This window comes from Eubalaena glacialis, chromosome 13 (assembly GCF_028564815.1).
Source record: "Eubalaena glacialis isolate mEubGla1 chromosome 13, mEubGla1.1.hap2.+ XY, whole genome shotgun sequence".
NCBI lineage: Eukaryota > Metazoa > Chordata > Mammalia > Artiodactyla > Balaenidae > Eubalaena > Eubalaena glacialis.
Window position 1 is genome coordinate 59221298 of NC_083728.1, and position 117656 is coordinate 59338953.

A 117656-nucleotide genomic window follows, 5' to 3' on the forward strand; every position below is an offset into this window, starting at 1 on the left:
CGTGCTCCCAATGCAGGGGTCCCGGGTTCCTTCCCTGGTCAGGGAACTAGATCCCACATGCATGCCACAACTAAGATTTCCCTGCCGCAACTAAGGAGCCTGCCACAACTAAGACCCGGCACAACCAAATAAATAAATAAATAATAAATATTTTTTTAAAAAAGGAATGAGGTTCTGATATATACTATAGCATGGCTGAACCTTGAAAACACGATGCTAAGTGAAAAAAGCCAGATACAAAAAGTCACATGTTGTATGATTCCACTTACATGAAATATCTAATAGGCAAATTCATTGAGACAGAAAGTAGATTAGAGGTTACCAAGGGCTGTGGGGAGGGGAGATGGAGAGTTATTGCTTAATGGGTATGGAGTTTCTGTTTCGGGTGATGGAAACTTTTGGAAACAGTGGTGATGGTTGCACAACACTGTGAATGTAATTAATGCAACTGAATTGTGCACTTTAAAATGGCAAATTTTATATGTTTTTGACCACAATAAAAAAAAAAGTTTTTAAGCCTGCACGTCTGGAGCCTGTGCTCCACAATGAGAGAGGCCACGATAGTGAGAGGCCCGCGCACCGCGATGAAGAGTGGCCCCCGCTCACCGCAACTGCAGAAAGCCCTCGCACAGAAACGAAGACCCAACACAGCCAAAAATAAATTAATTAATTAATTAATTTAAAAAAAAAAAACAAAAAAACTCAAAGAAAAGGGTGTGGAATAAAATGTCACCGTCTCTCCTCTGCACTTAGGCAGCATTCAGCTTGAGGCAGTTGCTGTCTGTTAACTTTTTCCTATTCAGATATTTTGCACATTTTCTTATTGGCTTTTTTATTGTTTTCTCGTCATTTTGTTGTCATTCTCATATCACGAATAACTTCTGTGTAGACTGTCTATACCAATTTTTGTGTCTTCTAGTGAGAAAGGTTTTAAAATTTAAATTTTGAATGTATCAGTCTTCTCCTTTATGCTTGTGCATTTTATGTATCTTTAACAACCTAATGTGTTTGAACGTACTAAAAGTTGGACATTTGGAGGAGAGTTTTGGGGACAGTGTATGATAAATAAATAGAAATTTAGGCAAACAAAAAAAAAAGTTTTTAAAAATGGTCAGTGGGGGACTTTCCTGGTGGTCCAGTGGCTAAGACTCTGCACTCCCAATGCAGGGGGCCCAGGTTTGATCCCTGGTCAGGGAATTAGATCCCACATGCCACAACTAAGAGCTCCCATGCCGCAACTAAAAGATCTCACATGCCACAACTAAAAAGATCCCGCGTGCCACAACTAAGACCTGGTGCAGCCAAATAAATAAATAAATTTTCTTTTTTTTTAAGTATTAAAAAAAATGGTCAGTGGGCTGGATTTGAGCCGTGGGCTGTAGTTTGCCTGACCCCATTGATCCGGGGGGTGCTGCAAGCCCCTTATCTTCTCACTTTGCTCCTTTGCCAGCTTAGATTTCACAGCCCACCAATATAATCATCTTGCATGCATGCTCCCTTGTGAGTCTAACCCCCACCTGCCTTGCCCCAACCCTGCCCCCTGGAGCTGAACAGCGCTAGGAGAAGGAAATCCCACAATCTCACTTTTAAATGCCAGAACAAGATCCTCATTTGTGCAGCTGGCGATCCCTTCATGTTGCCCTGGTCCATCCTCCCTCCCTCCCAAAGGCTCCCGTCACCGCCTCTGCCTCCCTCCTTGTACCTGAAATCTGCCTCCTAACCTCTGTCTGGATGCGTGTCCGCGCTCTGTCCGTGCATGGAGAAACCTTCCATGTGAATTCTTCAAAGATGTCTCTCCAGCGGCTGTCCCCCCCCCACCCCCGCATCCTTACCTCGTGCCCTCTACTGGGTCGTTCCCACACCGAGAACAAGCTGTCTTTATTCCCATTTAAAAACAATAACAAAAGGGAATTCCCTGGCGGTCCAGTGTTTGAGACGACACGCTTTCACTGACAAGGGCGCAGGTTCGATCCTGGTCTGGGAACTAAGATTCCACAAGCCCCTAGGCACGGCCAAAAAAAAAAAAAAGCACAATCATACATCCCCTTCCCGCTACCAGTCTTATGCTGCTCTCCATGACTGCAAAATTCCCTGTCCCAGAAGTGGGTACCTATGCTCACTCCCCCATCCTGCTCACTCCATCCGGAGCCAGGACTCCATGAAAACTGCTCTCACTGGTGACTCCAAGGAGCTCTGTTTTCTGTCTTCACTGTATCTGATCTTTTTTTTTTTTAGTTCCCCAACCAGGGATTAAACCCGGGCCCCTAGCAGTGGAAGCTCGGAATCCTAACCACTGGACCACCAGGGAGTTTCCTACCTGACCTTCTTGAAGTTCTTTTCTGCTTGGCATCCGAGATATCCCAGGGCCACAGTCCTCAGACCTCTGTCTCTGTCTACACACACTCCCTGCTCTTCGGACAACAGACTTCCAGAAGGGACTTGAGGCCATGCAGTGTGATTCAGAATCTAGGTTCTGCCCGAACCCCAGCTCCAGGTGTTATCAGGGTGACTGCGGGCGAGTTCCTTGACCTGACTCAGCTTCCTGGTCTGTAAAACACAGGCCGTATAGCACCTAGCTTGCAGGCTGTCACAAGAAGTCGCCGACACACCTGGCATGTCATAGCATTAATAAGTGGTATTTCCTATTATCACTGGTACTGAGTTGCCACGGGCGGCAGTGGCCAGAGGCATCTGAGTGGGCCCAGGGAGAATGAAAGGGTTTGGTGATGTGCAGGGGAGGGACACAGGAGAAGCCAAGCTTTCCCCCTTCCCTGCTCAAACTTGTCACAGTGATGGGACTTCCCTGGCGGCCCAGTGGTTAAGAATCCACCTTCCAATGCAGGCGGCATGGGTTCAATCCCTGGTCAGGGAACTAAGATTGCATATGCTGTGTGGCGCAGCCAAAAAATTTTTTTAAGAAGACAAAAAAACCAAAAACTTGTCACAGTGAAAGGAAGCAGGCGTGTTGTAAGGTTCTTTTCTGTTGAATGTGGGGCTCCCCTCCTTTAAAGTAAAGACACTCCCAGATAGGATCCGATGGTGTGAAAATCAGCCTGCAGACAGTTTGCCCTTTAAAAGGGGAGTCTCTGTGAAGACTGTCATCAAATAACTGCCCGTGGATGATCGGTGTTAGAAATGCAGATTATCATGTACTGAGTTGGCAGAGAGCCAGCCCACCCGCAGCAGGACTCTGGGGCTGGAGACCCTGTTCAGACACTGCTTTGGAAAGTGAGTGTGGAGAAGGGGCTGGCTCGGCCTGGGGGAAAGAGCCAGGGACAGCAGTGTGGCCTGGGACACCTGAAAACCTGGCTTTCCTTCCTCTATGTTGTCAAACCCAAGCCCAATCAGCCTCCCTCCCCAAAATTCCCCATTGCTCCCCTTTCCCCAACCCCACCCCCAAATTCCAGGTGGGAGGAGTGAATGAGAGTCAGCAGTAGGCTTTATTGATGACTGGTCTATCAAAAAAACATGGTCTATCCATCCAATGGAGTATTACTTAGCATAAAAACAGATGAAGTACTAATACATGGCACAACGTGGATGAACCTTGACAACACGATGCTCAGTGAAAGAAGCCAAACACAAAAGGCTACATATTGTATGATTCCGTTTCTATAAAATGTCCAGAATAGGCAAATCCACAGAGGTAGAAAGTAGATTAGTGGTTGCCAAGGAATGAGGGGTAGTCAGGGGGAAACGGGGAGTGGGTGCTAGTGGGTATGGGGTTTCTTTGGGGGGGGTGATAAAAATGTTCTCAAATTGATTGTGGTGATGGTTACAAAATTGATTGTACAAAAAAAAACCCACTTAATTTTACACTTTAGATGGGTGAATTATATGGTATGTGAATTATATCTAATAAAGCTGTTATGTTGGGTTTTTTTGTTTTGTTTTTGTTTTTGCTTTTGGCTGCGCTGGGTCTTCGTTGCTGCGCGCTGGCTTTCTCTAGTTGCAGCGAGCAGGGGCTACTCTTCGTTGCGGTGCGCGGGCTTCTCATTGTGTTGGCTTTTCTTGTTGCGGAGCACAGGCTCTAGGCTCGCGGGGCTTCAGTAGTTGTGGCTCGTGGGCTCTAGAGCGCAGGCGCAGTAGTTGTGGTGCCTGGGCTTAGTTGCTCCGTGGCATGTGGGATCTTTCCGGACCAGGGCTGGGACCCACGCCCCCTGCATTGGCAGGCGGATTCTTAACCACTGCGCCACCAGAGAAGCCCAAATAAAGCTGTTAGGTTAAAAACAGCTTTATTGACCCTAAAGATGTCCAGAAGTCCCGGGAGCCCCAGAAATCAAAGGGATCCCCTACAGCAGAGGGTTCCAGAGCTTCTTACTTCAGCCAAAGTGGGATCTGGCTGCCCTGATGGTGCGATCAGCACTGTCCTTCTCAGAACACACCTGCCTTCCTCTGAGGCTGGTTGGAGGTTCAGGTGAGAGATGGGAACCCTGAGAATGTGGATTTAAACTGCAGCCAGGAAGACTGTCAGCACAGAGGCCGAGGCAGGTTTCCACTCTACATAGCACCCATGGGGAGGGGGGATGTATTTTTCTCAGTTTTAAACTTTTATCCTACATGTGTGTCAAGAATACTCTTCTTCTCCTTGGACAGATGATATATTCATTTCCTGCTTCTGTGTAACAAATTTCCATAAATTTATTGGCTTGAAACAGCACAGTTTATCATCGCCAGGTGTGGCATGGCTGGGCTCTCGGCTCAGAGTCCTGCCGGGTGATATCGAGGTGTCAGCGGGGCTGCAATCTCATCAGGGGCTAGGATGCCCTTCCAAAGTCACTGTTTGTTGGCAGGATTCAGTTCCTTGCAGCTGTAGGACTGACGTCCCGTTGTCTTGTGGACTGTCAGCTCCTGGAGACCATCCTCAGGACCTTGTCCCGTGGCCCCACCATCTGAGGAACAGAGAGGGTCCCACAGGTTGATTCCCTCTCTTGCTTTGAATCTCTCTAATTTCCTCTTCCACAAGCAGCTGGAGAAAACTCTGCTTTTAAAGGTCTTGTGTGCTTAGGTCAGGCCCACCTGGATAATCTACCTCAAGGGCAACTGTGCCATAGAACATAACCTAATCACGGGAGTGATGCCATAGTCACAGGTTCCGCCCACACTCAAGGGGAAGGAGTATACGAGGGCAAAGGTCATTGGGGGTCATTGGAGAATTCTGCTACCACCGAGGGGGGACCATGAAGGAGAAGCACAGAAAGTTAAGGAACGTCCCTCAGGATGTACAGAGAATTGGAGATGGAGCCTGAAGAAGAACCTAGGGCCCCAACCCTAATTTGAGGCTTTATCCTCTACACAAATATGCCAGGAGTGGTGGATGGAAGGACCAGATGGCCTTTAGGGCCCCCGTTGACCTCTAAGGCTCCAGCATACTCTGGTGCATATGGGGAACCCCAGCCTGCTTGAGGGGGGGCAGGGTGGTGGGGGGTTGTGGATACCAGCCATTGGAGCAGGGATGAGGCCCCATGGAAGCAAAAAGCCCCTGCCTGGGAGAGGATCCTGAATGCTCCCAGGAAGGCAGAATGGGGGTCAGACGCTTCTGTTGTGGATTGGAGCAAACCCCAATATCCCCCAATGCCCTGGTCCCCTTTCTTACCCTAGTCACAGGGAGACCTCTGGGCCGACAAGGCTGGGGTCCCCCAACCACTAGGGGGAGCCTGGCACACATGATGCTTTTGTGCAAGCTGAGCCTGAGCACACTGGGGGAACCCAAGGCAGGTACTGGGGTGGAAGGACTGACCGCCCAGCTCCCCACACCCCCGAGGCCCTGCAGATCCTGGGGCACCAGGCTTGTCAAGGTGCCCAAAGGCCCTGACCTCTGGATGCCCACTTCCTTCTAACAGTCCGATCTGGTTCACTTTGCTCATAAACGAGCCCTTGGAAAGGGGACTGGAGTCCACCTGTGGCGTGTCCCCCATTCCCCCCTTTAGTCCTGCCCCCCATGTTTCCAGACCTGACACTGCAGCCCATGGCGGGGGAGCTCCTGCCTTCTCCTCTCCTCTTCCTCCACCAGCTCGCCCTGTCTTGGGTCCCCCCAGGGAAATGCCCCTCTGATTTTCAACACATGGACAAGGAGGAACCAGGCCATCTGCTTCGATTGGGTGCATCCCACTGAGTTTTATAAAAACTCAGTGAGGGAATTCCCCAGAAGTCCAGTGGTTAGGACTTGGCACTCCCACTGCCGTGGCCCGTGTTCAATCCCTGGTCGGGGAACTAAGATCCCGCAAGCCACTGGGTGTGGCAAAAAAACTAAAAGCAAAAAAACCAAAAAACAAAAACAAAAACAACAACTCAGCGAATGGCCACCCTGGCTGGACTTTCAGTTTTAGACAGAAATGGCTGTGTGACCACTTCCTCAGTTGATTGTAAGCTGACAAGGCGGTTATAACAATCCCACCAGGCAGCCCAGCAGCCTGGGGCACAGCATAGCAGTAAAGGGGGACCTAATGATGCCCAGCCTGGGCTCTTTAACCAGGGGTGCAGGGGGAAGGGGAGGACAGAGCCTCTGGTCAACATAAAAAGAGAGTAAGTCAGCCAAGGCACCAAGGGGGTGTGGCTGGATAGGACGAAGGGTCAGCAGAGGCGCCACGAGAAATCGGGAGGGAGCATTTGGGGTTCAGGAGAAAGGCAGGAAGGAGAGGAATCAGGAAGAGGAAAGCTGGGGAGCTGCCGAGCTCAAGAGGTTGTCCAGTGTGCCTCTGGGCAGCAGGCTCTCCTCCCACTGGAGGAGTGGACGGGGGCGGGGAGACAAGGCGGGACGTCCAGTCCCATTTGAGGATGGAAAAGGGTGGGCTGGGACCAGCCAGGCCAGGGGAGGGACACAGCCCTTCTCTGATGAGAAAGCAGACCTGGGTGGGCTGTGACGGGGGAGGCTGCCAGGAAATGGGAGTAGCTCTCCCTGAGGAGGGGAGCTCAGAACCCTAGCGTGTCAGGAGGCACGTGTGTATGTGGGCACGAGAGGTCTGGGCCACTGTGTGCCAGATGCTGCTCTGGTGGCTTTACGTGCATTCCTCATTTTATCCTCACTACAGGCCCGTAAGTCCTGTTATACCCTGGGGACTTGTCAAGGTCACCTGACCAGTCTGTGCCAGCACCTGGCTCCTTCAACAGCCTGTGCTGCTGCCCCTAGAATAGCCTCCAGGCTGAGAGCTCCCCTGGTCCCGGTGGCCTGGCCCTGCCCAGGTATGGCCAGGTGCAAGAGGGGAGCTGAGGGATGTGGAGGGAGAAAACCCTGTCTGCTGAAATGGCAAGGTCAAGTTCACGGTGATATGGAACCCATGTTCTGTGGTTGACTGTCAGTGCCCAGACAGCCAAGGGAAGGAGCAACTCCTAGGGGTCAGGGAAGGCTTTGGATTCAAGTTTGGGCGGACAGGGAGGAAGGAGGTGAGAGAAGCTCTCCAGAGGGCAACCTGACTGGTGCAAAGGACAGTTTCAGGACGGCTTTCTCCTCCCTCCACACCTCCGGACCTTGCACCCATTTGCGGCTGTGCTGCTCCCGCCAGCACACTGGGGGTTAACATCTGTCTGGTGTAGTGACCACAGCAGCAGTGGCAGCAGGCTGTGATGCCAGTAACTCAGAAGCTGAAATGTGAGAAGCAGGAGGAGAGGGGCAGGGCTGGGAAAAGCTGAGCCACCGCGGCAGCAGCAAGGAGAGAGGGTTTCCCTGGCAGGAGCCTGCAGCTCGGCTCCAGCGGCCAGAGGAGGCCCTCCCATCCTCGGTCCACGTCCCCTCCACATCACTGCCCCTCCTGCCTCAGGCCATGGGCTGTGGCGCCCACTCAAGGTGGTCCATGGTCACGGTCATGACCAGCGTCCGAGCCCTTGGGCCATGGAGCAGCAAGTCGGGGCTGCAGATCTGGGGAAGGGATGGAGGGCGTGCCCAGGCGACCAGCAGAGAATGTATGTGTGGGGCCCTGCCCAGCACTGCCGGAAGCACTGGGTGGGGAGACAGGCAGAGGGCAGAGTGGGGAGGAGGATGGGAGGTCCCTCGGGCCCCGACCTCAGAGGTCTGGCCTTGACTTCCCCCTCCTCGGGCAGAACTGAGTCATGGGAGCCTCCCGCTGCTCCAAAGGCAGGGAGACACACAAAGCTCCCGGCCCCCTCCCTGGGCCCGCTGCCAGCCTGCCTCTGCCGTGAGGACCGACCTCAACTTCCCAAGTGTGTGCGAGGTGCTGGGCACCGCGGGAGCCCCTCATCTCCCTGCCCTTAGTCAGTCCCACACCCGCAATATCAGAGTTTCGGCGGGTGTGTGTGTGTGTGACCTGCCCCCCCAATACAGATGAGCAAACAGAGGCTCAGAGAAGTTCAGAAATTTGCCCAAAGCCACACAGCCAGAGTGAACCTGGGCTTGTCTGACAGCAATTACCCACCATGCCATGCTCCCAGGAAGGCGAAAGGAACAAAGTCCACCGGCAGGTGACCCGGGGCTGTGCGCCAAATCCAAGAAGGCAAGAGATGAAAGGCAGCCCAGGAACCTCAGGAAAGAGGCTGCAGATGAACAAAAGGGGCAGTAATGTTTGGGGCTTGGTACCTCGTGAGGTGGTGAGAACGGCATCCAGAGGAAGCAGGGGAAAGGCCTGGTCCTGCCTGGATCTGTGGATGATGATTCTATGGTGGTAGAGACCTCCTGTAATCCCTTAAGATGCATCCCCTGGAGCCACAGGATCACCACTGAGCAGGTGACCACTCACCTTGACAAATCACAGAGCACTTCTGGGGCTTGAGGTTTGCATGGCCCTTGTTTGAAGAGTTAGCAACATTTACTGTGGGAGGGACTTCCCTGGTGGTCCAGTGGCTGGGGCTCCACGCTCCGGGTTCGATCCCTGGTCAGGGAACTGGATCCCACATGCCGCAACTAAGAGCCCTCATGCTGCAACTAAAGTTCCCACATGCCGCAAGGAAGATTGAAGATCCTGCGTGCCGCAACTAAGAGCAGTGGGCAAGGCTCTGCTAAAAATGTACAGAAGCACCGTAGTAGGCCCCACTGGGGCCTGTTGGCCAGGAGGCAGGAAGGTCCCAGCTCCACAGCTTCCAGCTGTGACCTTGTGTGACCTTGACTCACTTCTCTGAGCCTTGCTTTCCTCACCTGCAGAAGGGGGATCATGCCAGCACCGACACGGAGGGCTGCTGTGAGGATTAAATGGGTCATTTGTCAAAAAGCACTTAGATTGAAAAACTTCACCTTCACAAATACTTGTACATGCATGTTCATAGCAGCATTATTCACGAAAAGTAGAAACAACCCAAATGTCCTTTGATGGATGGATGGATAAACAAATGCTGATCCATCCATACAGTGGAATATTATTCACCCATAAAAAGGAATGAAGCACTGACACAGGCTACAACATGGATGAACCTTGAAAACATGATGCTCGGTGAAAGAAGCCAGACACAAAGGACCACATATTGTGGGACTCTATTTATTGAGGTGGCCAAAAAGTTCGTTTGGTTAATGAATACGCTGTTCAATAAAGTTCTTAGTGGAAATGAAAAATGTCTTTTATTTCTACTTAAAACCAAATGAACTTTTTAGCCAACCCAATATATGAAATGTCCGGAACAGTCAAATCTGTAGGGTCAGAAAGCAGACGGGTGATTGCCAGTGGCCGGGGTGGGGAGGGGAGGAATGGGGAGTGATTACTAATGGGTTCAGGGTTCTTTTTTGTTTTGTTTTGTTTCTAAATCAATTTTTTTTTTTTTTTTGGCCGCACCGCGCGGCTTTTGGGATCTTAGTTCCCCGACCAGGGATTGAACCCAGGCCCTTGGCAGTGAAAGCGCAGAGTCCCAACCACTGGACCACCAGGGAATTCCCAAAATCGATTTTATTTTTTAAAGCAGTTTTAAGTTCAGTAGTTTTTTTTGTTTGTTTTTTGGCCGCACCTCTTAGTTCCTTGACCAGGGATCGATCCCGCGCCGCCTGCAGTGGAAGCACGGAGTCTTAACCACTGGACCGCCAGGGAATTGCCTAAGTTCAGTAGTTTTAAGTTTTTAAGCAATACTGAGCAAAGGTTCAGAGATTTTCCATACACCCCCTGCACCCACTATCAAATCCCCCATGTAAATGGTACATTTCTTACAATTGATGAATCTGCTGGGGTTCCTTTTGGGGGATGATGAAAATGTTCTGGAATTAGATGGTGGAGATGGATGCACAACTCTGTGAATATACTAAAACCCACTGAATTGTATTACTTTAAAGGGGTGAATTTTACAGGATGTGAATTCTACCTCAATTTTTAAAAAGCACTTAGTAAGAGCTCAGAAAACGTAGCTCTCGTTACTATGTCCTTCAACTTCAGAGAGTCTGTCATTTAATGGAAGAGACCAGATGAACACATCAAAAAATGTTTGACACCCAGAAGAGAGCCAGGCAGCCTGGTCCCAGCAGCCTGGGACAACTGTCGTAGAGTCACGATCAGGGCGTGCAGGACATGGACGAGTGACCGATGCAGGAGCCCCCAATCGCCATGCTGGCTGATGTGGAGATAAGCTCCGCACAGAGGTACCGACCCCACCACGTCCAGAGGAGAATAACCGTGAGTGCAGGAGTCTTGTCAGGAATCTAAGGAGGTGGCATTTGGGCTACGAGTCAGAGGACGTGGGTGGTTTGGCGGGGATGAGCAGGCACCCACAGATGTGTGGCATCCCAGAGGGATGCTGGCAGGCAGGGCTGGCAGGAGTGGAGGGCGCTGAGCCCTGGGGGAAGGCGGGGGACACTCCTTGGAGCACTCCCTGTGCCCCGAGCAGATTCTGGGAGGGGCTTTACTTCAGTTCACAAATGGTTGCAGAAAGCTTACAGGAGGCTGGCCCTCCACCCTCCCAGAAGCTCTAGGTTTCTGGGAGGTGTCCAGGAGGTTCGGACCACTCTGGGCACCGAGTTTCCTCTTCTGAGCCACCCCCCAGGTTCCAGCGTTCCAAGAGAGAGAATATAGGAGATGGGTGAGCCTGGGTCAGGCCCTTCACCACCTAACCACCCCCCACACACACACCCCCATGTCAAACGACCAGGCTTATGCTGTGGCACGGGAGGGAAAGAGGCAGCCACTCCCAGGAGTAGAGCCTGGGCCCCTCCTCCAGCCCCAGGTGGAGCTGAGGGCACATGGAGGTGACTCCCAGAGGCAGGCCTGAGCCTGCAGGCCCACAGGTGAGGCCCACCCGCTGCTCCCTCCACCCCTTTCCTGTCCCTCCTGCCTCCATCCTCTGTCCCATGTAGTCCCTAACTCTCTCCTGGGAGAAGCTCCTTGGAGGAGAGAAAGGGGCCTGCACACACGCAAGCGTGCACACACGCGCGCACACATACACACACACACACACACACGCATCATCCTTTCAGCCCACAGGGCAGATCACACAGCACCTAGATACAGGGAAGAGAAAGGGACCTAGGCTAGTTAGCATAGAGCCTTCTCCAGGCCAGGCAGGTGCCAAGGGATTTGCAAACATTGTCTCAGTCAATCCCAAAAAGAATCCTATGATATTTCATAGATGAAGAAAATGAGCTTCTGAGAGCTTAAGGAATTTAGCCAGTGGGACACCCCAGTAGGTAAGAGCCATAAAGCCAAGCACAGTGCCTGGCACAAGCCCCAGGAGGCAGTTCTGTGGGAGCAGCTCAGCAGAGTGCTGTTTCTGCCCACCCCTGGCACTGGCTCCTTTGGGGGACCCCTCCCACTCCCACTTTCTCCGTGTGGCTCTTGGGGCATCGGCCCTGCACTGCAGCGAGCTCCTGATCCAGGCCTGTCCCATCAGTGTCCGGGATGAGCTGGGCCCCAACTGGGCCAACAAGAGACAAGCCTAGGGTCTCGCTGGAGCCCCAGGGAGAGGCAAGCTAGGAGTTCGCAGGCCTTGGGGAGCGAAGGCCCCAGAGTAAACCCACACAGAGGACACTGGGCCAGGAGATGCAAGCCAGTGTCCCAGGGCCATTGCTGAGCACAGGACCAGCTAGGCCCTCGGCCTTTGCAGTTATATGAGCTCTCTGAAGGAAGGTCTGACTGCAGAGCTCACGCTGTTTCCCTGCCTCACACTGTCCCCTTCGGGGCTCTGGTAGCTTAGGAGCTGGGACAAGGCTGGGGATGGGGCCTCACCTCTCTCCCAGAATCCTGGGGTGGGGGGGCGGGGAGTGTGGGACCCTCTCAGCCTCCTCCTCCCTGGCTCATCGCTCAGTTTGACCTTCAAAGTTGACATCTGCTTCCAAGACTCGGTCTCTCCTCCTGGAATTTAGCCTCCAGATGTCAGATCCGAGGCGGCAGCGGTGGCTGCCTGGCTCCCCCCAGAGTGAATCAGCCACATTCCAAAGGTGCAAACACAGACGCCGCGCCCTCGGCAGCCTGGGGCTGCAGACTTCCTCCCCAGGCCCGCCCGGCCCCAGCTCCCGCTCCGCTCCGCTCCCCTCCCCTCCCCAGTCGCCTCTTCCCAGCCAGACCAGGCTTTGGGCTTCCTTTCCAGAGACATTCTGGAAAAAGAATGCCGCTGGGGCCGGGAGACACCCTGATCCGCCCTGCTGGCTCTGTCCCCTGCAGCGAGCACGGACCCCAGCCTGGGCGCCCCCCAGCTGTTATCAGTATATGTGGCTCATTCACACAGCAGGAATTTACTGAGCACCTACTATGCGGCAAGCAAGATAGACACAAGTCCCTGACCTCACAGAACTCAGCCCAGCAGGAGAGTCAGACAGAATCAGGTCCACAGACAGAAAATAATTCCAAGTGCAGGCACAGCTCTAAAGGAAAGAAAGAAGGGACTGAGACAGATGACAAGGGACAAAGGGAGGGCTGTGGGGGCCTCTCTCAGGAGTCACAGGGAAGCTAAGGCCTAAAGGATGAACGGAAACCTCATCTACAGGGTCACTTCTCGGCGATCTTGTCACGAGAACCACAGCAAAGCAACCCCAAAGAATGTCCCCCGATCGCTCAGCAAGTTTTTGAGGCCTTGTGCTCGCGCCTTCTGTCAGCATTAATGCAGGGGTGTCTGGCTAATATTTTTTTTAATAAAAGCTTTATTGAGATATAATTCACATAGCATACAATTTACCATTTTAATGTATACAATTCAATGGTTTTCAGTATTTCAATGTAGTGCAACCCTCACCACAATCAATTTTAGAATATTTTTACCACCCTCAAAGAAACCCTGCACTGCTTACCAGTTACATCCACACCCCTCTACCCCCAGCCCCTAGCAACCACACATCTACTTTCTGTCTATGGATTGGCCTATTCTGAACATTTCCTAGAAATGGAACTATACAACATGTGGCCTTTTGTGTCTGGCTTCTTTCACTGAGCATCACGTTTGCGAAGTTCATCCACATGGTAGCCTGTGTCAGTACTTCATTCCTTTTCATGCCTGAGTAATATTCCATTGTGTGGACAGACCACAGTTTGTTTATCCATTCATCCATTGATGGACCTTTGGGTTGTTTCCACCTTTTGGCTGTTGTGAATAATGCTGCTGTGAACATCTGCGTACGAGTTTTTGCACGGACATATGTTTTCATTTCTCTGGGGTGCACACCTGGGAGTGGAATCGCCAGGTCAAATGGTGACTATGCTGAAGAACTGCCAGGGCCTGCACCACCTGACATGCCCACCGGCAGTGGGAGAGGGTTCTAATTCCTCCCTCTCCCCCTCAACACTTGTTATTGCCCCTCCTTTTTTGTCACTGCCATCTGCTGGGTTGAAGTGGTATCTCATGGGGTACCCAACTGCACCCCCATTCCTTTCATGCCTGCACTGCCCCCACCCCCTGGAGATTCCAAGGCTTCCAAGCCCTACAGCAGGTCCTGCTATGATCCACCTCCTCCTTCACAAGGGTCAAACCCAAATCCAGTCCAATGCCTGCAGGCCTTTAGGTACAAGGAGCAGTGGGGAGGCGAGATGCGGGGTGGGGTGTCCTGGTCTGTGACCCCAGGGCAAAGTGAGGAAGAGGGGCCTTGGGCAATTTCCTACAGGAGTTTCTATGCATCTCAGCCTATCTGCGCCTTCACAGACAGGGCAGGGCTTCTTCTGTTCCTTCACTGCCCTAGATCGTAGGCACACATTCATTTACTCATTCAGCATAAATAATTGCCAAGGGCTTCCCTGGTGGCACAGTTGTTAAGAATCTGCCTGCCAATGCAGGGGACACGGGTTCAAGCCCTGGTCCGGGAAGATCCCACATGCCGAGGAGGAGCTAAGCCCGTGCGCCGCAAATACTGAGCCTGTGCTCTAGAGCCCACGAGCCACAACTACTGAAGCCCACATGCCTAGAGCCCGTGCTCCGCAACAAGAGAAGCCACCGCAATGAGAAGCCCGCGCACTGCAACGAAGAGTAGCCCCCGCTCGCCGCAACTAGAGAAAAGCCCGCGCACAGCAACGAAGACCCAACGCAGCCAAAAAAAAAGAAAAACTTAAAAAAAAAAATTTGCCGAATGAGTGAATGAATGAACAGAAGATGAAGAAAGAGAACCTAAAGAGGGGATCATCGGTTAGAAGCTCAGGCTCTTGGGTGAACTGGTTTGCACTTGAATCCCACCTCTGCTACTTTGTAGCTGTGTGCCCTTGGGCCAATCACTTGGCTTCTCTGAGCCTCCCCCGCCTCATCTACAAAATGGGCCAGACAGTGACTTCCTACCTGACAGCATGGTTTTGCGGATTAAACGTAGTGATAAAGATCAAGCAGTATTCCATGCCAAGGACTTCTAGAGACTGAGGTCATGTAACGTCAATCCTCACAAGAACCTTGTGAGATAGGACTATTATTACCAGCTTTGACATTATAGACAGGAAACAGGAACTCTGGGGGCTCAAGGAATCTGTCCAGTTAGAATGCTGGGAATGGCAAAACCAGGATCTGGGGAATCCCCTGGCGGACCAGTGGTTGGGGCTCCACGCTTCAACTGCCGGGGCCTGGGTTCCGTCCCCAGCCGGGGAACTAAGATCCCAAAAGCCGGGCAGCGTGGCCAAAAAACAAAAAAAAAGGATCTGAACCAAGATCCCTGACTCCAGGCGGGGACACTGACCCAACGCCACGTGGCCCCTGACACAGATGGAGGGAAGCCGGGCAGCCTCCGAGCAGGTGACAGATGGGCTGGTCTGGAGGCAGACCTGCCTGTTCAACGGATGCCCCTGGGCTCAGAGTCTGGTTCTCAGAAAGTGGGCAGGCCGCTGGGGAGTTCAGAGGCCCCTAACAGCGGGTGGACGGATGGAGGGACGCCAGAGATGCTGCCAAAGCAGAAGTTGACCGTGCCTGGGGGGGCGGGGGAAGAAAAGGTGCAAAGAGACCCCGTGGCTGCAAGCCTGGGGCACTAGGACAGACACCAATGAGGGGAGTCAGAAAGACGAGGCGGTACTAAGAGTTTTATTAGCGAAAGCAGAAAGAAGTCAGAAGTGTCCAGAAGGGAAGCCGGGCTACTGAGAGGGGCACTCTTTCCCCTACCAGCGTGTGCGGCATAGAAGGAGCCTGGCAGAACCCACAGCGGCTGGACCACTCTAGGGTGACAGGTGTGGCCAGACTCCCCTCAAGTCAAAGAGCCTACGTCGAAGAGCTCCAGGGGGCTAGCTGAGGGGAGACATCAAGCTAGCCCCTAAAAATGTAGGCCTGGTGCACCCCGAAGGCTGGGTGTAAGTTTGGGGCACTCTCCTGAATAGAGATGGGGTTCCCCTCACTTTTGCCTCTGCAACTGAGGAAAGGCATCAAGCCGAGAAGGCCCAAGGATGGAACCCCAGGGAATACCTGGGTTTAGGGGGCCACAGGCAGGGGAGGCAGTGCAGACCCCAGAGGGCTTCAGGCACACAGGAGCACAGGCTGCTGCGGAGAGGCGGCTGGGAGGAGGTCTCCACAGGAAGTGCTGCCGAGGGCACAGCTCGGGACAGCTCAGCACTGAGCAGGTTATCGGGGTGGCCTGCTCTCTGGGGAAACTTGGCTGGGGAGGGATGGAGGTAGGGCTATTGCTTGAGAGTCCAGCATTTATTTTCAACAGGGGAGAAGCTCAGCTGATGACAGCACCCCAACGGAGAGTGGAATGCATTTAAATTCAGTCGTGGAAAACATTTACACACACCAGGCTCCGGATTTGCTAGAAGGGGTTTCTCACAGCTGCCTGGCTGGGAAGTCCAGGACAGTGGTTTTCCAGGTTTAGTCAGAGGCCCACATGCACCTGGAGCTTGTTAAAAATGCAGATCCCCGGGCCTCACCCTGGACTTACCGGTTCAGTAAGTCTCTCAGTTTGAGAATCCACTGGGGCTGTAAGGCTCAGAATATCACCAGCTCAGTAGACGACAATGCACGGAGACTCACCTGAGAGGACCAGCCCTCACCTCTTTCCAGCATTCTATCCACATTTATCCACATGAGTCTCAGGACTCACATATGCCGCCTCAGACCTCTAGACCTCCACCCGGACACTCCCACACTCTTGGCCCACCTGGTCAGTGACCAGAACTCCAGCTGCCCCCTTAGCTAAAGGCCAGGGTGTACGGGAGGTCCTAGGCGCCCAGGTAGAGTGAGAGTCATTCACCTGACCCCCAAACTTCATGAGGAGGAAGCCCTCTGCCGGCGCCCCCCAAGGTGCCTCTGGCCCCACCTGTACCAGTCCCACTGTGAGAAAGGACTGACCTATTTGACCCAGACACAAAGGCCTAGTGACAAGGTCTGGGGACAGTGTGGCTGAGAAGAAAAGCAGAAAGTGTCTCCATCCCCTTTGGTCATCATTCCCTCTGCCACCCCTACAACCCCACAGAGTATGTGTGTGTGTGTGGGTCTCCAAGCCAAACACGAAATGTATCCCCTCTACAGGGGTGAATCAGCTCCCAGAGGGGCAGGGCTTGGGCTCTGCAGTCAAATGGTTTGCACTAGGATCCCATCTCTGCTCTTTTACAGCTGTGCATGCTCAGGCAAACCACTTAACCTTTCTGAGCATCTACCAAACAGGCCTGACGGTAAGTCCTGCTGTGATCCTGTACCACCAGGACCTCTGACTGACTGGTGACCGGAGACTCCAACACAGGGGGCTGGGTCGCACCCATAACCCCCCCAGGGCCACATTTCACACCACAGCCCAAAGGCCAAGGCTGGAGGCTGTGCCAGGCTGGAGAAGGGGCAAATTGCAGAAGACTCGCCATCCTTGCCCCATTAGAAACCCGCAGCCCTTCTCGGGATCAGAGGCACAAGCAGATCTTCACAGGAGCACAAAAACATTTCCCCCCCTCCCAAAGCAGAGAACCGGTCAGCATAGCCAGCAGAGCCCAGATCGGTAGCCCTGAGGCTCTTTCCCTCTGGTCTGCGCAGCGGTCAGAGAATGTGCTGCAGGTGCAGACATGGGCGGGTTTCGTGTGTTTTGTGTTTGTGTGTGTGTGTGTGTGAATCTCTCCAGACTCACAGGGATGTTTGGGGGATTCTGCGTGTTCTGCACTTGCTGGCCGGCACACAGCCTGCCTGGCTGACTCCACCTTTGTTACTGCTCCAGAGCACTCAGCCGCACCAGGCTCCCCCCAACCACCCCCAGAAGCAGCCTCTTCCAGGCTCTGGGCCTTCTGCCCTCTCTCCCCAAAGCCGCTTGTACCCGCACTAGAGCCGAAAGGGGGACAAGTGCTTCCCAGACAACAAAAGCCTCTCCCAAGAGAACAGACATCCTCGAAGGCTCCTGCTACACCCTTGTTCTGTGCACTGATTTCAGGCTCGGTTTCAGGGCCCCATTTGCTGGGTATGAATTACAGCCAGCTGGCTTTTGGGCAGATGGTCAGCAAAAGGACCCTGCCCACCCATCTTTCACTTCAGGAGGTCAGTCACACCCTCTCCCTCTAGCACTCTGGGAGGAAACTGAAGCGCGGCACAGAGGACCTGACTTGGTCAAGGTCACCCTACCCTGGGTCTCCTGGGTGTTTCAGGCAATGACGCCAGTCTCCTTGGGCTCCAATGCTGTGTGACCTTGGGCAAGTTATTTAGCCTGCCTGAGCCTGATTTCCTCTCACACAATGGTAGCGCCCACGTCTGGGCTGTCCTGAGGCTTAAAGGAAATAATATGCATAGAGCACCTAACACTGCCGGGCACCTGCTCAACACTGAGCCATTACTGTCATGATTCCGTCCTTTCTTTCTGCCCCTCTCTCCACTCCAGCCACACCGGCCTCAATGCCCGGCTGCCCCCAACACCCCCAGGCACCGGTTGTTCCCTCTTTTGCTCCGGGACTTCGCTCAAAAGTCACCTTCTCAAGGACCCTCCTAGCCGCCTGGTGGATGTCCGTCCCCCGCTTCTGTCCTCACCCTGACACTCATCCGACATAGTGGACATTCTACTGATTCACCCGCCGGCCTCTCGCCCTGGAGCACAAGCCCTGTGAGGGCAGGGCTTTTGCAGCCCTCTCCACCCCGGGTGCCCGCGCTGGAGTGAACGAAGGGTTCCTATCGCGTCTACACGGCTGCGGGCGCGCCTGGGAGCCTAGTTCAGGGGCCAGATTTCGCCCTGGGGGCCGCCAGGCCGGAGCAAGAGGAGCAGCGCGCGCTGGGGCCGCGGGCCGGGGTGGGTGGCGGGAACCGGGACTCCGGGGGGGCGGCGCCGGGGACAAAGGGCGGCCCTACCTGCGAGAGGGGTGCGGGTACCTCCCCCAGGGCGGCTCCGGCGCGTGCCCGCGAGGTCACGTCCGGGGCGCGCCGGCCGGAAGGAGGCCTCTCGCGGGGTGGGGGGGCGGGGCGTCTGCGGCCTGGTCACGCCCCCGGTCGCGGGCCCGAGGCGGGGGCGGAGCCAGCCGGGTCGGGGCCGCCTCGCACTTCCGCTCTCTCCCGCCGGCTCATTCATATTCATGAGGCCGTGAGGGGCGGGGACCGGGTCCCCCGCGGCGCCCTGCCCCCCCCGCCCCCCCCGCCTCCCCAAGCTGCGGATCCCGCCTCGGCTGAGGCTCCGGCCCCAGTGGGGCGCCCCCGGCTTCCGCCTTGGGGAGGGAGTTTCCACTTGGTCACGACTCAAAAATGTGTCGCTCCCGCTCCTCCGCCCCCTCGTCCCTGCCTGGGATGGGGGGGGGTCTCCTCCCTCGGAAGACAGCGGGGCGGGGTCAGGGGAGGGGCGGCTCCTCCTTCCTGGGGCAGGTCCGTAGGGATGGGGCTAACGCTTCCCTCCAAGTTAGCGCCTGTAATAATCTTCATTTTTAAAACATAATAATAGTTCTAATTTATTGAGCGCTTACTCTGTGCCAGGCACTGTGCATGTTATATGAACTACCTATTTTAACACTCCCAACAGTCCAACTCAGCTAAGTACAGTATTGTCAGAACCAGAAGGTCAGAAAGTTGAGTCACTTACCCACCACCACACAGCCGGTCTTGGGCTTTTTCCGGAAAGGTAGGTACCAATAGGTTGGAGGGGCAGGTGCTTATCCCCCCCCCCACCCCCCCTTGCAGGAAATGGGCTTACTTAAGGCACTCCTGGCTGGCTGGGCGTGGCTGAGGGGTGGGTCTGAACGCCTCATTCAAGGGAAAAGCTACAGACTGGGGGAAACCAAAGCATGAGGGCAGGACAGGCTGCACAATTTGCCAGACCCAGTGCAAAATGAAAATGCACTGGTTCAGTTTTGAACAGTGTGTTCAAAAATGATTAAGAATCTCAAGATAGTGACGGCAGAACATTCAGCGAAGCATGGGCCGTGCTAAATGTCAGGCTCGTGCGACTGCACAGGTGAACGTCCATGAAGCTGGCCCCGATGAAGGAGCCAGGGGCTCTTCTAGGGGCTGAGAAGACAGCATAGACACCCCCACCTCCAATATCTCCCCCTCCCTCACGCCCGCAACCCAGGAGACTCACTCCAGGCTGGCATCCAGAGTTCAGCCTCCAGAACTCCAAAAGCTGAGCACTTCAGGCCCTCTAGGGGTCAGGTGAGTCCCCACGGGGAGAGTGTGTCTCAAACCCAAATGACCCTGCTGGCCCCTGGGCATTCTCAGCCAGGGGCCCTGCTGGCAGGTGGGCTGGGTCATACATGCTGGGCTCAGCAGGGCCCTCAGTTCTGACTCAAAGCCCTTCTTTCTCACTGGAGCAGGGAGTGAGGAACAGTCAGGGCTGATTCCCAGAATAAACACTCCACCCATAGTCAGCCCCAGCCCTCAGCCACGGCAAGCCAGCACCAACAGGGAGAGATCTCCCCAGGCTGCCTGCTCAAGGTTAATAAGTCACCCTGATCTCACTCCTGCCATCGCTCCATCCTTGTGCCTGGGCCCCCACTCACAGTGGGTTGCAGGCTTCATTAATAACAATAATAGCTACCATTTGCTGCACTCTTTTTCTCCCCTCCCAGCATTGGTGGGAGCCCTTTGTGTGCCCTCTCAGTAGAGCCTCACATAGCTCCATAACAGGCATGAGGATCACCATTTCACAGATAGGGAAACTAAGAGAGATGCGATGACTTGGCTAAGGTCAAGGGCTAGAGTTTGGGATTTGCTGCCATTCATCTGTCCCGGTTCCTATCATCTCTCCTACATCTGTAACATAGGTCTTCAGGCTCACTTCTCTGTGTTGTCTTGTATTATTCACTTCCTGCCCCTAGAATAGATTAAACGCTCTGGAAAGACAGGAGCTGTACTTATACAGCTGAGTTTCTGCTGGACCTTGCATCGTGTGTTAATTGAAAAGCTACTTACTAAGCATCATGTTGTGCAGGAAACCCTCCTTGCAGTGGGCAGGTATGTGTGTGTGAATGAGTAAGCCATGTCCCCTCTGGGTACTGATGTAAGGAGTCCCCACTAGACTGAGAGATCTCCTTGAAGACCTGGCTGGGTTTGCTAGCCCAGCACACAGTAGGCCCTCAATAAATGTTGTTGAATGACCACATGATAACAATTTAATAAGCATCTGTTGAATGAATGGGAACCTAGGAGATGTTCAATAAATGTTTATTGGGAATTCCCTGGCAGTCCAGTGGTTAGGACTCGGCGCTTTCACTGCTGGGGCCCAGGTTCAATCCCTGGTTGGGGAACTAAGACCCCACAAGCTGCACAGAGTGGCCAAAAAAAAAAAAATGTTTATTGATGAAAGATTAGGGGACCAGATTCAGCCCCCGAATATATTAGCAATTATCTTAGCTCAGGCTGCTATAACAAAATACCACAAACTCGGTAGTTTAAACAACATGTTATTCCTCACAGTTCTAAAGGCTGGAAGTCCAAGATCAAAGTGCTGACAGATTCAGTTCCTGGTGAGGACTCTTCCTTGCTTGCAGACAGCCACCTTCTTGCTGTGTCCTCACATGGGAGGGAGAGGGGGAGGGAGAGAGAGAGAGAGAAAGAGATCCAATCTTTCTTCCTTTTCTTGTAGGGGCACTGATCCCATCATGGGGACCCCACCCTCATGACCTTATTTAAACCTAATTACCTCCCGAAGGCCCCATGTGCAAATATTATCACACTTGGGGGTGGGGTGGGTGTGTAGAGCTTCAACATATGAATTTGGGGGAGGACACAAACATTCAGTCAATAACAGCAATATTTATGAAGCATTTATGAAGAGGACATCCCTCTTCACCCACCTTTCACTAAGAAGGAGGAAGCCGTGCCTGGCCTAACTACTATAGCAGGTGCTGCCTCCCAGAAAAGCATACCGTGAAAAACCCTCTCAGAGACTGGCCCTCTGAAACGTCCCGTACCCCTATCCTGCCACTTATCTGATGCCCCAGGGAGGTAGCGGGTTATAACACAAGCTTTGGAATCAGATTGACTGAGACTGCAATCTGTTCTATGCCTCCTACTAGCTTCTAAGACCTTAGCCAAATTACTTAATCTCTGCCTCAGTTTCTTCCTCTGCAAAATGGGAATAATAATAGGACCCACCCTCAGGGTTGTTGTGAATATAATGAAAGTAAAGCATCTCATACAGAGGAAAAACTAGTCTGGCTGAGAATCGGGGGTTTCTGGTTGGGTCAACTCCACCAAGCTAATATATATAGAGTTCCTCATTCTTGTTGGATTTGCAGGTGCCAAATTTAAGGGTTTATTTGGCACCTAAGGGGACCCCAGCTGGGTCCTGGAATTGAAAAGCGGTGGGTCAGGCTTGAAACCTGGTAGTGACCACTAATGTGTATTGAGAATGTACCTCATTTAATCTTCACATCAACCTCAGAAAGGAGATACTATTATTCACTATCCAAACATTGGAATCCCAAGTCAGAGTTCTCACTGGGAGCAACATGCTTGTCCATGAAAACAAACGGGAGTAGAAAAACAAAGAAGAAAGGCCCTCCGGGTTAAGGCTTCTTATGGTCAGGTCCCCTCGTGGGGCAGAGACCTTTGGATTTCACTTGAATCCGTTCCCGCTGAACTGTGAGACCCAGGAGGGCAAGGATGGCTGGGGTTGTTCACTCTCTGTCCCTACTGTCGCACAGTGCCTGGCATCCTGTAAGCATTCCATAAGCATTTTTAACAAATATAAAACTAGCCCCTTGTGTACCTCTTTTCCATACACCTGCATTCCCTCCGGGCTGGAGCCCGGCGCCGCCAACGGGGGACGAAGTGAGGCCCCAGGCTTCACGGCCGCGCTGCGGGCTAAATCGCTGCGATCCGGGATGCCGGAAGGGGGCGCTCTGTGGCCTTGGGTCTCCGCCCCTCCCCACGCACTGGTAGGTCAGCGGACCCAGAGAGTCGGCCCTTAACAGCCCCTTCCAGAAGGCGCTAGGTCCCGAAGCTGGCCTTCCCCAGGGATCATCTGCCGGCTAATGTTTAACCCGGCCTCATTCCACATTATCCACACGAGAGAAACTGGGGTGGGGTGGGGGCAGGGGAGGTCACCCCCAAATTGCCGCCTTCCAGGCCTACTGGCCTTTCATGTATCACCCAACAGTTCATGAGCGCCTACTCTGTCTATTCACGCAACAGTCGTGAGTACCTATTACGTGTCCATTCATACAACCTACTATGTATCCATTTGCCCGAAATATAATGAGCATCTACTATGTGTCCACATAACAGCTCACAGCACCTATTATGTGTCCATTCATGCAAAAGTCATGAGCACTACCATATGTACATTCAGTTAAGATGGAATGAGCACCTACTCTGTGTCCATACGAGCAACATGTCCTGAGCACCTACTATGTTCCAAGCACTGTGCCACACACTGAGGATGCTGCGTGATGAAGACCCACTCGTCCCAGGCTCTGGCGGGGCACCGCAGCATCAACTACACGAATGAAGGCAAAATTACGCCCAGAGTCAGATGCCTCACCTATGGAGGATGCTTTTCCTCTCCTGGACCCCTCAAGGCCAGCTGGCAGGGCTGGCCAACAGCAGGAGGGTTGTTTTTGAACCAAGATTTGCCACCAGACAGCAAGAAGATAATTGGGCGGGGGCTCTGGGTTGGCCCAAACAAAACACACTTAAGAATGCGAGTCTGGGGTTAAATCTCAGGAGGTAGAAATCAACTCAGCCGTGTGCGGGTGCGGGGCTTTCTCATTAGCGTGTACCCACTCCTTCCACTTCCTAATCGCTGGCACCGCGCTGGGAGCTGAGGGTCCAGGCACGATCAAGGACCCCAGCGGCGCTCGGCCTGACAATGCAGGTTGTCCCAACTGCTGGGACCAAGACCGCGGTGGGGCCTCCTCCTTATTCCACGGGAACCTGAGGCCGAGGGCAGGGCGAGGACCCGCCCGACGTCCGACGGGAAGGATGGGCTGAGGCCCACCTCGAACCCTGGCTTGCACCGCCCCGAATCCGGAGCCAGGGCCTCTGCCCGCCGGGCCCTGCCCGCGCGTTCCTGGAACTGAGCTGGGCGGAGAAATCAGGGCCTGCGGAGAGGCATTCCTGCCGCCCTCCCCGCCGCCCGGGGCCGCAGGGGGCCAGGCCAAGGTGACACCGCGAGAGGGAGGCGAGGGGCCCCCGCCCCCTCGGCCGCCGCGACCTCCTCCATCTTCCCGGTCTTGGGGCTTTTCCTCTGGGCCCGCACGCCCTCTCTCCGGTCCTCCTCCGCGCGCCGCCCCCTCTCCGGGCTTCCCCGAGGGCGGGACGTCCCTCCCCACCCCGCCACCCCCAGGCCACCTCCTGGGCCGTGTCCTAGAGCTGCCCTCGGGCCGGGGGCGGGGCCGCGGGGGGGGTACCCAAGGATGGGGCCGCGGAGGACGCGCGCGGCTCGGCCGCGGCCCAGCGCCCCCTCCCTCCCGGTGCCCGCTCCCCCGGCCGCGCCGCCCTCCCTTCCTCCCCTCCCCCGGCCCAGCGCCGGCTCCCGGCCGCCCCCTCCCCCCGACGCGCACGCCCCGCCTGGCAGCTGGCGCCCCGGACCTGGGGCCGCGGCGGCGAGAGGGGTTTGCTGGGAGGGCGGGAGTGAGGGAAGCAGCGGGGGAGGGAGGAGGGAGGGAGGCCGCCCCCCGCGCCCCTCCTCCTACCCCTCCTCCGCGGCCCGCCTGTCCCTCCTCCCGCCGCCTCCCTCCTCCCTCCTCCCTCCCTCTCTAAGACATCCCCGCACGGCCCGGCCGCCGCGGCCACCTTCCCTGCCGGAGCTGCAGATGTGGCGGAGCGGCCGGGCGCCGGGCGGCCGTGCCAGGGGAGCCTGCGCCCCGTGAGCCTCGGGCCCTGGCCCCCGCCCGCCCGGCCCCCTCCCCCGCTCGCTCTCCCGCCGCCCCCAGACCGCCGGAGCCCGCAGCCGGGAGCCCGACCGCCCCCGCCGCCGAGGTAGGAAGACCCTAGGCATCGCGCCGTGGGGAAGGGAACCGGCGAGGGGGGCTGGCCTGTCGCGCGGGGGCTGCGGGACCCGAGGGTCGCCTCCCCCTCCCTCGTCCGCGCCTCGCCCCGGGCCATTGTGAGCCCTCGCCGGGGCCCCCGCGCTTGCTCCCTCGCTCGCTGGCTCGCGCGCTCCCTCCCTCGCCGGCTCCCCGGCCCCGTCCCTCCGTCTCTCTGTCTTTCTCCTCCCTCCTTACCTCCCTCTGTCCGGAGGCCGGGCCGAGCTGCGGCCGAGCCCCGGGCGGGAGCAAACTTCGGCGGGGAAGTTGGGCGGCCGCGGTGGGGGCGTGCTGCGGGGTGAGAGGGACCCCCACCCCTACCCCCGAGCCCGGCCACGAACTTGTCTGGGGCAGCCGGGCAGCCGCCCCTTCACACGGCGGGGCTGTTTCTAGGATGGGGGCTGAAAGGTGTCTCCTCCCTGGTCCAGGAAAGTCTCCCCCTGCTGCCCCTGGCTAGCCCCGACCTTCCTCGGGCCAGGGGAGGGAGGCGTCCCGGGGGGTCAGGACTGGGAGCTGGCGTCCTGGCCAACACTTGTTCCTCCCCTGCTGTCTGGGTGCAAGCAGAAGGGTCTGGCAGAGTGGGGAGGGCAGGGGTTTCCAACCCGCCTGAGAGAGGGTCTGGAGGGGGCAGAAGGAGGGGGCAAGGCAGGTGCATCCCGAAGGAGGGAGATGCCTGCGCCCTGCTTCCCCGAAGGCCCCCTGGGATGGGGCTGGAATCCAGGCTGGCACCTGGAGGCCTTGGCACACTGCCCTGCCCAGCCGGGTACTCAGGCCACAGCAGGGCAGCATGCGGCCTGTCCGCCTCTCCAGGAGGGCCCGCCTGGCCGGCCACCCTGGGCAGTGATGGTTGCAGGGAGCTGCCCAGCCCTGCCCTGGGGCCTGGGAAGCGGGAAGGGATCCTGGGAGGAGCCCTGGGCCCCCAGCCATCACAGCCCAGGATCTTGGCTCTGAAGGGAACGCTTGACACTGAGGGGGCAGCCAGGCCAGCTGGGGACCTGGCCAAGGCCTGGGCTCCCATGGTTCTTGGTCTGGGCCAGGGACAGGGCCTGAGTTGTGGTCCTTGGAGGCAGCCATCTGAAGGTCCTACATGCCTTGTCTTGACATCCTGGAGGGAAGGTGGGGCTTAACTAGCAGCTACGGAAGACAGGCCCAGGGAAGGGGAAACTGGCCCCTTCAGTGTGCCCACCGCCCAGCCCTCCCCAATCCCCACACCAGTGCCACGGTGCCACAGCTGTTCCAGCCCAGCTCACACAACCCTCTCCACGACCTCCTCGGCACCTCCCCTCTGCTCCTCCTTCTCCCCTCTGGGCCCAGGCTGGGCCTCCCAGCTGGCCCTGGCTGGCCCCGGGGGAGGGGCTGCACCTGGGGGCCCCTCCCAGGACACCCCTTTCTGAGCTCCAGCCCAGCTCATTTCACAGCCCAGCCCAGCTTGGCTTGGCCCTGTCTACAGTCAGCCAAGCAGGAGGCAGTGCCAGGGGCTTGGGCACCATTTATGGGGGTTGAAGACCCCTTGAAAGCGGCCCCGTTTTCCTTAGCCCCTTCCCCTCCCCCTCCTTTCCGGAGCTGCCATTAGCGCTGACCCTCTGACCCCTATGCCTGCCCGCCCTTCCCTGTCTGTGACCTTTGACCTTTGATGTTAAATCCCTCCAGCTGGGGCTCTTCGGCCCCTGAGTGACCCTGATGCAGGACCCCTGGGGGAGCCTCTCCCTGCTCCTGGCTCTCTACACAGGGACACCTGCCAGTCCTTCCCTCACTGATGGGGAGGAGGTGCCCCAGGAAGCCAGACAGTGAGTCACCCCACTTCCAGGCACCACTGCTTTTGGGGTCAGTGGCTTTGGGGGATTCACTGGAGCTGGACCACAGCCTGGAGGGTGAGTGGGAAAAGCCCCTGGCCTGGGAGTCTGACGTCCTGGGTTCGACATTTGGCGGTGCCACCAACTCCCGAGGGTCCTTGGGCCAGGCTCTTCCCCCTTCTGGGTCTCAGTTTCCTCTTCTGTAAAACCAAGGGGTCAGACAAGGTGAGCTTCCTGACCTGCAGAGTCCATGAGAAGACCTGGGGGTGGGGGGTGCCGAGAGGGGGCTAAGGCCAACAAAAGCCAACTCTCAATTATCCGTGGGTGGAGCCACTATGAATAACTGAATGCCACAGACATCCAGAAACCTCATTTTAAACAATCCTGTGAACTGAGTCCCCCCCAAAGCTTTTGTTGTTTCTGAAAAGCCCAGCTGCAAATGGGTAGCCACAGCGATGTCTTCTCCTGCCTGGGCTCCCCTCCTTGCTGGGAGTGCCGGGCAAAAGCGCAAACTGGTCTGGGGACAGAGCTCTGCCAGGGCCTTTCCTTGGAGCTTGTCAGAGGGCCTGGATCCCTCTCAGCCCCATCGTGTGGACCCCTCTCCCTTCTCCCCTCCTTTCCTGGCCTTGGCCCAGGCGGTGGGAGTGTCATCTGCCACCTAATCCTCCTGGGGTCTGAGCTGCCTTATAGAAGGAAGAATGTGTTTTCCTGACATTTTCCTATGTGCATTTCCATCTACCCCAACTCGACTTGCCTGGAATCCGAATTTCCCACTTGGGTGAGGGGGCGGGGACGGGCGCCAGGCAGAGTTTGGGGCAATCCCAGGATGAGGGAGGGTGGCGACAGCTGTGGCTGGGGGACCAGATGTGGGGCTGGGGCGTGCAGTTGAGCTCTCTGGGAGGCGTTTGGGGTGGGGCCCCTGGCGCTGAGAGGCACACCAGGGGTTGGGGCGAGGGCTGCTGCTGGCTCGCTGCTGGCTCTCTCCCGCGCAGGAGGCCTCCCCAGGTTCCCGTGTTCCAGGCAGGGCTGAAGAGGCCCCTCACCCAAGTGGGAAATTCGGATTGCAGTGGGGAGGCCCTGAACCGAGTGGAAAGAGGTGGTGGGGGGGTGGGTCTGCCTTTTTCGAGGCTTTGAGAAGCCCTCCTCTATTCGGGGTTATTGTCATTTTATATTTCACACAGATGACTGAGGCCAGAGGGCTGACCCCTGGAAGGTGCTGGGTGGTCCTCCCTTCACCTCGATAAGCACCCTTCTCAGAGGTGGGGGTGTCCCTGGCTGGCGAGGGGGTCTTTGGGGCCAGCCAAAAGATGTGGATCTCCCCCCAACCCAAATTGCCTCCCCTCCCAGGGCCTGTGAAAGGGTCCTAGAGATGGGCCACAGTCCAGACATGAGTCTGGGGGTTCACCTCTCTGAGAATGCCAGGGCCAGGCGGGGATGGGATACCCAGCCTTGCCCCAGCCTGCCTCCAGCCCTGGGTGGGAGACACCACAGCTTTTGCAAGGCCCTTGGGACACATCTGCCCTAGTGGTTTCCAGGGTGGCCGCTTCAGTCCCACCCTGGGGGCAGGGACTCTGCACTTTCACCCAGGACGTCTAGTGCTTTGCTGATCAGCCAGGGTTGGGGTGACCCTGACACCTGGACAGGAAAGGACTTGCTGAGTGGGTGGGGGGTGTCTTATGCAGGGGCATGGTCTGGAGTAGACCCAGGTTTCTCTCCAGGATCCAACTTAGCCCTATAAACCCCTGCTGTCTCTCCAACTAATAAAAATATCAGCTCAGGTCCTGGGGGCTGGGGGTGGGTTGGGGAGGTGAAGTGGGTCAGGAGAGGGAGCAGCAGGGGAGGAACGCCTCTAACAGCTCCCTGAGAAAATCAAAAGGATGCCTTCCAGTGGCCATCACAGGCACTGACATCTGTCACCTGAAATTGCTACATTAGCCTCGTGAGAGAGACTCATTGATCCCTATTTGACAAATGAGGAAACTGAGGCACAGGATGGAAGAGGGCCGATGGGCATCTGGGCCTGAGTTCCTGGGTCTGCTATGGCTCGGGAGGGTGGGGTTGGGGTCTGGGGGCCTGGCACAAGAGAGGAGCCTGCTCTTGCGGGGGCCCGAGCTGGCCCTAGCAGCTGTGCGTACTGGGCCCCGAGCCTCCATCCTCTCCCTGGCACTGATCCTCCTGGCCTCAGCTCCAGACTTCTCCACGGGGGAGACGAGGCCTGGCCCAGGTCTGCAGGGGTCCTTGGTCCTCTTTCCCATTCCAGCTCTGGGGCTGTGGGACCCCTCCCAGGTGCTCCGGGAGCCCCAGAGGTCTGACCTGCCTCCTGCCTGGGACATGTCTCTTCAAGCTCCCTCAGGCTGGGCAGGGTAGAGGCCCTGGCTCTGGGCATCTTGGGGGGCAGGGAGCTCTGGCTCTCCACTCCCCTCCCCCTCTCAGATGGGATGGAGGGTCTGGGTAACTGGAGGGGCCTGGGGGCCACAGAGATGGGGGAGGACTTCCCATCTGCTCCAGTTGCCCCTGGTGGGGGATGGGCAGCGGGGGCTGAGAATCCTCCAGAGCCATAACTGGGGGATGGCTGGAGCCTCCTCAGGTCCTTTGTCTTCACTGCCAGAGAGGCCAGGTAGTACCTCCACAGCGAGGGCCCGACGTGAGCATGTGTGACATGCATGTGTACACGTACCCCCCTCATGGCAGATGGCTATCTGCAGAAGGACTCAGACCCGGCCCCTGGCCCCCTCCTCCAGTCATGGCCAAGGGAGTGTGGGAACCTGCTGAGGCCCCAGGAGACTGCTGAGCTGCCTGAATCAGCCCCGGGAGCGTCCAGGAAGACAATCCTGCCTGGCTGACCGAGGGTCTTGTTTGCCTGACACACTCACAGGGTAGCATCCCACTGGGACCCTGGGAGTAAGGAGGCGGGTGGGGAGGAAACTGAGGCTCAGAGACTTGAGGGCTTGGCCCAGGGTCACTTGAGATCAGGGAGGGTCAGGGGGAACCAGAGCCTAGGATTGTGTGGTCCTGGCCCCTGAAATGTCAGTTCAGCCTGGGAATCCCCCCAGCTTCTCTGCTGCCCCCCATCCTCTGCATGGGCATCATGTGGGGACAGCTGTGTCTGGAGGAAGCCTCCCTCCCTCCCCCCATCGTCCGCCTGGGTCTGCCTGGCAAGTCCCAGCCTGCCTGAGCCATTTCTCCCCAGGGCCACTCCTTCCTGCGTCCAGACCCCCGGCAACCCCCATCACCACACTTCCAGGCTGACTGACCCAGAGCTGTGATGTCCACCTCCCCCCAAGGCCGTGGGGCCCTCCATCGTCCTGCCTGTTGTAAAGTACCCCCCATTCCAGTGCTGCTGGCTATCTGCCTGCCAGCCCCGACCTCCTCCAGGCCAGGCCCCCAACACCCCCTTCAGGATACCTAGTGGACACCCTGAGTGGTCCCGTGGGCCCTGGGCCCCAAGGGCCTGAAACAGGCCAGGCCTGGCACGGCCCCACCCAGTGGGTGTTTCCTTTGGGTTCATGCCCCTGGCTTCTGGACTTGCTTTGCTGCCCAGAGTGGGAGCAGGGGAGGGGCAGGGGTGGCTGGGAAGAGGGCATGGGGGTGGAGTCCAGAGTTTGTGCTGGAGCTCCTGCTGGGCCTGGTCTAGACCAGCTGTTCTGGGGCGGCTCTGTGTCAGGGCTGGGTGGGAGTGGCAGGAGATGAAGCTGAGGGAACTGCGCCCTTCTGGTCATCCCAACCGATCAGGGTGATGCTGACTGCCTTACCCTCACCGCCCAGGTCTGCTCCTGGGTCCCTTGCCCCAGACAGGGAGGAGGAGACTTCTGTGTCAGGGCCCTGCCTCGTGGGCAAGCCACTTCCCTCTTTGGGCCTTAAGCGCCTCCACACCTCCCCTGCTGGTAGGTACCACCAATGGATTCGTTCTCTCATTCACTCAGCAAACATTCACTGAGTACCAAGTGTTTGAGAAAAGTGAAGGGCTGGGGATTTCCCTGGCACTCCAGTGGTTAAGACTCTGTGCTTCCACTGCAGGCGGCACGGGTTTGATCCCTGGTTGGGGAACTAAGATCCATGCCTTGCAGCATGGGCAAAAAAAAAAAAAAGAGAGACGGGAAGGGCAGGTGTGATGGTGCCGTTAGGGGTGTGGTGTGGATATTCAAGCTCTGGTCCTACTCTAGGCCAGCCCCCTCCTTTCACCAATGGGGAAACTGAGGCCCAGAGCCTTGCTCACATCAAATCGGAGCAGGCCTGGTTGTCTGGCTCTGAGTCCCCAGCACTTCCCATTGCTGCTCAGTTCACTGTGGTGGAAGGAGTGGCATTAGTGATGCACTTGTGAGGACTTGGACCCAGGGTGAGTGTGGCAGGCAGCAAGGGGCCACTGCAGGGCTAGGGATGCTGCCCTCAGCGGTGTGGGGACAGAGGCAAGTCCTCTGCTCATCTCTCAGGCACCTGGAAGAACAGCCATGTATGGCTGCAAGAGGCAAAGAGTGAATCAGGGGAGACTCTCTGGAGGAGGAGATCGGAGGGGAGCAGCAGCTGGAGGAGAATATGGAAGCGCAGAAGGTTGTGAGGCAGGAGCTAGCACCCAAGAGCATCAGGTGAGCAGGAGGCAGGGAGTCCTGAGAAAGGAGGTGCTGAAGGGGAGAGCCTGGGAACAGGAGATTGGGCTGGAAAGGAAGATGGCAGTCTTCTGTGTAGAGCAGACCATGGCTCCCCAGTACCCTCCAGGTCCTGGCCCAGCCTCTCTCTTGGGCTTCCTCCTCTGCTGAATGACAGGCAGGTTCATTGTGGGTCAGTTGGGGCCACACTCCCAGGCCTCTGCAGTGTTGGGCGCAGAAAGAATGTGGGCTTTGGAGCCTGGAGGTGAATCCCAGCTGTGCTATTTATAAGCTCTGTGACTTTGGCAGGTAACTGAACCACTCTGAGCTTCAGTTTCCCCATCTGGAAAGTGGGGAGAATAGCACCTAATTCACAGGGTCCTGAGGATGAATGGAGATGGCCCACAGCACTCGTTGTCAGGACCCCAGCACTTCACTGCATGTCCACGTGGCCAACTTGGATCCAACCCCCCAACACACACACACACACAGGAGCGCCCCACCCCTAACATTGTTCACCTCTGTGAGTCTGGGCGCCCTTCATTCTCATTCATCTGTGGGCCCCCAGGACCGAGCGGAGGGCCTGGTGTTGGAATGCATAACTGAGTGGTTGGTAAATGAGGCGGAGGGAAGGGCCAAAGTCCAGAGCCCGCCTAGCCACCTCCTGCCACCTCCTGCGGTCTTGAGTTGGTGGGGGCTGTTCGCAGTGGGCCGGGTCCCTGTCCCGGGGTGGTGGGAGGGTTGGGCCGTGAGGAGGGGTCCCCAGGACTTGGGTGGCACTCCTGGGCTCGTCCTGCAGCCAGGCTCAGTGTGGGAAGCACAGTGTTTCCTTCTCTGTGGGGACTGGGCCTCATCCCCGCTCCCACCCATAAGCCGAGACTCCTGGGTCCAGGACCCTGACCCTGGTTACCTGCCGTGTCCTGTGTGTGGCGTGTGTGTGCACAGGTGTGACACATATGCATGTGCCTATATGTCTGGGGGTGCCATGGGTGCCCATCCATGTCCTGTGGGACACTGGCCAACGCCTCTGCAGGCCCTAGAGAGCACTGGCAGAGCGCCCAGCCCTGCCCGCCCACTCCGAGTGGCAGTGCTGCCTGGCAGGGCCTGGGCTGCTGTGCCTAAGCCTTGCTGGTGTGTGTCCCTGTCTGGCTCCCCTGGTGCTGGCCCCTCCCAGGGATTTGGGCGGCCTGGGGGCCCAGCCCTTCCCTCTCCACCCGCCACCTGGGCGTGGGGGCTGCTTGGCGGGCTTGCCTCTGGCTGAGGCCCAGGTGCAGGCAGTGCTCATAGCCCCACGCACCACCCCCCCCACCCCCAAGCTGGGCAGACAGGAAAATACCAGACATAGTTGTGCAAAGGTGGCTGCAGGCAGGCAGGCAGTGGGGGGTGGAAGGCCGACTTGATGGGCCTGGAGCCACCAGGCTAGGGGAGGCCTCTGTGCCAGGCTGGCCCTTGCAGCTGGATGGGTGTGTGTGTCTGTGTGAGTGTGCATGTGCAGGCCTGGCCCATGTGTGAGCTGCTCCCCCCCCCCCGCCCCCGAGCTTGAGCCTGGTGTCACCCTGCTGGCATTGGGGAAGGAAATGTAGCTCCTGGGAAGCTGGAGCTGGGGAGGGGCATAGGGGAGCCAGCTGCTTGCCTTCCAGCATCAGTGCTGCTTGAACCATCTGGGTGACCTTGGAGGCTGAGTTACTGTGTGGGGCACCCCCAGCCCAGGGCTGGAAACAAGAATCTTCAGGGCTACCAGTTGCTGGCACCTCCTGTGTGCCAGGTGCCTGGCAAGCTCGCCCTGTGGGGTGCCCCGTGAGCTGGCACCTTATCCATGGGGCCTGTATTCCTGATGAGGAAACCAAGTCTCAGAGGTGTGACAGGGGACTGGGACCTGGTAGCCTGACTCTGGGTAGCGCTTTCTAAACGTACCCAACTGGGGGTTCCCAGCATGCACCCCTGCTCAGGAGGTGCCCAGCTGGGAGCTTTCCCGAGGCCCCCATGGCTAAGCAGAGAGCTCAGCCCTGGTTGCGTCACCTGGAGGCCCTTGAGCTCCCACCTGGGCAGGGTCTGCCCTCCAGGGGACCTGGGGAAGCCCCCCACCCTCACCCCCATGCTGGCTGAGTGCCCATCTTGGGGTGGGGGCGGGGTATGCTTGTCAAGCAAGAGGTTCCTGGGGAAGGCGAACCCCACGCTCTTCCAGGAAGTGCTGCCGGTACTGGCCCCTCTCCTGGGACCTGCTTGGGTCGAGGCCTCAGGATAAGCCCCCTGGGTCCTGGGAGGAGGCTTCCTTCTTCCAGGGCTGCTCAGAGCCTCTCCAGGGCCTCCCAGTGCTCTTTCTTTGATGCAGTTGGGCTCTGGAAGGTGGCTTGGGTTAGCTGTGGCCACTCCACTGGATAGCAGAGACTGCGGCCCTCCGAGGGGCACAAGCTTGTTTAGTTACACCCTCAACTGAAGTACAGGTACTCCCAGCTGAGGGTGAGACTGTCTGTGATTACAGTGGGAGGGCCGGTCCCCTCTCAGCTGTCCTCACAGCCCCAAACTGGCCAAAGACTGGGGGACTCAGCAGAGCTGGTGACCATTCACAAGTTTGATTAAGCACCTACTCTGCGCCCAGCAGTGTTCTAGGTGCTGAACATTACGTACTAACGGGAAACACTGATCATTGGATGTGCACCATTTTATTGATTTCTCCCCAAAATCCAATGAGGGGTATGTCTTTAAATTTATTTATTTATTTATTTATGGCTGAGTTGGGTCTTTGTTGCTGGGCGCAGGCTTTCTCTAGTTGCGGCGAGTGGGGGCTACTCTTGGTTGCAGTGCTAGGGCTTCTCGTTGCGGTGGCTTCTCTTGTTGCGGGGCACAGGCTGTAGGCATGTTGGCTTCAGTAGCTGTGGCTCGCAGGCCCTAGAGCGCAGGCTCAGTAGCTGTGGCGCACGGGCTTAGTTGCTCCGCGGCATGTGGGATCTTCCCGGACCAGGGCTCAAACCCATGTCCCCTGCATTGGCAGGTGGATTCTTAACCACTGTGCCACCAGGGAAGCCCGAGGGGTATGTCTTATACTATGATTATCGTCCTGTTTTAGATATGACAACAATGAGGCTCAGACTGGGAGGTGACTTGCCCTAAGTCAGATGGGCAGGAAGTGGCAGAGCCAAGTTGGAGACCCAGGTGGTCTGACCCATACTGGAGCCCTGCTCTGTGGCCTGGTCAGGAAGGGGGGCCCTGAGAAGATGAGGCCTGCCCCTGCCCCCCGGCCCCCGCCACTGCGCGGCTGAGGAGGGTGGAGCCCTTGGCCAGAGCAGGGCGCAGCAGCAGTTCCCAGGAATGCAGGGCTGTGGGGCCGTTTGCTTTGGTAGCATATCTGCCCTCAGCTCCCCAAGCCTCCCTGTGGGCCCCCCCCAATAGTCAGCCCCTCCAGCGCCCACTCATGGCCTGCTGTCTCTCCTGGGCTCTGCACCTAGCTCCCACAAACCCCTGGGCAGGGAGGGGGTGGGAAGCCAGACCCCCTTTGCCTGCCCCTTCCCACGTCCATGGGCCCAGGAGGGGCTAATGGTGAACACAGCTTCTGGGCTCACATGGGCTTGAAACCCAGCTCTTCCACAGACAAGCTGTGTGACCCTGGACAGATCACTTAATCTCCCTGAGCTTCAGTTTTTGCATCTGTAAATGGGGATGAAACAACACCTGCCTTAAACAGTGGGCATGCCACCCACTCATGCAACCTGGGCCAGAGGTCTCCCCTCCCAGCCCTCAGCTTCCCCCTCTGTAAGACCCACGTGCTGACAATGATGGTCCCTGTACCAGATGCAGGGGCACCCTTCCAGATGCAAGGAAGCCAGGGACTTGCTTCTGCTTTCCATTCCATAGCAAGAAAGTCACGTGGGCTTTTGAGAGGTACCTCCTGGTTCCTGGTCCCCAAGTCCTAGGCTGGACAGGTCATGGCTGCTCAAAGGGCAGTTTCAGGACAACCCCTGGGAATAAGGAGTGTGCCTCTTGTTGCCCTGACAACACTGCTACCCTGGCGCTCACTCACCTGGTCCCACGCTGCTGTGGGGTGGGCAGGGAGGCCCCTCTTACAGGGGCCCTGTCCTCTGTTTCTGCCAAGGAGACCCTGAGCGCTTCTCAGGGGTCGTGCCAAGCCCGCCGCCCGTCCACACAGGCCCCTCTCCCGGCTCAGGCCCAGCCAGCGGCCCTCTCCCAAGCAGGGACGAGGGGCTTTCTCCAGAGCAGATTCCTGCCGGTGGCTCCCATTAGCCTGGTGACCTTGAGCCTCAGTTTCCCCATCTGTGCCACAGGGAAACCAACGGCGTCACTCACAAGAGCGACTTTAGAGGGTTCAGAGAATTCGTGCACAGACGGCTCCTGGCACATGGTAGGTGCTTAATGGATGCTGACCCCCGCTTTCGGCTGTGCGTTCCACCCCACGCCGCAGGACCCTGGCGGAGGCGGTGACTTGTCCCGGCCTTAGTTTCCCCGAGGGGCCGGCCCCGCCCCCCGCTGGGGTGGGCCGGGCTGCCAGGTAGGGCCGGGAGGGCGCTGCGGGCGCTGCAGCTGGGGGCCGTCTGCGCGCGGCCGGAGGGCGCACAATAGCGGCCATTGTCTGCGCTCGGCCAGCAGGCGGGCGCGGCGGGGCGGGGGCCGGGCCCTCGAGGGCCACCGCGGCCCACCCTCGGGGTGACCCCGCCCCGCCCCCGCCCCCGCCGCCCCCGCCGCCCCGGTGGTCCCCGCGCCACCCCCGCGCGCTCCCACCCGCGCCGCTTCCTCCCGCTCCCTCCTCCCTAATTAGTTCCTTTCGCAGCTGGAGCAGCGGCGCCCGGCTGCGCGGCCACCTCGGCGCCGCCTCCCCGCCCAACCCCCGCGCTCGGGGACCGCATGACCCCGCGCTAGCGGGGCCCTTGTCGCGTCACCTCGCGATCAGCGGGAAACTGAGGCCAGGGTTCCGCAGCCAGGCTCCGCGCTACCTAAGAGACTCGCCTCTACTCTCAGCGAGGCGGGTCACCCTTCGGAGCGTCCCTCTCCTTCTCCGGGAAACAGACACCGAGTGTCCACCTGCCCACCCCCAAATCGATCGGGTGATGGCTGGCTGCCGGCCTCCGGAGGTGATCACAGCGCCAGTCCCGGGGTTCCAGGCCCGGCTGCGTACCCACTCTGGGCCTCTAAGGCCCAGGAGAATTGTGACCCTGGCTCTCGACTGCCCCCATCACCCAGCCCGGGAACAAAGAGCAGAGCCCGAGCCCAGAACTGGCCACTGCTGGCTGGGGGTGGGGGGCGGAAGGGGACACTTTGAGGTTGGCCAAGGTCAGAGCAGGAGTGGGGGTCACAGGCGTCTCCCCTTGGGTGGGGGCAGCCCAGGGTGGGGAGCTGTGGGCTTTTGGGGGCGGCTCCTTCCTCCTTTCCCAGGGGTGGGGAGGCTGGGCCTCCTGGCTGGGCTCTGGCTTTCATCAGAATGAACCCCTGTTCCCAGGGCAGGACCCAGTGGCAGGAAGTGGGGGGGGGGTCTCTGGGGACTGGGTCTGCTGATTAAGGGGGGTGCTGTAGTCCCAGCCTCACTCTGGGAGACAAGCTCCTTTTGGGGTCCTCCCTAGTTCTGGGCTGAGGCAGTGTCTCCTACAAGTCTTCAAAACAAGGTGACCCATGGCTCCTCCCTGGCTCCCCTCTGGCCTTAGGAGAGGGTATCGGGCAGGTGCCAAAGGATGTTACTTGGGCAGTGTTGCCAATGAGAGTCAGTGTCAGTCTGAATTCCCAGTTCCCAAACCATCCTGCCCTCGTGGTACCCTTCTCCAGAACGTCGGGTAGGGGGGTGGGGGACAGAGGCTGTGGGGAGGCCTGTGGCTCTAGGCCAGCTGAAGGACCAGGCCACCAGCCCTTCCTGGCTCCTGAATTCTTAATCAGCATAAATATTTACTTCCTTCCTCCCCTTCCAGGCTCCCAGCACAGAGGAGTTTCAGGGAGGTTGGACTGGGCCTGTGTCTAAAAATAAACAGGTGGAGGGACAGGCAGACACACAGACAGACAGACATAACTGGGGGGGTGGGTCAGGCAGAGGGCAGCTCCCTGCCCAGCCAGAGGAAGAGTGGAGGGGGCCCAGGTCCATCCATCACTGTCACCTGCCCATCTGGGTCTGGAGCTCCTAAGGGGACAGGGTGGCAGTCTGGTCCCAGCCCTCCGGCATCACTGGGAGCCCCTGGCCCATGCATGGCCTGCGGGTTAATCCAAACAGATCTGCCAGCTCCCACCTGATGGAGTTTAACAGGGAAAAGTAAAGTCACAGACCTCGGTCCCACAGCCAAGTGTGGCCACCCATTCTCTGATAATGCTGCCCCCTCCCCAGGCTCAGAGACTCCAATGTTAGCCATGTGCTGGGGTCTTGGGATGCGTCCCCAGAAGCAGAGGGTCCTAAGTGAGGGAGGGGACCACTGTTACCTGTGTGTGCGGAGGGTCTTGGCAGAAGTGGAGCTTGTCGGGGAGATGGATGAGCCCGGGCTTGGAGCTGGGGCAAGCTCCAAGTTGCTGAGGGGCTTGGTCTGGAGAAGATGAGTGAGGACGTGGGGTCCCCGTCCTGCTCCGTGGAGAGAGCTCCAGGCAGCTCTGCAAACACACAAACTGGTGAAATATATGAAGTCTTTTACCATGTGGTGGTCTCAGGGATGTTCCCTATTAAATTGTGAAGAGCTAGATTCCGTGAACGACAGAAAGTATCTTGTTTGGCAGATAGATTTTCAGGGTGTGATCATCTCAATTAACAAACACGAGGAAACACCATTTCCCAGCATGTGAAAAGATTGCTGCTGTAAAAAATGATGTTTGAATTTGGAATAAAGAGTTGACCTTGCTCTTGGGTCACTTATATGTGAAAAAAATTACACCATTGAGAAATTCAAAGTGGTGAAAATTCACCACTCAAAATAAAAGAATATCATCACCATTAAAAAAAAATTATGTATGTATGTGTTTTACTAACCACTAGACAGCTGGTCACTTCCCCCTACCCTGCCCCTGGCTGGCCTGGCTGGGCCACAGTCCCCAGCTGCCCCCTGGTGGTGGCCCAGAGCCCTTGGGCTCCCCACTCCTGTGGGACCCTCTTCTTGGACTGCCCCTGGGAGGCAAGGCCACCTGTCTGTCTGCCCAACCCTTGGGGCCAGGCCAGGCTTCGCACAGCTTGCCTGGGACAAGCTCTCAGCCTCATTCCCTTGGAGGTGACCACAGCTGCCTAGGTGCTAGCAGTCAGTAACTAGCACCTCTGAGGGCCACCTGGGAGGACACTCATTGCCCTCCTGGCCTGGTTCTGGGTCTTCCAGCTCATACCAGGCGTATGTCCCAGGCGTGACTTCCCACTCAGTCAGAAATGACCTTTGGGACTTGCCTGGCCGGGGAGAAGATGTGGCCTTGAATCTGATGGTTCTGCCACTTCCTAGCTCTGCAACCTGAGGCAGTGTCACTAAAACTCCATTCATGGCAGAATGGACCCTGTGAGCTTTGCTTCCCAGAAAAGTCTCGTGGGAAGTGGAGGAGTTAGCTGTGGGTTGGTGGTTGGCTCACCATGATACCTGCTGTCCAGAGCCACTCAGAGGGTCTCTCTACCCGAGGAGACAGCCTTCACACTGCCCAACACCCACTGCCTCTCTGCTCCTGTGGGCTTTAATGGGCTCAGCCCGAGGAGGAGTCTGGGGTCACAGTGTCACAACACAGCTCCTGTCCTCTCCCAGGTTCCTGCCTGAATACCAGCTTGGGAGCCCCTCGCTGCCTGCTGCCACCCCCCACCCCCCAGCCCCCATCAACATGCACTCCTTGGACGAGCCGCTCGACCTGAAGCTGAGCATCACGAAGCTCCGGGCGGCGAGAGAGAAGCGGGAGAGGACACTGAGTGCAGTCCGGCACCGAGCTCTGCACAGGGAGCTCGGCCTGGTGGATGACAGCCCCACCCCAGGCTCCCCGGGCTCCCCGCCCTCAGGTACTGTGCCCGGGCAGGGCAGCAGTCTCTGAGCCCTGATGGAGCCCTGGCGATAGGAAAAACGTCCCAGGTGTATCCACCAGGACACAGTCACAGCCCCTCACAGCCTCACTTAGGGCGCCCTCCACACTGTCCATCCATCCTCCCAGCAGTTTATCTTTGGAGGTGACACTATCCCTGGGAGGAGGGAACTGACTTGCCCAGCTCCTGAAGCCGACACAGCAGAGCCAGGATTCAGACTGAGGCCTCTGGGAGGGTTTGGAGGAGCTGGTAAGGGGCACGGGGGATTCATGGGTAGTAACAAAAGGCCCCGCGGCCCAGTGTCTGGGCTCTGAGGCAGAGTGGTCGGTCAGCCAGACCAACTGAGACTGGGGACCAAGCCCAGCAAGTGCTTCTCAGGGGGTGCTTGGGGCTCAGGTCTTCTGCTCCGTCTCCGGTGGACCCTGAAAACCAGATCTACCACGTCTGAGCTGGAAGGCTCTGGAAGCAGCCCATCCCAAACCTTTCATGTTACAGAAGGGGGCAGAAAGGGACCGGAGAGAAGTGAGAAAGGTCCCTACCTGACATTGTGATGGGGAACCAGGGGCCCTGGGTTCCAGTCTCTATTCAGTTACTTACTCTGTGTGCCAGTCCATTCCCATCTGTAAAATGGGTACTTCCCGTCTTAACCAGTGGCTGAGCTCTCACCACAGCAGAGGTCACATTTGTCAGCTGTACAGGCTGCTACTCAGATTCCTGGGTCCCAGGGTGGTGGGGGGGGGCAGGGCGTGGCTGGTGTCTGCTTCCAGAGTCACGGTGGAGGAGTCGTGGGCAGGAGGGCCTGGCCCGTCAGAACTCCTGGCTCCAGTATCCCTGAATCATGCCTTTCCCCTAGGCTTCCTGCTGAATCCCAAGTTCCCCGAGAAGGTAGAGGGACGCTTTTCAGCAGCCCCCCTGGTGGACCTCAGCTTGTCGCCGCCGTCCGGGCTGGACTCGCCCAATGGCAGCAGCTCGCTGTCCCCTGAGTGCCAGGGCAATGGGGACCTGCCTGCAGTGCCCACCGGCCCGGTAAGGAGGGGATGTGTGTTCTAGAGAAGGTGTATTCCTGGGGCCGCTGTAACAAAGGACCACAAACTGGGTAGCTTAAAACAGAAATGTGTTATTGTGGAAGCTGAAGTCCAAAATCAAGGTGTTGACAGGGCCATGCTCTCTCCGAAGGCTCTAGGGGGAGTCCTCCCTTGCCTCTCCCAGCTTCTGGCGGCTCCAGGTGCTCCTTGCCTTCTGGCCATGTCACTCCACTCTCTGCCTCTGTTATCACACGGCCTCCCCCCCCCTGTGTGTCTGTGTCCAAATCTCCCTTTCTCTTATGGAGACACTGGTCACTGGGTTTAGGGCCCCTGTCCAGTCTGACCTCTTAACTTACATCTGCAAAGACCCTATTTCTATACAAGGTCATGCACACAGGTACCAGGGGTTGGGGCTGGGACATGTCCTCGTGTGGGACACAGCTCAACCCCCAGACAGAGGGAGACCGGGGGTGTGGGGGTGGGGTTTGGGCCCACTGGCCCGTGGGCAGGTGCTGACCAGCTCTGCCCCCTGCCCTCCCCCAGGACCTCCAGCCGCTGCGCTACCTGGACAGCGTCCCCAGCTCCTTCCAGTTCTTCCTGCCCCTAGGCTCCGGGGGGGCCCTGCACCTGCCTGCTTCCTCCTTCCTCACCCCGCACAAGGACAAGTGCCTCTCGCCAGAGCTGCCCCTGCCCAAGCAGCTGGTGTGTCGCTGGGCCAAGGTGAGTGGGGGTTGGGAAGAGTGGGGCAGGGTCCGGGGGAGGTGGCGGCCCCACTCGGGCTCAGCACCCTCTTGGCCCTGCAGTGTAACCAGCCCTTCGAGCTCCTACAAGACCTGGTGGACCACGTCAACGACTACCACGTCAAGCCCGAAAAGGATGCAGGCTACTGCTGCCACTGGGAGGGCTGTGCCCGCCATGGGCGCGGCTTCAACGCCAGGTGAGGGAGGGCGAGGTGGGTGGGGAGGGGGGCCTGGGTGTCCAGCGGCTGAGCTGTGCTCCTCCTGTGCCCTCCCTGGAGCAGATACAAGATGCTCATCCACATCCGCACACACACCAACGAGAAGCCGCACCGCTGCCCCACCTGCAGCAAGAGCTTCTCCCGCCTGGAGAACCTGAAGATCCACAACCGGTCACACACAGGTGAGGGCGGGGCTGGAGCGCGGGCGCCGGGCCATCCCCGCAGCCAAGAGACAGGCACGTACCCCAACTGTTTGACGGTCCCTTTCTGAGTGCCACTTGCTGGGGAAGCCTCTCCCGTGGGTCAGACCCTCGCCACGCGCTCTCGGGACACAGACTTGTCTTCCTGTGTCACACTCGGCATTGTGTTTGTATGATCGTCGACTCATGCCACCTGTGACTACAGTGTGTCTGCTCGCTCCTCATGGACCCCAGCACACAATAGGGCCAGCACTGGCCAGCAGAGCCACACACTTAATTTTATTTATTTATTTTAAAAATATTTATTTATTTATTTGGCTGCGCCGGGTCTTAGTTGCGGCACGCGAACTCTTAGTTGTAGCATGTGGGATCTTGTTCCCTGACCAGAGATCAAACCCGGGGCCCCTGTATTGGGAGTGTGGAGTCTTAGCCACTGGATCGCCAGGGAAGTCCCTTAATTTTAAATTTCCTAATCGCCCACATTGAAAAAAGTACAAAGAAATACACGGTGAGGTGAATTACAATGATACATTTTCTTGAACTCAATATATTCAAAATGTTATCAATTCAATATTAAAACATCAGGGAGGGACTTCCCTGGCGGTCCAGTGGTTAAGACTGTGCTTCCAATGCAGGGGGCGCAGGTTTGATCCCTGGTCAGGGGACTAAGATCCCGAATGCCTGCGCTGCGTGGCCAAAAAACAAACAAACAAAAAAACCCCACACACATGAAGGAGACACTGAAATTCTTCATTTCCTACAAAGTCTGTGGACTCCGGTGTATATTTTACACTAGAGGCACATCTCAAAGGCTCACAGCTTCATGGGGCTCCGGCCAGCCCTGGTCAGCGGGAGCAGCCCTTTAGTAAATCTGGAGGAACTGTGTTGTCAGGGCCAAGGGCATCCACGCAGCGCTCACTGTGAGCCAGGCCCTAGCAGGGTCTTTAAGCAATTACCTGTGGAAGTGGTCGCTGTCATCAAAGTCTAAAGCACAGGCCTGAGACCAAGGGCACACACAGCCAGGCCACAGGCTGGCTTCTCAGCGGCCACGACCTGCCGTCCCCACTGGAGTCAGAGCTCCTGCTGGTGCTGAGCACAGCACCCCCCAAATCACACAGCCCCTGCTCTCAGGGAGGTCTCGGTCTGGGGTGAGGGGCCTGGGGACTGTCGAGTGAGTGGTGGGGGGTGGGAAACTGGGCTGGGATGGCCTGGGCGGCGGGAGCCCCTCACACCGGCACCGGCGCCGCCCACAGGCGAGAAGCCCTACGTGTGCCCCTACGAGGGCTGCAACAAGCGCTACTCCAACTCCAGTGACCGCTTCAAGCACACGCGTACCCACTACGTGGACAAGCCCTACTACTGCAAGATGCCCGGCTGCCACAAGCGCTACACGGACCCCAGCTCGCTGCGCAAACATATCAAGGCCCACGGCCACTTCGTGTCGCACGAGCAGCAAGAGCTGCTGCAACTTCGCCCGCCCCCCAAACCACCGCTGCCCGCCCCTGACGGCAGCCCCTACGTCAGCGGGGCCCAGATCATCATCCCCAACCCGGCTGCCCTCTTCGGAGGCCCCGGCCTGCCTGGCCTGCCTCTGCCCCTGGCCCCCGGCCCCCTTGACCTCAGCGCCCTGGCCTGTGGCAATGGCGGGAGTGGTGGGGGTGCAGGGGGCATGGGCCCTGGGCTGCCCGGCCCCGTCCTGCCCCTCAATCTGGCCAAGAACCCGCTGCTGCCCTCGCCCTTTGGGGCTGGCGGACTGGGCCTGCCCGTGGTGTCCCTCCTTGCTGGCTCCGCTGGCGGCAAGGCTGAGGGGGAGAAGGGGCGTGGGGCGGTGCCGGCCAGGGCCCTGGGCACGGAGGGCCGCAAGACCCCCCTGGAGAGGACTGAGAGCGGCCGCTCCCGGCCAAGTCCCGATGGCCTCCCACTGCTGCCGGGCACCGTGCTGGACCTGTCCACAGGCGTCAACTCGGCAGCCAGCAGCCCAGAGGCACTCACTCCTGGCTGGGTGGTCATCCCGCCGGGCTCCGTGCTGCTCAAACCGGCCGTGGTGAACTGAACCCACTCAGTGGACGCCGACCACCTGTAGCCCAGCCGGCGGCTCCCAGCCCTGCCCCCCCGACGAACGGAAACTCTTCTGCGAAATAGCAATAATGTTCTCCGGCCCCAGGGCCCAGTTGGCTGTGTCCCCTGGGCAGACCCAGCCCCAGATAAGCTGGGCAGCAAGGATGGTGCTAGAAGGGCATTGCTGGCACCCCAGGCTCCCAAGGGAGGAACTGGGTCTGCCAGCTAGGGAGAGCTGTGCTCCGGGGTGCTGAGGCCTGGCTCACCTCTGCCCCACCCCACCCCATCCTCCACCTAGCCCTCAGTCCCCCCATCCCCCAACTCTAGTGCCACCCTCATCCAGTGGCCAACCAGGCAGGTCACCCTCCCTCCCTTGCCCACCTGCCAGCCCTGTCCGAGCAGTGGGGGTGGTGGGGTGGCATCTGCCCTCCTGACTAGCGCCAGGCTCCCTCCCCACCCCCTTTGATGGTGAGCTGTGAGGACCCCCTGGGATCGAGGCCCCACCCCATCCTGCCTAGCCTCACTGGGCCCCTGCTCTGGGGGCTCCTGACCCCTTTCCCTCTGGTCTACCCTCCAGAGGGAGAGCAAGACAGACGCAGGCCCTGGCAAAGCCACAGGAAGAAGCCACCTTACCTTATGACAAGGCGCCTCCAAGCTTGGAGAGGGAGGCCCGCTCTGCCAGCTGCCCCTCACTGCCCGCCATCTGCAGCAGCCAGCACGCTGCCCGAGGGTCGGTCCCTCCTCTGGATTGGCTGACACTCCAGGTTGAGGGGGCTGGCTGACTACTCATCTGCCCCTTCACCACTGGGCCTCCCTCTACTTTCAGGGAGCCCTGAGCGGGGAGAGGTGCCAGGACCTGGGGCCAGCCCAGCTCAGGGAATAGGTGGGGCTGGGCCTGGCCTGGCCTGGGGTGGTGCCACCCTGCACAAGGGGCTGTGGAGGCCTGCAGGGTGGTGTTAGGAGGGGAGGCTGGCTGGGCACAACCCCGGGCTGGGATACGGCTCCTGTCCTGGGAGCACCAAGTCACGGCCAGCACAGGCGAGGGAGGGCTCCAGGCCGGTGCTGGGCACGGGAGCTTCCAGAGGCCATGGACGGAAGGACCTGGCCTTGAGGAGGGGAAGCCAGACGAAAGAGCCTGGACTTGGCGACCTGGCTGCTTCCTTTGGCTTTTCTGAGCTGAGCTCCTGCCCTAGGTGTCCCTGCTCTGCTCCCCCATGGAGGGGGCCAGAATAAGCTAAGGATGCTGGGGCTCCATGTGCCCCAGAGCCCACACTGCTGCCCAAGCCCAGGGAGCTGGGCTCTCCCACAGGCCCTGGCGGTGCAGCACATGTCTCATTCCCCACCCTGAGCCCTCACATTCCCTGCCCGTAGGGGGCCTGGTTCGGTCTGGGAGGTGCTGGCCCAGCAGTCAGGAGCTCTGTCTGGCTCCTAGGCCTGCCCTGCCCTCGGCCACAGTGACCAAGCCCTCCGTGTCGCCGGTTGCAGAACAAGGGAGCTATGGGACTGTAGGGGGGTCCTTAGCAGCCCTGCAGTTTCCCTCCTCTGAGCAGCTCTGCTGACCCTGCCCTTTCCTGGACTGCCCTTCTGTCCCAGAGGGGTCACCCTGACCCGGCCCACTGACAGGGCCCGGCAGCACTGGCTTTGCCCCTTGAAGGGGCTGTGAGCAAAGCAGGAGGGAGCTGGTCTCCTTCCCTCGCGCCCCACCCAGGACCCAGGCACCCCCACCCCCACTAAGGGCCCCAGGCCTTAAGTCCCCATTGGGGTGAGGGGTTTGAGACTCAAGCCCCGGGAGCGGAGGAACAGGGCACTGGAAGGTGATATTAGCTCAGCATGTGACTCGGTGATAGACCAGGCCCGAAGGGGCCGGTGTACGTGTTGTTGTTGTCGGTTTGTTGTTGCACATTCCAGGATATCAGTATTCTAACAGGTTCTAAGTGCCTTTCTATCGTAGCTTATGTTTTTCCTCCTCTTGGCTCCATTGCTGTTAGCATAGAGTTTTAAAAAAAGAAAAGAGATAAGCTAATGACTATAACAATATATTCCTCCATGTGAGAGGAAGTTTATAAAGAAACAATAAAAGTGAGTTACAAACACGGTTTGTCTTGGATGTGCCAGGAGCTGGGCCATGCACAGGAGACCACCTCCGACCGCCCGTGCCTGGCTCTGGGGTCCCCCACCCAGACTGCAGTGCCGAGGCCCTGTTCTGGGGTTTTCTCCCAACCCTGTGGGGGCCACAAGCTCTCTATCTGCTGCCGGGAGCCGGAAGGGAAGGGCAGCAGCGGGAGGTGCTGAGACGGAAGGTTCTGGACAACACATCGCAGGTTCAGGTCCTCATCCGCCACTGCCTGCCATGACTTTGTTGAGCGCCTTAGCTCTGGGGAAGCCCGCCTCCCTGGCCTCGGTGCAATGAGAGGCTGGCAAAAGCTCCTCTTTCCCGGCCGCACCCTGGAGCTTTCCCCCCAGATTACTGAGGTGTTAAAGCCCAACCCAGGTCAGGGAAAGGCGGCCTGTGACAGAGCCCGGGGGGCCTGAGCTCCGTCCACCAGTGGGGTGGGCGGGGCAGACCTGAGGGCGGTGATGCCGAGGGGAGGGCCTGGCACTGGGACCGCGACAGCAGGAGTGGCTGTGTCCGGTACTTGACAGAACGCGACCAACTTCCTTGGACGAGCAGGGCCAGGCTGGCTGGCTTCTCACCAACCTTGCCCACACTGGCCCCGCTGGGTGTCAAAGGCCCAATAACGGGCAGGCAGATGCCACTGCTTCCCCTCCCCTGCACGCACAGCCCCACGGCTGGCGGGAAGAGCAGCCTGCCTTCTGGAATCTGGACGTGCGCACTCAAGAAATGCAGAAAAGACATTTATTACCGAGCTATAAATTAGAGGTGGGCGGGTGGGGTGTGAGGCACTGACTGGTCACGTTTTGGGCGGCTGCTCTCGCTCTCTGTCCTCCTGGGCCTGGATTCTGAGTTCCTCCTCAAGGCGCTCCTTCGCTCGCACCACCTGGGGAGGGAGTCACAAACAGTTAGGCAGGATGGCCCCTTCCCTCCCCGGGTCCAGCTCCAGCTTCCTGGAGAGCAGTGGGCAGGTCAGAGGTAACAGCCTGAGCGGAATATAAACAGAGGGGCCTGGGGACGCACTGACTGAGTCTGGGAGCTGAGAGCTGGTTCCAGCACTCTACCAGCTAGCAGTCCTGGCCCTTCAAAGCCTCGGCTGCTGGGGGCACCACTGTCCAGGGTGACACAGGGCCCATGCCAACACAGCCCCACTGGCTGGGCCACATGGAGCTGGCAGCCCTGAGGGACTGGCAGTTCAGGGGGCTCCCTGCGCCCCAGGGACCTTTCTCCTGCCAAGCTCTGAACTGCCTGGAAACGAGGGAGGCCCAGTGAGAAGCAGCCCCGCGGCCTGCCCTCCTCCCAGCACTCACCTTTGACTGCAGGTAGAAGGAGCCACCCACGGATTTATCGTTCACCTTGAATAGGTGTTCGTAGTTCTGCAGAGGAGGGGAGACGGTGAGGGTCCCTGGGTTACAGAGGCGGGGGAAGCTAGGAGATGACAAAAAGGAAAGCGAAAGGGCTCGCCCCCTCCGCCGCGCTACGGCACCCGGAGCCGTTGAGGGGCGGAGAAGCGGACAGGTGCCCACTGAGGGAGGCCCACGCCTCTGCCACCGCTACCTGTGGCCTAAACACTGACAAGTGACAGTGGCTTCTTCGAATCCAAGCTGGCCGTAGCCAGAGCCCCCGCTCCTGCCCGTTTCTGCCGCCTCCATCACCCCTCCCAACTCTGGTGGCCTGCCGCCCCATCCCCACTTCTGCTCTGCTTGTCTCGGAGCTGGCCTGGTGGCCTCACCTTCTGGATCTCCTCAGGGCTCAGCTTAGAGATGTTGAGAATCTGCTGTGCCTCCTGGAGGCTGAGGCCGGAGAGGTTGGAGGCGGCTGCAGACTGGTGTCCCGCACGTCCCCGGGCGTCAGCTGCTGCCCGGCTGGCTGTGTGGACACACAGGTGAGCACTCAGCCCTCAGCAGCCTGGAGCTCCCCCGGGCCTTCCACGTGGGCAGCTCACCGCTGCCAGGTGGCGTGGGGGAGGAGACAAGCCGGGCCAGAGGGCATCTCTTCTCCAGGAGTGGATTTTTTTGGGGTGGGGGGTAGTAAAGTGAGGACAGGGGCAGGGGCTGGTCAAACCTGGCATCAGGTCCCCAACCTAGACCGTGAGATGACCCTGTCCCTCTTCTCTCCCCTGGCCTCTACCTCCTGGGTGCATCGCAAGTTGGGGAGTTTAGGCTACTATGGGGAACAGAGTGAAGCTGCGAGCAGGGGGAGGCAGCATGGCTCTGCCCTACGGTTACCTAGGCCACCAAAGCAGGCTGCCTCGGGTGACCTCTTCCCTTTCAATGCCTCTAGATTCAGGAGCCAGTACACTTTTTCTTAAAGGGTCAGAGAATGAGTATTTTAGGTTCTGCAGGCCAATTAGTCTGTGTTGCAATTACTGGACTCTGCCTTGAAAACAGCCAGAGGTATGGCTGTTCCAAAAAAACTTTATTTACAAAAACAGGCGGCCAGGAGTGCCAGTGTGCCCATTTCTGGCCGGATGCTCACGCCCATCAGGTCTCCCTTTTATGGGACTGTCCCAAGATCTAGTAGCACTGCCCCACAACGGGAAGTGCCCCAGGCTACCTGAGCTGCCAGAACCCCAGCCCACAGAGGGCCCTTGCATTCACAATTGGCCCAGTGCGAGGGAGGGGCCCAGAGCTACTGGGAAAATCTGAGCCAGGCAGGATCTCCCAGCCCAAGGAGACAGAGGCCCAAGCTTACCTGCAAACTCCTGCTGCAGGGCCCGGGCAAAGGCCCTGCCCACCACCTGCACGCCCATCACAATGATCTGGGCCAGGTACTTGGCCTGTGAGCAAAGCAGGCACCTATTAGCAGGCTGCATTCTCAGAGCCCCCAGTGATGGACCCTGGAAGTGGTGGCTGTGCGACAAGACTTCTGGATTGCTGAGGCAAGGAGGCTCAGAGCAACAGCCATAGACCACTTCCTCCAAAGCACCCTGATAAAAAGCTTCTGCTTTGGGTGGCTTCGGGTGCTCGTGGGACAGCAGGCCCGGGGAAGGTGGGGGGGACCCAAGAGAGTCCCCAGAGGCAGACGGGACTCTCCCTCGTCCTTTGGAAGAGGCGGACAGGAGCCAAGGCAAAGTGGCCTGGGAACCAGAACTCAGGGCCAGTCCCAGACCCACCATTCACTCTGCCACCACCGGCTGCTTCTTGTACTTGGCTGGTCCAACCTTTACTGGTGGGGAAACGCAGTGCCATTCTAATTCTCCCCACACTATTCAAGTCAGTTCCAATCAACACAACGAAAGAGCAAAATACCCTCCACTTTCAAGGAGCAAAGCCCACTAGGCGGGCATTTAGACAAACACAGAAGGAACCAAGTGGTGAGGGAGAGCAGGCCAACCCCTGTTCCTCCACCGGCTCACTCCTTCACTCAAACCCTGCCTGAGAGTCAGCACCGCGACCACAAAGATACCCAGGACCCGGCCCTGCAGGAAACCCTCCACTGCAGCGCAGCGCGAGCGTCTTCTACCCCAAGACCGCGTGGGCCAATGCACCATGGAGACAAGTGGGGCATCTCATCAAGCATGACCAGAGGCGTGGAAAGGCACCGGAGGGACACCTCAGGAAGGACAGGGAGACTCTGGGAGGCAACGGCACTTCTCCTGGCAGGTAGAATCTTGATGGGAAAATGGGGGCTTTCTAGGCAGGGGGACCAGGGTGAGCCCCACTGGGAGAAAGTATAGGGGATGCCTGGGAGCAGCCAAGAGCCCAGAGGTCTTGTAAAATAGTAGGAGGTAAGATGAGGCAGGCGGGTGAGATGGGAAACATACAGATCTTACTGTGACCAAGGATTACAAACAGACAGCATGTGTGTGTGAGATGGTACAAACGTGGGTGCGTGGAGGACACCCGGAGAATGCTCGCGGCAGGTCACCACTGCTCACGTGGCACATCCAAGTGGTTTCCAACAAGAATGGACTTAGCCAGGGTGCTGAGCACTGTGACAAACACATTCTATCTATTGTGCCATCTAATCCCAACAACTCAAGACACTGAAACACGGAGGGGTTTAGTGACCAACATGAGGACACACAACTAGTACCTGGGGCAAGATGGGCAGAAAACCCATAGCCAGTGCTATCAGCTATCCCCAGGCTGCCCACCTCACACAGAATCCCGGGGTCTGCAGGGAGGGCGACTGAACAACATGACAAGGATCAGGACCCAACCCAGAGGCCGAAGAGGGGCTTGTTAGATTCCAGTGGAAGCCCGACTCCAGAACTGACCTTGCTGGCCTCCCTAATGGGCGGGGTGGGATGCGGTTCTGGGCCATTAGCGGGGATTGATACATGGGAAGTGGGTTTGGATTTCACAAGTGGGTGGAAATTTCATAAGCCCCGTATTTCACACCATGAAGACCCTCCAGTGATCAGAGGGAGGGGCGGGGCTGCAGGTGCTGCACTGTGGTGAATAGACTAACGAGGATCTGCTTGAGATGGGAAAGTCTCACCTGGCTTCTCCCCCAACCCCCACTTGCCTAAAGCCTCTCCCAAGTCGGGCAGGAGGCTCTGAGATGGACAGCTGGTCCTGTCTGAGGGACAGAGAGGCTGACAGGCCAGCAGGTGATTCCGAGTGTTCCCTTGGCCAGGAATTCCCACCAGGCCTCCGACCACACCCCCTTCTGCTGCCACACCTGACAGCAGCCCCATCACACTGCCTGCATGCACTGCCTCGTACTCAGGTGTTTACTTCTCTGCCCAGGTGGTGACTGTTGCTAAATAATGAACGTTAAGAGCTGAAGCTCTAACTGGGCAGCTCCCCCACCACCCCCTGCCCGTGGTTCCTGCTGCCAGAGCTCCATAGCTGCAGGGCAGGCTGGGCTTCCTGCAAAGTTTCAGAGGCTACCCCAGCCATCCAAGGGAGCTGCCTGGTCCACCCACCGGAGCTACCAAGGTTCCTGCGGGAGGCATCTCCTGGGGGGAGGCAGTGATGTGGAGGTTACACAGGCAAGCTCTGGGATCACCTGTGTGCAAATGACAGCTGTGTGCCCTGGATAAGTTCCCAGTCTCCCCGAGCCTCAGCTTCCTCTCCTATTGTGGCCAACGATAGGGCTGTCACGGGGATTAAATGAGATAATGCTTATAAAGTGCCTGGCTCAGACCATGATAATATAGTAGGTGCTCAATAAATGTTGATTTTCATTTATTACTACTCTTTGTTTCCCAAAACCTGACACTGGCCAGGCACTGGAGAGTAACAAAGCTCCGCCCAACACAGCAGCTCATTTGATAGCTCCTCTAATTCCTCAGGGGAAAAAGCTGTAAAATGCTGGGTTACATTCCCAGGGAGCTGGAAGCAGCGCGGAAGAGAAGTGAGAAGGCTGCTTCAGTCAGGCTGACATAACCTGGGTCCCCGCTTTGCTTCTTGCCAGCTGTGTGGCCCTGGCAATCAGTCAACCTCTCTGAACCTCAGTTTTCTTATCTGCAAAATGGGGACAATAATACCCCCCTTATAGGAGGGCTAAGGCCCTCAGGAGGCAAGGCATGTAAAAAGTGGACACCTGACAGTGGCAGGTCCAGAGTAGCTCAACAGCTGCCTCTGCTTCCAGACCAGATCCTGCTTGGTGCTGAATGATCTAGAGATCAGAGGTGCAGCCAAGCTTCTCAGCTACCTACTCAATACCCAGATGCCTACCAAGTGCCAGGTGGGTCAGCTGTGCTCAGAGCTGAGGATTCATGGGGAGCACAGCTGTGCCAGCTGCAGCTACCACAGGGGATGAAGACAGTTACTGGCTGAGGCCTCTCCCAGAAAGCCCTAAAACACCCCATAATCCACTGACTGACGTTCGGGCCTGAAGACCCTGGGCAAGAGCAACTGGCCAACACAGCATACAACTCAGGCCAAGCTGATGGTCAAGGAGCAGAGGTCAGAGCCATGAGACTCCACACCTGGGACACTGCAGATGTCACATATGCTTTCCTGCCTGGAGAGCAACATGGCACAATGCGGGACCAAAGCCCTGCAGCTGGGGCAAAGGGCCCCAGGCAGCGTGGGGGGTTGGGAAGCCCTAAGGAATGTGGTTTGTCCTGTGTGAAGTGCATCAAGAAGGCAACCTGGCTTTGGACAGATGGATGTGCAAAGTTCCCTTCAAGGCACAGTTCCTTGGGCTGGTGGGCAGAGACAGCCACTGACTCACCCTCTTCTCAAGGATGCATGGAGATAGAAAGGGGGCTCTCTTCACCCAGGGCCCCTGCAAACAGCTGCTGGCATCACAACTAGGCAGAAGGAAGGTCAGGACCACAACTGTCACATCCGCCATGATATGTCCAGGGCCTGGGCTGTGGCTAGCACAGCAGGTGCCCGATACATATTTGAATGAATGTGACACTTGACAGGGCTTCCAAATGCCTCCCACTCCCTCTGCTGAAGGAGGGCTCTGGCCATCCTCCCAAAACACGCACACAATACCCTACCTCTGCTGCCACTGCCAGCCAATTCAGTCTACCCCCAGCTTGGCATCCCCAGCTCTGGCTACAAATGACTTCTCTAGTTTTTTCTCTCCCCTCATGGCTCTCCACATCACGTACTGCAGCCACACCATCTACTCCAGGATCGGCTTCCCTACTTCTTTACTCTGAATTCATACACCATACAGGTCACTCTTTTCAAGTGCACAATTCAGCACTTTTTAGGATATTCATAGAGCTGTATAACATTTTCATTATCCATCTCCCCAAAACTCCATACCCATTAACCCACTGAACATCCTCTCTCCTACTCCAATACTGTCTAATCCCAACATCCTTCAAGACTTAGCTCATGTCAGGCTTCCCTAGTGGCGCAGTGGTTAAGAATCCACCTGCCAATGCAGGGGACACGGGTTCAAGCCCTGGTCCGGGAAGATCCCACATATCCCACGTGCCGTGGAGCAGCTAAGCCTGTGCACCACAACTGCTGAGCCTGCGCTCTAGAGTCCGTGAGCCACAACTACTGAGCCTGTGTGCCACAACTACTGAAGCCCGCGCACCTAGAGCCTGTGCTCCGCAACAAGGGAAGCCACTGCAATGAGAAGTCTGCGCACCGCAGCAAAGAGTAGCCCCTGCTCCCTGCAACTAGAGAAAGCCCCGCGCAGCAACGAAGACCCAACGCAGCCAAAAATAAATAAATAAAATAAACAAATTTATATATATATAAAGAAAAGACTTAGCTCATGTCACCCCCATTCCCCTGGGTGAAACCTTTCCAGGCTCCTCCCATTTCTACCCTCCCACATCACTGTCTTTCTTTTCCTATTAATATTGTCCTATTTTACGGACTCGCCTGCTTTCTCCTTTAAGGTACCAACTCCTCCAGAGCCACAAGCAGGAATGTGTGTGAAGGACCCAGCTGGGGTGGGGGGCGGGGTCCTCAGAAAATGGCAGTGACTATTACAAGGCAGGAACAATGGGTGCTAAGTGTGTAGTCTGAGGACACAGGAGCTGGGCTCAAAACTGGGATGACCCTGGAAAAGTCAGACGCCCTGAGCTTCAGATTGTTTATCTGTAAAACAGGGACAATGAGAGCACCGACTTCTTTAGAATTAAATGGGAATCTACATAAGCCTCAGCTCAGGGCCCGGCACTTGTAAACTCTTACCTTATCCTTAACACTATCAGTTAAGAAGTGGCTCCCCAAACCCACTGCCTCAATCACTCAACAATCCTCTATCCGGGGATAGAGCTCAGGACCCTGCACTTTTAAAGGTCCCCAGGTGACCTGACGCAGCCAGTGTGGCCCAGATCTGTGGGCTGGCCCTGGGTGCCAATGGTACCACAGAAACGCTCAGTTTTCGGTGTTGCAGGGTCTGGTTCAAGTCCCAGTTCTGCCACTTCCTCGTGAAAGTCCCGGAGCCCGTTTCACCAGCTTTCAAATGGGGACGATAATAGGGCGACACCATCAACTAGCTCGAGGACCGAGCAGGAGCTCGCGGGCCGGACTTACCTCCACCTTGGGCTGCCGGCACATGGCTGGCGCACACGGCGATCGCATCTGCTAGGTATTTCCCGGCCCGTCAGACCCGCCCTGCCTTCCAGCCAGAAGGCTCTCCCTGGCCCCGAGGTCGCCAGCGCCCGCCTCGATAACCCCCGGCTGCGACACCCCAGTCCCCGCTCCCCGCCGGGAACGCAGGTGGCGCGCGGCGCCCGCAGTCCGGCCGGAGCTCCCAGCCCCGGCCCCGAAACTGCCTCCCTTCCCCTCCCCTCCTCATGCCTCACCATGGCGGCCACTCTGCTTCGGGGGCACGGGCTCCGGCTTCCCGCCCCTCGGCCCCGGCTCAAGGGCGGCCGGCGGGTCAAAGGTCAAGGGAAGCTGCGAAGAGCGCGTGCGCTGGGCATGCGCGTTGCTTCAAACAGAAAGGGCGGGGCGTGGGCGGAGACCTATGGCCCGTGGGCGGAGTCGGGCGGGGCCTGCCTCAGCCTCCCGCGTTCCGGCGACCACCGGAGGCTACTGATGGGCGGTTTCAGGACCCTCTGGCCCTCCTGCTTATCCTGGGGCGCTAAGAGCAACAGAACAACACCGGTCAAATGGGGGGGGGTGCTATTTCTTCCCTCCATTTTGCCAAAATATTTGGGACTAAAAGACATGCAATAAACATACAACACCTCACAAACATAAAGAGTAAGACGTCAAATTCTCACAAATATTCAAGAAAACAGGAAACTTCAAAGTAGGTTTCATTCCAGGTTCCCTCTGTCTGGAAAGGAGGGCTCGTCTCCCTCCTCCTTCAAGTCTTTGTTCCAATGTCACCTTCTCAGTGAGGCCACCCTGATGCCCTACCATCGCTGCAACTTGTCCTCCATTCCTTTGCTTTTCTAATACAGGCTTTATTGAGAGAGAATTCATACACCACACAATTTGCCCTTTTGAAATGCACAATTCAGTGCTTTTTAGTATATTCACAGAATTGTGCAACCATCACCATTAGTTGCAGAACATTTTCAGCCCAGCCTTAGCAACTCCATACCCATGAGCAGTCTCTGTCCACTTCCCCCTCCCCCAGCCCCTCGTGACCACTAATCTGCCTCCTCTTCTATGGATGTCTCATAGAAATGGAATCATACTACATGTGGCCTTCTGTGTCCGTTTTTTTTTTTTTTTTTTTTGGCTGCGTTGGGTCTTCGTTGCTGGGCGCGGGCTTTCTCTAGTTGCGGTGAGCAGGGGCTACTCTTCGTTGCGGTGCACAGGCTTCTAACTGCGGTGGCTTCTCTTGTTGCAGAGCATGGGCTCCAGAGCGCAGGCTCAGTAGTTGTGGCGCATGAGCTTTGTTGCTCCGCACATGTGAGATCTGCCCAGACCAGGGCTCGAATCCATGTCCCCTGCATTGGCAGGCGGATTCTTAACCACTGCGCCACCAGGGAAGCCCCTTGTATTTGGTTTAAACCTCCATTTTTTTTTTTTTTTTGTCCACGCCATGTGACATGCAGGATCTTATTTTCCCCACCAGGGGTCAAACCAGTGCCCCCTGCAGTGGAAGCCTGGAGTCTTAACCACTGGACCACCAGGGAAGACCCATAAACCTCCATTCTCGATCCCTCCTATTTTTTTCTGAAGCTCTTACCACATTCTATCAAATTATACCATTCATTCATCTTTATGTTTATTATCTGTTCCCTCCCACTAGAATGTGGATTCCTGGAGGGCAGGACTTTGACCTCTTTTCTCCACTCTTGGGCATCAGCACCTGGAAGAGTGGCTGGCACATGGAAGGCACTCAACAAACGTTTGTTGAGTGAATGAGAGTCGGGCTGCCTCCTACTATGTTCTGGACCACTGCCCTTCTTTCCTTTCCTCCAACTCTCCAAATTCTTTATTCTCTCAGCACCCTGGCTGCCCTTCCTTTTGTCTGAAACGTTCTTCCCAGGGCTCTCTCCATGGCTTTGTGGCCTTCAGGTCTTAGCTCTCAGCTTAAACGTCGCTTCTCAGACCCTGACCAGTCTCCCCCTGCATCCCCGTGGCTCCTCCCTTTGACATAGTTTATCTACTTCACAGCCCTCCTTGCACTGTCTATTTGCGAACTTGCACATGGTCCGGCTCACCCCTGCCTACTAAGACTATACTAAGTGCCTTGAGAAGCCATGTCTCTCCCGTTCATTACAGGAGCTGCCATCCAGAGCCCTGCCGGATACTAGCGTGTTGGATGAATGAATGAATTCCCAGCAGGAGCAGAGTGAGGCCTGGGACAAGTGGGAGCCCAGGGCCAAACCGACCTCACCCATACTCCTGTCCCCTTCCCCTTCTAGCCAGCCCACAGACCACAGCGGCACGAGAGGTGGCCAGCTTAGAAAAGTTTAATTGCTAAAAACATCCAAGGTACGTGCAGGCTACTCCCTGCGGGGCTCACACCCCCTTCATTGGGCTATCAGCTCTGTGATGCCCATTCCTCCTGGCTTCAAGTTTGGGGAGCAGGGCTACTGGTCCCAGGCCCCTGAGGCTGGTGCTGCTCCAAACGGCCTGGTGGGGGGCCAGCCCCCTAGGCCCTTGACCAGAACTGGAGCAGCAGGCAAGATAGGACGGCACGTGATAACTGAAGGTGCTGGGCGAAGCCAGCCCAAGCTGGGACCAGCCCAGGTCAGAGTAGAGGGGACAGGGAGCCCAGCGGCTGCCCAGGGACATGCCACTGAGCCCTCACGCCCACCCCACCCCCACGCCCCTGGCTCCACATGCTAGCGGGCAGCTGAGGAGAAGCAGCTGGTCCCAGAAAATGCAGAGATGCGGACAATCCATGGGGGTTGCAGCAGGGCCCAGAGGCTACGGAAATACCCAAGACCCAAAGGAAGCCAGGCCGTCTGGGCTGAGGTGTGCCCCGGCCAAGAGGTGGTTTCCAGTTTGAGGGTGAGACGTGAGGTGTGCAGGGGCACCAGGTGGTTCAAGGAGGCGGCAGTGGCAGGTGAGGCTAGAGGTGGCTGGTGGGCAGGCTAGTCCTGGGGAGATAAACCAAGAAGTGGGAGGGAGCTGAGAGGGCCTGGGGGAGGGGGGTGGCGCATGCGGCAGGCGTGAGTCGGGGAGAGATGGGACAGGCAGCAGGGCCCACTCGTCCACTCACCCACTCGTCCTCGTCCACACCTTCGAAGGAGTCCTGTGGGAGCGGGTCCACCCGGTTCCCCAGCTTTGCCACCATGGCACTCAGCAGCTGGGAGAGGGGACGGGAGAAGAGGTGGGAAGGGAACAGGACTTCTGACCCCAAGAATGTCAGATCTCAAGGTTGGAACCCCAAGGTTCAAGGTTGTGGGAGAATCATTTTCATTAGAGCCCTGACAAAGTTGATGGTTTTCATTGAAAAAGATACCTTGACAGAGACGGGGGAGCCAGAGACAGACAGACTATAACACGGAGCATCAGAGTCACAGGGCAGCTGTCTCCACATATTGCCTCAGATGCTCAAATATGCGCCAGGGTCCCCAGCGCACTTGGGTCTGGTTGGGTTGGGCCAGGCTAGGGTGGGGCCTCTTTCCACCCTTCCCTGGCTTCCTGAGCCCTGTGCCCTGGGGGCGGCAGTGGTAAGCTTCAGGGCTTTGGAACGTCTTCCCTGTCCAACTGACAAGTGGGTGACACTGGCTCCTCGCCCAATCTGGGTTGGACTAGAGAACTGAAGGGCAGTCACCAGGAGCAGCCAGGACCCTGTGACCCCAGCAGCCAGCCCTCTTCCATGCCTACCTCTTCCTTCTTCTGCTGGTCCGACTTCTCTTCCAGGTAGAGTGCTGAGGATGGGGCCCGCCGGGCAGGGCCTTCACGGGGGGCCTGGCTCACTGGGGTGGGACAGCAACAAGCATCAGGCAGCAGAGAGCCCCTTTGGTGGGGCCTCCTGGCCTAACCGCTTGGTACCAGCCCCTAGGGGATTCCATGGCAGAGAGTCCAGAGGTGGCACTTCGGCTCACAAGGCCTGCCCTCGGCACCAGGCCGTGTGCACGTGCGCATGTGTGTTGGGGGTGGAGGGCTTGTGATGGAAACACAGACCCTGTGCCCTGCCCTCCAGGGGCTCAGAGACCAAGTCCGAAGAGCAACCACCCCATCCCTGGGAGCACTAGAGGTTTCTGATTGCCAGCAGGGATGGAGGTTCGGACTTGGGCCTTCTGCCCCTTTCTCCGACCCCCACCCACTCCCCTGCTTCCTACCTGCCCCCCCAGCCCAGTCCCTCATCCTACCTGGGGTCATGTCAGGGGGCTGCAGGCTAAGAAGCCGGGGCTGCCCGTTAGCGCCTCCCAGCCAGGCCTCAGCGCTGAGCACCGGCTCCCAGCTCACGGCCGTGTCTGGGAACACGTCATCCTGGAAGAATTCTTTCTGCAGGGAGGGAGGAAGGGGCTGCCCTGAGGTACTGACCAGAGGCCTAGGGCACACAGGCATCCATTGGGAAGGGGGCATGGCAAGACCCAGGACTCCAATCTGAGGTTTCTGCAAGTTTCAGAACGTCAGCAGAGTAAGGGGAACAGGTGCCCCAAAGAGCAGTGAGTGGGGCAGTTTGGTGACAAGACCAGTCAGGCCCCAAAGCCTCTGACAGGGGCCAGGCAGTGGGTGCTGGGCGTTGGCATGCTGGGCCCCCAACCTCACCCTGACTCGGGGCAGCCGGAAGGTGACAGGCTCCAGGGAGGTCTGGCGAAGTCGCAGGCATCGGGCAAACTCCACCTCCCGCACGTCACACTCCGTCTTGGGCAGGAGAATGAAGCCCTGGGGTGGCAGGGGAGTCGAGCTGGGGCTGGAGTCCAGAGCTCACACTGAGCACCTGGGCCCCCTCACTTAGGACCATCAGGACCAAGGCCTATCCCTGGAGAGTGGTGTGATACTTAACAACTAGCTCTCTGGAGGGAAAATGCCCCGGTTTGTAGCGTTTGCCTATTTCCATGGTGTGAAAACTCCCACCATGCCAATTTCACACTACTAACATGACCGGGTAAATGCAGATTTGGGAAGAGATGTGCAGTAGCAGCCCATGATACAGTATTTCTGCCAGACAGGGCCCACAGATGTAAATAACCTCAACAGTACAAATAATAGTGAAGTCAAGTAAAATAATTAGGAAGTGATAAATTAAGTATCTATTGCCTTGGTCTTTACTGTAACTTATTTGTGGGTTCATAAAACTTAAACTTACATATTTTAATTTTTAACAATGGTTGAGTTTAAAAACCAGTTCCCGAGGCTGCTGGGCACACCCCGCCTGGCCCAGTGACTCAAGGGCCCCACAGGCCCCTGCAGTCCTGCACATGGCCACGAGAGGGCGGGTAGCCCATGGTCCCACCTACGGAAGGAGGACCAGGGAGCGTGTGCGAGGGCTCACCTTGTGGGGGTCAGGTGATGTGAAGCTGTTGCACTCCAGGAAGAAGGGGGCCTCGGGGAGCAGCTCATACAGGAACACGCGGGTGTCGCCCTGGGGGGACGGCAACAGTGAGGTGGCCAGCATTAGCTGCCTTTCCCCCCACCTCCTCTCACCTGCCCAAAGCCCCCACCTGTGCACCCCAGCCCACCTTGCCCGTGAGCAGCACCAGGCGGGTATCTGGGTCATAGCTGGGCAGCAGGGTCGAGGGAGCCACATCCAGCCCCAGCACTGCCAAGGGGCCACTGGCCAGGGCCTCAGCCGAGTACAGGAGTAGCTGGCGCTCACTTCGGCTGCAGGGGGGCAGAAGCAGGTCCTCAGAGCTGGAGGGGCCTGGGGCATGGCAAGGACTCCAGCAAGGCCCCCAATCTTGTGGGGCTGGAGGCCTGAGGGCCTCGGGGTGGGAGGAGAGGCCTCTGCCCATCCTCCTTCCTAACCCAGCCTCAGAACCACTGGCCTGGCCTAATACAATAGCTTTCTAACCTGCCGCCCCGCCTCCTCCCAGACCCCTGCCCCCTCTGCCCCTCCTCAGCACACTCCTGTCCCATGGCCACCATGGCTACTAAGTCTGGACTTTTCTCCCCACATTCTGTTCCAGGCCCTTTGCTCCAGCCAGGCTGGTCACCTTCTGGGCCACTCCACCCAGAGGTGAATGCCCTCTCCTCTGGGTCTGTGTTTACCAGCCCCTTTGTGACCCAGTTCAGATGATATTTCTCTTAGGAGGCCCTCCCTGATCCTTCCTCGAGAGCACCAAATGCCCATCCCTTGGACCTCTCCAGGAGTCTTGGTTCTGTGTTTTGTGTGCTTCGTCTGATCCCCACCAGATATGGGCTCTGCAGCAGGGATGGCTTTCATCCCTCTGGACCCCTAGTTGATTCATTCCCCCCCATCTCCTTCCCTCCCATCAATGCACCCATGCACCCATCCATCTATCCATCCACATATCCATCCATCCATCCATCTGTCCAATAAATGAGAGTTGGGGACAGCTTCTGCATGCCTTACAGGTGTATGTGTATCTGGGGAAGGGGGCACAGGTGGCTGCTGAAGTCTGGGGATGGGAATAGTGGTCCCGGAGTTCTCACCTGTCAAAGCCAGACACCAGGAGACAGTGACCATCACACACCCAGACAATGCGGGCTCCACGGGCCCCCTCAGGCCCTGGGCCTTCCTGTTGGGATATAGTACATGAGGCCCAGCTGGGACCCCCGCCAGGTCTGAGGGCCGCCCCCAGCCCCTCCTGCTCACCTGCAGGGGCTCAGGGCTACCCCGGGGCTCGTAGATCCGCAAGTGCCCATCCTTGCAGACAGTGGCCAGCTGCCGCCCATCAGAACTCCAGGCCAGGCCAAAGATCTGGGGGCAGGTGGGGACGTGAGAAGCAGCCTCTTGCCCTGTGGCTGGGCGCCTGCCCCCAAAGCTGTCCTACCTGATCCCGGTGGCCCTGCAGCCTCAGCCGCTCTGCTCCAGCCTTAAGGTCCCAGATCCGAATGGTAAGGTCGTAGGAAGAGGAGGCCAGCACGTCAGCTGCCAGCGGGTGGAAGCGCAGAGAATAGATCTTCTCCGTGTGGCCTGGGGGCGAGGCATGGGGTGACACTGAGCCCCTCAGGAGCCACCGCCCACCCCCCGGCCCCCAGCCAGGCCCCCCTGACCTGTGAGCACGGCCTCGGGCATGGTGAGCACCTCCTCAAGGCCCTCTGGGGGCACCCGCCACAGCCGGATCCTGGCATCCTCCCCAGCTGCGGAGAGCACAGGTTCATCACTGCTGACCCAAGGCCCCCCTTCTCTGTTCCCACTGAGGAGCCTGGGACCCTCCCTCAAGCCCAGTGCCCAGCCTCCTTACCCACAGCGAGGTGGTGGGGATCAAAGGGGTCCCAGGCCAGATCGGTCACGGCTGCCCCATTCTGCAGCGTGGGCAGTGCTGTGTCGGGCAGACGGCCGGGCTTCCGCAGCTGTGGGAGGTGCCCCCACCCCGAGGCCCATCAGTAACGGGCAGGAGAGTCCGGTCCCCAGGGCTGCAGGGCAAGCAGCATGCCTGGGCCCACACCCTCTGCAGCTGATGACGCACCACCAGGTGGCCCAAGCTCTCTGCCTCAGCCACCTTGCGCTCTGAGCCCCAAGTGCCAACCATGAGGCCCCCGGAAAGTGAGGGAGGCAGCATGGAGTGGTGGAAAGAGCTCAGGCTTGGGGCTCAGGTGGCCTGGGTTCAATTCCCAGCTCCACCACTTACACAGCGTGTGACCCAGCAGGTCACTAAGCCTCCCTGTGCCTCACCGCTTTCATCTGTAAAATGGGGATAAGAGTAGCACCCCCCCCGCCCCACCACCACACCACATGGGATGCTGGGCACTTGGTTTGTGCTTAGAGAATGTGAGCTGGTGTGGGCAACTGACGCCCTCAGCGTCCTGCAGGGACATGGGGACAGCGCAGCAGGGTGGGGCCCCTCACCTCAAGCACGGCCACCTGCCCACCACTGCTGAGCAGGGGCATGGCCACACGCTGCCGGTTGGCACAGAAGCCGTCGCTCTCGCCAGGCGTGGTGAGGTTGAGCCCCTTGAGGTTGGTGATGTGGCTGTCTCGGTGCAGGACGGTGCCCTGAGCGTGCCGGAACTTGGAACTGGGGCCTGGCGGGCAGCAGGGACACGGAGCCACGTGAGGTGAGGGTGCCCTGCCTGCCTGCCCCGCGCTGTCCTGCAGGAGGACCCGGACCAGTCCTGAGTCCGGGCTGCCTGCTCCCCTCAGCAAAGGACCGTGCGGGCTGTGTGCCCAGGTCTCTGCCAGTCCAGCCAACACAACTCGCCCAGAATGAGACTCGAGGGATCTCGGAACGTTTAGGCCACCCTCTTACAGGTGAGACTCTCTTCATCCCGCAAAGAAGTGACTCCTCCAGGAGGGGGGGCGGGACTGTGGGGGGAGGCAGGACTGGGGTGCAGAGGAGGGTGGCTGGGGTGGGGGTGGACAGGGCTCCCGTGGTAGGGGGTTAGCCCCGCGCTGAGGCACTTACCCAGCAGGCTTTGCAGGGACCTCTGGCTGGGGCTGGTGCCGATGCCGCTGGTGCTGGAGAGCGAGGGCCCCAGGCTGGAGGGCGTGGAGGGCGAGGTCAGCAAGCTGGGAGGGGAGGAGAAGCCCTCCTGGGGGAGAAGCTCCGGTCAGCCAGCAGCCCCGTCAGGCAGGTGGTCAGCCAAAGAGAGAGAGGATGCCGGGGTCATCACTTTGGGACACTGGGGTAGGCAGGAAGCCCCACCGTGGGATGTGGGGTGGGGACGCAATCGCTGATGGGCAGGAGGTAACACGGGGTGAGCTGAGCGTTAGCACGTGGGACAGCAGGTAGCAGCTGCTGCTCCTGGGAAGGTGGGCCCTGAATGGTCAAGATCTTTCAAGAGGGGCTTCCCTGGTGGCGCAGTGGTTAAGAATCCGCCTGCCAATGCAGGGGACACGGGTTCGAGCCCCTGGTCTGGGAAGATCCCACATGCCGCGGAGCAACTAAGCCCGTGCACCACAACTACTGAGCCTGCGCTCTAGAGCCCGCGAGCCACAACTACTGAAACCCGTGTGCCACAACTACTGAAGCCCATGCACCCTAGAGCCCATGCTCCGCAACAAGAGAAGCCACCGCAATGAGAAGCCCTTGTACCACAACGAAGAGTAGCCCCCGCTCGTCACAGCTAGAGAAAGCCTGCGCACAGCAACGGAAGACTCAATGCAGCCAAAAAATAAATAAATAAATTACTTTTTTAAAAAAAGACCTTTCAAGAGAAGCTAGAAATCCAGCTTTTATGTGAAAGTCTCACTTTCTAAGTGTTTGCTCAATTTTGAGAACACTGAGGTTCTTCACTTGTGCTTCTTGCGTTTCTGAGACCATCGGGCAGGCCACACACTCCTGCCCTGACCTGGGGCCCCTGCTGCAGCATTGCAACAGGGAAGCCAGGTGGGCTATGCTGATACTCACGCTGGGGTCCGCATCACCCACAGGAGTCTCTGCAGGCTGGGCCTCTTCCGGGGTGGGCCCTGCAGGGGGCACCAGACGGGAAGTGAAGCTGGGGTGGGGTCGGCAGGCTGGGTGGAGGCTGACCCTCTGCACCTGTGGGTAGAGGCCGGTAGGTGAGGCAGGAGGGCTTGGTGTGGGGATAGGGGACACCAGGCAGCTGAGTTAGTGCACAGCTGGACCACGTGTCACGGACACCGGCTGCTGCCGGTGGTGCAGGCCAGGAGCAGTCAGCCAGGCCTTGGCCCTACCTGCTGGTTGCTACCAGCCCACCAGGCATGGGGGTCGGAGGCGGGCACACAGCCTGCAGTGTCCGGGAACAGGTCCTCGTGGAACTCCACAGCCTGGTGGCACACAAGCACACAGGCAGTGAGGTCAAGTCCCCCAGGCTCCCCCAGGCCCTCCCAGTCCCTCACGAAGGACCCCCTCACCTTGCGGGGCACGTGGTAGCTGATGGGCACGATGGCTGTGTCGCTCAGCTGCAGGACGCGAAGCACCTCGCAGCCCATGACGGCCAGTGCTCGTCGGGGCACAAGGGCCACCCCCCGCAGCGCGCTCTCCAGGAGGCACTGGGTCACTATCAGGGACACCGTGGAGGACAGTCAGAGTGGGTCGGGGAGGGGAGGGGGGACAGGGCGGGGAGCAGGGCTTACCTGGGCTCAGTGCCAGCTGCTGGGGGGCCACCTCATAGCAGTACAGCTGACTCTCGCCCTGAAACGATCCCCACCCGAGCGCGGCTCGCTGACTGTGCTGGTGGCCTGGGCTGCCCGGCTCTAGCTCCAGCCGCCCCGTCCCTCCCCAAGGACGGAGTCACAGAGCCACGGCCAACGTCTACAGGGCGCTGATGTGTGCTGGGCGCTGAGCTGAGCCCTTGGTAGACTCTGCCTCGCCTGTTCATCATCACGGAGCACGGAGTGAGCACCAGGGGTATACGTTCAGTACGACAAAGTGCCTGCTGTGTGCTGACTCTGCTCTATTCTCGGCCTTGTCTTCACGAAGCTGACATTCTAGGGAGTGACCCCGACTGCATGGAATGGAGACTTGGAGCCCCATGTGCCTGGAGCCCCTGGCAGGGGTGGAGTCTGGGCAGCACTGTTCTAGCTCCTCCTTTCCGGGGTGGATAGCATCGTGCACTCCCCACTCTCCCAGTTGGCTGGCCAGGTCAAAGGTCGGGGCCAGGTCTGGCGAATGAGGGCACCAGCCGACATGGGTGGGGGCTTGAGCTTCTCCTCACCTTTCCCGCCAGGACCAGGAGCCTGGAGTCTGGATCCAGCAGGGGCATCAGAGACCTGGGGGAGAGACGGCCTGTCATAGGGATACAGCCAATCATTGTGGCCAAGGGGCAGGGGAAGGGCAGAGAGCATCGTGACTGTAGATCGGGGCTCAGGCCAAGCACAACAGTGGCCAGGAGTGATGCAGCCCCTCCAGTTGCATCCAGCCTGGTCCCCAGGGACCCTCCACCTCCTCTCCCTGCGCTCCCGACATGCTGAGCACATCCTCACATCCCAGCCTTTCTTTCCCAGGTCCTCCGTCTGCCCAGCTGCTTCACCCCAGGACTATGCTGGGCCTGGGCACAGGGGAGCTGCCCCCTCTTTCTGCACCTCAGCCCTGATCTCTTCCCACGCTCAGCAGCTCCAGGAAGCCCCCCGACATACATCATTCTGTCCCTGGTCTCACCTCCACCAGCCTAAACACCAGGCCCGGGAAGGTAAGAGGGGTGCTGGAACTGGGGACCCCCTCCATCCCCACCCGGCACACTCGGCCTGGGCGCTCCAGGACCCAGGTTTAGGGGCCCTCTCCTCAGTCACCCCTGCTCCTGGGCCTTGATGCTGTCCTAGAGACTCAGAACTCCCCTAGGCACCATCTCTGAGCCCCAGTGCCCAAGCCTGAGCCAGGGGCCAGGAGCAGGGGCTCCTTCCTGCCATGCTTCCCTGGCCTCCCTGTTCTCTGTCCCCCAGGTGGGGCCCTGGGGGCGGGGGCAGAGGCTGGAAGCCCCCAGAGCCCTTGCTGCTCTGTGTTGCGTGTCTCGGCCAACAGCCTGTTGCTCTCCAGAGATTTACCACTCCCCTTCCCCTCCCAGGCCCTGCAGGGCCCCTTTGCAGCCCCCAGCCCTGACTGCTGTTTTCCAGGCCCAGAGTCTCCTGGATGTGGGGCACCCAGGAGAACTCAGACTGGTGTCTTCATCTGTTTCTGTTTCCTGCTCCTGGTCTTCTGGTCCTGCTCTCACATCCCTGGGGACCCACGGGCCTGGACCCCCACCTCAACGCTGACACTCATCCTCCAATGGAACCCCGTCCTCCTCACTGTGGTCCCAGCAGTCAGAGGTCGCCCAGCTGTGGCAGCTGCCTCCATCCCTCACCCAGGCAACAAAGGGTCCAGCCCACCCCCTCCCCTGCCCGGCCAGCTGCCCACCACCCCTCCCCACCCCGCTGAAAGGGAGTCACAGAGTGGACTGGGAAGCTGGGTGGGTCCCTGGGTGGCTCCACAGCTTCCTGGAGTGCCCTGGGCTGGTCACCTGTGAGTAACACAGCCTCTAATTACCTTGGGCCCAGCAGGGTGAGCTGGGCTCAGAACTGCCCTCTTGACCTGGTCTGACCACTGCCTGCTGTGGGGGAGAGGGGAGCAGGGGGACAACGTGGTCATGTGACCTCAGGTGTCCCCCACACTGACGCTGGATCCAGTGGGGCCAGACGCAAGTCCCTTCAGCAGTTCTAACAGGACTTTCACTCACCCACTAGTTCATCCACAATCATCCACTCCCTTGGTGAGCTGGTCTGCGCCCTGCCCTCAGCTGGGCCGGCAGGTGTGACCAAAGGTGAGTGCAGCAGACCCCACCTCTGGCCTCAAAAGCTCACGGCCTGGGTGAGAGGCAGACAGAATTCCACAGACAAACACGTGAAGGAAAAGTTCTCTGAGGACACACAGCGGGGAGCAGAAGGGCCTGACTCTGGCTAGCCACAGGGGAGTGGGCATTCTCTTGACCCAAAGGTTAAAGAGAAATCAACCATGTCAAGGGGAGAGAGTTCCAGGCAGAAAGGGCAGCATACGCAAAGGCCATGTGGCAGGCGGGTGCACAGCCTGTTTGCGGAACAGGGAGTAGAACGACATGGCTGGTGGTCTGGGCAGTAAGGGTGAGGGGCTGAGGCTCAGGATGGGGTGGGTAGAGGTCACACAGAGCAGGGCCTAGTACATCAGGAGGAGGGTTCTGTCTCCCTCCATTGGATGAGCAATAAAGAAGCAAATGACACATCTTAAGTGAAGAGGGACAGGATCAGGTTTGTGCTGAGCAGAGGCCACCGTGTGGAGACAGGCAGGAGGAAGGAAAACAAGAGTCTGAGAGCAAGTATGCTGGGCGGGGACTCTAGTCACCCTGCTGCTGCCTTGGCAAGAAATGGGGGATCGGCCTGCAGTTTCCACCCTGGCATCAATGGCTCACCTATGCTCTAAACCAACCTCTTTAAGAGGCTTGGCCTGGCACCCCTGTGCACCTGCCCCATGAGCCCCAGCTGGCTGGCCCACTGACTCAGGTGCTAGGGCCGCGGGGGCAGGAAGTCAAGGAGGGCAGGGCTGGCTTCTCTGACAGGTCAGGCCAGTCTTCTTCGCCTCAGGCAGAGCTACCTGAGAAGCTCCGTCAGGCGGGAGCATCCTGCCCACCACAGCGCAGGCCAGGAAATGGGGTCATGGCACCCAGCCCCAAGAGTTGGCCAACAGCTGGCACGGGCCTGACCCCTGGCCTTGTAAAGAGAGCCAAGCCAGGTCTGGGTCTGGAATGCAGAACCAAGCCCCAGCCTGGCATAGGGCCAGAGGGGGTGAAAGCTGGCATGGGTACCTCTCCTGCTGCCATGGCAATGGGGGAGGGCTGGCATCTGGGCCTACCACTGGGAAAAGCTTTGACCCAGATCTAGGGGTCTGCTCCAGACTCAAAGCCACAGAAGGTCTAGAGCCCAGACCTGACACCTACCCCTGAGCCCAGGTCCCAGAAGATGCAGAACCATGGTGGTATCAAGTGGATCACGTGGGGGAGGAGTTACCCCCTGACACTCCCATCAGCTTTCCCAATATTGCTGCAAACAACATAGGAAGTACCGCAGTGAGCCTGCCAGGAAATGCAGTTTCAAGAGCCCTCCTCTGGTTCTCCCTGCCAGCCCATCTCTCCCACTCAGACCCACCACCTAAACATCCTGGCATTGCCACTGGTCCAAAGCAGAACAGGTCCCCTGTTCTTGTCACCCAGGCTGGGCAGTGGGGACCCCCTTGAACCAAACCCTGCCCCCCACTCCCTTGCTCCCTTAGAACCAGGTTCTAAGGCAGGTGGTGCCTTCAAGCCAAATGAGGACAGGATGGACATACTGGGGAGGGGGGCCTCCTGGAAGCTGTCCTTGAACCTCCGGGTGGATGGGAGCATGGCCTGTGTGAGTCCAGGCTTAGGATTGGGGCGGGGGATGGATCCTTTAGGCAGGTGGGATCTCACTATCAGCAAGAAATGGCCACAGAGGCGAGACACTTCAGGACCTGTCAGGAAGTCCTGTTCCTGGAGGGGAGTCAGGCTGGGGTCTCCTGAGGGCCTTAGGGGACACAGGGCCCAAGGGCAGAGGCATAGGGACAGTCTGAGCTGACCGCAAACTCAAATGCTTCAGGAAACTGAAGGAGTGCAGCAGCCTGGTGTGAGACAACTAGGCTTGGTGGGGACTGGGGCCACCTGTGAGTCTGGGCCTTGGTCACAAGGGGCAGCTGCTGCTCAGCCTTGGCCGAGAGTTCCCACTCAAGGCAAGCTGGGAAGTCCCATTTTAATGTGAAACCACTGGATTTTTCAATGTTGGCAATGGCTTCAAAGTTTTAAAAAGTCCCACAGGAGCAAAATGAAACACACCTGAGGGCCTGCACTGGCCTAGGAACGGACATTTAGAGGTGTGCAAAGCACACTCCACATCCACATATAACAACAAAAGCATGGGGTGCAGACCTCTGCCCATCCTGAAAGGGGGCCGTGTTGGGGAGAGGTCCTGAGGAGGCGAAGAGCTGAGAAGGAAAGTCTGGGAGGTAGCCGTTGCAACTGGACCTTGCTTAGCCCTGTTAGAGACTGGACACGGAGGCTATCCTGCCTTCTGGAGGTGATCCAGTCCTTCAAACACCACGCAACCCCTCCACCCCCGCAAGTTGGTGTGGCCCAGCCTGCTGGGATAAGCCTTCAGGCCCCCCGAGATTTGAGCTGGCCCAGCCAAGCCCTGACTGCGGGCTGGGCTGGACGGGGTGGCGGGTGTCCTGGAGCCGGCTGAAAGTTAGGAGCTGAGCTGGGTCCCCAAAGGCTCTGAGGCATGACTCTGACCACAAGTGCAGAGGGGGAGGAGGGCAGAGTGTTTTCCTGGAATCCTCCAAGGCAGGGGATTTTTCTGGACTAGCCCAGCCCCTGGCACCCGTCCCTTCTGCCCCATTAAGGGCCACTGTCAGCAGCACCCAGGCCCCACCTACTGACAGTGAGGTCCAACCTCACATTTCAGCCCAGCACCCCCCAGCACATTCTGGCCTTGAAGCTGCCGGTAACTGTGGATAGTCTATCACGTCCCCTTCCTGGGTGTCGCTCCCTTCATCTAAGACATGGGGAAAGTGGTCCAGAGGTGCTCACAGCAAAACGACCCCAGGACTCAGATTTGGCATTAGAGGTTGTACTTATGAGGCTCTCAGAAGGGATCTGTGTGTGTGGCCTACCCAGGAGTTTCTGAAATTGGGATTAGCTACCAACAACAACACGGAGAGATTTCACATAAAAAAATCCGTATTTCCAGTTTCTCCTGAAAAACCTGAAGCTCTGGCAGACTGGGACAGGTCATAGCGGCTGAGTCTTACACCAGTCTCCCCTCCCCAGGTCTCCACAGGCTCTGGGGTCCGTTCCTCGAGTTTTTATCACCTGCCTGGTATGTCACAGGCATCCAGGTTTGGGATGCTTGGTCTCACTCATTATTCGCTCGCTTTTTCACAGGGAAAAAGGGGTCTGCCAGGGTCATATTACAAACTAGTGGCAGACCAGACTGGACCACGGGACTCCTGACTCCCGACGGAGCCAAGCAAGGTCTCTCTTGACCGCCTGGTCGGGAGTTGGCGGGTTGAGGACCAGGCTGCTTGGCCGAATGACCCTTTCAGCCGAGAGGGGCGGCGGGCCTCCGTCGGCCCCGCCTCGGCCAATAGGGAACAGCCCCGCCCCCGCCCATGGCGGCTCCGCCCCCAGACTCTTAAGACGGAACCCGCCTCCCGCGAGCCGACTCCGCAGCCCGAGCCTTGGGGCGGGGAGACGCGGACGCGGCTGCCTCAGCACCTCAAGACCTCAGGACGCAGGACCCCTCCGGCCTCCGGGCCAGGAAGCACTGAGGCCGCGGCCCGTCCCGCCCGGCTCCCGCCGCCGCCGCCGCCGCCGCCGCCCGGTGAGTGTCTACCGGGCTGGGGGGCTGCGGGAGGGAACAGGGGACGGGCTGTGCACACACGCCGATCACGCGCGCGGACCCCCCCGACCTCCGCCGCGCGCACACGCACTCAGGGCGGGCACGCGGCCCCCAGTCCTGCACGATCACCTGGGCCAACTCGGGGACGCACGGCGGGCGGGCACCGTGCGCCCCCGGCCCGCCCCCTTATCTGGCAGTCCTCGGGCTCCGACAGCTCCACGGCCGGGGTGCGCGCACGCGCGAGTACGCGGCTCACCGGCCCGCGGGGCTGCAAGCAGACAAAATAAACACCCCCTCCCTCCTCCCACGGCTGGGCCCTCCGGCATGACCAGTTTTATGAAACAAACCCCTTTGAGGGGATGGCCAAGCCACAGTCTTGGGTTACTTTTACCTCCTGGAATGACACTGGTTCTGGGCATGAATACCCCCAACCCCTGTCCCCCTGTGCAGATCGACGGCCTGGGGTCCGTCCTGAGAGCTCCTGTCACTCAGGGCAGAGCAAGGGGCCCACAGGCATGCAGCCCTTGAAATGGGGTACGGACCTTGGCTGACTGGGTTGTACTCCAGGTATCAGGGTGCCCCATCTCTGCCCCTGCCAGGGAAGGGGCTTTGCTCAGGCTGTGAACCCAATGGCCTGGAGCCAGCCTAGTCTTTTGTGTCCCTGGGCTGGCAACACTGCAGCCTGAGGGCTGCTGAGGTCCCCTGTGGTCACTGGCAGGCCAGATGATTGGTGCCAGCCATTCTGCCTCACCCCCATTTGTTAACGATTACCACACCAGGGTAGCTGACTACCTCTCCCGCTGGGGCCAAGGGCTGGAGTGTGAAAGGTGGGAAGGAGGAAGTGGCCCTGAGGGTCCCTCTGCTTGCCTTCTGCACCAAGGGCAGGTGAGGCTCTGGAGCGTGGCACCAGGACCCAGAGCCCCCTCCCCAGACCAAGAGCTTCTAGGGCTGGGGGACTGAACTAAACCTCAAGGTCCCTTCCCACTAGGCTGGACTTTGGGCATTGGGGGCAAAGAGGGGTGGCTGGGCGGGTGACCTCCAAGGGGGGTCAGCAGGCCCAGTGGGCCATGACGTCCAGTATGGGCCCAGCTGTTGGCAAGGCCCAGCAGGGCTAAGGCAGGCAGTGTGGGGGATGGGAGAGTAGTCCCCTGAGTTTGCTGTCTTCTCCCAGGGGAATCAGCCCCTGGAGCTTCTGTAAACAGAGTGTCAGAGGCAGGAAGAGGGCTCTGGTAATGAGCAGCCCAGCTGGATTCCCTCCAGACCATTATCTGGCCTCTCCCGGGCCCAGGGAGGGAGGATGAGCACACACGTGCCAGGCTGGGGGCCCGGGCACTGCCTGTCCCCACCTCCCCTGGCCTCATGTTTCAGTGAAACAACTACCTGGGACCAGTGGGCAGGTGGGGGCTGGTGTCCCAGGGCATTTGCTGGAATGGCACCACTCTCTCCAGACCCTGGACATGGAGGAGGAGGGGTTCAACATGAGAAGCCCCTCAGACAGTGCCCAGACCAGTGCTCTCCCCAGGCAGCCCCCCTCTGGCAAATGCCCCCAGGAAGATGCCCTGGGCAGGGGATGCGTCCAGCTCCTGGCTCCCATTCCTGACACCTCCACTACAGTCCTGGGTGAGCTAGGACAAGTCCCAGGTGAAGAGAGTTGAGTCCTTGTGGGGGCTTTTAAGTGGGTAGCAGCTCCTGGGATCAGGACAGCAGGGTCTCAGCTGGGCCCTGGAGGCAGCTCCCATCTCAGCAGGCCAGCCAGCCAGTTCCCCTGGTGACCAGAGAGAAGGCTGGGTGAGCCTCTGCCCATAGAAGCATCCCTGACCACTGGCAGGCCCTGAGCTCATGAGAAGGACAGCAATGCCACTTAACAGGGTTAGTGATCCCTCCCGGAGCCCCCCTCAGAGTCCCCTCCCTGGGCCAGGGAGCCCAAGGCTCTGCACTGCCAAGAAAACCAGCTCCCCTCACTGCTGTGGAATTTGAGAGTTCTTGGAGAAGGGGGAGGGCGTGTGTGTGCGTGTGTGTCTCAAAGCACAGCCCAGTGGGCGTGTGTCTGGCGTGGGCATGTGTCTGCGCGCGCGTGACCAGAGCAGGGCTGTGTTTGGGGGTGGGCAGGGGTGTGCTGAGGGTGGGCGGGGGCTCAGCCGTCTTCCTTTTATCAGTTTCCACATTCCAGAGTCAGCCGGATTGCTTTCCCTCAGCTGGCTGGGCCGCCTGGCCGGCCAGACCCGCCGGCCTCCCCCGCTTTTCCTCATTCCACCCTCCCTGGGTATGAGGAGGCTGGAGCAGACTCCCTTGGGCCACCTTAGGATTGGGGGGTGGGAACAGGCGAGGGGCCAGTTCTTCTCCAAGGTGGGGAAGGGCCCCCACCCGTCTCCTCCCGGGGAACGCAATAAGGCTCTCACATTCCTCGGAGGCTGCCTGAGAGATTTAATTAAGGAGGAAGGAGAGAGCTAGCCTGCACTGAGAAGAGGTTGAGGCTGGGGTGGCCACTGGGGTCCCCCTGGCCCTGGGCCTGGGTGGGCAGCAGTGAGAGGTGAGAGGCAGGCTTGTGGCTCCCCTAATCAACCCCACCTGCCCAGCGATCAGCTCACAGGCCCCAGGAAGGGCCTCCTTCGCTGCAGGGTAACCGAGAACCCTGGGCGTGATGGAATGAGAAGGGCAAGACCCCTCTGGGGCTACCTCCTTCTCAGACCCTGTCTAGGCCCCAGACAGCCTGTGCCCAGCCGGCTTGGGGCTGGTGGCCTCCCTTGGTGACTAAGGTCTTCCTCTGGCAAATTCAGGGTTAATTGCAGAGTTAGGGCCTTAGTTGATGGGTGCTTGGCCCTGGGTGGGGACAGGGCAGCGAGCAAGCCCCATGTCTGAGCCCAGCCCCAGTGACATCACACCTGCACGTGCTGACGGCGGCATCTGGACCAGCCCATTTCAAGTTGGGCCGCAGCCACCACATAGCTCCCGGGGCAGCAGGTGTCCTCTTCCAGCAGAGTGGCACCTCTGCTGACTGAGAAGGCACGTCCTGCCACCCTGAGGGCTCACTTGAGCTAGGGACTGGCCTTAGTCACTGGTCTCCCTGCCCTGGGCTGACAGGTCTAGCAGCTGCCAAGTCACCCACAGTGCCACAGAAGACACCCACCTGGGGCCAGGCAGCTCCTGCCATGGAGTGGGGAAGGGGGAGGAGGTCCAGCTCCTGCTCTTCTGGTGCTGCCAGCTGGCCATACCTGCTCAGGGATCTAGACTCTTCCCTGAACAGGGAGACGGGCTGACGTACAGACTATCCCCCTTTGCAATATTCTGCCCCAGGATCTGAGGCCTAGCTATATGGGAGACCCACCCAAGGAGCTTCTCTAAAACACAACTCTGCCTGGGTCTCACCCCAGAAATTCTTATTTAATTGCCCGGGGGAGGGTGCGGCGTGAGCATTAGGAACTTTCTAAAGCTTCTTGGTGCTTTTGATGTGCAGCTGGGGTTGAGAAGCCCTATAGGTGGGAGACGGAAGGGAAGCCCGGATGAGGTCGTGGTGTGGAGTGTCAGGACTTATCCATAGCGTGAGTAGAACCAGCTGGGGGTGGTGATGGAGTAAGTAAAGCAGAGACGCCAAGACTGGTGGGTACCCCCACCACCAGTCAAAGGGCAGGGCTTAATCAAAGGGCAGGGCTAGGACCACCCCCCAAGAGGGCTATCTCCGAGGAACCTGAGGCTCAGCCCCCTCGGCCCCTTCCATGAGGGCCCAGGATAGAGACCCCAACCTGCTGGGCCAAGGTCTGCTTCTCCCCAGGGATGGGGAGACTGGTGGACCCAGCCCGGGCCCTGAGCCTCCTCAGACACGTCAGCGAAACCGGAGCCAACTGTCCTGGCTGCCGGCATGGTCCCGCCTGCCTGGGGGGTTGGCAGACTCCTGGGCTGGGCTGCTGCCAGGCCTGGCCGGCAGTGCTTCACCCTGGCGGGCCGGCACTGGGAGCCAGAGGCCCAGAGCCGTCGGGTCAGATCTGCAGCCCCAGACCCCTGTACCCACTCCGCAGCATCGGGTACGGAAAGGGACGTGTGCCTGCTTCTGTCTGCCCATTCCTGTTCCCCACTGGCCAGGCACAGGAGATGCTCCAGCCTGAGGTCTCACGTGGTCACCCGAAGGCCCGAGTTCCACTCACTCGCCAGTCCCTGCCTGACCCAGGGCCTATGAGTGGGTGCCTCCAGGTGTCCCACACTTGGGGGTGGGTGGGGACACTCTGGGTCCCCCTGAGAGCTGAAATGATGATGTCCTTACTCACAGAGCCCCTCCTGCTCCCCCTCCTCCCCCGTCACATGCTGAACTGCTGGCCAAAGGACAGCTCACTTCCCCCCACCTCCTTCTAGAACTAAAGGCACCTTCCTCCCACCCCCCCGGCTGCTCTCTCTAGCTTCTCCTGTTCTTCCACGCCTGAGGATGGAGGGCAGCCTTTGCGTAGAGGCCTCACCCTGGGCCCAGGGGGCCTCCTGTCTGTGCCTAAATCTGCGTGAAGCCCCTCTCACACCATGGCATCCTCACCCCATGCACGTGGAGGGCAAGACTCAGGTTTTATGGGTGACACCCTCAGTAGGTAGTGTTTACTGACCACCTAGAATGTCCTCCAAATACAAACTAAACAAGCCCTGAGACTCAGGCGCTGTACCCAGCCTCCCCCACTTCACAGATGGGAACTGAGGCGAAGGGCTGTGGCCAGGCTGTCATGCAGCCAGGCTGCGAATGCAGGCAGTCAGACCCCAAAGCCCCATCCCAGCACTGTCCCCTGGAGGGCCCTTGTGGTGGGACCAGGCCAAGGCGAGTCCAAGTGGAGGGGAGGCCCTGGACACTCTGCCCTCCTGCCTCCACCCCCGCCCCCAACCCTCAAATCCCAGGGCTACCTCCAGAACTCTCCCCACACCCTTTGTAGAGGGAAAGGGCCCACCTCCCTGCCTCGAGTCAGCAGATCAGATATCAAAGCCCAGGCCCCTGGTCCTTCAGGGCTGCTGAAATTGCAAGGGCCAGGGCAGCCATGACCCCAACGAGACACTCCCACCCCCAATGCACACACACACCAGCACGCACCCAGACAGGCGGAATCGCTCCCAGAACTTGTTAAAAGAACTTGCCCATTTTAAAACAAACAGAACAACACAGAACCACAACCCTGGGTGCTCAGAACAACTCCAGAAGGTGAAGCAGGGCTGCTAAGAAAAAAAGCCCACAGGTGAGAAGGGATCTGGGAAGCTATTTAGGGGCAGAGCTGGTCTCCTGCTGCCATGTCACCGGCCCCCTCCAGTCAGTCATTGCCCTCTGGGTCCCCTCTGGGGGCTCTCTGATCTGTTCTTGGTGGCAGAGCCCCCCGGAGCTGACAGCCCACAGCTTGCCATTTTCCCAAGCCCCAGTGCCAGCTCCTTGCTGGACGGGTGGAATGGGGCTCAGGCAGAGGCACTCATCCCTGCATCCTGTGGACTTCCTGTGGAAGCAGGGTAGCTGCTGCCTACTGGGGTCTCCCCAGCCCAGAATGCCAGCTGCTCTTGTTCTGACCCAGCCCCCACTCTCCATCAGCTTACCCAGATTGCCTCTGCAGCCAGACAGACCCCCGGTGTTCCTGCCTCCCTCCCCCATGATGACTTTACTGATTAAAGGGCCAGCAGACTACAGGTGAAGCTCAGAGCCCACGCTGGTCCCTTCCTCAGTGCAGAATGGGAAACACCCCCCAGTATGCATCCCAGGCCCCCAAGGACCACACGCCTGGCTCCTCGGAGCAAAGTGCTCGCAATCCTGGGAGGTGTCCATTCTGGAATGCCCAGGTGGACAGATGAGGAAACAGAGAAAGCTGCTGTCTGTGGCCTCACAGTTCAGGTGCCCCTGGCCCAGGGCTGCCTGACTGGAGTGTGAGCTTTTAACTGTGATCTTTTATAAGGCCCAGGGGAGCTGAAGCTGTAGGGGTGGCCAGGCTGGCCAAGTGTAACGTCCCCTCCCACCCCAGAGCCTGGCTGCGCCCTTCCTGACCCTGCCCACCACCCCCACCCCCGCCAGGAGGGCTAACTCAGGGGGAGGCAGCTCACCCCCCACGTGCATGAGGGGGTGGGGGTCGCTCACAGCCCACATCTGGAGGCCAGGCCATACCCACCGCCTTCTGAGTCAGGGAGGGTGGAGTGGGTCCCCACAGGGAAGGAGGCCAGGTGCGGCACACACAGTCCCCCTGGGAACGGCGCCGGCAGGGCCGGGGGCACACGAGGCCTCCCGGGTTCTGGCTGAGGTTCATCTGAGGCTGAGTGCAAGATGCTCCTCCGCCATTCACTCAGCAAAGATGCGCTCTGGGATACAGGGAGCAAAAACAGACAGGGCCTCCCCTCAGGGAGGGTACAGCAGAATCAAAAGAGCAGAGGAGGTGGCACTGGCTGGGGTCAGGAAAGGCCTCCCTAGCTGGCCTGTGAAGGGCAGTCATCAGTGTTAACTAGTGAGGGGCAGAGGGAACCCTGCAGGTGGGCAGGGCCTAGGCAGGCCCAACCTGGTGATGGGCTTTTACTCAGAGCTGGCCCAACACCATAGTGGCCTCCTGGGGACCACCTGCCCCTCCTCCGCCTCACGTTCCAGGAGCCCACATCCCTGGGGAGGGGCAGCCCGATGGACGGCACTGGGCAGAACATGGGCTGGGTAGGGGGTCATGCTACCTGTGTGGCTGGATGGCTGGCCAGCGTGGGGGAAGGGGAGGCTGAGCCCCAGCACAAAAGGCCCTTGTGTGAGTAGGAGGCACCTGGAGGGGAGGCATGCCGGCCTCTCAGGGACTTTAGGGAATCAGAGTGTGGGGACCGCTGCTGGGGTGGCCCCCGGGCTCCCCTCAGGAGCCTGAGTGAAGGGGGGCCCATGCTGTGGCCCTATCCTGTCTCGGGCAATTCCAGCTATGAGTGGGAGCCTGGAGCGGCTGGGGGAGCCACCCCGACCTGGGCAGGACTGGGCCCCACATCAGGAGGGCAGGCCCAGCCACACCTGGACGTGGTTAAGGACCTGGGCTCTGGCTCAGATTTCCCGGCAGTGCAAAGGCAGCAAGTCACTGCACCTCCAGGAGCCTCTTCTCCTGTCATCCGGGAGTGAGGAGAACAGCTTCCACCTGGAGTGGCTGCTGGGGGAGACCGTAGATGTTCAGTGCTGCGGGCACGTGGGAAGGGCTGCTGCTCAGGGCTTGGCCTAGAGTGGATCCCAAGAAATGATAGAGGATCTGATCTGCGGAGCGTTTCCAGGCTTGACACTGCCTCTGGGGCCACCACACAACCAACGTCCCCCAACCTGAGACCTGGGTCAGCCCAGGGAGGCTGGGGCCCCCTCACCTCTAGTTCTTTCATTGTGGCTCAGAGATGGGGGATCTGAAGACCAAGGTTCCCTGCCTCCCCCCTTCCCACAGGGGGGCACCTGCCAAGGGCTCCAGCCCTCCTCTGCCTCCCCAGGGAACTCTCCTGCTGGCCATGTCCTAGGCAGGTCTGACTTCACAAGTGGAAAAACACCGATCCCAGAGTTTCCCCGTGAAGTCTTCCCGCTGTGGTCTCTCCTCACTCGGAGGACTCAGAGTGCGGCGGCAGCAGCCGGTGGCCCAGGGCGGGCAGCTTCTCTACTTACGTGCTCGGCCGCCTGCCTGCCTGGTCTCTCCCAGATGCTGTGGGAGGGGCTGCTGCTCCAGAACCCACCATTCTCCCTCCTTCCCTGTCCACCTCAGCAGAGATTTTTGGGGTGGTTTAGGGGGAGGGCACAGAGTCTGATGTTTTTTGACCATGTGTTCTCTCTGAGCTACAGAGAGGCCAAAGGGCTGGAGTTAAGGAGGAGGGGGTTATTTGTGGTCACTGAGTGTTTGGGGGCCCCCCTCTGTGTGCATCAGCCCACCGAACCCTGGTGTCAGCGCAGGAAGTAGCAACTGATATCATAACAAGGTCATGTGATTGCTCAAAGTCACATAGCGAAGAAGTGACGGGGCAGGGACAGGAACCCGGCCAGGGCACTGGGGACCTGACTCATAACTACTGTATGCTGTTGGGTTTGGGGGCGGGGAGTGGAGAAGGGGGCTGGGAATTCCCTTCCCGGTCCTTCCTGGAGTGGCTGTCCCCTGGGGCCCCTGACTCACGGTCTCCCGCTCTCCTCTCTGCTCCCAGGGACCAGAAGATGCGCTCCAAGACACCCCCGCCCCTGTTGCTGTCGCTGCTGCTGCTGCTGCCGGCCCTGGAGCCCAGGGTGCAGGGCTGCCCATCCGGCTGCCAGTGCAACCAGCCACAGACAGTCTTCTGCACCGCCCGCCAGGGGACCACCGTGCCTCTCGACGTGCCGCCCGACACGGTGGGCCTGTACGTCTTTGAGAACGGCATCACCACACTCGACGCGGGCAGCTTTGCCGGCCTGCCGGGCCTGCAGCTCCTGGACCTGTCACAGAACCAGATTGCCAGCCTGCCCGGTGGGGTCTTCCAGCCACTGGTCAACCTCAGCAACCTGGACCTGACTGCCAATAGGCTTCGGGAAATCACCAACGAGACCTTCCGCGGCCTGCGGCGCCTGGAGCGCCTCTACCTGGGCAAGAACCGCATCCGCCACATCCAGCCTGGTGCCTTCGACGCGCTTGACCACCTACTGGAGCTCAAGCTGCAGGACAACGAGCTGCGGGCGCTGCCCCCGCTGCGCCTGCCGCGCCTGCTGCTGCTCGACCTCAGCCACAACAGCCTCCCAGCCCTGGAGCCCGGCATTCTGGACACCGCCAACGTGGAGGCGCTGCGGCTGGCCGGCCTGGGGCTGCAGCGGCTGGACGAGGGGCTCTTTGGCCGCCTGCGCAACCTCCACGACCTGGACGTGGCTGACAACCAGCTGGAGCTCGTGCCGCCCGCCATCTGGGGCCTGCGGGGCCTGACGCGCCTGCGGCTGGCGGGCAACACCCGCATCGCCCAGCTGCGGCCCGAGGACCTGGCCGGCCTGGCAGCCCTGCAGGAGCTGGACCTGAGCAACCTGAGCCTGCAGGCCCTGCCACACGAGCTCTCGGTTCTCTTCCCCCGCCTGCGGCTCCTGGCGGCTGCCCGCAACCCCTTCAACTGCGTGTGCCCCTTGAGCTGGTTCGGCCCCTGGGTGCGGGAGAGCCGCGTGGCGCTGGCCAGCCCCGAGGAGACACGCTGCCACTTTCCACCCAAGAACGCCGGCCGGCTGCTCCTGGACCTTGACTACGCCGACTTTGGCTGCCCGGCCACCACCACCACGGCCACAGTGCCCACCATGAGGCCCACAGTGTGGGCGCCCACAGCCCCACCTTCCAGCATGGCTCCCACCTGGCTCAGCCCCACGGAGCCGACCACTGAAGCCCTGAGCCGACCGCCCCCCGCCCCGCCCACCATGGGTCCTGCCCCCCAGCCCCGGGACTGCCCGGCGTCCATCTGCCTCAGTGGGGGCACCTGCCACCTGGGGGCGCGGGGCCACCTGGAGTGCCTGTGTCCTGAGGGCTTCACGGGCCTGTACTGTGAGAGCCGGGTGAGGCCAGGGCCAAGGCCCAGCCCTGCCCCGGCCACCATGCGGCCACCCCAGCCCCTGCCCCTCGGCATTGAGCCCGCCAGCCCCACCTCCCTGCGGGTGGGACTGCAGCGCTACCTGCAGGGCAGCACCGTGCAGCTCAGGAGCCTCCGCCTCACCTACCGCAACCTGTCGGGTCCCGACAAACGGCCGGTGACGCTGCGGCTGCCCGCCTCACTCGCAGAGTACACGGTCACCCAGCTGCGGCCCAATGCCACCTACTCCATCTGCGTCCGGCCCCTGGGGGCCGGGAGGGTGCCTGAGAGCGAGGAGGCCTGTGGGGAGGCCCGCACGCCCCCGGCAGTCCGCTCCAACCACGCCCCAGTCACCCAGGCCCAAGAGGGCAACCTGCCACTCCTGATTGCGCCCGCCCTGGCCGCCGTGCTCCTGGCCGTGCTGGCTGCCGTGGGGGCGGCCTTCTGTGTGCGGCGGGGGCGGGCCGCGGCAGCTGTGGCTCAGGGCAAAGGGCAGGTGGGGCCAGGGGCCGGGCCCCTGGAGCTGGAGGGGGTGAAGGCCCCCTTGGAGCCAGGCCCCAAGGCGACTGAGGGTGGTGGGGAGGCCCCGCCTGGCGGGCCTGAGTGTGAGGTGCCGCTCATGGGCTACTCGGGGCCCGGCCCCCAGGGGCCCCTCCCAGCTAAGCCCTACATCTAAGCCTGGGAGTGATGGACGGCCGAGGCCAGGCTCTCGGCCCCACTGGGACTGGCCAGGGCCCTCCTGCTGCCAGATCAAGGAAGTTCTCAGATCCGTACGATGAGGACATGTCAGGACCAGGGCTGTGTGACCACAGCAAGTCCCTGCCCCTCGCTGGACCTTGGTCTCCTCATCTGTAAGAAGCTGGGACCCAGGTGATAACCTCTAAGGTCCCCCCCGCCCGAGTGCCTAGAGGATGGCGTCAGCCCTGTCTTCTGCAACATGCAACCTCTGGGGTGGGGCGGGCCCTGCCGTGTGCTGGTAACACAGGCCCGGGGCTGCCAAGCCCCCCACCCCAAGGAGACTCTGGGGGCCAGTGAAGGAAGCCCCCAGAAAAGAGAGCAGAGGGAGAGTGGGACTGGGGATGGGGTGGGTGACCCTGCTTCAGCCCCAGAAAGTGAAGGAACAAAAGAAACTGGAAAGAAAGATGCTTTAGGAACAAGTTTTGCTTTTGTTTTTTAAAATATATTTATAAAAGATCCTTTCCCATTTATTCTGGGAAAATGTTTTTCAAACTCAGAGACAAGGACTTTGGTTTTTGTAAGACAAATGATGATATGAAAGCCTTTTGTAAGAAAAATAAAAGATGAAAAGAAACAAGCACGTTTCTCAGGCATGGCCCCAGGGTACCTGGGCTGGACAGAGGGAGGGTGGGGGCTCGCAGGGTCAGCCTAGAGGGACAGCCCTCTCTGTGGGGAAGCTGGGGGCAGGGACCCCTCTCCCCAGCGGGCACCAGGCCCTAGTCAGCATGCCCTAGGCTGTCCTGCCCTGGGTTGTGTCTGCTCAGTCTGCTCGACTGAGGTGCCCGGACCAGCCTCTCAGTGAGACTGGGAACCAGGAGGGAGCAGGGATAGGAAAGGGGCCACTTCAACCTCCGGGCAGAGGAACGGTTAGGGCAGCCTTACCCTTCCCAGGCCCAGTCTTCTGCCAGCAGGAGCTGCAGGGCTCCTGGGAGAGGCTGGGGAGATGCTCGTGGCAGACGCAAGCCAAGACGACCCCCAAGGGTCCCTCCTCAGAGATGGGTCTGATGAGCAGTTCACCGCCTGCCTTCCTCTGTGGAGGAGGTGCCTTGAGCCATGTCCTGCCAGGTCCTCGTGGATGGTCCTGGACCAGATGGCACACATGGCCCAGCCCTTCCTGCAGTCCTGTTGCCCCTCTGCATGGGCTCAGGCTGGGAGACCTTGCTCCCAGCCTCCTGCTCTAGCTACAGAGAAGGGGCCTTGGTAGAGGAGCAGCACAGATCCTGAATGGCAGGAACTCTTTGCTGGGTGAGGAGGCAGGGACCGAGCCAAGGCTGTTAGGGGCAGGTGGCCCTGTGATGCCCCTTTACTCTCTGCACTTGAGTAAAGTACCCAGGCTTTCCAGAAACCCCGGAAGTGGGAGTGTTTTCCAGGAAGCCACAGGCCAAGGTGGGGGCAGGGCCCCCAGGGATGCTATGCACAGCCCTGGCCTGGACCAGGTGCTGGGAGCTTAGGAACAGTGACAGACACACGCACCCAGCACCTTTTCCTATTACCCTCTGGCAGGAAGGGAGGCGCCCCTGGGGCCATAGAGAGGCCCTGCAAAGGCTAGAGCGAGCCTCCCTGCGGCCCCATGCCCATCTCCCTGCATGGGTCATGGCCCCTGGTCCCCAGCCTCACCCTGGCGGGAAGGAGGCAGCCCAGCCAGGCCTGGGGAGCAGGCCCTGCGGTTCTGGGCGTTGATGTCAGTGCAGAGTCAGGCCCGGCCACACGAGGCTCTGGATTCAATTATCGGCTGCTGAGGGTTCTGGCATGAGAAGGGAGGAGGTGGGTCGTGATGGGCAGAGAGTGGTGGCAGCGGGCCTGGGTGGGGCCCCTTCTTCCTGAGGTGGCGGAGGCAGCAGCCCAGGTGGATTTCCTGTGGGCCTGGGTCCCATTAGGGGAATGGCTCTGGCGAGGCCTGCCCTCCCCTTCGGCGGCCCCGTCAAAGGGGCCATTGTGGGCCTATGGGCTGCTGCTAAACACAGTGGCTGCTGAATGAATGTTTTCGCTGCAAAGCTAAACCTGGCTAGTGGGGCCGCAGGGGCGGGGTGAGTGGTGGGGCCCACAGAAAGGGGCCTGAGCACTCACGCCAGCCCTCCCAGAAAAGGTCTTCGGGCATCCCATCAGATGAGGGGCCGGGGGACGAAGAGAGGGCCAGGGAACGAGTGGGGGACTGAGCCAAGATACAGCCACTACCCAGGGTGATCCTGCTGTGGGGAAACGCCAGCCCCCAACTGCTGGGTCCTCACTGCCACAGGCCCTGTGCCACGCAGGCTACACATGCTCCCATTTCACGTCCAGCAATCCCTCTACAGAAGAGAATCACAGGCCGGGAACGGTGAGACAGCAGCTTGCTCACAGCAGGCAGGGACGGATCCCAACACCTGCTCCCTGGCCCAGGAGGTGGGGGGTACCAGCCTTGGGGGGAGGGCTTGGCCCTCCAGGAGAGGGGAGGGGCTACTGAGAGCCGCAGAAGGCAGGCAGGGAGGGGGCTCCCAACCTCCAGGGAACTCACTGGGATGCAGGGCCGGTGCCTCTGGCCAGAGGTGGACACCTCAATGTGAAGAAGCAGAGCAGACTCCCAGCCTGCACCCTATGAGGCTTGCTGCCAGGGCGACCTCAACAGAAGATCGATTTTTCCGGCTTCAGCTTTTATTCTTTGGTAACATGTGAAGAAAAATCTCCATCTGCCTTCAGCTCAGGGCCGATACTGTTGACCATTCACCCAGCCCAGGAGCAAGGCACCCGAGACAGGTGGTGTTTCTGCATCTCCCGGACCGGAGAATAAGCTGCTCCATTAGCCCAGGCCCTGCCGGTAACCCCCCACCTCCACCCAGCACAGGAAGTACGGGGCAGCCATCTGTGGACCTGCCGCCCGAGCCCAGCTTTACAGATAGGACCTGCTGCCCTGCGCTTCCCACGTGGGGAGGTACACTCCACAAACAACACAGATGAGCAGGGGAAGGGCAGCAGGGCCCATCCTCTCCCTACTGGTATGGGATCTCACTCAGCCTTGCCTCCCTCATCTGCAAATTGGGCCTTTCCAGCTCCCCAGCCTTTCTCTGGGTTGTGATGGGAGCAGAGACAGAGGCCTCTGGGAGGGTGGGGCCCTGGGTCCTCCCTGGGAGAGGATGGGGAGGGGCATGTGCCTGACCCCTGGCCCCCTATAGCTCTTATAAGAGCTCATACTGTTCTGCCCAAATGGAGATGGAAAATCTGTAAAATACAAAAGAAACTGAGCGGGTGCGGTGGAGACCCATGCCGTGCCCGCAGCTGACACCCTGCACCCTTCCTACCTTCAGTCCAATTCACTCAGCAGCCCCCAACACCCCAGGGGGCTCCTGAGGGGTTCTGGCTTCTGGGGAGCCTGGGGGTAGGGGACCCACCACCTCTCAGGCCAGCCTGGAGGCTGGCACGCATCCCTGGCGTCCACCAGCTTTGTAGAGGGCTGGAGAGTCCCAGCTCCTTTGCCAAGGGCGTGGGCCCAGTGGGGCAGTGGCCAGGACTGGGGGATGAAGGGGGCGGGATACTGGCCTGGCCGCCCATCTGGGAGTGATTTGAGAAATTCCAGGCCTCGCTGGCCCTGCGAGGCTATTCTTAACTGCTATAATTACAGGGTCAGCCTTGGCCAGTGGCACCATGGGGTCTGGGCATCGTTAACTCCCCCAGGGGCTACACTGGGGCTGGGCGGGGGCTGCTCCTCGGGGTGGGGGGGGTGCCGGCACAGACCGGGGCGGAGCCTGGAAGGCAGGAAGTGGTGGGGAGAGGAGCACTTGATGGTAGTGCTGGCTCCCTTTTCCAGGCTGGGCCAGTTCCCTCCCTCTGCTGGGGGGCCCCATAGGGAAGGGGCTGTCTGGCCTGGGTAGGCGTGGAGGACAAGATATCAGTGCAGCATGAGGGCTGGGGGAGGGGTTGCTGGACATGAAGCCAGAAGGCCTGGGGGCCCTGATTCCTCCAGCGCAGGGGGGCCCTGGTAACATCCCGCTGTATTCCCAGGGCCGAGAGCAGACAGAGACCTCACACCTACTGGTATGGGATCTCACTCAGCCTTGCCTCCCTCATCTGCAAATTGGGCCTTTCCAGCTCCCCAGCCTTTCCCTGGGTTGTGAGACAGGATGGGAGTGCCATCTTGACGGTTTCCCCTTCTCTGGGGGCTCTCAGCAGGGTCGCCCTGGCAGGAGCTCTTACGGCACTCAGCCCTGCATGCCCCAGACACGGCCCTCACTGCTCCCAGAGCCTGGACAGGTCACCACGCCCTCTATGACTCAGTTTCCCTAGTTGTAAAATGGAAGAGGAAGGGGCTGAATGGATATCCAAGGACCAAGGCCCCATCCTGGCTCTGACCTCCTAGGTCCCTGCCTGGGTGGGGGGTTCAGCAAGCCGCCCCGAGAGTCACAGCTGAACAGGGACCAGGTCCCACCGCCTCCTGCACCAGCCGGGCTGGTCCTCCAGCCTCCTGTACCTCATCTCCTCAGCAGGCCTCCTGGTGCATGGGTTGTCCCTGCACAGAGCTGGCTGGGCCAGGACCCCGTGGGGCACCACCATAAACCCTCTTGCACACGCTTCCAGGAGGGTGGAAGGACGAGGTGCACTTGTACCTCCAGGCTGCCTGCACCCCCCAACCCGCCCAGGACCACCAGTGACAAGCATGCGGCCAGGGCTGAGGTCTCACAGAAACTGCGGGTCCGAGGCCTGCCTCCGTCCTGCGCTGGAGCCTCCAGACCTGCCAGCCCACCTGACCCCACATCACCCCGCGGCCACCTCATGATCGGAGCCTCAGTTTCTTCAGTCTTCGGCTCCACCAGAACACTCACAGCAAAATCAGGCGCATCCTCAGACCCCCTGTCCCCGCACCGCCGAGTCACAATCCCCTCCCCAAATGCCAAAACACACCAGCACGAGCCCCCGGGCAGAAGCCTGCCCCACAACCAGCAGCGTGCACTTACAGACATCACAGGGCCCTCAACGCCCCCAGCCATCCCAGCACACCAGCCACTCCTACCTGGGAGAGGTGTCCAGGGTGAGGGAGGTGCAGGCGCTGGAAAAGAGCCGGGTGTCCCAGAGCTTCACTTCACGCTCACGCATCTGCAGGGAGGGGGCAGAGAGGGGCTCAGAGGGGCCCAGCCCGGAACCCAGGGACTAAGGACACAGCCTGGCACGGGAGCACTTGCCCCAGAGCAGAGCATTCTGGGGGTGGCGGGGGGGGGGGGCGGTGAGTCATGCCAGGGAGGGAGAGTTTGGGTTTTCATGTCCTGCCCCTTTAAGAACCCTTAGGTGACAAGGGACAAGGGGCGGTTCCCTCTGTGGACTCTGGTCCCTGGGGGGGCCCACCACAGTTCCCAGGGTCAGGCTTAGCTATTGCAGATGGAATCTGCCAGTTTTCAGCAGCCGTTGGTCCCCTGGGGCTCTGAGACCCGGCTGCACACAGGGCCGTATATGGACGGGTCTGGAGCTGGCCGCAGCCCCCGCCTCCCAGTGGGCCTCGTCCCTGCCCTCTTGGTGTGGATGCCCTACTCCTCCGGGAGGAGCCCTACCTTGTTGAAGCCGGTGGACACAAGGTGCTCCTGGGTGCCTGTCCACACCAGCCGGCCATCCCTGTTGTTCTCATGGGCCCACGTGCTCTGGAGGAGGAAAAAGATGGCACTGAGTTGAGCCTTGGGGGCCTCCTCGGGGGGGCCACCCACCTGAGAGCCCTCCAGAGGGCAGGAGGGGCCAGCTGGGGACAGCTCTGCACCCAGAGGGCCTACTTGGCCACCAAGCTTGGGCTCAGTCTCCCTCCTTGTAAGGGGCCTGTCGGGCTGCTCTGCTCATGGCCAGGCCCCTCTTGCCGCGGTGATGTGGCTCAGGACGGCGGCACGTCCTTGCCTCTGCAGGTGTCCGGGGGGAGGCACTTGGCTGCTGGTCACCATCCTCGGGCTCTGAGGACCCCAGCGCCCTCTCGGAACTTCATTTTCCTTGCTCGTGGCCTGGGCTGCCTACTTCCCAGGACTGTCGCGAGGATCAACTGAGACCACATGTGATAGGAACAGGCCGGCCACAAAGTGCCGTGCAAATCGAGGGATTACGAGTATTACTGCTGCCTCTTGACGCTGCCAGGGGGCCGGGGAGAGGGCCTGGTGCCAAGCATGGGGAACAGTCCCTGGAGAGGGCAGAAGAGTGCCCCTCTTGGCCCTCCCGTGGTGCTGGAGCTGCCAGCAGGAAGGTTTCCTGGGCCCCAGGGAGGAGAGACGAGTTCAAACCGCAGGCGGCCCTGTCCCCCGGGCCCAAGCAGGGGGGAGCTGAGGGGGCCAGAGGAAATGCAAACAGCTCCCTCCCAGTCACCCTGGCCCCTGGAGCCTGAGACCAAAGACCCTGTTACCAAAATTAGCTCACCCCAAACTGTGGCCAGCTTCCTCTCAGCTTCCCACGATCTCCTTGGGAATGAATGAGGGAGGCAGGCGGCTGTGAGGAGCTGGCCCTGCGTCCCCTCCCCAGCCCGCGGAAGCCGACCCCAGCGTGGGAGACCATCGGAAACAGCTCCATGTCGTTCAAGGGGCTTTTCTCACTGCTTCCTTCCCACCCGGCTGTAGTCGGCACAGGAAGTCAGGGCTGGAGCCTGAGAACTAGGGCCCAACATCCCTCTCTTTACGCAAGAGGGGCTGTGGGGTCAGGGCAAGGGTCAGCTCCGCCACCAACACCCCAGGGTCAATCAGAAGTGTCACATGGGCTCTCGCCCTCTCATCGGTGTGCAAACATCCCACATAAGGAGCACCAGATGGCTCGCACCACGTTAGCACACCATTCATTCATTCAATAGCCGTGCACGCCTCCTCCTGGCCAGGTACTGTGCTGGGAGCTGGCGGTGGGGCCAGACACATCTCAGATGGACGGTCACGTCCTGGGTGAAGCAGGGCTGCTCACTCACTTGTTCTTTCATAATATGAATATTCGAGCTGCACGTGACACTAGGCACTGGGGACATGGTCAACAAAATAGAAAGGGTATGCAAACTCATAGAACGTGCAGGTTGAAAGGCAGATGTGAACCAAACAGAAATAACTATGTCAGCGAGTTGCTGTAAGTGGGGGGTTAGGGGCGCAAGCTTTGGAGTCAGACTGGCTGGGTGAAAGCCAAGCCGCCAACAGCCTCGTCCCAGGATGTGCCTCAGTGTCCTGACCCACACAAGGAGCACCATGACGGACCCACTGTGGAGGGTGAAGCGCTCAGGGTTGTGTCCGGCACACATCAATGTGCATTTTTTAGAAGCATGGTAACAGGGTACAATAGAGTATAATTGAGGGCAGTGGATTTAAGGTAACACTTAAGATGTGAAGGATTGGCAGGTGTGAGCCAGCGGTGGGGACCAGCATCTGTGAAGAGTCGGGGTCTCGGAGAGCGAAGAGGCCGGCACAGCTGGCAGCAGGGTCGGGGGAGAGGAGGAGGCGGTGCAGGGTCTACAGGGCCTGTGGACAGCGAGGGAGCGTTTTTCATCCAGAGGCACAAGTTTGGATGGAACATTCCTTGGCCCGTGTCTCCACCTTCCTATTTCACACACAGAGAAACCAGAGGCCCAGAGAGAGGAAGCCATCTGCCCCAAGTCACCCAGCAGGACAGCCACCTGCACCAACCATTACTGTTCTCTGTCTGCACAAGAGGAGCAGATGGAGGACAGGCGAGGAGCCAGAAGGCAGCAGAGCCCAGACCAGGAGGAGCCCAGGATGCTGGCTGCCCCCAGGCACCTCGGGTCTCCAGCAATCCTCCCTGGACGAGCTCACACTGGGGGAACCAGGCAGCGCTGGTCAGGGCATTGTGGGCTGGCGAGTCCTGCTCGCCCCACAGCTCTCCACTCTCGCCTCGGGTCTCAGAGGACACAGCACCCAGGAAGTGGAGACGAGGTCAGAGCTTAGGCTGAGCCCAGTGCACCCACCGTGGGCACACCCAGCTCAGTCTGTCCCGGGGCCAGAGGAAGCCCCAGCAACTTGGAGGGGAGGCCAAGGACCCCCTCCCCAATCCTCTATCCCCAGATCACTGGAGTGACTTTCAGTTTCAAAAATGGCAAGTTCTTTGCTGACCTCAGTGGGACTCGGGGAGGAGGAGCCCTCCCTCCAAATCCCCGGATTCTCATTCTCCTGGGGTAGAGGGGAGGCTGCATTTGGGACCTAGGCACCCTGCCACCCGAACCTGAGCCCTGTCGTAGGAAGCTGCTGCTGGTGATCCCGAGCCTGCAGGCCAGGCCTTGGGGTTTCCCTCTTACAGGCAGCTAGGTGTCCTGCTCGTGGAGAAGCCCCTCGGTACCCCCATGTCTCCCCCACACCTGGCCCCAAAGAGAGGACAGGAGGGGCTGAGGCCAGGCCGCGCCTGCCCAGTACAGGGGCGCCAGGAGCAGGCGCATACCCGGCATTCCAGCTGCAGTAAAGCCAAATCCCCCTCTCTGTCGCCACAGCAACGCTTCCTGTGTGGGGCAGGGCGACTGGAAGAGCGGCCCTGGGCTCCTTCCTAGGGTGAGGGGACCTTCTCTGGTGGTAAGACCCCCATCACTCACCCACACCCCTCCTCAGCCAGGCTCAGTCCTGGGCTGCAGATGCTGGCCCCCCAGGCCTGCCTGACACAGGGGGTGGTCGGAAGGAGCAGTTCCGCCTATCCACGCCAGAGGTCCTCTGGCCCCCTCCTGCCCTGGACCAGCCTGTCGAAGCTCACCATCCCTGGGTACCCCCTCAGCTGTGGCTTCTACTTCCCTGGCACGGCCATGGCTTCAGGGCCTCGGCCACCCCCACTGGGGCTCTGGCACAGTGAAGGGGCAGGAGAGGCCTGGGGCTCCGGAGTCAGATGGACCGAACCTGCCTCTGCCACTCAGCTGTGTAACCCTGGGGAAAAAATGACCAAAGGACTGACTTTACAGGACGGTCAGGAGAGTGGATGGAGTTATGCGTGCCAAGAGCCTGGGACATAATAACCCGTCATAAATGCAACCTAAAAACAAAGCAGAGGGTGTGAACAGGAGGGAGCCGCCCAAGCATCCCCTGCTCCAAGCTCCAGTCTCCAGAGGCAGGGCCCAAAAAAGACAGTGGAGGGAGAACTCCCCAGGCCTCCCTGCCCATCCTCCAGGCCATGGGGACAGCCAGTGGGGCAGGGAGGGCAGAAGCTGGAGGGAGGGCAGTGCCTTCTTCCCCAACTCCCACCAGTACCCCCTCCACTGGGGAAGGAGGATCTCAGGAGAAGGCACTCCCAGAAGGCCTCTCCCCCAAGCTGGCCCCTCGGCTCACACCGACCCTGGCTGCCAGCAGCAGTTTTCTTAATAGAAGCCAGGTGTGGGCCAGATGCCCTGGCGGAAGTGGGGGGCAGGGCCAGGCAGAGGGCAGCATTCCAGGTCCTGCTGCCCCCACACAAGCGGCCAAGCACAGGCACGGTCCCAGGAGCTAGGAGGGGGTGGGAGCCACCCACGCTCTTCCCGGGTCTCCTCGGCCCAGAAACCCCCTTCAGGGGGGCTCCCTCCCTCTTCTCTGAACTTGGAGCCCTTGGACGGCAGCCACTGCATCTCTACCTCAGCACCATGACTGCCCCCCGTTGCTGGAGGAGGAGGAGAGAAAGGAGGAAAGGGTTCAGCTGGATGAGCTGGCCAGAGGCACTGCCCAGCTGGGGCAGGAATGGAGGTGCCGGGCGCTGTGGCCTGGACCTTGGGGAGGAGAGGGTGACCTGAGAAAGCTGCGGGGAGAGGGCCTCAGTCTCCCTCCTCGAGCTGAGCCTGGGGCCCCTTTCCAGGCAAAGACTAAAGGTTATTTAGCACAGAAAGCTACAGTGAGGCCCACTGCTCACGCTGCCCTGAGGCTCACACAGCTCCACCACAGCCAAGGGGCGACGAGACCAAGGAACCAAGACCCAGCCTCGAGGAAGCAGGGCCAGGGTGGAGCTAAAGCCACTTCTGCTGGGCTTGGTTCACCTGCCAGGATGGGGCCTCCTCTTGGTCTTCGGCCAGTCAGAGGTGGAGCTGACTGCACTGCCCTGGGCAAGAGCTGCAGTTGGCTGTATGAAGGGGAGTGTGTGTGTGTGTGTGTGTGTGTGCGTGCGTGCGTGCGCGTGCGTTACTGCTGCTTGGGTTTAGACTGGTGGATTACCCTCGACCCCGGGTGGGCTGTATGAAGGGGAGTGTGTGTGTGTGTGTGTGTCTGTGTGTGTGTGTCTGTGTGCGTTACTGCTGCTTGGGTTTAGACTGGTGGATTACCCTTGACCCCGGGTGGGCTGTATGAAGGGGAGTGTGTGTGTGTGTGTGTGTCTGTGTGCGTTACCCCGGGTGGGCTGTATGAAGGGGAGTGTGTGTGTGTGTGTGTGTGTGTCTGTGTGTCTGTGTGCGCTACTGCTGCTTGGGTTTAGACTGGTGGATTACCCTTGACCCCGGGTGGGGAACAAGTCCTAGAAATGGAGATGAGGCATCTCTGCTGGGCCTGGGGCCTCGCTGGGGAGCTCTGCGCACGAGCTAGCAGCAGAACCCTGAACTGTACCTTCCTCAGGAAAGAAGGCTCCTCAGCTTCTAGAATAATTTTTAAAAATGTAAATCCGCTCATTTCATTGTTGGCTTATAACCCTAATGGCTCCCAAAGCACAGGTGACAAGCCCCTGACTCAGGCTCCTAGGACAAGCTCAGCCCGCCCCAGGCCGTCCACGGCAGCACTCAGGCCTCAGCCCCAAGCCAGCTCCTCAGGGAAGCACTAAATCACTCCAGCAAGAGGAGCCCCCCAGCAATTGTCCCGTGTCTGTCTCGTTCACCACAGAACATTCTGTGCCTGGCACCAAGTTGTTCTCAAATGAATGAATGAGTCCCCAGTGGCTCAATGCCTGCAGCATGAACCCATCGCCTGGCCTCCTCGTTTGGAACTCGAAGGGCCACATGCACCCATGCACAGCCAGACACAAACCGAACCCGCTCAGCGCCCGGGGCCCACAGATCAGGCAGGCCCCCCAGCACCACGGCCTGGAGGGGTGCAGAGGGTGGGGGCTGGGTCTTCTTGGCTCCTCTATGGCTGGCCTCCGCTGACCGTACCAGGAAAGGTGGGTAGGGATGAGGGTTTCAAAGGAGAGGAAGTTGGAATCTCATATTAGCTTCTTGAAGCCACAGGATGCTTCCACCGAAGGCCTGTGGGCGGCCTGGCTGCCCCCACCCTGTGATCAAAGCTGGATCCTCCCAAGACCCAGAACATGCTTCCCAGAAAGAGCCTCGAGCCACCTCCCAGGTGACCCCCACGTACCCGCCAGGCCTCGGCCAGGGGCACGGGGCGTGGCAGAATCTGTGTGCCAGAGGCTGAGCTGCCCTTGCCCGCGCCTGCTGGAGCCGCTGGGGCCTCAATCCAGCTCCGCTGCCCACACAACTCACCTGGGAGGCCTCGGGTTTGGCTCTGGGGTCGAAGATGCGCAACTGCTTGTCCTGGAAAAGCAGAGAGGAGAAAACAGCACAATTAGGCCGGGGAGGTCCTCTGGGAGGGGGGCCTATCTCCCCCACCCCTAGGCTCTGATGGTCCCACACCCAGTACACAGGTTGAGCATCAGGCACCAGGCAACCCCTCCCCAGCCCAGTTCCTCCTTCTCACAGCAGGGGGCAGGCCCCCTTTCCAGCCCCAGTCACCCACAACAAAGACTGTGACAAGAGTTCACATTTCCTGAGCACCTACTATGTGACACGCATGATCTCACCCTATCTTTCCAACCATGTTATGAAGCCGCGCTATCAACATGACCCCTTCACAGATGGAGAAACTGAGGACCAGAACCAAACTCTAGGTTACCAGCTGCTATACGTGTGTCCAGCCCTGTGCTCAGCCCAGCCTAGAGGGGCTCACAGGACAACATCATTTCTACACTTAACTTGGCGTCTAACCAGGACGGCAAGCTTGCACATCCATCCGTCACTCAGCACGCAGTTACTGGTTCAGAATACCTGACTGAGGGTGGGGATGGGAACAGACGCAAAAAGAAAAAAAAAAAAACCAAAACAAAATGCCCATACCTTATATAAACAGCTTTCTTTCTGTGGAATAATCTCTCTGCGTGTGTGAGTGTGAAAGTATACACAAATGTACATGCATAAAGAACTGGGGGAGAGGAGGCAGAATCTGTATCCGTTGACTATTTACAGGCTTGGCCACGATAAATTGTTAACTGCAAAAAGGAAGATGCAGAGTTACGCAGTGTGGTGTGATTCTACTGTGGTAAAAGTAAAAACCTCCATTTGTCTGACCACATTCCTGTATGTTTTGCAAGTCTGCTGAGTAAGGAGAAAGGTCTTGACAGGCATGGGCCGTGTTTTAATGCTGGCACCAGGGGTGAGGCAGGTGAGGGGTGATCAGCTTTTCCTTTTTATATCTTAGCACGGCTCCACTTTTTTCCGATCAGCACAGATTCATATTTTCTTATTTCAAAAAACAATCAACCAGCAATGAACAATTGGAATTTGAAATTAAAAACACAATACCATTTACATCAGCACCCCCCAAAACTGAAATACTTAGCTAGAAATCTAACAAAATGGGACTTCCCTGGTAGTCCAGTGGTTAAGACTCCATGCTTCCACTGCAGGGCGCAGGTTCAATCCCTGGTCAGGGAACTTAAGACCCCGCATGCCACGCGGCGCAGCCAAAAAAAAAAAAAAAACTAACAAAATACGTATAAGATCTACATGAGGAATACTACAAAACCGCTGAAAGAAATCACAGAACTAAACAAATGGAGAGATATTCCATGTTCACAGTTAGGAATACTCAATATTGTCAAGATATCAGTTCTTCCCAACTTAACTTATAGATTCAATACTATCCCAATGAACATCCCAACAAGTTTTGTGAATATTGACAAACTGATTATGAAGCTTATGTGGAGAGGCAAAAGACTCAGAATGGTCAACACAAAATAAAGGAGAAGAACAAAGGTGGAGGACTGCTGCTTCCCAGCTATATTCTAAAGCTACAGTAATCAGGACGGTGTGGATCTGCACAAGGATAAACAAATAGATCAATGGAACAGAACAGAGAGCCCAGAGAGAGACCCCCTTGACTACAGCCAGCTGATCTTCGACAAGGGAGCAAAGGCAATACAATGGAGCAAAGACAGTCTTTTCAACAAATGGTGCTGGAACAACTGGGCATCCACATGCAAAGAAATGAATCTAGACACAGACTTTACATCTTTCACAAAAATCAACTAAAAATGGATCATAGTCTTAAACATAAAAACACAAACCTTTATTATAAAACCTCTAGAAGACAGCATATGAGAAAACCTAGGTGACCTTGGGTTTGGCAATGACCTATTAGATACAATACCAAAAGTGTGACCTATGAAAGAAAAAACTAATAAATTGGACTTCATTAAAATTATAAACTACTGGTCTGCAAAAGACACTGTTAAGAAAATAAAAAGACATGCCACAGACTGGGAGAAAACATTTGCAAAGCACATATCTGAGAAAGAACTTATATCCAAAAAACACAAAGAACACTTAAAACTAAAAAAAAAAAAATTAAAAAATAGGCAAGAGACCAGAATGGACACCTCACCAAAAAAGATACACAGATGAAAAATGAAAACATGAAAAGATGCTTAACACTGTATCTCATTAAGGAACTGTAAATTAAAACAACAATAAGCTACCACTACAAACCTACTAGAATGGCTAAATTTCAAAAAACTGACAACACCAACTGCTGGTGAGGATGTGGAGCAACAGGAACTCTCATTCACACTTCTGGTGGGAATGCAAAATGATTAAGGCCACTTTAGAATACAGTTTGGCAGTTTCTTACAAAGCTTTAAAAAAAAAAAAAAAAAACTCTTACTACATGATCCAGCAACTGTATTTACCTAATATCCTAAGTATTTACCCAAATAAGTTAAAAACTTATATCCACATAAATGTTTATAGCAGTTTTATCATAGTTGCAAAAAACTGGAAGCAGCCAAGAAGTTCCTCAATAAGTGAATGAATAAATAAACTGTGGTACATTCATACAATGGAATATTGTTCAGCGATAAAAAAATAAATAGCTCAGACCCCAAACCGTAAAACTCCAAGAAGAAAACATAGGGGAAAAACTACATGACATTGAATTTGGTAATGATTTCTTTCTTTTATTTCTTTTTAAATTTATTTATTTTATTTATTTATTTTTGGCTGCGTTGGGTCTTTGTTGCTGTGCACAGGCATTCTCTAGTTGTGGTGCGTGGGTTTCTCATTGTGGTGGCTTCTCTTGTTGCAGAGCACGGGCTCTAGGCGCCCAGGCTTCAGGAGTTGTGGCTCGCAGGCTCTGGAGCACAGGCTCAGTAGTTGTGGCGCACGGGCTTAGCTGCTCCGCAGCATGTGGGATCTTCCCGGACCAGTGCTCGAACCCGTGTCCCCTGCATTGGCAGGCGGATTCTTAACCACTGTGCCACCAGGGAAGCCCAGTAATGATTTCTTAAATACAATAGCAAAGCACAGAGAAAAGCAAAAATAGACAAATGAGACTATGTAAAACTTAACTTTTGTTTATCAAAGGACACAACAGAGTAAAAAGACAACCTATAGAATGGGAGAAAATATTTTCACATCATCTATCTTATAAGGAATAAATATCCAGAGCATATAAAGAACTCGTATTACTCAAAAATGAAAAATCAAATAAACCAACTAAAAATGAGCAAAGAACTTGAATAGACATTTTCCCATAGATACACAAATGGCCAACAAGCATGTGAAAAGATGTTTAACATCACTAATCCTCAGAGAAATGCAAATGAAAATTATAGTAAGATATCACCTCACACCCGACAGAATGGCTACTATTAAAAATCTAGAATATAACAAGTGTTGGTGAGGATGTGGAAAGTTGGAATCCTTGTGCATGTTGGTGGGAACATAAAATGGTACAGATGCTATGGAAAACAGTCTAGCAGTTCCTCAAAAAATTAAAAATAGAATTATCATATGATCCAGCAATTCTGGGTATAAACCCAAAAGAACTGAAAACAGGGTCACAAAGAAATATTTGCACACCCATGTTCGCAGCAGCATTATTCACGATAGCCAAGACACAGAGGCAACCCAAGTGTCCACTGACAGATGAATGGATAAACAAAACATGGGACTTCCCTGGTGGTACAGTGGTTAAGAATCCGCCTGCCAATGCAGGGGACACGGGTTCGATCCCTGGTCCGGGAAGATCCCACATGCCACGGAGCAACTAAGCCCGTGCACCACAACTACTGAGCCTGCACTCTAGAGCCCGAGGGCCACAACTACTGAGCCCACACACCACAACTACTGAAGCCTGCGCACCCTAGAGCCCATGCGCCACAACTACTGAAGCCCACACGGTCTAGGGCCCGTGTGCTACAACTACTGAGCCTGCGTGCTGCAACTACTGAAGCCTGTGCTCCGCAACAAGAAAAGCCACCACAATGAGAAGCCCATGCACCGCAACAAAGAGTAGCCCCCGCTCGCTGCAACTAGAGAAAGCCAGCGCACAGCAACAAAGACCCAACACAGCCAAAAAACAAAACAAAACATGGTATACACATCCAATGAAATATTTTTCAGTCTGAAAAAGGAAACCCTGTCACATGCTACAGTATGAATGAACCTTAAGGACATTATGCTAAATGAAATAAACCATTTACAGAAGGACAAATAATGTATGATTCCATTTATATGAGGTATTTAAAGTAGTCAAATTCATAGATATGGAAAGTAAAATGATTACAAGAGGCTGGGGTAGGGGCCAAAGAGAAGTTGTTCAGTGGGTGTAGAGTTTCAGTTCTGGAGATCTGTTTCACAACAATGTAAATATACTTAATATTACAACTGTATATTTAAAATGGTTAAGATGGCAAATTTTATATGTGTTTTTTATACCAAAATTTAAAAAAAATAGTTATCAGTCCACAAAAAGATATGGAAGACCTATAAATGCATATTACTAAGTAAAGGAAGCCAATCTGGAAAGGCTACATATTCTATGATTCCAACTATATGACACTCGACATCCAGGAGAAGGCAAATCTTACAGAGACAACAAAAAGATCAGTGGTTGCCAGGGGTTTGGGAAGAGGAAGCCAGGGATGAATGGGTGAAGCACAGGGCACTTTAGGGCAGTGAAACTGTCTTGTGTGATGCTGTAATGATGGATACATGACGTCATGCATTTGTGGGAACCCATAGAAAGCACATCAAGAGTGAACCCTGGGGACTTCCCTGGTGGTCCAGTGGCTAAGACTCCATGCTCCCAATGCAGGGGGCCCAGGTTCGATCCCTCGTTGGGGAACTAGATCCCACATGCCGCAACTAAGAGTTCGCATGCCGCAACTAAAGATCTTGCATGCCGCAACGAAGATCCCGCAAGCGGCAGCAAAGATCCCACGTGCCACAACCAAGACCCAGCACAGCCAAATAAATAAATAAATATTTTTTTTAAAAGAAAGACCAAGTTTGTTTAAAAAAAAAAAAAAAATGGAAGAGCGAACCCTAATGTAGATTGTGGGCTTTAGTTACTGTAGCAACATTGGTTTAACTATAACAAACGCACCTCACCAATGCAAGATGGAGTGGGGAGGGGAATATGGGGACTCCTGGCCCTGTCTGCCTGGCCCTGCCTAGGTGCTTGGGATTCAGACAGAGCAGACAGTCCCTGCCGAGTGCTGGTGTCTGCAATCCAGAGGTGGTCACAGGTAACTCTGGGGAGGAACCTGGACCTGACTTGAGCCCAGAGGACAAGTGGAGCTTGTACTGGGAAGGGAAAGGCATTCAAGGGAGGAGGAAGAGTACGAGCAAAGATGTGGAGACAGGAGCTCGCTGGCACGAGACGTGGAGGGAAGACGAGGTCATACAGGGAGAGTGAATGGCAGGAATGGGGGGCAGCAGGCAAGCACACAGCTGCACAAGGGAGGGTTCAGCCTGCAGAGGCCTCAAAAGCCAGGCCTCCCTTCACGGGCCTTCACGGGCAGGGTCCCAGGGTTCTCCTTCCAGCTGCAGTTTACTGAGCACTTGCTACGTGCCAGGTGGGCACCAGGCACAGTCCAGGGGTCAGTTCTGAGGCACCGTCCACTCCACAGCCTCGGTCAGGAGGAGGCTGCTTAGAGACAGACAGCGATCAGACAGACAAGGCCAGTGACGGACACAGGATGGAGACAGGCAGAAAGAACAGTGAGAGGCAGAGAGAGGATGGGGAAAGATGGAGGGTCAGAGAAGAACAGAGACACAGAAAGACAGAGAACAGAGACAACTATAGACACAGAAAAGACCACAAGGGACAGTGAAAGAACCAGAGACTGAGAACAGAGACAGGGCAGCACAAGACAGACAGAGGATGGGTCAAGCAGTGAGCGACATTGGATCTTGACAGATGACAGGCAAGAGAGAAGGCCTCCTGGCAGTAAGGGCCACTCCCACCCCTGTGGAGACCAGACAGGCAGGGTTAGGACGCCAAATCCACCACTGATGTGCTCTGTGACCTGGGCAAACCCCCGAGCCCAGGGTGGGGTGAGGGTGATGGCAGCACTTCTCACAGGTCGGAGGCATAGTCTTGGGACCTGGGCACCTCCCTAAAGGCAGCTGGGCCATCGAGTGCAGAATTCCAACAGGAGGTCCAGACCAGGCTTCAGACTGGGCACTGGGGGCTGCATTGGCGCTGGTGGGGCCTGCAGGGCCGGGCAGCAGGGGTGGCACTGGGCTGCCGAGGCTCTGGGCTCACAGGCACACTCCCGGTGGAGTGGGAGCCCAGCTGGCCAAGCCCAGCCATCTGTGGGGCCAGCGCGCCCCCTAGCGGCCACCTGCTCCTCCCCTCGGCCGCAGGAGCTGGGAGGGGAGCCGGAAGGGGCTTCACTGGGCTGGGCCAGCCCCTCGCCCTGCAGGGGCACCAGGAGGCCTGCAGGTAGAACTGCTCCAAGGCAGGACGGGAGTCATAACCAGGTGGCCAGGGAGGTTTTCCCCATGGGGTTGGGGGGGAGCCCAGTGTGGAGACCAGGGAGGCTCTGATGAGAAGAATGTTGCCGACCACTGGTCAAGAGGGGCTCGGGCTGCCTCCTTCTGAGGGTGGGCCCCTCACGGGCGCCCCCCACACTCTCAGAACAAACCCACGGGCACCTCCACCTGGACTGCGGTCACAGGGGCAGCCCCCCTCCTTCACCACTCCCCAAGGGCTTGCAGCTTTTGACGAACCCATTCAGGATCCTGAGGCTCCCTTTACAGCAAAGGAAGGGGCAGTGGACACAGGACTGCGGTGATGCCCGGCACTCGCTGACATGTGACACCCTTCCAGGACAGCGTCCTCCCCCAGGATGCCGCACCCACATCAACAGTATCGTGAGGCCCTGTGTCCCCACAGGTAACCAGGTCTAGGAACTGGGATGGGAGCTGGGGGGCCTCCCCTGGGCACCACTCCAGCCAACCCACTTGGGAAATCCATGCTGTTCGTCCCTGCGCCTTTGGGCTCTGGGTGGAGAAGGCACAGAGGTCCACCAGACTCAGACATGGCCTGCTCCACTAATCCCTCCCCTCAAGACACCAGCAGGCGAGGAGTTGAGTCGCCGTCCCAGGACACAATGGGGACAGGGTACTCTGTGACTGGGTGGCTCTTCCTTCTCCACCCGCCCCGTTTCGGGCCCAATTTTGATGGTAAATGGGGCTCAGACCCCTGGGGACGTGGGGCTGGACCCCCACAGCAGAGAAGCCCCCTGTAACCAGCAGGGGGGCAGTCCAGAGTTCAGGAGCCCAGCTGAGTGGTGGGGAGGGAGAGGATGAGACCAGCGGCCCAGGGTTCTTCTTGCAAGGTTGCAGCCAGATCCTGGGAAAGCTGTCCCCAGGGATGGCACCCTGGGGACTGCCGTGGCTGCAGGGTTTGTGGTGAGGCCCTCCGTCCCTGGGTGCTGAGGGCTCGCAGCTGTCACCCCTCCTGGCACTGCTGCCCACAGCCATGCGCACGTCCAGTGACTAGTCAGCATGCGGACAGGGCCCAGCCCCCTTGCCTCAACAGGGACAGCTCCCGCGTAGCTCCACAAGGCGTCTGCAAGCAGTCCCTGGACCCAATGTCCTCGTCCCCCTCCTAGGTACCCCCAGCCCCATGCTCCGCCAGGCCTTCCCCGGGAGTCACTTCTCCCTGTGCTGGCCCTCCTCCTAGAGGCTGACATGCTCCTTGCCATCACCCCACCCCCACACCGTGTCCTCCACCACGGTGACCGCTGCCCGCTGCCCTCAGAACAAAGCCCTCACGTGGCCTCAGGCTCGGCCTCAGCTGGCCCCACCCTGCCCCCGGCCATACCCCTCACCTGGCTGCCTCTGAACACAGCAGGAGCCCCGGGAGACAGGACCCCCGGGAGAGTGCCTGCCTCCTAATAGATCCCTCCGCAGCCTTGTCAAAGCCAGACTCAACCACACTGGGGGTTCCGACCACTCTGGGGGGTCTGGTTCATATCAGGCCCAGCTGGGCCGGGAGCTCTAGGGAGCACCGGCACCTCTGGCTGCTCCACAGGAAACGACCCACGTCCAGCCCCCAGACACCTGCTCCCCAGACACCCTGCCTGGGGCTGGGCTGGGGGCCTGGAGCCGAGTGGACGCAGGGCGGAGGCCACAGGCTAGACTGGCCTCGTGGGTTGCAGCTCTCGAGTGAAGGGCCGTCCAGGCCACAGTACCTGCGGGCAGTGTGGGGTGCTGGCGGGCAGCCTGGGCGAGCTCTACAGAAGCTGCCTTCCTCCCCGTCCAGGGCCGTGGCCCAGGCAGGCTGATGTGTGGGCCCTCGCTGAGGCCAGTCCCTGCTCAGAACATTTACAGGGTGTGGAGACGGCACCTGTCTGCCCAGGGCTGCTCCATCACCATGGAAACCAAGGCCCCTTCCTGCTGCCCTCCTGTCAAGCTGCGGGCGGCCACCACGCGCTGCAGCTCTGACCCCCTCAGGCACCCACTGGAGCTGTGAGGCGGAGGAAGAGCGGGGTCCTCCCTCAGGGGCTGGAGCTTTCCGCACACTTCCTCGTGGACTCACATGTGGGACGGGCAGCCCTGCTCTGTTCAACCTCCAGGCTCAGAGGGCTGACTGCGTACCCACAGACACATGTCTCCCCCCAAAGCCCAAGCTGGAGCCCAAGGCGTTCACAGAACAGCCCCAGGGCCGCCTCCTCTGGAAAGCCGCTGGCTAAAATGTATCAACCACCTTAAGAATCTTCACAGCCTGCAGCCAGCAACACCCCTCATAGGAATCTAGGTGGGGGTGGGCAAGCTCTAAGGCCCACGGGCCACATCCAGCCTGAGACCTGGTTCTACCAATGCAGTTTTACTGGGACACAGCTACGTCCCTCATTTATGTGCTGCCCATGGCTGCTGCTCTGCTACAAGGTGCACTGACAGAGACAGCCTGGCCTGCAAAACCCAAAGCATCTACTATCTGGCCCTTCACAGAAAAAGTCTGCCCCTGCTCTAGGCTAAGAAACAGAGAAGGCAGAGAAAAACCCTATATACAAATACATTCAAACGTTACAGCTTATAACACAGTGACATAAACTGGAAGTAATCCACGCTTCTGAGAGTAGGAGCTCCACTGAGAAAACTGTGAATCTATATGATTAAATATTTCCCATGACATTTATTAAATTTTTGATGAATTAGAGAAAATGTTTATTATGTGGAACAAAAAAAGTGCAGGATAGGACTTCCCTGGTGGCACAGTGGTTGGGAATCTGCCTGCCTATGCAGGGGACACGGGTTAGAGCCCTGGTCCGGGAAGATCCCACATGCCGCGGAGCAACTAGGCTCGTGTGCCACGGCTGCTGAGCCTGCGCTCTGGAGCCCGCGAGCCACAACTACTGAGCCCAAGTGCCACAACTACTGAAGCTCGCATGCCTAGAGCCCGTGCCCCACAACGGGAGAGGCCACTGCAATGAGAAGCCCGCGCACCACAACGAAGAGTAGCCCCCGCTCGCCGCAACTAGAGAAAGCCCACGGGCAGCAACGAAGACCCAACGCAGCCATAAATAAATAAATAAATAAATAAATTTATTTGGAAAAAAAAAAAAGTGCAGGATAAACTAACATGGAGAGTATGATTCCTACACATACAGAAAAAGCATAGAGAGAAAGACGTCAAAATGGTGACAGGCCCTGTCCCTGGGTGGAAGGGTTACAGGTGACTTTTTTTTTTTTTTTTGCTTCTTTACTTTTTCACTGCTCTCCAAAATTTGTAAAACAAGCATAAACTACTATGCTTGGGTGATCAAAAGAAAACACCTCCCGTGACAATTCCCTTCCAGCTTCCTCCTCGCTCCCATCCTGTCTCATTCTGTGTCTCTCTCTCTCTCTCACTCACACACACACACACACACACACACATACACACAAACACACACACACGCTGTGGAGACAGCACAGAGGGGGTTTCTCAGTGGAGGAGGAGGTCACAGCCCAAACACAGGACTCTGTCCAGGCTGGTCCCTCTGCCTGGGACACCTGTCCCCTCCTCAGTAAGGGTAGCCCCGACCTTACTGTCCCTGGGAAGCTGTGTCACCATCGTTTGCCCGAGCAAGGGAACCATGTGACTGCCTTGCCCTCGAGCACGGCTCCTTAGGGACCTAAGGGGACAGTAGCCCCATCTGATTTACCTCTCGACCCCCAGAGCTCAGGCCAATGTCTGAGCCTACTGTTTAATAAACCAAACAGGGGGAAAAAGTGGATGAAGACCAGGAAATGGGGCTTCCAAGAAGGCAGAGAGAAGAGAAGGTGGGAAACAGGATCCTCCCGTGTATGCAGGCCCCACGTTTTCTCTTCAGAGGTGTCCTCAACCCCACCCCAGCCAGCTCTGGTCCCCACCCCTCCGCGGCCACGCTTCCTGGAAGAGCCCTTGCAGGCTCCTTCCTCGCCTCCCACCTTCCTTCACGTGTGGCTTCAGGCAGCAGACACCCTGCAAGCTCCTGAAGGTCTCACGACCCAAATCCACAGGTATGTGTCAGCCGCGTCTTCTCAGACCCCTCCCCGTGTTCCCTGGATGCCCTCTAGCCTGGGTCTCAGGGCTCCCTTTCTCCCACCAGGCGCTCCCCCGTCTCCTCGCAGGTTCTGGTCCTTCCTCAGGCTCCCTCTGCCTCTGCTCTCAACCCTTCTCTCCCACTCAGGGCACTCTCGTCCCTCTGCAGGTGCCACATAAATACAGACGCCACCCAGGCCTCCACCTTCCGCTCAGACCACTGCCCAGAGCCAAGCGCACGGACTCAACTGACACCTCCGCCCAGACCTCCCCGGCACCTCCAACCTGGGGAGTGCCCAGTCTCGGTGGCAGGGCTCCTCCAGCCTGTAACCCAGGAGCTGGCCTCGGGACCCCCACCCCTCACACACAGCCCACCACCAACCCCGCAGCTCTCTCCTCCCCAGCTCCCTCGTCCCCTCTGCAATTCTCTGTCCACACTGCAGCAGGGGAGCCTCAAAATGCAGATCTGCTCGTCTCACACCTCAGCCACCCACCTCTGGCTTTAAAAACACTCCAGTGCTTTCCCGTTGCTTCTGTAGTAACAAGCGCGACCCTCTGTACGCAGCTCTGCTCTCTGCCCCCAGCACACTCCCCCTGCCCCGCACCATGAACCCTTCCCTCACAGCCCTTGCCGGAGGCCAAGCCTCTCCTGGCCTCTCCAACCACTCAAAGCACCTCATGTCCCTCTTTCACAGCCTGGGTCACAATTATCCTTTTATCTGTACGATCCCTGGACCCACATCAGCCACCCCCACTAGCACAGGACTCAGTGGGCACAGGAACTGGCATCACCGAGGACCCTGAGGCCTTCTGACTGGCCGGAGGGCCAGCACAGTGCCCAGCTTGTGGACGCTGCCTAACACGACCCTCACGGAGAGGCAGGCAGTTTGGACAAAGCAGCCAGGCAGCCAGGTGAGGCTGGCTGAGGGTGGTGTTGGGAGCCCCAGAGGTCCAGTGTGGGGCTTTCTTTAGTGGGGTGGGGGCTTCAAGAGACAGGTATGAGCCAGAGGCATGAGGACAAGGAAGGTGAACACCTATCCTGGCCTCGGTTTGCTGCTGCCCCACAAGTACTGCCGAGTCTGACAGGTACAGCCCAGGACACGGGCTCTGTGACACGACGGCCCTGGCAGAGCTGGGCATGCCTCAGGCCCCCCACAGGCACTTACTCGAGTCTCACCGCCCACCCTTACCTTACATGTCGTGCCCACCAGGGCTCCGTCCCGGCTCCAGGTGGCACCCTGCACCAGGTCCCCGTGGGCCGCCAGCTCTGCAGAGAAGCGGCCAAGGTCAGGAGGGGTCCAGGGTCCCCCCAACCCTGTCCCACGCAATGAGGGAATCAGGGAAGCGGGTGCAGGCAGGCCTGGCTTGGGGGTAATTCCGGGAAAGGGGCAGCAGCAGCGAGGGTGCTTCAGGCAGAGGAGCAAGGGCAGCAGCTCCTCCCAGATTGGGGGGTGGTGCTTTTGGGGGGGGTGCTTCCTTCAGCCCTGCCCTCCTCAGGCCACGCTCCCACTCCCTTCCCAGGCTCCCTGCTCCTGGGCCACCCGGCTCTGCTCAGTCACCAACATCCCCCCAACCCCCGCAGACCACGGACGTGTCAAACACACACCCGCCCTGGGCCCCTACTCGGGCCATCCCCATTCCCTCCCCCCACAGCGTGACAGTTTTAAAATGTGTCCACAAATTCTTTGACACTCCTCGTATTATAGACCGAATTGTGTCCCCCACAAAAAGATGCTGAAGTCCTAACCCTCAGCACCTGTGAAGGTGACTTTATTTGGAAATAGGGTCTTTGCAGATGATCCACCGGGGAGAACTGAGATGATGATCAAGTTAAGCTGATATTGCTAGAATTGACCCTAATCCAGTATGAACGGTATCCTTGTGAAAAGGGAAATCAGAGAGAAGATGCAAGCACAGAGAGAAGATGATGTGAACAGAGGGAAGATGGCCATCGACATGCCCCAAGAAACACCTGAAACCACAGAAGCTGAGAAGGGGACCTGGAACAGATTCTCCCTCGCAGCTCAAAAGGAACCAACCCTGCCAACACTTTAATTTTGGACTTTTGGTCCCCAGAATTGTGAGACAATAAATTTGCTTGTGGTACTCCGTTACGACAGCCCTAGAAAACACGTCCTTTCAAAATGTAGGGCCCGATTCCCTTCTTCTTGAGTGTGAGCAGGACTCAGAAACTTGCTTCTAACGGAGAGCGTGTGCCTTCCAAAGCTGGGGCGTAAATAGCACCGTGGCCTCGTCCTTGCTGCCTCTCTTGGACTGTCCACCAGGGGAAGCAGCTGCCATGTAGTGAGGGCGCTCAATCAGCCCACAGAGAGACCCATGGGGGAGAACCAAGGCCTCCTTCCCACAGCTGGCACTGTGTGGGTGAACCACTTAGGAAGCGGATCCCTCCACCCCAGTCCAGCCTTCAGGTGACGGCAGCCCCAGCCGACAGCTCAACCCCAACCTCATGAGGAGCCCTGAGCCAGAACCACCCAGCTAAGCTGCTCCCAAATCCCTGACGTTCAGAAACTGTGAGATGATAAACGTTACCAGCTGTTATAAGCCTCCAGGTTTCGGGGTAATTCTTTCTGCAGCAATAAGAAACTACTATGACAAGGTCTACTCCCCCGAGGTTAATCCCAGCCCTGTCACCTGCTTGCACTGTGGCCTTGGTTAAGTTATTTAACCTCACCTGTAGCACAGGAATGGCAACACCCCCCCCACGTGAAGCCCTCAGCACAGCGCTGGGCACACGAGAAGGGCTTGAGAGATGCTATTTACAGCTGGGGTGACTCTCTGATGACACACTGCCGGGTGGCCTGCACCAGGTTAGGGTGGTCTCCTCCACTGCACCAGCAGCACTTTGGGGGCAAGGCCTGCACCTTGAATTTCATGTCCCCTGTGGCACAAGACGGCTCCATGATGGGCGCTGGCTGACTCCTCAGTAACAGATGCTGTCAGGAGGGAGTCCCTCAGACACCCCGTTACACTGTCGGCCCTTGGTCCCAGCCCCAGAAGTGGGGGTATCACCATGGTGAGCCTGACCCACCCTGGACACTCTGCACAGCACTGTGGGGCAAGTCCATCCTTCAATTCTCTGAGCCTCATGTCTTTCTTTACCTTGAACCTGTCAAGGAGGACTCTGCAGAAAGGATTTGGTGATGCTGCCACAGAAAACACCTGGGTTCTGCTGTGGGTCACACTGCAGGGTCATAACCATTCAAATACTGAGGAATCTGACCCAAAGTTGTCACCATCTACAAGTGGTCTGAGTGTGTGCCCCCCAAATTCACATGTTGAAACCTAACTCCCACTGGGATGGAATCCAGAGGCAGGGCCTCTGGGAGGTGATAAGGTCATGAGGGTGGAGTCCCATGAAAGGTATTAGGTCTCTTATAAAAGAGGCCCCAGAGAGCTCCCTCACCCCTGCTGCCACCTGAGGACACAGCCAGAGGACGGCCATCTGTGAATCAGGAAGCAGGTCCTTACCAGACACTGAATCTGCTGGTGCCTGGATCTTAGACTTCCAGCCTCCAGAACTGTGAGAAATAAATGTCTGTTGTTTATAACCCACCCAGTCTGTGGGATTTTGTTATAGCAACCCAAATGGACCAGGACAATATATACTGGGAAAATAAGAGAAGCAGCACCGGGGGGGAGGGGATGTAGAAACAGCAAAATTCTCATCCCCTAGAGGAGAAATCAGTAGTTTGTTTTCAAAACTGAAATGTCACACAATTCAAGAAATAACAGTATAAGGAAGTTACTTAGACATATGGAGGAAAAAGCAGGAAAAACAGCTAAGTGAGATGAAAACATATGCCTATGGGATTTAGGGAGGGATGGGGTGTTTGTAACAAGCCTTGTAAAATTATATGTAATATATACACACACGTATACAAACATACACATACACACACCCATATATATACATAAATACATATATATATGTATATATATCACGTACATGTGAAACTTTGATACGTGTCTTAAAAGTCATGTTACCAAAATCATAAACAAAGAAACAAAGTGCTGCCAGACGGGGATGCCCAGGGAGGGATAGTGAGTATGGCCCATACCTGTGAAGGGCTGCTGCTTGGCGGCATCCCAGACCTTCACGGTCCTGCCCGCCGCGCTCACCAGGATGCCATCTGCGGTGGGGTGGAACTGCAGCACCTCCACCTGGACGTCCTCGGGACCCAGCACCAGCCCAGGCCCTGAGGGCAGCGCCCCGCCGGGGGCAGGCAGTCGCCAGAGTTTCACCTGCAGGAAAGAGCGAGTCCGTGAGCCCAGGACTGGGTGGGGCCTCGCTGCCTCCAGCCAGCCTTGCCCCAGCTGCCCCCTACCCCAGGGGAAGGGAGGGGACGGGCTCAGGGTCACAAGGTGTGGTTAGGGGCCGAGGGGAAGATGTGGGAGTGGGGAGAGCCAAGCGCACTGCTCCCCCAGCACCACAGGCCTGCTGTCCTCAGGCAGCCGAGCAGCAGAATGCAGGTCATGGCCACAGCTCAGGGTAAGCACACGGGAGCACACGGGAGCTGGCGTGGGTTGAGGAACTTGGCAGGAGGGGCTGGACTGCAAACCAGCAGGGCCCTGGTGGCTCACAAAGCCTGGAATAGCTCTTCCAGCCGCTCCACTCACCGTCCTGTCGGCTGAGGCCGTGGCCAGGAGGAAGTCATCAAAGGGAGAGAAGTCCAAGTCCGTGACCAGGTCTGAGGGAGAGAAACAGCTGACATGGGCCAGACATGGGCCAGATGTGGGCCCGCCGGAATGTCCTGTTCCAGCCCACCGTGCCTCTCCCAAGGCCAGAACCACGGCCCAGGGCCTCTGAGCTGACCCCTCTGCCTACACGGCAGCAGGCTGAAAATCCTCGAGGGGAGGGCACCTCTGGAGACCGCAGGCCAATGCCACAGGCCCCTGCCTGCAACACACATCCCCAAGAGCCCTGCATCCCAGGGTGGTCAAGGGCCCATCACTGGGAGGTTGGCAGGATGATGGGCAGGAAGCTCCTTGGATCACCAGGTACCTGCATTCGCCCAAAATCCAGAACCCAGCTCTGGTGAATGGACACAAGCGCCGGCCCCCACGGGATTCACATATAGGACAGACTAGAGGCCACCCAGCCCTAACAGACCCTCATCACATCCACAGGGAGACACACATTTCTCTGCAAATGCAGCAAGAGGTGGGCCGTGAACTCAGGGGTGACCCCAAGGTCAGGGGTCAGGGGAGGCTTCCTGCAGGGGGCACAGTGGGCCCTGGAGAATATGGAGGGTGGCACAGGTTAGGACATCAGGTAGGCAGGGGGCTGGAGTGACATGCCTGACCTAGGAGTTCTCTGCCCCTTGACAAGCCAGGGCTGGCCCACCTACAGGAGTGCACCTGACCCAAGCCCAGGCAGCCAGCTTCTCTCCAAAGGGAGTTAAACCAGGAATGGGAGGCCTAGAGACAGGGTGCCTTAGGGACTGGCCTGGGTGGAGAGCAGCCAGCTGGGAGGGAGCTGTCAGCTCTCAAGCCAGGACCCTCCTAAGGCCTGTGTGTCCAGCTGCTCCTTCAGTTCTGGAAGCTCCCCAAGAGTCTCCCAAATCCCTTTTTGGCTTAAGCAAGCTGGAGTTAGTCTCAGTTCTTTGCAACCAAAGAACCTGAACTGCTCAGCTCCGGGGGGCCGGGAGGGGAGGTGGGGCACACGGAGTGAGCCAGAGCCCAGAGGGGAAGTGAGACTGGGGCTTTCGGGGGACAGAGACAAGGCCAGGGCTCAGGTGTGGGGGCAGTGGAGATGTGAGCAGGACGGCCAGGCCCAAGTCACCAGAGCAAGGAGCACAGTGACCATCCCTACTGCCAGCCTCCCCAGGGGGGCCGAGCAGGTACACTTTCCTCCCAGGCCAGAGCCTGACCCTGGGCATCCTGCCAGAGGAGACAAGGAAGAGAAGGGGCGGGGACTTCCCTGGTGGCGCAGTGGTTAAGAATCCACCTGCCAATGCAGGGGACACAGGTTTGATCCCTGGTCTGGGAAGATCCCACGTGCCGCGGAGCAACTAAGCCCGTGCGGCACAACTACTGAAGCCCGCATGCCTAGAGCCCGTGCTCTGCAACAAGAGAAGCCCCCACTCATCACAACTAGAGAAAAGCCCGCGTGCAGCAATGAAGACCCAACGCAGCCAAAAATAATAAACAAAATTTTTTAAATTAAAAAAAAAAACAAAAAAGGAAGAGAAGGGGCGGAAGGGAAGAGGCACACCTTGGGACAGCCCTAACCTGGACTCCTGGCCACGGAAGCCCTGCCACCCCACCCTGCGGGCTCCTCACGGGACAGGGCAGGGCCCAGGCTGGGTGCAGACACTGGCACCCCCAAGGGAATGAGCAGTGGTGATGTGGCCGATCTGAGTGCTCAGTTGTGCCGGCAGGCTTGTGGCCTTCATGTGTGTTTATCTCACCAAATCTCACAACGACCCATCAGGATGGCACTGTGGTGTCATCCCCAACTGGAGGAAGAGGACACGAAGACAGAGAGGTTAAGTAACCTGCCCATAGCTGCACAGCTAAGAAGGGGCAAGGCTGAGGGTCAGGCAGGCAGTCCAGCTTCCGAACCTACATCTTCAGCGCAACACATGGCGTTTCCCAACTCAGAGCAGGCCCCCAGCCACCACCCCCCAGCCCAGTCATTCAGCAACGCTCTCTAGATGCTTCCCAGCCTTCTGCTCCCCTGGACCAAAGGGCCGCTTGGCCCTGAGCCAAGAGGCAGAAGGTGCCCCTGAAGGCAGGGTGCCCCGAAGTCAGGGCAGCAGCGAGAACCCAGGCCACCACAGTTCCGCCCCCCGACCAGCACCTAAGAGGGCGACCGGTGCCTGGTGCCCAGACAGCAGGTTCTGAGGAGCTGGAGCTCAGCTACCCCCAGAGCAGCTTTCTGGCAAGGCTGCTCCTGCAGGGAAAGGCTCTGGATAGCTGGAGCCACAGTGAGGCTACGATCTGCCAACACAAGCCTGGTTCCCCAGTAACAGGGGGCCCACCACCTTGCACACAACACCAACTTTTGGCCACTTCCCCATGAGAAAAAAGCAACAAGAAGCAAACAGCATGGTGCCTAAAAACACCTGGCTTCCGATTCTGGCTCTACCAGCAGCAATGCCAACACTGCTAAATTCTTTATCTCTTTGAGCCTCAGTTTTCTTAGCTGAAAAACTGGTTATTTAAAAACCTACTTCGGGGCTTCCCTGGTGGCGCAGTGGTTAAGAATCCGCCTGCCAATGCAGGGGACACGGGTTCGAGCCCTGGACCGGGAAGATCCCACATGCCGCGGAGCAACTAAGCCCCTGCACCACAACTACTGAGCCTGAGCTCTAGAGCCTGTGAGCCACAACCACTGAGCCCGTGTGCCACAACTCCTGACGCCCGCACTCCTAGAGCCTGTGCTCTGCAACAAGAGAAGCCACCACAATGAGAAGTACGCACACCACAACGAAGAGTAGCTCCTGCTCACCACAACTAGAGAAAGCCCGTGCGCAGCAACGAAGACCCAACGCAGCAAAAAAAAAAAAAAAAAAAAAAAGAGGTATGAGAATGAATGAGAAAGCAGACTTCGTCTATGCGCTACAACATTAGATGGATCGCAAAAACGTCATTCCAAAAGTATCAGACCAGATTCGAAAGACTATGTATAGTGTGAATCCATTTATGTGAAACGTCCAGAAAAGGCCAGTCTGTAGAGCAGAAACCAGCAAACGTTTTCTGTGAAGGTTGGGATAGGAAACATTTTAGGCTTCGAGGGACATACAGTCTCTGTCTCCTTAACTCTGCAGTTGTTGAAAAAAGCAGCCACAGACGGTAAGTCAATGAAGAGGCGTGGCTGTGTTCCAATAGAACTATTTACAAAGACAGGCAGCAGGCCAGATCTGGCCACACAGTAGCTTGCAGCCCCTGCGGCAGAGGCAGAAAGATCAACGGATGCCTGAGGCTGCAGCGCCCAAGGTAGAAACTGCCAAGGGGCACAAGGGGTCTTTCTGGAATAATGGAAATGTTCTAAAACTGGATGGTGGGATATGCAACCCTGTAACTTTAATAAAAGTCATCGAATCCTTCACTTAAAACAAGTAATGTTTATAGTATGTAAATGATACCTCGATAAAGTTGTTTCAAATTTTAAAAAAGGATTAGGTGAGAAAACGCAGATACACGCTTAGCACCTGGGGAGCTGTCCATCAGTCTTCACTACTGTCATTTTATTAACCACCACCATCTTCATCAGGACCGCTACACTGAGCTGCACACCCAGACCAGGGACGAAGGATCAGCCCCCTTCCCTCACCCAAGGCTGCCCAACAGGCAGCCAGGAGCGCAGTCCAGAGGGTCTGGGCCCATGGCCACTGCAGCTGGACAGGGAAAGGGGAGGCAGCTGGGCCAGTGCTGCTGTAGCCCAAGGAGAGCAAACTGTTCCCTCAAAGCAGGCAGGCTGCCAGACGGACTGCTGGGCGCCCCCAGAAACAGCTGTAGTGGTGGACAAAAGCTCCCTTTGTGAGGGCCCATCTCCGGCCCTGCAGCCCAACCAGCCCCCTCCTTGGAGTGCCCTGAGCAGCCTGGCTGGAGAGGATGCCTGGTGGTGAGAGGTGATCTGCTGGGCTCCAGGTGAGCACACAGGGCTAAGAACCACATAGGGTTGAGTCTTCTGCAGTGATGGGGAGCCAGCATCAGCCTGGAGCCTGGCACTGGCCGGTGCATACCCCCCTCCTTCCAGCCTGACCACCTGGAACACCCAGCTTCCCTCCTCTCTGCCCAGGCCGGAATTCTCAACCAGGAACCAGCCTTCCAATCAGGACCCCGTCCGTCAGAAGGCACAGTGAGGAAAACAGGAAGGACCCAGCCAGCCACAGGGCTGTGGGACCAGGTGAGTATGAATCCTTGGCCCCAGGGAGGGAGGGGCAAGTTCCAGGCTTCCTGGGTCCAGTCCCCACTCACCTGAATGGCAGCCCAGGTGGGTCACATGTCTCTTGTCCTCTCCCTGGCCTTCCAGCGGCACGATGCCCAGCACGCCTGTCAAACAAACACGGGGACTCTGACTTCAGGCCTACTAGGGATCTGTTACCCAGGACTCCCAGAGCACACAAGACCCAAAAGCTCAGCCTTGGACCTTCCCAGAGCCTCCACCAACTGTAAGGCCACACCCTTTGGGACAGAGTGATTGGCAGAGGTTTCAGTTCCTGCCCCACACAAGAGCCTTCCGTGACATCAACTGCGCAAAGACACTAGGGTAAAAGGTTGTCTCTTTAAGGCACTGTGGGTCATAAGCAGTCAGCTTGGGGCTACCAGCTGCCACCTTCCCAGCTTTACCTGAGAAAGAAGCCCTCACCCAAGGGCAGCAGAGCTGAGGAACAGGTAGAGAGGTCAGGATACAGTGAGATACAGCTCTGCCTGAAGCCTCTGGAATTCTTAGTTCTATAAACCAAAAAGGTATCCATTTCTTGCTTAAGTCAATTTGAGGTCTGAGTTATCACTGACAACCAAAAGAGTCTCAACCAACACAGGGAGCTTTTGCATTCGTATTGACCCCAGCTGCTCCCAGACGAGGAGTGGATTGCATATGAGGATAGCTGGAAACAAAGGCGACAGCCCCCTCCCCACCCTCCAGGCCAAGCTCTTGAAGACCAAGCCAACATGTTTATACAAAGTGTGCTGGCAATGCCCGAAGCAAAGTCAATCTGCCTACTGCACACTGACCAGTTTGCAGGGGTCTAAGGCCTTCATGGTGCTGACCTCTGAGCCCTGAGAGGCCCCTCCAAGCCTCTGGCCCCACCCTACCTAGGATGACAATGTCTGAATCCCCACAACCATGTTCACCTCCCTACCTGGACGGTCAGAGTTGAATGCAATTAAGCTGCAGCTGGCTTTGATATGGTTCCCACATGAGGGGACAGTTCCTGCTCGAATGTCACTGATCCAGGTCTGAAAATAAAGAACAAAAAACGTGTTGGCCAGGGCTCTGCCTAAAGCAAGGGATAGGGCATACGGCATAATCCAGGGAACTCTACCTTAAAGCTGCACCATTAGAGATGCATTCCTTAGGATCAAACCCTGTCCCCACTCACACAGTCCCTTAGAAAATGCAAAATGTCCTTGAAATGATAACCTGTCATTAAGGGGTTGATTTTGCTTATTAAATAAGTTCTCTAATAAGGGGGAGGAAGCTGTCAGAAGGAAGCTCAGGCTGAACAAAGTCAAGAGGCTAACTGGGCAGTGTGTGTGTTGGTGGGGGGTGGAGGGGTTTGATTCTGTTGAAAGGGAGAGAAGCAGAGAAAGGAGAAGTAACAACCTAAGGTAGAAGACAGACTTGACTTCCTCAGCTGCATTGCTGAAGGCCTCCACCAAGTACGGGGTCTCTTCCAAGCCCCAGGAGAAAACACTCAAGCTCAGAGAGGGGAAAACAAAGGCCTTACAACGAAGTCCCACAGTCAGGTGAACGATGCACCCCCATAAAAAAGCAATAAGGTTAACACCCCCACACGTGGAGGAGCAGAGGAACACTTTTTCTAAAACGGAGGTCGGCGAGGTCCCAATGTTTCCTGTTAGTTTCAGCACCTCGCAGCATCCCTGCCGCCCGACGATCAAGCACCCACATTTCCCAGCCCACCCACTCACAGTGTCCTGGAAACCACCCCCACCATCCAAGTTTCTACTTCAATGTTCACCTGCCACGGGTAGAACATTATCATCTTGCATTATTCTCCCCTCCTGATTCATGTTTTCTGTACAAATATAGTGACAGGAAATATCTTTGAAAAGAACCCATCACCTGTTCTCCCATCTCCCTAACATATAAACCGTTTTAAGCTCTCCCTGTAATCCCTAATTCCATGCCTGTCTGTTTACCTTGTTGGACTGAGGTCCACCCAGAAGCAAGCCCCAGAGCTCCTCAAGTACACTCCAGACCCCTCCAAGCATTATTGCACTCAAGAGCAACGGTCTTAAAGAAAATGTGAGAACCTCTCCACCACCAGCCCCCCACACCCGCTTCAACCTTTCGATTGCTCCCCACTGCACTCAGAGTAAAACCCAACTTCTTCCTGTGGCCCTCGGGCTCTGCAGGCCCACTCTGGACTCATCTGACACCATGCTTCCCTGTCACTGCCCTCCATCCACCCTGGCCCACTTTCCTTCTTCCACCAGGCTCTTTCTCACCCCATTCTTCCTATGGCTGGCTGTTTCTCACCCTTCCTGCCTTAGCTTAAATGTCACCTCCTCCCAGCAGCCTTCCCAGACTACCCTACTGAGGTTAACCCCACCTCTAGATCCATCTCCATCTTCATCTTCATCCCGGCCCCTCATGTGTGTTCTTCAGCGCACTTATTAAAACCTGCATTGCCCTTGCATGCCTGTCTGCTTTCTGGCTGTCTCCCTCAAGAGACTAAGCACCAGAGAGGAAGGAAAATGCTGTCATGTTCACCGCTGTGGTTCCAGCAGGTGGACACAGCACATGGGACGTGCCCAGGAAATATGGTCCAGAGGATAAAAACCGGGTTTTTGCTCCAGGCTGCCCTCATGTGAGACGGTCCCTGATGGGGTCACCAGAGGTCAGTTCCTAGGCTTCATTATTGGAAGACACTCACAAGCCTTCCAAATAATGTTTCGCTGCAGACCAAGGATGGCATCATCTCTGAAGCACACCCCTCATCAGGCCTGCTGCCCTTCCAGGGGACCGAGGTGCCCCACCACCACCTGGTTCAGCTCTTCCTCTGGGCTCCACCTGCTCGGGCTTCCCAGGCCCCACCCAGCCTTTGGCAGCATCACCCCGAATAGGGGAAGAGCTCACACCAGCCGCGAGAGGAAGCGCCGGCGGAAACCGTGGGAGGGGCGCGCTTCTGGCCGAGGAGCTCCCCCTCTCCAGCTGACACACCCGGACTCGCCAAGACCAGGGCAGAGAGGGGCATGTCTCTCACACCCCAGCCCCGGGCAGGGGCGATCGGGGAGGCAGGGAGGAGGAGCCGCCTGGCTCGGAGCGAGGCCGACCGGAAGCCGGGAAGGCAGGCAGCCTCGCAGGCTTCAGGCCTTGGCCCCACTGGGCTGGCTGCGCCGCCTCGGTGGTCCCGGTGCGCGGCGGCCGGGCCAGCGGACCGCAGGGCTCATCGAGAGGCCAGAGAGTGTCCCGGGAGCGCCAGGCTCTGACCGCCGCGCGGCGACGGACGGCCCGGACGACGGGCCCGGGCCTGAAGGGGGCGCGCCTGGGCAGGCGGGCTCGGGGGGGGGGGTCCCCGCGCTGGGCCAGAGGAGGGGGAGGGGTGGCCGCTGGGCAAGGGGCGACGGCAGCCGGGCTCACCTCGCGGCGGGGAGGCCGAGCTTCCGTATGCCGGAACTTGGACACCTTGAAGCGGTTCATGGCGGCGGGGACCGCGGCGGGCGCAGCTTCCAGGAGCCGGGCGTCGGCTCTCAGGTGCACCGCGAGCAGCCGCGACTCCCGCCTCTTCCCGCCCCACCCACGGCCCGCCGCTCGCGGCCACGCCCCCACGCGCCTCAGGCCAATCGCAGCCCGCTCCGGTCCACCGAGCCACTCCCCCAGCCCCTCTCCCTCCGCGCGCAGGCCGCGGGCCCCGCCCCCCAGCCAATCGCTGCTCGGCCTCCCCTGGAGGCCCCGCCCCGATGCCAGAGGCCTGGCCGCGCGGGTCCGGAGGTCACGTGCGGCGCGCTGTCCGCCCCCGGTCCCGCAACAGCTGTGATTTTGTGGCCAGGGATTTGCCTCGGAAGGCTTTCCAGTGTGCGGGGCACGCCCTTCCCCGGGAGGAGGGAAACCAGAAGTGAACTAGCTCCACTTAGGAGACTGGGAACGCTCTCAGGGAGAGACGGGCCGCTGGCACGGGTCACACAGATAGTGGCAGCGGAGGGGAGCCCAGGTCTGATGCAAATCCCTGTTCGTGGGACCTACTCTATAGGCTCCGCATCCCACCCACCCTGCTTAGGTCATGTGGGCTCGGTAGGAGGGGGGATGGAGACTAAAGCGTCCCCTTATAAGGACGAGTCAGGCCTTGGGCGCAGTAGGGCAAAACTCCTCGAAGGAAATCAATCAATTACAGATAAGCTGAAAGGGCAGTAGATAAGGGCCATGGAGAATCTCTTAAACAGCAAATTTGCCCAACCGGCGCTGCTTGGTTAGTCCCCGGACAAACCTGGGGCGATGCATTCCACAAGCCTTTCTCTTCGCTTTGAAAATTGACTCCGTGATTCCAGAATATGCTTTCTGCTTGAGAACAGACATAACACCTGCTCAGGCGTGTCTGGAAAGGGAACTTCGATCTGAGGAATGCAAATGATTGGTCGCAATGTCCCGCTGCTGTGAAAATTCGCCTTCCGCAGCCTGCTGCAGACAACAGCCTCAACTTAAGCAGGCTGCCCAGAGGGTAACTCTGAAAGCTTAGTCTGACGATGGGCACGAATGGACTCCAAAATGCAAGTTCTTTTTTTCAGTTCTCACAGGTAAAATGTGACCACTCAGGGGCCCTTACTGAGTTAAGCGCGCCTTTGATTTCCATAAACTAAAGATAGACTGTCCGTAGGGTTGACTGAGGCCTGGGATTTGGAATTCCAAGCAGTCTGGCAGCCACTGGAGTTCAGCTTTCCCATGGCACATACTCTTCAGACTCTGGAATTCCAGCAGCTTTGGAAAAGGCACCATCAGTATAGTCTTGAGTTCGTGTGGTGTTCAGTTACTGCAGGTGTCGCTTATGCTTTTTTTTTTAATTGTGGCAAAAAACATATAAAATCTAACATTTTTACCTGTACAGTTCAGGAGTGTTAAAGACATCCACAGTGTTGTGCAACAGATATCCAGAACTTTTTCAAGCAAAGCTGGAACTATAGCCATTAAACAACAGCTCCCCATTTCCCCTTCTCCCCAACCCATAGCAATCATCATTCTGCTTCCTGTTTCTATGAATTTGACTACTTTAGATACCAAATATAAGTGAAATCATGCACCATTTGTCCTTTTGTGACTGGCTTATTTCATTGTAATGTCCTCAAGGCTCATCCCTGCTGTAGCAAGTGACAGAATTTCCATCCTTCTTAAGACTGTATAATATTCTGTTGCATGTATTTACCACATTTTGTTTATTCATTTGTCCATCAATGGTTACTTGGGTTCACCCACCTCTTGGCTATTGTGAGTAATGCTTCTAAGAACATGGCTGTGCAAATATCTCTTCGGGACTCTGCTTTCAATACTTTTGGATATATACCCAGAAGTGGGATTGTTGGAGCATATCGTAGTTCTATTTTAAATTTTCTGAGGGATCTCCATACCAGATATTGTTTTTAGAATTACATTTACTAAAAGTTAGGGTTTTAAAAAAATATTTATTTATTTATTTGGGTTGCAGTGGGTCTTAGTTGTGGCCTGAGGGATTTTTAGTTGCGGTGTGTGGACTTCTTAGTTGCAGCATTTGTGCGGGATCTAGTTCCCTGACCAAGGATCGAACCCAGGCCCCCTCCGTTGGGAGCACAGAGTCTTACCCACTGGACCACCAGGGAAGTCCTACTAAAAGTTTATTACCATCCTTTAGTTACTGTTGGTTGCTTGGTTAATTCTACAGTATGGAGTAACCCCTATTTGCATCAACTGTATTTGACTTATAACTTCCAGTACGGGGACATTCAGACATTATGTATTGTGGTTCAAATATAAATCAACTGTAGACCTAAAACTGTAAAATTCTTAGAAGAAAACATGGGGCAAAAGCTTCACAATAACCTTTCCCCTGGCTGGCAGCTTGGAGGCTGCACGATGCCTGGAGTTACTGTAAAAGATGTGAACCAGCAGGAGTTCGTCAGAGCTCTGGCAGCCTTCCTCAAAAAGTCCGGGAAGCTGAAAGTCCCTGAATGGGTGGACACTGTCAAGCTGGCCAAGCATAGAGAGCTCGCTCCCTACAATGAGAACTGTTTCTACCCACAAGCTGCTTCCACAGCACGGCACCTGTACCTCCAGGGCGGCGCTGGGGTTGGTTCCATGACCAAGATCTATGAGGGGTGTCAGAGACATGGTGTCATGCCCAGCCACTTCAGCAGAGGCTCCAAGAGCGTGGCCCATCGGGTCCTCCAAGCCCTGGAGGGGCTGAAAATGGTGGAAAAGGACCAAGATGGGGGCTGCAAACTAACACCTCATGGACAGAGAGATTTGGACAGAATCGCTGGACAGGTGGCAGCTGCCAACAAGAAGCATTAGAACAAATGATGCTGGGTTAATAAATTGCCTCATTTGTAAAAAAAAAAAAGAAAAAGCTTCACAACATTGGATTTGGCAATGAATTTTTGGATATGACACCAAAGGTACAGGCAAAAAAAGAAAAAATAGACAAATTGGACTTCATAAGAATTTTTTAAATTTGTGCATCAAAAGACACTGTCGGGGGCTTCCCTGGTGGTGCAGTGGTTAAGAATCCGCCTGCCAATGCAAGGGACACGGGTTTGAGCCCTGGTCCGGGAAGATCCCACATGCCGCGGAGCAACTAAGCCCGTGCGCCACAACTACTGAGCCTGCGGTCTAGAGCCCGTGAGCCACAACTACGGAAGCCCGCACGCCTAGAGCCTGTGCTCTACAACAAGAGAAGCCACCGCAATGAGAAGCCTGCGCACCGCAATGAAGAGTATCTTCCGCTCACCGCAACTAGAGAAAGCCTGCGCGCAGCAATGAAGACCCAACGCAGCCAAAAATAAATAAGATAAAAAAAAAAAAAAGAAAGACAATCGGGAATTCTGTGGCAGTCCAGTGGCTGGGACTCTTCACTTTCCCTGCTGAGGGCTGGGGTTCGATCCCTGGTCGGGGAACTAAGATCCCTCAAGCCTCATGGCGCAGCCAAAAAAAAAAAGGAAAGAAAATCTGCAAGATGCAGATTTCATCAAGCATAGATGAAACTTGAGAACAAAAAGATAAATACTGTACGATTCCATTTATGAGGTACTTAGAGTACTCAAAATCATAGAGATGGAAAGTAGAACGGTGGTTGCCAGGGGCTGGGGGAGGAGGAAGTGGGGAGTTTAATGGGTATAGAGTTTCAGTTTTAAATAGTTAAGATGTTAAATTTTATTATGTGCATTTTCCCACAATAAAAAAAAATATAAATCAACTATACACCTACTGCAAAAGTTCATTGTAAACCTCCCAGATTTGCTTGATGTCACTTCATTGTTATCCCTGAATTACTTGTGTTTTTTTTAATGTACCATTATGTCAGATGGGCCTAAATGGGCACAGTCAGAAAGCGAGAAAGCCTTTAACCCCCAGAGGTAACAAATGGATATACCATGGGCTAAATCTGGTCTACAAATATGTTTTAGTCATTCACATGGTGTTTTAAAAATTGGGAAGCTTCAAAAAAGTTTAGATTTCAGATCTCTTGAAAAACTGAAAGATCTGGCAACACTAGGTCCACATCCCTACGTGGCTAAAATGCGCTGGAGCTCACAGCAACTACCACTTTTAAAACATGTTTTCCTCACTCACC

General features: G+C 57.8%; 6 protein-coding genes across 8 annotated transcripts; 3 read left to right on the forward strand and 3 right to left on the reverse strand.

Moving 5' to 3' along the window:
* Positions 1 to 23473: 23473 nt before the first annotated feature.
* LOC133104202 (collagen alpha-1(I) chain-like) lies at positions 23474 to 26073 on the reverse strand. Its single transcript, XM_061209851.1, has 4 exons — positions 25913 to 26073; positions 25127 to 25212; positions 24045 to 25007; positions 23474 to 23715 (listed from the first exon to the last, which is right to left on the reverse strand). Exons 1-4 carry the CDS (start codon positions 26071 to 26073, stop codon positions 23474 to 23476), a joined length of 1452 nt encoding a protein of 483 aa, XP_061065834.1.
* GLIS2 (GLIS family zinc finger 2) lies at positions 24453 to 45329 on the forward strand. 3 transcript variants are annotated; one of them, XM_061209024.1, is made up of 7 exons: positions 24453 to 24615; positions 38730 to 38974; positions 39849 to 40021; positions 40564 to 40740; positions 40824 to 40957; positions 41039 to 41160; positions 42432 to 45329. In XM_061209024.1, exons 2-7 carry the CDS (start codon positions 38803 to 38805, stop codon positions 43229 to 43231), a joined length of 1578 nt encoding a protein of 525 aa, XP_061065007.1. In that variant the 5' UTR covers positions 24453 to 24615; positions 38730 to 38802; the 3' UTR covers positions 43232 to 45329. The 3 variants fall into 3 exon arrangements, with proteins under 3 accessions (XP_061065007.1, XP_061065008.1, XP_061065006.1); XM_061209025.1 differs by lacking the exon at positions 24453 to 24615 and adding an exon at positions 35336 to 35395; XM_061209023.1 differs by lacking the exon at positions 24453 to 24615 and having other exon boundaries at positions 41042 to 41160.
* Positions 45330 to 46079: 750 nt separating this feature from the next.
* Positions 46080 to 53646, reverse strand: PAM16 (presequence translocase associated motor 16). The gene is made up of 5 exons (XM_061209026.1): positions 53538 to 53646; positions 48044 to 48128; positions 47082 to 47218; positions 46660 to 46725; positions 46080 to 46235 (listed from the first exon to the last, which is right to left on the reverse strand). Exons 1-5 carry the CDS (start codon positions 53538 to 53540, stop codon positions 46149 to 46151), a joined length of 378 nt encoding a protein of 125 aa, XP_061065009.1. The 5' UTR covers positions 53541 to 53646; the 3' UTR covers positions 46080 to 46148.
* Positions 53647 to 55599: 1953 nt separating this feature from the next.
* CORO7 (coronin 7) lies at positions 55600 to 113627 on the reverse strand. Its single transcript, XM_061209021.1, has 28 exons — positions 113483 to 113627; positions 111018 to 111114; positions 110131 to 110205; positions 105823 to 105893; positions 105264 to 105447; positions 102375 to 102451; positions 90591 to 90641; positions 84781 to 84867; positions 84249 to 84331; positions 63847 to 63901; positions 63266 to 63323; positions 63044 to 63189; positions 62864 to 62956; positions 62577 to 62708; positions 61632 to 61758; positions 61076 to 61251; positions 60471 to 60579; positions 60280 to 60366; positions 60057 to 60199; positions 59879 to 59983; positions 59716 to 59801; positions 58782 to 58923; positions 58595 to 58684; positions 57868 to 57984; positions 57465 to 57600; positions 56977 to 57068; positions 56366 to 56452; positions 55600 to 56243 (listed from the first exon to the last, which is right to left on the reverse strand). The coding sequence occupies exons 1-28, from the start codon at positions 113540 to 113542 to the stop codon at positions 56238 to 56240; spliced, it is 2772 nt and encodes a 923-aa protein (XP_061065004.1). The 5' UTR covers positions 113543 to 113627; the 3' UTR covers positions 55600 to 56237.
* VASN (vasorin) lies at positions 68883 to 79825 on the forward strand. Its single transcript, XM_061209022.1, has 2 exons — positions 68883 to 69028; positions 77165 to 79825. Exon 2 carries the CDS (start codon positions 77175 to 77177, stop codon positions 79203 to 79205), a length of 2031 nt encoding a protein of 676 aa, XP_061065005.1. The 5' UTR covers positions 68883 to 69028; positions 77165 to 77174; the 3' UTR covers positions 79206 to 79825.
* A 2285-nt stretch (positions 113628 to 115912) lies between the features above and the next one.
* On the forward strand, positions 115913 to 116419 carry LOC133103869 (small ribosomal subunit protein eS19-like). The gene has a single exon (XM_061209451.1). It carries the CDS (start codon positions 115940 to 115942, stop codon positions 116375 to 116377), a length of 438 nt encoding a protein of 145 aa, XP_061065434.1. The 5' UTR covers positions 115913 to 115939; the 3' UTR covers positions 116378 to 116419.
* The last annotated feature ends 1237 nt before the right edge of the window (positions 116420 to 117656 follow it).

What these genes read in the sequence shown, in the direction of transcription:
- LOC133104202 (XM_061209851.1), bottom strand. Translation starts at nt 26,073, where the DNA reads ATGAGCTGGGCTGGAGCTCAGAAAGGGGTGTCCTGGGAGGGGCCCCCA. An exon ending in GAGGTCGTGGAGAGGGTTGT is followed by an intron (nt 25,213 to 25,912) that starts GTGAGCTGGGCT and finishes GCTTGCACCCAG; the next exon opens with ACAGCAGGGGAGGAACAAGT. An exon ending in CTCCGCGGCCCCATCCTTGG is followed by an intron (nt 23,716 to 24,044) that starts GTACCCCCCCCG and finishes TTCTCCGCCCAG; the next exon opens with CTCAGTTCCAGGAACGCGCG.
- GLIS2 (XM_061209024.1), top strand. Translation starts at nt 38,803, where the DNA reads ATGCACTCCTTGGACGAGCCGCTCGACCTGAAGCTGAGCATCACGAAG. An exon ending in CCCGGGCTCCCCGCCCTCAG is followed by an intron (nt 38,975 to 39,848) that starts GTACTGTGCCCG and finishes CCTTTCCCCTAG; the next exon opens with GCTTCCTGCTGAATCCCAAG. An exon ending in TGGTGTGTCGCTGGGCCAAG is followed by an intron (nt 40,741 to 40,823) that starts GTGAGTGGGGGT and finishes TTGGCCCTGCAG; the next exon opens with TGTAACCAGCCCTTCGAGCT.
- PAM16 (XM_061209026.1), bottom strand. An exon ending in CCTGCAGCAGGAGTTTGCAG is followed by an intron (nt 47,219 to 48,043) that starts GTAAGCTTGGGC and finishes GTGTCCACACAG; the next exon opens with CCAGCCGGGCAGCAGCTGAC. An exon ending in CCTTCTACCTGCAGTCAAAG is followed by an intron (nt 46,236 to 46,659) that starts GTGAGTGCTGGG and finishes CTCCCTCCCCAG; the next exon opens with GTGGTGCGAGCGAAGGAGCG.
- VASN (XM_061209022.1), top strand. Translation starts at nt 77,175, where the DNA reads ATGCGCTCCAAGACACCCCCGCCCCTGTTGCTGTCGCTGCTGCTGCTG.
- CORO7 (XM_061209021.1), bottom strand. Translation starts at nt 113,542, where the DNA reads ATGAACCGCTTCAAGGTGTCCAAGTTCCGGCATACGGAAGCTCGGCCT. An exon ending in CAAGCAGCAGCCCTTCACAG is followed by an intron (nt 102,452 to 105,263) that starts GTATGGGCCATA and finishes GCTTCTCTGCAG; the next exon opens with AGCTGGCGGCCCACGGGGAC. An exon ending in ACCCTGGACACCTCTCCCAG is followed by an intron (nt 63,902 to 84,248) that starts GTAGGAGTGGCT and finishes TCTCTCCCCCAG; the next exon opens with GTCTCTGATGCCCCTGCTGG.
- LOC133103869 (XM_061209451.1), top strand. Translation starts at nt 115,940, where the DNA reads ATGCCTGGAGTTACTGTAAAAGATGTGAACCAGCAGGAGTTCGTCAGA.